Below are 115,004 nucleotides of genomic sequence, written 5' to 3'. Positions count from 1 at the left end.
TGGGCATCGAGCGTTGGCAACAGACACACATGATCCGCTAGAGGGTACTGCGAAAAGTCCTGGACTTCCATTTTGTTACACTGGGGCGTCGGCGAAGACAAACCAGCCGGTAAGTCCAACTCCATCATATTAATTTGCTGCTGCGGGTTGTTGTACCTTGCTAATAATTCTGCAGACGGTTCATACTGACGAGGAAGTACAAACTGGTTCGTACAACCTGCAGCCGGATGAAGACCATGACAGCGGAAACAAATCTCGACTCCGCGATTTGTTCGCCATTTGTCTTTCAGGATATTTCGTTCATCAAAGGGAGGCTGACTACCGGCCTGCTGATTTTGTCGGTAATTCTGGTTATTTTGCTGACGATTATTATTGTTGTTGAAACCCCCGCGTCCGCGATAATTATTATTATTATTATTATTTCGGTAATTTCCACGGTTATTACCGCCATCATAATTGTTGTTATTCGCAGGGCCATTCTGTTGGTACTGCTGATCGAAATTCTGCACCGGTTGTTGGAATTGCGGCTGCATAACCGGCATCATTGGATTCATCATTTGAACTGGGACAGGCATAGGAGCCTGCATAGGAATTGGTTGAGGGAAAGTCTGCGCAAATTGTACCGGGTGTTGTTCAACAAATGGTGGCTGTGAATACACCGGAACTGGAACAAATTGCGGCTGGGGAACATTCAGGACGGGTTGGATTGGAGCCACCGTATTCTGCGGCTGCGGAATCACCGTTTCCGTGTACGAGCGGGAGTATCCACCTCGATTATTGCCGTAATTTCCACGGCCTCCCCGGTTCGAATAATAATTTCCTCTCTGAGACGGACCGGCGCGGCCGCCTCGATTTTCATAATTCGAATTATTATTATTATTATTGCCGGCACTTCTCGGTTCTGAAGGGGCATTTTTCTGTGTCGATTCAGGTGCCTTTTTATCTTTGTTCATTCGTTTCCATAGCTTCTCGCACTCTTGTAGTTTCTTTTCAAATTCCGAGTAGTTTTTAGGCGCTGCATTATAAATTTCTCGGAACCACGCCGGTCGATGCTCCTGCACGCCATCAAGAAGTGCTTCCACTTGCTCTTCATCCGATGTTTTTAGTTCCTCAAACCATGGGAGGAAACTATCCAGGTAAGCGCGAACTGGTTCATAGAACTCCAATTTGCGGTTATTCATTTTTCGGCGAATATCGGCTTTAGAAAGAGAGCCGTTAAAGTGCTCTACAATCGCCGGCTTAAAGAAATCTGACCACGATTTGCCTTTATTGTCCTTCCAGAATTTTTCAAACCATTGAAAGGACGGACCGGTGAATGCACCGATTACTCTGCGACACGTTGTTTCATCATTCCAGTTATTCGTGGCTCTGCATTGTTCAACATTCATGAGCCATCTTTGAATTTTTTCCGGATGAGCATCGTCAAAGGCGAGTAACTTCATGCCTCCTACTGTTTTATCGCTTTCTTTTTCCACAAATTTCGCTAAAAGTTCAACAACGCTTTCTTGTGTAAGTGTCGTTCTATCCGAAATTTGAGTCTGTTTATTCAGCCATTCCTCCAGCTGAGGATTTCTGGACATAGACTCATTGCTGGCCGTGCTACTGGGGCGACGGTGTTCATCCTCCATCAGGGCATCATCCATCAGTTCATTTTCTGTATCGGAACTGTCCCTATTTTCTGTTCCTCGCATCTGGCGACTAGATTCGTCAGCTGTTCTTCTTAGAATCTGCTGGCGTAAATCTGTTGAGCCATTTTTCTTCTGTTTGGCAGGTACCGTTTCCTTGGAATTTGACTCTGACGATGAACGCAGTATGGTCTGAGCTTCCGAGAATTCGACTCGTGATTCCTGTCTAGGCCTGCGCAAGATGCCAGCCGGATTACTGCCAGTAGCTATAGGCTGATCCACATATGACGAGAAATTTTGGGGATTAAATGGTGTAAAAGCGGGAGGACGTAATACGTCTCCTGTTGCTACCGGCGCTTCCCTTTGAAAGTATCCTTCACCGCCGCCAAGAGCAGCATCTGTATTTCGAAGCCGACGAAGTTCGTCATACGCTTGCTTTAGGTCCATTTCCATCTTGGTAAGTTGGTCTTGTTTTTCATGCCATTCCTTTCGGCATTGCGCATTTTCTTCATACAGCCGATTACACCTTTCAGACTTTTCATATGCGTCAGCCTGTGCTGTATTTTTCGCTTGAATCGCGTTCTCACAATTATCACATCTTTTATCCTTTTTCGAATCTTTTAATTCCTTTTGGGCCTTTTAAACATTCTCTCGCTCTGTAGTCAACAGACCCTGCAACCTCTCAATTTCCTTTTGGGACGCATCATCCTTTTCCTTGGGAATATGCATCGGGCCGACCAAAGACTTGTTATTCAGCTGCACTCTCACTTGTGTGAGTTCACGCTGTAGAGAGTCTTCCGCGTCTTTAGCCCGCTTCTTTTCGGCTTCCAAGTCTTTAGTAAGTTTCGTGGACGAATTCTGCTCATCAGTTAGTTTTTTTAGTTGTGACATTGTGCGCATCTTTTCGGCAGACAATTCCCCAGTGCTTTATTCAATTTTGGTCTAAATCAGCAATTTGTTTTGCCGTATCCGGTGTTGGATGAGCACTGAGGCCATCAATCGTAGCTTTCGCGTTTGAAAGATCTCTCTGAGCATCTTCCAACTGTTTTTCAAAATTACGATTCGTGTCTTTTAAAGTATCGCGCTCATCTTGCATTGCATTAAATGCGGCCTCCGCATTTCTGTTGGCTTGTCTTAGACTGTGTAAATTATCATTCGCAATACGTATTTCGTTAGCCAATCTATCATTTTCTATTTGTTCATTTTCGAATTTAACACGCATCTCATTGAAATCGTTTTGGAATTTCAATTTTTCGTTTCGTTCCGCATCTACACGAGCGTCCAAAGACATTGTATTACCCATTTCATCTACCTTTGTTTTTGTAGATGCGATGAGCGTGCGGAGACTTTGGATCAATACAGGCATAGTTTGCCGGACTATCAAGCCCACATCCTGGTCAGTTTCTGCCGCAGCTAACTGCTCATCGACTTCCCTAGCTTGAGTAAGGAAGTCCTCATCTGGTTGCTCAAAATCTTTTTCTGACACAAAACTATGTAATTTTAATTGTGCCGGATGGAATGTCATTGTTCCACCACGAATGCTTTTATTTGCTCTTGTTTCTGAACCCTCGGATATATCCGCTTTATCCGCAGCTGACAACGCTATCAAATTATTGTCCGACTGGGACGACTGGGGTTCTGTGTGACTCTCAGCCACGCTTGGAGTTTCCGATATGGGTTCATCCAATATCGCACCGGATGCCTGGGCTGGAATTTTCTCCTTAGTGCCGCGCGTAACCCGTTCATTTGCGGCTTGCTTCCCTTGGAGTTTTTCCTGTTGCTTTGGCTGCTAGATGGGCTGCTTGCGCTGCTTGCCTGCGCTTCCCTAAATCTTCCATATAGCCCGCCTTCCAATTATACGCGTCATTGACTGCCTTTTCGAACTGTTCATCTGTGATATCCAGGTAAGCTTCTGGAATACACTCTTCATGGTCTACCCACGTCTTATAATATTTGGGTTGCTTGGTTTTTGAATTTAAAAATCGTCTGATTTCCTGATATTCAACCCACTCCTTTCCACAAAATGCTTCTAGAGCTTCTGGTGGTTCAACGTTCAGGGCTAAATACATTAGCCCCAACGGTATTTCTTTAGTTTTGAACCGGAATCTGGTCTCGGCATGTGCTCTTTCGAATGCACCAATTATTACTCTTTCTTCCGGTACTTTACGCGGTGGTGGACGAGTCTTTACGACTGTGTCACCCGACATCTTACCTTTTATTTTGAATTAACCTTTGCGGCTAATTAAAATACCAAAACAGCAGCGATTGTGCTACTGATTTCTGACGAATATCGTTATTGCGATTGTGCAATAATTCTCACAAACTCACAAACAATCCTCCTTTTAGGTTTGAATTGCTTTGTAAGAATCAAACACAGCCGACCTTTGCGGTTTCGACTGTAACAAATTCCTAAAATTACGCTGCTGCACTTTACGCGCTGCCGTAATTTTAAATTCACAGGTCAATCACCGTTTGCCGGTGTTTACCTTTTTCACGGTCAACTCTGTCTAGCTGCTGATTCTGGCTACCGCTTGCGGCTTGCCTTTATCTAGCTGCTGGAGATCGTTATCTCACCTGGCCACTGACAATGGCTCGGTGCTTACTATCTGCTCTATCTGCAGGCCAGGTACACTGACACTGCAGATTACGCTTTATTCGCCGCGGTTACTGCTTTGCGCAGACAACCCGGAAATTACCCACACAGACACCAATTAATTACACAGCCGACCTTTAAGGTTTCGACTGTTTATTCCTACGGTCCAAATTAAATTAGATTAATTTAATTGGCGAGGAAGCTCACCAGTGAGGAAGCTCACAGTTGCGAGGAAGCTCGCTAAAAATAAATTAACTAGGCCAGATCTGGAACGCTGACCTCCTTCGGCGCACCTTTGCGGTTCGACGCCTTTCTGTACGGACCACTTTTACGAATAAATTACCATCAGACTTTCCACCAATAATTTTCTGTTACATCGGGAAAATTAAAAGACACCGGTGGGCGCCATGTCGTGTATAAGCGTTCACGCCGTTTAAGGCTCCATGAACAATCTTTACTCTTCCACGCCTGTAATGCTCAATCGGTAGGCACTCGTACTCTCAAACTGTAACAGAAGAACTATGGTGGAAATAAGACGAACGAATCAGGAACACGAGTCAGGAATCCCTAAATGATAGTCCAACTACAATCTCCGGTCGTAAGTCCTGTGAGGATCGGCAAGAGCTAGGACGATTGTGTCACGAGCAAACCTGTATACTAAGCGATAATCCGGGAACGACTATGCACTTCCGTAGGAACAAGTATTGCTGTCTCTTTATCCAATTCACATCACAGTTCACAACGCTAGGAAATCGTAATTAGAAGCAGTCTCAGAAGTAAATCTCAGACTACTGATACCGATATTAGAAGTAACAAGAACTTATATAGACTTCGCGTTATGACATCATATACATCGCTAGTAAAAGAGAACAGCAAATCACAGCATTGATTGACTAGATTATCCGTTATGTTGCAGGTGGAAGGCGGACAGTCAGCATCCAGTACGTACATCCGGCGTATGATCCTACTCCCATACGTCAGTAGAATGCAAACTTATGTTTTGTCACCAGCTGGTCTATTGTACTGTATGTCACAAACATTTGAAAACCGCAAAAATTAAGAGCTCCTCGACTCACTAATGGAAGTTCCCCAAGTTCAGCGAACCCACCCAAGAACCCCGCTACTCAGGAGACGAGTGGTACCGCATGTACCTCCGTTCCACCACCAACAAGGAAGTCAGCAGCAGATTCTTACGCTGCAGCTGCAAAACGTCAACCCCGTATGATTCGTGGTACGATGACGACCGATACGACGACTGAAAAACCTCGAAGTGAACTGGTCAAAACGCTGCAATGCAATCGCAAGCCCCATGCGGATTTCTGTGTGCGTGGCATCCCACGTCTTGGAAACTCTAAGTTTAAAACCGCGAAAGAATACAACGCATTTCTCGCCGCCCAGCTGAACGAAAATGGAATCCAAACACGATTTGTGAGTGTTTTTGTACCGCCGGATGGAGACAAGCGAACATCCACTTTTGCACGCATTGGGACATTTAAAGACATGTCTGAGAAAATTCTGGACCCTGAAATCTGGCCGTCCAATGTGTTTGTTAGGGAATGGATATACTGAATTTTGTCGCTGATGCGCATTCCTGAATTGTATATTATTTTTTGACAGTATTTGCCCAATGTGTTTTTTTTTCGGTGAGTGAATGCTTGCTGTGCTGTACTTACATTATTGCTGAGGGACTCTTTTCCGCTGAAGTGTTTAATTGACCGTGTCTGCAAATCTCGATAAGGAGTGATTCCTTGTATTTGCAGACGTTAAGCATTAAAAACCTAAACCTAAACCTATAACAAGAAGCAAATTGTTATTACATTGGCGAACAGCTACTTAATCACAGCGACCAGCGGTGAATTGCAAAAAGCGAGGAGCCGTGACCGTCAAAGGAATAGTTACGAACACTAAAAACATTACAAACGGCGCACAAGGTGCAAACAGCAGAGAGCGGTACTAAACAGGAGGGAACGCTGACAAACAACAGATGAGCCCATACGACAAGTTATTAGGAGAAACAGAGTGGATAATGACAAGCAGGACAGCCTGTACAAAACGCTGAGACGCTAACGGCGGCTAAGGTGTAGAACCACAGTATTCCACATCCAGTTCATGCCATGCCGTGGTTGCAGACCGTCGTGGACGATGGACGCAACGGCGTTGCGCGGCTGCATGGACGTTAGTCAGGGGGTTGTGGGTCTCTTTAACTACGGCGGGGACCAGACCAATATAAATAAAAGTTAACTAGAAGTATTCTAAAATTCAGAATAAAAGCAAAGCGTAAAGCGCAGCTCGCAGAAATTTTTCATAATTTGTTAACCATCGAAAAAGATACGCATTTAAAACAACTAACGATTGAGAGGGAGTTCTTTAAGGCTCTTTGATTGGGAGCCACATTAAGAATGAAACCATAAGTATCATCCAATGAAGACTAGGCAGTTAAATTCCAAACCGGCTGACCTTTCACTGCAATTATTCTTTAAAAGTCGTTATTAGTGTGTACGAGTATAGGACGCACTGTCGCAATTCTTACTACGTAAAATTCTTCTTACAATTCTTATTACGTAAAATTAACAAACCAAAACCGTTCATAAGTCATCAAAACTGCTGCCGAGTGAGAGTGAATTCTTTAAGACTGTTTGTTGAAATCCATAGAAGAATCAATTACAGTAACCGTAAAACTATTTCCGAACCGGCTGACCTTTCGTTACAGTTCTTTGAAAGACAGTGCAAACAGTTTCTACGACTACGAATATTGTGTAAAAACAATTAAACAAAATTAAGTTATCCGATAAATTAATGTTATTACTTACTACATCTCAGATAATTTTGACAAAACTACAAAGATGCGGTGAACGACCGATCATTGTCTGTTGAAATTATTCTCAACGGAAACTATAATCCGATCCATAAAGGCCAGATTTAAAGAGAACTTTTATTCAAGAGCTTTTACCTTGTGCTGCCGAACGCGTAGGGGAAAGAAGGAAAGCCGTTCGAGCCATTAGACTGCAGGAGATTATATAAAGCGTAATGGGCGACGGGAGTATACAAGTACAATGGGAATGGTAGTCGGCGTCCGGCAGCCACAAATAAGCAGCAGTCAGTAAGCGGCGGCCAGGGATACTGGAGAGGGATACTGGAGATGCCCAATGGGATGCACAGAATATCAGTAATATGAACGCAAACCCAGAGAGGAGAGGTTAGGGGCGCCGTGTTGGCCAGAACGGCCGGAGGGGAGGCCAAGAACGGCGTTTCTTAATAAGCACACAACTAACAGCGGTTTATGGCAAGCTCAGCTGTTGATCACAGCAGAGCACAGAAAAATCATTAAAATCCTGATCCTGCAAAAGAAAATTAATTTCATGTTAATCGATCGGAGCGCAGCGAAGGTCCTCTAAATTCACCACCAATGCATATAAATGCACTCGTATTTTTGTCCGTTACGTAGTCATTACGGAAGTAACTGCAATTGCAAATATTACCGCATAATAACACATAACGCATAATAATACCGCATAATAACGCACTTTTCTAGTACTGCAGTGTTATACAGAATTAGGCAGCAGCAGAATATGGAATTGGGCAGCAGCCAGCGAGCATCGTCTTTAATTTTTGAATTTACAATTATCAGCGGATCGGTAGTTCAGTACATTAATTAAACGCGGTATGTACTACGTACACTGCATCTCCCCAACAGTTTTTCAACATCGCTCACTGAATTTTTTGGTTGTGTTTCTGTTAACGAGTACGAGTACCTGTTCCGGCTGAATTCAAGAAATCTCTTGTTAGTCTTGTATCGGTTTATTTACTCTTAACACTTACATTTTAAATTGGCCGGACTTGTGAGCGCCTGCTCAAAGGTTCGTCTACTCCATGAATAATCTGGTCTACTCTAGTTGACATGTGGCACTGCAGTGCCAGCGGAAGATATTAGCACGGCTACTGTAGAACAGTATTAAGTACCGCTATGAATTTTATCAATTTTACTTAATTAATTTCTATATCTCCTGATGTACTGCATGCGCAGCGCCTGCACGCGGATGCCACAATCATTACATGGCGGTAAATAAGGACCCAGTTGCGGCTAAAGGTCAGCTCTACCGTACCTACGGCAGACAACGGACAGCTAATGGGATAGGTCACGGGAAAAGGAAAGGTCATGGGGTAAAATACCAAATATGTCGTGTCTTACATGTGTAGCAGTAACTTAAATTCATTCCAGTATTTTTATTATTAACTCCCACTTTTTATTGAGTCGATAAATACTTTATAGACGTCGATATAAATTTACCTTGTGAAGGGTTTACTCGCATTATTTAAAGCAAAATATTGGAAATAATATGTCTACCCGTACGTAATCAAAGACATCGTGCCAACACCGCTGACCGATTTATGATTTGTCGTATTTAATTTTTTTAATTGTGTACAGAATAACATTTGACAAAACCGTAAGAAAATCCCGCATAACACGCACAGATGTCGAACACAGTGCCACAGTACGAGTATCTTACCTGTAAGGCTTTTTTCAATCGTGCGCCGCGCCAGCATGGCCATTTTGGAGTGGCAGATGTTCTGGCAAGGGGGCTGGATAGCCGGCATAACGCAAAAAACCCCGAAAAAGTTCCCGAAAGGGTCGACTGATTTTGCGGGCACAGACTTGATACAGGTACCAGATACCCACAAAAACGAAAATGATAGCAACAAATATTACCAAGCCAAGAATAACGGCCGCCACCGTTTTCCAAAAGGTCAAACAGGAGCACACATAGTGAACAGTTCCAAATGCCCCCGTCAGCCAGCTGGTGTGATTTAGAAAAACTTCCATGTTACCACGCAGTATGAAAATTTGCAATGAAGTGGTACGAAATTCATGGTGATGACTGATATACGGCCAAAACAGCCTAATACTCTTACCCGCCAGGCCCATCACTGGTAAAAACTTTTTCCGTTTTGAAAACCCGCTTTTTTTACTTAAACGGAGGTCGCTGTCGCTGGAAGGTAGTATTGCTTCGGCTTTCGTCTCGAACAGACAGAAATCATTCCAAGCAGTCCACGATCCAGAATAAACACTCGGCTACGGTTTTGACGCAAGGCTCTTCCACAACTGAGATACCGGACGGTACTTCAAGGTTTCTGATTTAGACTAAATTAGGCAAACGCACCGGGAATTCCTGCCTGGTGAGAAATAATCAGAGTTCCTGCCTGGTGAGAAATGACGCAGTTGAATAACTGAAGGGAAGGCACGGAGTATCGGCTTACTTCGATAATTATTATGACACTAATTCTCTCCAATCAGCAATATTCAGCTATTTCAGAATGTTTGTTGCCTTGTCATCTTTGTATCCGGTGACCTCCAGTTCTCCGTATCCGATTTTGACGCACTAAAGTACAGTAATTACATTTACAAGCCGTTACATTGCCCGTCGGTGGTTGGATCTCGGAAGTCATGTTCTGGTTTGTCAACTGGGCTGATCAGATACTTGGTGATCGTGCTAGTGCATTCCTTTTACTACATTACTTAAGCCAGAAAAATCAGCAAGAAAAAAGGAATTTTGCTTTTTCACAAGGATCCCGCGGAATGAATGCGCCAACGCCAGCGGAGCATAGCCAGCCAGAGCAAAAAACAAATACTAGTCCAATTCTCATCGCGGGGAAAAAGTGGCCAGAAAAGGTACACAGAATATAAGCCGATAAGGAAGACCGGCGGGGGCCAAAATTTGGATTAATTTTATGCTTTTATGGGTTGTATGACCATAAATGCAAATTAATTAAAGTTCAATTATTCAAATAAAATTGTACAGTTCAATTCGTCCGGTTTTCAAGTTATGTTTTAAGCACTGTATCTAGGGAAGATTTTTAAGTATCAAGGTAGTCTACGAGTAAGAGAGGTTCTTATTTCAACGATATGTACGCTTCCAATTTTCAACGGTATGTTTAGAGAAAGATCAAGCGAAAGAAAGATCATAGATGAGGTGGCTGCTATATGCGCCCCAGACTCGCAGTTGTAAGAATCTGCGGACAATGTTTGTCAATAGAAGGCAAGAAACCACAGCTAAACATTATTATTATAGGCATACCGGAAGTACATAGGTCTCCAATGCACTGGTCACCGTGCGAATATCCACATCGGCCTGATCGGTACATCAGCTGAAGCAATAGGCGGGAAACTTTGGAACCGACACCGGCGACACTGTACAATCCTTGCTCGTGTAATCCAACCAATTTTAAAACCATCGTTATCCCATGCAATAAGCGAACTGAGAGTGCAGAGAAGTTGTTTCCGCAACGAACGGCGTGGATCATCTTTTTTTTCTCGATAAAATCACCGCACAATGTGACAAACCGGAAGTCATGCTCACTGAGATCGCGGTGCTATATGCAATACTATTTAATTCTTTCAATAACATCTTTAATAACATTTTAAGGGGGACTAGTTTATGGTTCAACAGCAAACAGACACACGATCAATAGCGCGTTGATAAATCACCAGCTGCGCCACTTACAAGTTATGCCAGCCTTTGCAAAAAAAGCCGTACAAATTGAGCTGCTCATCCGTTTTGCGATATCTAACTTGATTCTAATAGGGGAATGTTTGCTTTATAAGAATACACTAAATTTAGAAAATCATTAATTTCAAAAATCGGGTTCGTGCTATAAATTAGCCCCCTTACTGTATTTCGATTTCAGTTACATCTTCAGTAATATTTAATTATCTCGTATTTCCGTAAAATTCAGGTGTCAACTTCTTTAAAATCCAATTTAGGTTTTCTGTTTAAGTCAAAAAAAGCACGTTTCACAACTCACATTCCGGCTTGTGGAAGTGTTTTCCGGGCTTCTGATAAACCTGCAAATTCCAGAACAAAATCGTTTAAAAGTGTGCAAGTGGCAAAAGCTAGTTTGCAACAGGTCAATTTATTTTATGAAATAAATTTTATTTTCTTTATTATATTATGTGGGCAGAAAATTTTCTCGTTGTTTAATTTTTAAACGATTCGGTTCTTTCCCATCCATTATGTCCTTCCAGCGATCGCGACCGGCTTCGCACGATGCTTGAAAGGTCATGACACCCGGTCTACACAGGCAAACCAGATTTCTAATAATTACGCGTATTTATAATCATAATTTATTTTGCTGATGTCGCAATAATAAAAAGAAAAATGGAATTAAGCTATCCAAAATATTGTGAATTTACGCGAAAAAATCAAAATTCGATTTGTTTAGCAAGCATTTACCGTTCATCAGTGACGAGACCAAAGCAGAAACGTTTCTCAATCGAATCACCGGGACGTCTATAAATAAGTAAAGGAATCTCACTGTCCACACACACAGACAGATTTTCCGCTTCTCCTGGTATTTCGGCATTTTTTACCTTTGGTACGACTTGAGCGTCAAGATTTGTTGTGGACTCTGCAAAGACACATGGTTATGTAACGCAGTGGTTACAGATAACTGTTAATGAGCGCTTGAGTACCACTACCGTCGCTTTGCCATGGGTGTGTGAATGGGAATACGGCACCAACAGCAACTTCCTCGAATCTTTGTCGTACTCGCAATATTGCTTCACCCATGTCGTCCCAAACGCTTCTACATATCAAAGGGTGCATAATAATTGCTAAAAACGCCTGAAATTCCGGATAACTATCCGGAAAATATCCAGATGAACTCTTAATTTTTTACCTGAAACTCCGGACCGAGACAAATCATTTTAATCAGTTGCAGGCGCTATTAATCAGAAACAACAAATACAAACTCGCGAGTCACAAAATGCCAATACTTACAGTTTTTCGTATTGATAAAAAAATGTCAATATCAATATTTCAATCAGTTTTTATAATATTGCATTGATCATTGCATTCGTGCATACACAGGAATGCATGCACAGGAAAAATATAAAAGCACCGGAGTTGTGATAAATGCACAAAATTGCTACCGGAATAATGAGACGGAAACGGTTATATCAGCCATAAAAACTTGTTTAACAAAATGGCAATTATATGGCGTAGTAGAATCGCACTTACGTTTTTCCATAAGACAAACAAATCCTTTCGCTCGGTTAGTCGCTCTTGAAAGATTCCCGGCGTTCTCATTCGGTGCAGCATCATGGTCGGATTATAATGGGGAATGCTGTGCGGGTGCCAAACGGTAATCCGGGCCCAAGGCATGCAGCACCATTTCTCTTAATAGTTTCCGGAAGGAGCAGGTTCCCTTTCAGAAAGCGCTGCTGCAGATAATACACTAACAAGATTATAAGAATAAATAACGTAAAGGAAATAAGAGCTACAAAATTGGATAGCGCCGCTGACCAAAAGGTCAAGCTCCAGTTACACATGCGCAGCAATCTTCAATATTTATCCCAGCCGTATGGGTGTACTGTAGTTAATTTGCTCAGCCATTTTACCGCAAACGATGTGGCAGGAAAATGTAATGGAAACCGGTCGCGCTTGATATGGCTGCCTGGCCATGGGACTCTTTGCTGCCAGGTTCCGAGGTTCGGCACCGGTAGAAACTGGGCCCGTTGATCGCCATTGTCGAGTTAATTTTCCACCAGGGAATCACTATCCTTTTTCCTTCCGCTTCATTAAAGGGAGAAATTTCAGCGTACAATTCTGAACTGTAGGCCTAAATTTCTCCGGTTAATGAAGCGGACTGCAGCCAGTCTCCAATTTCTAAACGCCAGCATCGCGCTTAATATGCACTACCTGTACCTTTAAGCAAGAAATTAATCACCCGGCTTGTACATACGTTACCGCCAAGATATTCCCCCAATCAATAATTCTGTAGTAAATTAATTTACCGCCGCTGATAGTTATCGACTTAATATTGAATGCGTCACGTTCAACTAGGTAAACCGGATGACGCTGAACACATGCCTCAATAAGCGCGGGTCGAATTCTACTAATGCCGCTGGGTGGTACTTTTTCCCAAGCAGAGGTACATAATTTATACGAGTATATCACGCAACATAGGATACAGTATATGCAGGAAAAGTTACGTCGCTTGCAACCTGTATTTACTGAAACTGAATACGTAAAACGAAATAGAAGTCACGCAGATAAAAAAGTGCCGAATGGTTGTGTACGGAATCAAAGGTAGTGCTCAAAAAGATAGTGTACCGAATAAAAGGTAATACAAAAGGTTGTGTAGGAAGAAAAAGGTAGCGAAAGGTTGTGTACGGAGTGGTCACCAAATAAAATTAATGACATTTTAAATTATAAACGACAATCGCTTGTCATAGCTCTTAAATACAGGTTATGGGTGGTGTAAATTTGGACGCACCGTTATCGACGGGAGCGACGAAGAGCACTTTCAGACGTACCGCGGGCCCGGACATTGATAAAATTAGTCTGCTGTACCGTTCTAGATTAACTTATTAGACTACAAAATGGCAATTCATCTTGCGCGGGCTATGTTTTCTCAAGCGGGAGCTTCATTCACGCTTTGGTAAGAATATCGGGATCTCTTCTAGCTCGAATTCGCAATTCGCCCCAGCTGCATTTTTTTCCGCTCACATACACTGGGAGGTTCACGTGTAGATCTCCATGTCACTACTGTTTTACGCAGTTCCGTGAGATTCGTTAGACTGTTAGAGTATGTGAATGGACCGGCGTGACCTTTTGTAAGCCTGACCTTTTCTTCCTTTTTCCGCGCTGTCCATGTGTTTGGCACAAACAAAATGTCAACTGTTGGTAGGGTCGAATCGAAGTACCCCGCCATGCACATGGTATCAGTTCTTATGGATTCACGAAAACTGTCGCTTTCCCGCATTTCCCCAATTACCTAGTTTTTTTTAAATGTGCTTCGTGAATCTCGGTATAACTGAGCGCTGATTTGTGACATTTGTCTTCATTAGTAGGAACTATCCGAATATTTTACAGTATATTTTACATTCAGATATGGTACTGGAACAAGCGGGTAACTATAAAGACAAATCTTGACCAAAACCCGGGCTCACAGGATATTTAACGCAAAATTTCAGGAATGACGAATACTTTTCCTTTGAACTGATCCTCGTTACTGCATTTCTTTAACAGTACCATAATGTATCATATAAAATTCTTGAAACATGCGGAAATATCGGCCGTATGTTCCGTATGTGTGTATGTATGCAAGTACGTACGGTAAATCTTGCATTCTATCATTCTATATTTCTTCCACGCATTATCATCAGGCTGGTATCATTTTTCTAGACAAAACAACCCGAATCAAATTTCTCAATATTTCCTTGTGGTTCTTTTCTGAATATTTAAATTTCAACTGTACAACAGCTTCTACGGGCTGGCAACTGTTATTAAAGTAAACGCTTTGTTGAAGAATTGATTTTGAGCAATCTTTCTTTATTGTATGAGGGTATCTTTTTTGGATTGTATGCGCTCGTCTGCAACACTGCGTATTTTAAGGACCTATATATGTATATCAGTAGCGACCTAGATAATCCCTGTACTTGCTGCCGTCACCCGGGCCGAGTGTGACGTTGCGGCAGTACATAAGGCTAAATCTGGCGCGGTACAAAAGCACCATGTACAGCCACAACGTCATACTCCAGCCGGGTGACGGCAGCAAGTACAGGGATTATCTAGGTGCGCTACTGACATCTCCTCGTACATAGTTCATGTACACACTGGCATGCAAACATCGCTGGTTTGCTCTTTAATCGGCATCTGCCATTACACATAACAATACGCCTGCGCGGGTTTACACTAATAAAAGTTCCGAATTTTAAACATTGAAAAAACATCCAAAATCATTAGCGTCTTTCGTGAATTTAGTACGTGCGTTAAATGTACCCAAAACAGCCGCTGCATTCCCTCTGACTACAGCTAAACTTAAACGTTGTCTCAAAAAGGCTGTAGATCGAGGCTCTCCGGTAATGACACGAATCTTGCGGCCGACGAAACGGATTAGCTCCGAGAAAGCCAATCCAAATGTCCCAAGTGTCTCGACGGCCAGAGCGTAGAAAAGATATCCCAAATCCTCGACGAAGGCGTATTTCCGGCGCTTGTAGTCTTCTGCCATCTGCGCTACACTTCCGGCTTTCAAAGAACTAGCGTGCACGTGAGAGACGGCTACAGTGTCCCAGCACGTTGCATCCCACACAACCGCCTTCCCATCGCGTACAGGAATCAAAGTCATACCATCGGGACGTTTGTTTTCTTTATCTGACAGGCCCGACGGTTCGGACTGATTTTAAATTTAAAAGTTCGCTGGTTTTAAATAGCAAGAACAACCACCGTAAGTACCACTGTGTAACAAAAGCAACACCGCCTCCTGGAGTAGTCGAGACCGAAAGCCGGCAGGTGCATGCTATCGCGCTAAAAAACAATAAAATTTGTCTCCTATTACCTACCGCATTGCCGGCCAATACCGTAGTAAGCTCTGAGCCCGGTACGCTTGCAAGAGCAGCACCTGTCACTGGGTAAGCACAGCGATATCGCACAGCCAGTCATCAGGAGCTTTCTGATTGCCATCATCCAAGACAAATACCCTACGACTATGCATATATGTACGGTACATGAGAATTTTGCCCACTACCTTATGCTCGCGGTCGGTTCTCCCGTTACTTCCGTGAAGCTGACCGCTGACCACGTTCAGTACACCGCACTGATCACACTCCGTCCCGAACAGCAACGATATGAGATCCACATCATCCCTTCCTGTCTCGCTGTTCTAGGACGTGCGCGTCTGTCCTTATAGCGAAAATGCGGTCGCACGATAATTCCACGGGATTCGGTATATCCTCTCCTATATATGCCCTGTACAAGTAGAAGCCGGGTTTCGTGAGAATCCAGTATTTTCTGTTTAGGTTCAGTACAACCGCACGACTGGCTGGTAGCATCTGGCCTCTTGGTCAATATAATCGGCGCTGTACTGCCTCATTTGTGAAATAGAGCGTGGTGCGGCTGTTGTCTCCGTGTGTTGCATCGCCAACGGGAACAGCCGACTCTACAGGAAGATGTCCCTTAAAATACTGCAATGACTGCACTAGGTGGACGGCAGTGTACGTTGCCGCTGTAATTTGCTCCATAATCACATATGCGGACAACAGTCGAACGGACAACGCGATGCTCCGATAATGACCACAAATGGTTCTGATCCACAACGTTATCGTTAGGGCGGTATAATTATGTCCACGACTTGAGGACATGCAGTGCACTGCCGTCTACGGAAATATCCGGCTAAGTTCGTCTACGATTTATAGCATTATGTTATTTCAGTTGTGCCGGCAGACAAGACTGGCAACAGCATCTGCATGCATATGCTTGCCGCAGACACGGTTGCAGGGTAGTAGGTAAGTACAATAACAACAAAAATGAAACCGAGTTAAAGCAGAATGGTAGTTCATAAACAAAGTTAAAAAATCAGCAAGTGGTTTAAAATTGTTTGAAATTAAATTTTAAATTCGAGAAATATGTCATGCAGTCTTCAAGATTGAGCAATTTACAGAATGTGTGACCTACCCGCTAACGGATTTTGCTACATCGTCAGGACGACGACGTCAATAAAATTAATCTGAAGTCAAATAACGGCGTTTTACAATTGAAAATAAAGTTTTTCGTTTAAAATAATTGGCTATCCAGCTGTCTTGCCGAAGAACTGTCTGAATGCGATGTGTCGGTGTTACCGGATGTCTCCCGGTGTTGCCGGATGCATGGTGACTAGCAACGAGTTGTCTAGGAACTAAATATCCGCGCGACCAAATGTGGCCGACCAAGTGTCCCGCAACGAGGTTTTATGCGACGACTTGGTCGGACACGGCGTTTTCCATGCAAAACTTCCGAAATACGGCCCGATAAATGTAATTACAGCATGTATACATATTCATTCAGTAAACTACATATTTTGGCCCTCTCAAACACCACGACATAAAATCGTTTCATGGTGTCTACATTAATTGTTGGAGACCGTTTGTGCGGTGTTTATGGGTTTAACGAATTAAAACTAACAGACAACTTAAACGGAGAAAGAAGCACTGGAACACTTCTGCACTGATACCAAAAGCCATTTTATTATTCAACTACAGTAACTGTACAGTACAAAACATACATCGCATATTATTTGCGAGGATCGACGAAACGCAACCAAAATCAGAGTTAACGTTCTTGAAAGTACATATTACAACTTTCTAAAATGTCCCAAATGGGACCTGGTTTTGCTTGGTATTCTTGGACTGAACGTATTTTATACAGCAGCCAATCATCTTGTGTACAAATCATTTATCTGTAAGTTCGAACACCATAAAACCCTACGCAGATATATTTATTGGTTCCGTTTACATCAGACTGATGACGTAATCATTTAATAATGCGCGGTCATCGCTGCTTAAAACCTCAGTTGCCCATGGGTTCATGGCATCCCTTATTCACCGGCAAAAGTAAGTACTTCCGCGCTAGGCCTTCTCCTTGACCACCAACACGGTGGACTGCACGATCCATTCATGGAGGTGTCTATGCGGCCGGAACCAGCACTCCACCGGACCGGAGGCTATCAGCCGGGCACTCGATGAAATCAACTCAAATTCAAGGCCCTCGTCCTGCAGCGGGATCAGCTCCGAACCGCTGGCCACCGTCCCCACCCACCCCGACGGCAGATGCGACGTGTAGGGTTCCTCGCGGGGCACATTGATAAGATGACCTTTATGTCGCCACATGTGATGATGGCGCACATTCTGCACGTCCGGCGCCAGGGGCAACCGCACCGCGCAGCTGATATTGTAGCTGTCCCCGACAGTCACCCGGTACTGCGGCGCCAAGGGGGCCGCGAAGACCTCGGCAGCCCGGGTGACGAGCGGGATTAAGGTGTAGCGGTGCAGAACGGTTCTCCTCGTCGCCTCCTGCAAGTGGCAGACGACCTCGCCGGTGGATGGCAGGGACACGTTAAGGATGCGCAGCACCACGATACTGTCGTCAAACTGCAGAAAGTCGTAGCGACGATTAGACATCGGTACCGGTTGGCCTTGCTCGAACACAGTGCGGCCTTGGTGGGTCCAGCTGATGGCGACGGAAGGTACGCCTAGAGGCCCTTGACAGCTGAACGACACGTTCTGCCCCAAACGCGGCCGCATCAACCTGCCAGCGGCCGCCGGTGTCGTCGTGGCCCTTGGAACTGGAAACTGCAGTGTCACCTTGTCATCTTCCTTTTTTCTCAGTGCTCGCTCAACTATTTCATCCACTACAAAATACATCATTCGATATAGGATATATAAAAACTATTTTCATTATTAGTCAGATATATGCGTTATATATGCATGACCTTTGCGAAGAACAACGTGGCATGCGATGTCATTGTTGTTGTTTACTGACAGGCTGACAGCTGTCAGTCAGTTGCGCTCGTTTATAAATAAACATCATATTTTACTTAGTCTGTAACATCACTGAAATTTTTTAACTGCATTTTCAGTAGTGAGGCCGCGCAACCATATTTTAAACCCATTCTAGCGTTATTAACGACGGGAATCGTTAGAATACAGCGCTCCAACGCTTTGTTGAGTAAATTAGTTGCAAAAGATGACATACATATTTGATAATTTATTATCAGTTAAAACGAACAATTTCAGTTACTCAGAGAAATTCAAATTTTTGGGTCCATAAAGCGAAGGAAACACGTCAAAATAGAAAGCTACTTTCTAATTGTTCGTACCACCGATAAGAAAATTCAAGCCAATCAAATCACTGATGATCTTTATCAGCCCCATACGAAAGGCGCGAAATTAAGCGCAAGGCTGGCTTAACTCTACTAAAAAAGCCTGAGAAACAGTGGGCACTTTTCCGGTTACTTACGTGATAGGTCAGAGCGGAAATCTCCGTTCATCTGCACGGTACATGCGCTGCATTGAGCGTGCCGCTGCCACTGACACCAGCCGCCGAATGCCAGACTGTAAACAGCCACAAACAACCGCGCAAGTGGCATCGGATTGGGTCGGATTAACCAGGATTAATCGCATTTTGTGGATAATAATATCCTCAACACCGGCGTCAGCCTGCCGGGTTGTTGTCCCGACGCTTCAGACGACCATCCGACTTCACGCCTACTGGCATGCTGCGATAACAAGGATAATTGTGTTGTGGTTTATGCAAATACAGGGTACCCTGTGCAACCAGCACACAATCCTGAGTGTGGTAAAATGAGCAACAGCGATCTTCTACTGCATATTAAAGGTTTCATTAGAAATTCAGAATTAGGTTGCTTATTTAATCATACAGTATTCGCAGGGATCAGCTGCGGAATTCGGGACCTCCCGTCAGTCCCGTTTTACATGAACAGGGACTACAATTACTTATGGAAGGAGCTGCGCGCAAGTCTTAAGCGGTGATCTGCTTTTCGGTTGCTAAGCATCGGTTCCCACATTCCGTTCCGATTGTTTGGCGCCATGACATTTGGGCCACCCGACACTTGGGCCACCTGACATTTGGGCCACCTGCCACTTGGGCCACCAATACTTTCAAAAACATGAAAACGTAATAAAGGATTTCCGATACGAATGATAGCTTCTTTATTCTTACTGCACGTAAAAAATTAAATATTGGCTTATTAATAAAAGTTCTGCAACTTGCAGCATTAACAACGTACGAGTAAGTACACAAGATTCGAAAACGAGCGTGCATTAATATTATGGAGTGTTTGTAGGCATATAAGCGGATACACAGGGGCTGCATGGGTTCGATCATTGCACTATGTACCAGCATAAGTAAATCGAACTCATGCACTGACGATGTGAGCAGTTGCCGGTAAATTTACTCCGCATCCTTCTGCTTATCAAACATCTTCCTGATCAGATTTCTATTTGATTAAAATTTCAATTAATACATGGCGCTAAAAATCTAAGAAACCTAAGAAAACTGAGAAACATAAAAAATACAGGGAAAAAAAGAGTTACAAGAGACCGTAATGTGCGGTGGCCCAAGTGTCAGGTGGCCCAAATGTCAGGTGGCCTAAATGTCAGGTGGCCCAAGTGGCAGGACACCGTTCAAAAAACAGAGAGAACAGATTTATTTACAAAAATTATAAAGTTTTAGTATAATACAGAGAAGCCGGTTTGTTTCATCCTCATGGGACTACACGTTACTACGGTACCTATTTGTACTGGTACAAGATTACTGTGTTGAAGGTTGAAGCGTGTAACCATCACGGGGTGGAGGTTTAGTGTGGAGCGTTGTAGTATACACATGCTTCTATGAGTTGCGGTTCTTGGGCGTGGAGTGCATTCACAGCATATTCCACAATATACAGAACGCTAAGTTAGACTTATCGTAAGCTCGACGTTGTAAATGAGAGCGTGAAATTACTGCCTGATTAACTTAATTACCTTTAATACATCAGTAAAGCTAGCCACCGCCGTCTTGAATGACTATCTAATTAGCTCAAATATTGCCTAATTATTAATTATTGCGGGAAATTACTGCCTAATTAGTAATTAATGCCGTTTCGAAGTCATTAAATTATTAATGGTAGCATACGCGTTACTCTGCGTTCGTAATTATGTTAAATCTAAATTTGTTATTACATAGCGTCGATAGCAATTAGCACGGTATTAACGGGGCAGTGCAGTCCATTGCACTCACCGTCTACAGCGTGTAACACGCGCAATGCATGGATAAGTCAACGATGCCCAACGGAAAATCTAGTCGACACTAGATTTACCGTTGGGCAATGTTGCCTTAAAGTGGGCATGTGTTGACTGTTGCAACAAACCAATGCACAACGCTTGCGTTATCTCGGAATGACACATAGGAGCATGACGCACAGTCCGTTGGGCTGCTTTATCATAAGGTAGTCAGAACTGAAAGTACCTACTAGTAATCGTTATCGATTCCACATGCAAATATTGCGGAACGTACCATGACACAACCCACAGGTGACAAGCGTTTCGGAAGAGTTCAGGATTTGAGTTATTCTTACACTTACATTCTTCCGCAATGTAGAGACACCCCAGAACAGTCATTTCAGTTCGTTTACTTTGCTATTCCGCCACGCTGCGCATTGCTCGCTTCGTTTGTGGAAATCTCATGTGTTAATCGTGTTGTTAATCAACCGGTGCGCTCCTGTCTCGACACTGCGAAACGGCGAAACGTGCCTGTCAAATGCGCTGCTGAACCAGCTGGGGCACACAATATTTGGCGCGGCAGCCTTCTATCATGCAGAATAATTTGGAGTGCAACACTATCTCATCAGTCGGGTTATATGACCGAGGTCGAGTGTAATTATTCAATCCCATGAGACAGAAATGCCTCCATAAATCTGGATGCATCTCTATCTCGTGATCGAATGAGTATCACTGCGTCTCTATATAGTATACTCGTAATGCAATCAGTTTTCCAGCAGTTGTCATCCTGTGGATCCGGAACCACGCGGAGAACTTCGTGACCTCTAGTGTCCGGTAAGCGAATTTACTATCTATAACGTGAGTATGTTCGGGATGCAAAAACAAGCCAAAGTATGTAAACGGACAACAATCGACGGGACAAAACGATGCTCCAATATTGGCGCCCCAAAAACGGTTCTGGTGGAAAATGTTATTGTTAGGGCGGTATATATGTCCAAACCTTGTGGACAAAAAAGTGGGCTGACGTTAACGGTAATATTAATCTATAGAAATATTAATTAATTGGTAGAAGCCCGTTATTACGAGTATGTTACTAGTAACAATTAACAACTGTATGACGCCATTTTCGGCAGCGCTGACCGATTCGGCACACTGCAGGAAATGGTGTCTTGCCGTGGCCCGTGAGGCGCGGAATTCGGGGCCTATGAAGCGCCGGCTGAACAGAACGCCTGATTCAGTAGAAACATCCGTACAGATACTGATAGCTGCCTGCATGCTGTCCTTGTATTCTTTAGGGAATATATTGCGAATTGTTTGGCAATATTAATTTTATCTGCCGCCGTATGAATGTATCCGGTAAATGAATTTTATTGTTCATGCTGGTGAAAATTATTCTCGTTTTGTTCCACACCCAGAAATCTTTGGTATCCTCGTACCAAACGCTTCCTCAATATGGGAAGAATGCTACATTACCAAGGATTCCTGCCCCAGAGGACAGCAAGCAGAAACCTCGGGATGTGTGATATCGCATTACCGCGGCGCCTGCTTACAGGTACACGGATGCTGCACCTGCCAGCACTTTGAGCTCCTAAATTGCGCTCATGGCTTAGGCCAGTGCAAGCTAGGGCAAAGACCTCATACGGTGCATGTACCAGGAAGCTTTCCAGTTCAATATGGTCCAATTCTCTCCTTACTTCCACGAAGTTTAATGCATATTCAATGCACTACACACATCACTGCGCTGCACCCGCGATAACAGCTGTTTTTCATCAAGCATCCCTTAGTTCCCGTGAAGTTACTCCGTGCAACGAAAACACGATACCACGACCACGGGAGCCAGCTTGCATCCTCATATGTTTGTACAACGTTAACTCTACTTCGATGGAATATGATCCGACTTATCTGTCAGATGCAACTGCACTGTCGCTTTCCCATTACTTTCATCCCACAGTCCCACACCGCTCGTCAGTCGATGTTTTATACAAAATCTTACGTAGAAATACTCGTATTTGCGGAATCCATCATGAGACAAACGCAGGTGGAGGTCGTAGTGCATATAAGAAGCGTTTCGGGAATTAACGCTCTCTAGTCTGTACCAGTGCGGGTTTATCGTTGGAACTTTGCATTGTACTTGTAAATCTCGCCCTGAAGACATAACGCCCAACAGTAGCCCCAAAACGCACGGAATGTTAATTGTGATCAGCGGTATAATTCTTAAACGCTGTAAATGCCCTCTCAGTATGCCAACTCAGCCCCACTGCTACCGATGTGGTCCGCACAGATACCGTACATTACCTTGCGAAATGAGGCAGTGCTGCCGCATCTGTTGTGCCTTCAACGCACAATCCGTGGTGACCTTGGGTTATATGTACTGTACATATACCAAAGGTCAGTGCCTCTGATTGTGCATAATGTACATTGCCGCTGCGATATTCATCATTACCAGTACGTAGTAGCAGTATTTTGTCACATACCACAGATCAGCATCATCGACCTATCCAATGCGCTCGATCCAGCAGCCGAGTGTGTTGATGATTTTCATTGATCCGGCAGGAACCGCGCGGACAGAGATATGCGCGGATGTTTTAGCTGCCTCGGTTGGAGATTCGAAATCCCTCTCGTCAGACGCCGAAGCTCGTGCTTACGTGGGAAAAACGCCGATTTACTTAGACCAGCCAATCGTACAATACCAGGAGCTGCGTAATAGTGACCTTTACGGCTTTCTACCTCCAAAATACGAAATAGCCTGGCACATGGTACTGTATCTGAGTGTATCGTTTTCGCACTCGTAATACGAGTACATCCAGTGAAATATATAATTATGTTGACACAGCAGCCGGTTTGACGATTGTTCTGGTGGGTTGGGTAATCCAACCTTACCACGCACGATCGGCAGTGTACAAATAGTAGATCCGTACTGTACGAATAACATAAAACGGTATACACGAATATTCAGGGGCTCCGCTACCACTACACTTTTTTGATTATTTAACAATGCGCTGTAGCTTAAAATCTCAACTTCCCATGGGGTCATGGCATCCCTTATTCACTGGCAAAAGCAATTCCGCGCTAGGCCTTCTCCTCGACACGCAGCACCGTCGATTGCACGACCCATTCGTGGAGCTGTCTATGCGGCCGGAACCAGCACTCCACCGGGCCGGCGGCGTCCAGCCCAGCACTCGATGAAATCAGATTAAACACAAAGCCCTCGTCTGGCGGGATCACCCCAGGGCCACTGGCCACCGTTCCCCCCCACCCCGGCGGCAGATGCGACGTGTAGGGTTCCTCACGGGGCACGTTAGTCAGCTGGCGGTTGTGTCGGAACATGTGATGATGGCGCACATTCTGCACGTCCGGCGCCAGGGGCAACCGCACCGCGCAGCTGATATTGTAGCTGTCCCCGACGGTCACCCGGTACTGCGGCGCCAAGGGGGCCGCGAAGACCTCGGCAGCTCGGGTGACGAGCGGGATCAAGGTGTAGCGGTGCAGAATGGTTCTCCTCGTCGCCTCCTGCAAGTGGCAGACGACCTCGCCGGTGGACTGCAGGGACACGTTGAGGATGCGCAACACTACGATACTGTCGTCCAACTGCAGAAAATCGTAGCGATGATTAGACACCGGGACCGGGTGGCCCTGCTCGAACACGGTGCGGCCTTGGTGGGTCCAGCTGATGCCGGCAGAAGGTACGCCCGGTGGCACTTGACAGCTGAACGACACGTTCTGCCCCAGACGCGGCCGCATGAGTCATCCAGCGACCGCCGGTGTCGTAACGACCCGTGGAAACTGCAGTGTCACCTTGTCATCTTCCTTATTCTCCAACGCCCGCTCGACTATGTCATCAACTACAAATACAGCGTTAAATATAGATATAAGGATACAGAAATCATAGTTTTCAGTACTTCCAGGTTTTTGGATACTTTCACCATATGAATACGCGCACCGGACACCAGAGGCACGGACTCTGCGTTTTCCCCACTAAAAAAACTTGAAAATGTTTTATTAACCTCGTGTAAAAGCTTGTATAACAGCATACGGTATATAAGTTATCACGCAATCAATTTCTGATACGTTTTTGTCACGTGGAGCAACGCAGAGAAGACTGTCGTTTTGGTGTCCGGGTGAAATCATTGTGAAAATGAACGCAGCCAATTATTTGTCAGATATGTCATATATCCAATATAAATGCATGACCTTTGAGCATAACAGTATTGCATACTGTGTGTGTTGTATGTTATTCGATAAGAAAACTTTAAATCAATTAAAGCCGTATTGATCTTTATGAGTTTAGCAAGAAAGCCGCGCGCCGTAACTTCTACGAGTGCGAAAGCCCGCGAATCAGCGGGCAATTTTTCCGGTTACTTACGTGATAGATCAGAGCGAAAATCCCCGCTCAACTGAACAGTGCATGCGTTGCCCTGAGAATCCCGCTGCCATTGGCACAAGTCGCAGAATAGCAGGCTGTAAATGGTCAACAATCGCATAAGTTGCATAGGACTGGGTCGGCCTAACCAGGGTTGATAGCATTTTGCGGGTAATAATTTCCTAAACACCGGCGGTAACCGGTCGAGTATATGTCCGGCGCCTCCGAGTTCAGATGACCCTTCTACTCTGTACTGAAGAATTCCACGACGGCTGCCACGCTCCGAAAATGAAAATAATTTTGCAGTTTTATGGTTTTAGCAGATGCGATGTAGAACCACAGAATTCGTTGGGTGTGGTAAAATGAGCAACGGCGATCCGTTACTGCTTTTTCATGTGCTGCATAAGGAAATCCAGAAATATGATGCGTATGAAGTTTTAGTCATAGGGTATATGACAGCATTCGCCGGACGGCGCTACCAATTTCGGGACTTTCCGTATACTTAACATGTTGTTGTTGTTGTTGTTGTTTGCATAAATACACAGCGTAGTCAGAAGGACCATGGCTCCACGAATCGTCAAGGTAACACAATAAGCATGAGACAGGAACAATTAGTCGATTATCGTTAATAACATCATGGAAATCGCGCTTAGAAACTCCTTGAAGCATTAGAAAGCAGCGGTCAACAGTACTTCCGGTTAAGGATATCCAGGTTCTTCAACCCGGCATGTTCCAGGCATTTTTGTACAGATAAGACAGTAAACGACGGATGCTTAATATGGAACAATGATAGGAAAAAATGGGTAATTACAGTTAGTGAGTCATTTATGGAAGCGGCTGCGCACAGTACTTATAGCGTACGGTTTGTGGTTAATCTTTTTGAAGGCGTCTAATCATTGGGAGAATATAAAACACCCTTAGTCCCTCAGGATTTGTGGGATTTCTTCGCCGCAGATCGTTATCGACACAATTAGCGAAAGTGCCATGTTCCATGGAACGCAGTGACGCTGGACACTTTCTGCGGATCATGCCGCTAATAGTGGTTCGTTCACTTGATGGCGTAGGGTTGTACTGTTTCCCTAACAAACCGATATGCGACAGAAACACCTGCAGCTGCAGAATTTCCTACTGACGTTGACGTAACCTGTAACGAAAACCGTCACTGCGACAACAGCGAGGGCACCTTTTCCATGCTGTTATCAAGGGTCTCACCCACTACTTCGTACCAGTTCCAGTTTCCTTTGCTTCCACTGAAAACGCTTGCTTTTTGCGTATTTCCCTGCAAGACCCTACGTTTTCGAATACTTTTTGTTAATCTGCAGCTAAAATTTAATTCGACTGTAATCCATTAGCCGGCAAACCGTTCGTGCGCGATATTTCCGGTTGGTGAGATTTCGCAATACGAAAACTGACGAAACAAGCTTCGAGCACCAAAGGCAAGTTTATTCAACGCAAATTGTAAAATTGTAAATCAGCATCCTCAATGAATGGTTGCACTATGTAGTTTTGCTTCTTTCCAGCTGCTTTTCTACGTTTATGTCTTTCACATCAGCAATGTACTGCACGAAAACAACTCGGCGGCGTTACTGATTTCTTGGCTATTCTGTTTGTCCAGGACTAATGCAGCAAAAACTTTCCACAATCATATTAATCTGTCCAGGTCCAGCGACTTGTTTACGACATACAGAAGGCAACAATTTTGCACTTCGTCACCTTGCGGAACCGGTGCGATTGTCGTAGTACAGTGCCATCACGTAAAGCCAAGCCCGCTATACAGTGAAACCTCTGAAATACGTACACCTCCGTACGGAAAATTTCGTACGTAATTCAGGGGTGTACGGAATTCAAATTAGCTACCCCCAGCCCCCCTGGGGGGTGACTGTAGACTAGGGGCACTGCCCCACTACGAAATGCTCTGCACATACTGTGCAATGCATAAAATACATGGATTTCATTAGTTAACATACAAAATTGCATCAATCAATGTGTATGTAAACAGAGAAAAACAATTCTCTCGCACACGTTCAGCAGAAAAGATTAATAAAACCTTACTCAGGATATAAAAATCTAGCAATTTCGAGTGTATCTTTCTTTGTTGCTTTAGATTTTCACAACTTTACCATCAAAAGGTTTAAAATCTCCAGTTCCGAAACAACGGTGTACGCATTCACGAGGTGACTGCGTACAGTTAAATGCTTATGCGGTACAGAGATTAAGTGTACGTGTACGCAACGCTGAGGTGTACGTTACGTAGAGGTTCCCCCTGTACTTTAGTCTACGACGTAATTCGGTACAGAAGTTTTCGTACGTAATAGAGGGGTGTACGTTTCTTCGGGGTGTACGTACGATGAGGTTTCACTGTATTCCGCCGAAGGCAATCGTCTGACGGTTGCAGTAACGACCAGGACAACGTAAAAAACAGACGAAAATGCTTTTTATAACAATAACATAATTAGTTGGATTTAAATATCTAGGATATTTTTTTTAATATTTCCCTTGATGTAAATGTCGCATTATGTATTTCCACTGATTCATTTGCCATCGCACTACGATGCTGCCTATGTTCTGTCACTTTGTTTCAGCGTTTTCGTGCAAAGCGGGATAAACACAACATATACACACGTCTGTAACCTCCGCAAAAAGAACGCTTTAAGTGCAACTTTAATTACTTTTAATACATCATAATTATTTTCGGGCAGCAGTGCATCACGGCGGGTTGCGTAGAAACCAACCCGGCCAAAAAATACTGTGCAAATAATAAAACAAAATACAGCAAAATTAAAACCGCCATAGAAATTCCAACACCAGCAGCAAACAGATCCTCTGTAAAAAACAAGCAGAAAACACAGGCGCACAGCCATCCGGCTGTCCAAAAAACGCCCACATTTCCTCCAAAAATCAGAAAAAAATTTTGCGAATTATTCCGCGTCTGACAATCTCTCTCTTCTTTGCAGCAAATCATTCGGTGAGCAATACATACCAAACCAGAAAACCGACGCAAAAAAACTATGTACCATACCCGCGGCAAGAGACCGAGAGTGACAAGAAAACAAACTTAAAAGCTCCAAAAATGTGAAAAATTATTTACTGAAAAAAAGAAGCAGCAAATCTGTCTGTGTTCACCTTTGGCAAAATGGGGGGCAGAATACCGCTTCCTGTGCCGCATCACACTGCAAGAACGGATCGCGCTCTGTAACGGAGACAGCCGAGACATCCGTCCGCATTATCAAATAATTTTGGCATTTTTTAAAACTGCATCGGCACATCTTCCACGTAGTTCTCCGGGATCAGACCCTTCCGACCTGTCAAATGCAATGCTGACAGATATGTGCAATAAATACACTCATTAAAACGTTTTCCTATTAAAATATATGTCCCATTAAAATATTTAAAAAAATGATAGTTATAATATTTATGATTTTTAAGCAGTTTACAGCGATGAAGTGTATGCTAAGCGTCCACATGGGGTGGATGTTTGTAGCCTTTAAACTACACTTGACTCTCTGCTGTCCAACTGTGACAGCAGCTGGCATTTATGGCGCATGTCTTAAAAATCTCAAAAAACACTGAACCGAAAACTAAAACAACGAAAACTAAAACACAGCAGCGCATCTCTGGTTTTCCCATCTCGTTTACACACTTTCCTGACATACTATTTAATTCTGTAATTGATCACATGTTCCATGGCCTCTGTTTTCGCTCGTATTTATACTGTTTTCATACCAACCAAAGCGACCATGAATAGCCGAATCGGCCGGACAATCTGTGCTGCATTTCTAATAACCTGCTTCTTCTGATTTCTTCGTACCTCGTAACTCTCCATACAGCCATCCCGGCTCATCGGACGCATGGACTGCAAACACATCAAAAATACTACTGAAACTTCCGGGTGCCAATAGATACTGGAGAGAACGGTAAACACTGGCTGCGCTTGGGTTTACCTTTGGTAATGATTTCGTTGGGCTCGAAGGACAGCTCCGAGTGGCCATCGGCATGGCACTGGTACAGGGTGCGCACATTCCGCCCCGGTTTGTTGCCGTTCCTCCCGGGGACATTACCGCTACGCAGACCCACCGCGGCCGCGCCTCTGTCAACAAAAAACACATTTTTCACTCAAATTTACGTTGACACGCAGCCCTGCGCTTAACGCTTTTACGAACGAACAAAAAATCTTTCTACAAAATTTTTTACTTAATTCCAGATAATTATTAGCGATTTTTTTATGTTATTCTGATTTCTGTTTTTCAACAGCATCTGTCATCAAATTAGACACAATTTTCGAAAGTAACTGTATTTATTCCGTTGTAGATGTACTCGTAAGATCGGGACTGACCTTTGCGGAGCCTTCTGCGGCGGCGTCTTCTCGATGCGCGGCTTCTCGTCGCCCGGCGGCGGCACCTGGAAGGTGGAGATCCGTTTGGAGACCAGGGGGGCGGGGGTGCGGTCGCGGGGGCCCCGTTCGCGGTGCTCCACCGGCCCGACGGAGGCGGCCGGCCCGCCCCCGTCCACCACGGTCACACCGGCCACCGAGGGACTGCCGCCGTTGAAATTCACCCGGGGGAAGGCCGCCACGGCAGCGGGTGCCGCCGGACGACGGTCGCGGATGACGCCGGAGCCGAAACGGTCGTTCATGCCTGTGTGCAGCAGAAGGCATTCACCTACTTGTCATTTTTACGATTTTAGTACCGGACAGCGTCCGTTTCAGTTGCATTCCGCCCACGAGCAAGAAAAGTTGTTCATGTAAAACGATTGCCCTTTAAATAGTCGCCATCACTGCACAAAAAGGACGGAAACCGAAAAACAATAATCATACCTTCTTTGAAATTGAAAGGAAATATATTTTAACAGATGTATCAAAATAATATGTTTCAATCAGCAAAAATACTGAAATCAAGCGTCTGAACTAAACTACAGCAAAGAAAATTAAACCCGTCGTGCTACATGCCATTACACTACGAAGTATTCCGTAATAGAAACAGTGACAACGTAATAGCAAGCAATGCCATCACCAGAGCACGACGAATCGAACAAATAAAACACAAAGAAAAGTTGAATAATCCACCGCTGTAAGTGAAAACGATCGTCCGCAGTATCAGATGTACATTATAAAATTGTCAATCAGAATAAAAACTTAAACTTGATACAAAAATTTAGCAGCAGCACTAACTATAATTGTCAACAAAACCATGACAGCCGTCTACTGACCCCGATATATGCCACTGCACTATGAAATATGCCAGTACTCCATAATAATCGAGATGCGCGAGTCGCACAACCAAGGACTGAATATCAACAAAGCGAATTAAAAATACGAACAAAAATCAAAACCAAAGGAAATTTACGGTGAATTAAACCTTCAAATTAATTACTTTGGCCATAATTAATGCGTCAATAGTTCTAACATCAGAAAGCACCATTCCAGTAGGGAATCATAATGCAAAAAAAAGATAAAAATCCACGATCAACCGCACAATCTAGGAAGTGATTATTACCGCTTTACTAATTATTTAACGAATTTAATGAATTAATTTACTGAATTCATTTAATTTAATGAATTTATTTAACTAGTAAACTTTTTTATTTTTTTTATTTATTTAATTTATTTAACTAGTTTCTCAGTCTACTAGTCTTTATTTTTATTTATTTATTTAACTAGTCTTCTCTAACTATTTAATGAATGCTATTTTACTAATTATTCAAAAAAATTTAATAAATCAATTTACTGAATTCAGTTAATTTAACGAATTAATGTTATTAACTGCCTCACCTCCGGCGTTGAGATCGCGGGCGCTGGCCACCGGCGTGACGGTGTGACTGCCGGGCGCGGAGCTGTTCAGCGCGCTGAAGCTGACGCTGGTGGAGGCCAGGGGCGAGGCCAGCGGACAGTGGTACAGCGCCGAGGTGCTGGAGGTGCGCAGGCCCGCCCCGGGGTACGGCGGGGCGGTGGTCAGGCGGGCGACGGTCTGCGTGACACGCAGCCCGGGGGAGACCGGTCCGCCGGGTCCCGGGAGGCTCTCCGTCTTCAGATCCATGGGGATGGAGTAGTAGACGCTGTTGCTGTTATTGTTGTTGGACGACGGCGCGCCGTTCAGGCTCTTCTCGGGGCCCTTGAGGCCCGGCTTAAAGGTCACCGGCGGGACGGTGGGCCCGGGGTCGGCGGGGGAGATGCGGCGGTGCAGGGTGACGGTGGGCGGGGGCTGCAGGAAGATCTGTACAAGAAGAGCATGGAGTGTTACACTGGCCGTCAGAATTATAGCAATAAACAGATAACTGGTAAGTATGTATGTTCCGTAAACTAAATAAATACATTTAAATAAAAATGTTTAGGTAACTGAATAAATAAAAAAATTAAACAAGTAGCAATGATTGTGTTAATTTGATAACTTGTGTACTGGTCTTCATATAAGTACGTACGTTTGTTAACGAATTTATGCTAAAAAGCAAATTACCACAACATGCTGCGAACATCAGTAAATCGGTAGTGCGTGAAAACGATGAAACCCAGGCCAAAAATCTACGAGAGGGCGGATACGATAACCATTGATCCGAAAAAATTATCAGCAAAAATTTACTTTAACCATTGAAACATTGCAGAGTTGCGGTATTACAGTTATTACAAATTTACATCCCAAGGAAACCAGCGAAATCAATGCGGCTTTTATCGACAGGCCATTGCACTACAAAATTTCCCCGCAACACAGTACCGCCTATATACGGGGAACTGCTCCGTGAAGAAATTTAAAAACATATAATACTATACAATAATTAGTAATAACAAATAACTAACAAAGTTCGTAAATAAAGCGATAAAAAAAAGGCTCGCCTTACGAAGTGATCAAGTATGCTAGATAATCTCGAGAAGGGAAAGATAGCCGAACGCCCGACCTGTTTCCAGTGCTCCACTAGGACCTCGATGACGATGTTGTAGAACTTGATGTCGACCAGCGCGGCGACACTCTCCTCTTCCGGCCGCAGCAGTGTCGGCCCGAAGCACACGCCCAGATTGGAGATGGTCATCAGGTTGCGGCTGCAGTTGTCCGCCACCCTACAACGAAAACGATCAATACGTATAAGTTACTAACATTTTCCGCAGCCGCGAAGGAAACTGTGAGCGAACTGTTAGCAAACTTAGTTAGCAATTATGTGTGCTTGCTTACTTGGCCAAATGCCGAACGATTAGCTCCAGCATGGTGTAGTTCTTCTCCGGCAGACTGCGGGCCAGTGAATGGATTTCGTTTAGCCGTTCGTTCTTGTTGTCTTTTTCTACAGCAAAGACAATCTACGTGCAATCGTAGTACGGTGGCTTTGGGGTTGTACTTCATTACATTGGCATATTAAAGTCAAATAAATAAAATCCAAAAAATCACTACGTATCCACAATGAAAATGCTTGCGCGTCTTTTTAAACAAAAAAGTTATAAGAAACCTCACGCTGTCCACTACTTAAATTTCAAAGAAAATCAGATAAAACAATTCCCAATAAAGTAACACCCAGTAACGCTTCCGAAACAATAACACATTTCGTAATTCCCGAACAGTATCGTTACAAGGGAGAAAACCAGCAAAATTCATGCTTTAAACAAATAAATTGTGAAAAATTAAGAAACACTTACTGGCAGCGGAGAGGAAGGCCTTATGCATACGAAAGGTCATCAGGGGTTCCGGCAGCGAGCTGCAGGGAAAATAAGTAAAAAAACCGAAAAACTAACAGTTCAACAGCGTTATAAGCATACCGGAAGTAGGTTTTTAACGCACTGGTCACCGTGCGAATATCCACATCGGGCTGGTCGATCAAATTGAAGGTGAAGTTCTGTGCGTGTGACGCTTCGTCTAATCAAGTAAATCATACCACATCCATCTCAAAATTCGACAACTGTCAAACTAATGCAGATTCAACACTGTCTTACCGAAAAACGCATGTAGCAGGCGCGAGACTTTGGAACTGACACCGGCGACACGGTACAATCCTTGCTCGTGTAATCCTACAAATAATAAATCCAAAATTAGCAAATTGAGCGTGCAGAGGAGCTGTTTCGGCAACCAACGGCGTGGATTACCTTTTTTCTCGATGAAATCAATGCACAGTGTAACAAACCGGAAGCCCTGCTCGTTGAGATCAGTGCTATCTGCAATCAAATAATATTCAATTATTCTTGTAAAATTCAAACGCTCGCTTTCTGTTTAAGCCAAAAACCACTCTCAATCACTCACATTCCGGCTTGTGGAAGTGCTTTCCGGGCATCTGATAAACCTGCAATTATCAGAACACAATGAAAAGCGCTCTAACAGCGACGATGCAAAACGCCAGTTCAAGTTGACTTAGGAAATCAATTTTCCTATTTTTACAGTAGCAAACTGCTGTAATTTTTGCTGTTTTCAAACGCACTGGTTCTTTCCCATCCATGATGTCCATCCAGCGACCGCGATCGGCTTCGGATAATGCTTGAAAGGTCATGACACCGGGTCTACAGAAAACAACCCAATTTCTGATTATTATCACCCTGATTTATTTTGCTGACGGGCTTTTAACGGAATTTCGATGCTACTTTAGGCAACTTTTAAATAACTCTGACAAAAAAGTAAAAAAATAACAAACAGACATCCATACTTCGTACCAGAATAATAAGAAAAAGAAAGGAAACCCTGAAATGCATAACAGTCCTGACAAATAAAATAACTCTAAATAACTCAAAATAATCGTTCATTTTTCCCAAAAATTTTAAATTCCGTATGAAGACGAGGGAAAGGGAAGCAATAAAAACTATACAAAAATCGTCATGAATTTTTACGCGATAAAATTGCAAACCGTTTTCAGTGGCAAGAATTTACCGTTCATCAGTGACGAGATCAAAGCAGAAACGTTTCTCAATCGATTCACCGGGACGTCTAAAAATAGTCGAAGCTTAATTATTAGATATACACATCAGCTCCTCTTCAGCACGATTCTCCCAGTATCCCGGTACTTTTTTACCTTTGGCACGACTTGAGCGTCAAGATTTCTTGTGGATTCTGCAAAGATAAATGATTATATAACGCAGTGGTTAAATGTTAATAAGCACTTGAGTACCGTTGCTTTGCCATGGGTGTGCGAATACGGCACCAACAGCAGCTTCCGCGAATCCTTATCGTACTGACAATAGTGCTTCACCCAGGTCGTCCCGAACGCTTCTATAAATCAAGAATCACGTAATAATTAATAACAAAGCGGGAAAATTTTGAATAAAAATCTGGAAAAGTATCCAGATGAAACTCGTAATTTTTTTACATCCAAATCTTCACCAACACAATAATTTTATTAAGTAATACGTGATAACGGTTGATATTATACAGAAACATAAAATACCAAAGCTAGCGCCAAAAATACCAGCACATGCAATATAACAAAATATTATAGACGATGATTATGAAATTTTAAATCGATTTTTATACGATGAGCATCGCATTCTTTGCATATGGTGAAAACTAGAAAAATGAGAGGTACCGGAATTACGCTAAACGAGAAAAATCATTAACTAAACAACGATTAAAAATATTTATATCAGTCATAAAAACCGCTATGACAAATTGCTCGTTATGTGGTTTTCTAAAATCGCTACGCACTTTTTTCCATAAGATAAACAAATCCTTCCGCTCGGTCAGCCGCTCGTGGAAGATTCCCAGCGTTTTCGTTCGTTTTCTAGAGAAAAACAAACACGGAATTGCCGGCCAGTTCATTTGTATTGTTGTCTATAAAATCCACTCACTATTTTGTTCATCAGCGCTTCCGTTTCCGCACAAAATGCATTGAAACTGTCGCGAGCCTAGCCGACAAAAAATATTATTCAGACAACTATTTTATTTGCTGTTTGCTTCAAAATAACCGACCTTCTGGACCCGCTCTTGCAAATCTTTCATGTAAGGATCAAATTCTTTGGTAATATCATAACCTACAAACCACAACAAGCCTCAAATAAGCAGAATAAAAATTCATATAAATTATTTAATTGGCGCGCTGACAATTATTAATGATAAGTAAATCAAAATTTGATTGAATGTGCGGTAGTTTCTACAACAGCGATGTTATACATTATTTTATAAAAGTTCAAATTAATAAAGCAGAAAAATGCCTGAACTGAAAACAATATCACCAAAGCAATATCACCAAAAACAATATCACCAAAGCAGGAAAAATACGAAAAATGAACATCATAATGGAGCAAAAATAAATAATAAATACTTACTTAATCGGAAAAAGCGCATCCAACTGGACAGGAAATTCCATAACTGCAGACACAACGGGACAATAAATTGTACACCAGCAGCAATATACTCCACGCGCATCGGCGTACCACTTCGACAAACTCGAACTTCTTCCGCTCGTGGACCTCTTGAATGGCTTTGACATAGCGCAGCGAGGCCTGAATGAAGTATCCCCGCTGCAGTATCACATCGTTATCCGCCTGCAATTTATTACTGCATTGTGTTAACCGTTCGGAAAAGCCACCGCGGAACGCACACCGCCGCAGCATAATCCATTGTCAGCGCACCGGTCGTGTGCTGTCAAGTGAATATTGCGAAATATTAAATTGTTCAATACGTTTTCGGACAGGGTCAACTCGCGTGCATACTTGCACATTACAGTACGGCTTTAAAGATACCCTGAAAAATTTTGAAAAGAAAATTGAAAACAAAAAACTGCGATGAAAAAATGAATTTAAAAAAAAAAGGTTTTCAATAAAAAAATGAATTTTTATCGTTAAAAAAGCCGTACCAGGTACCATTGCATTAACACGCAACACTGCCGATTGACAGTTTACAATTATTTATCGTTCCAGACCAAAACAATTTGTCAGCTGTATTCTTATCATTCAATCTATCCAGTTACATGCTGCAAATTACAAGCAAACTCGCCGTCAGATTGTGTTGTTGTAGCCATACAGTACAATACAGTTACTACGCAAATATGCTAAAATCGTAGTGTAATGGCAAACTTCCAGGTCACAATAAAGGTGTGATACTGTCATTCTTCATATAAATCAGCATAATAATATTGAATGCAAAATTTTTCTTGCGACTCCACATTTTCAAAACTTGATCCTCGCCGATTAATTTTTGTTAAGTGGTACATACTCTAATGACTAATCAAAATCATTTTGAAGTGCAGGAAGACCAAACCCGGGTCACTTACTTCCTTGAGAAGGCTCTCATCCTTTTTGCTGGACATGCTTAAATGCTTCTCCTGGGCTTGGTAGAATTTCGTCGACTCCTTATCGAATTTTTTCTTCTCAGCCTAAACATTTCATTAATTCAGCAGCGTTAACGACAAGGGGAATTTCGCATTTTTAACCATGCCAAAACAAGCATTCAGAAAAGAAAAACGACAGAAAATTCCTTATCGTAAAATCATACTTTGACATTGCCGATGTGGACTCTTCTGAAATCCTCCAGTGGACTGACAAACTGCTCCATGGCCTTATCCAGCTACAAAATATTCGTAATAAAAAAAACCCGATAATAAAAAACAACCATAAAGAGAATTTTTTTTTTGGAATATGAACCTACAATTTTTGTCCGTTCGTCTTCGATATCGGATAAAATCTTGCCGAACTCCTTGAAAGACTCCGCAATGGCCCTCTCGTCTTCCGTCTGACTTTGGCCGATATTCTCGAACTTGAAACCAGACAGATGGTGTGCCAGCGCTTTCTGGCATCGCGATAGTTCTGCAACGGAAAAAACGTCAATACTCCCGTCGCCACCGTTATCTCCAACAAGGAATTCATTATAACAACCAATAAGTCATCAGTATCAGCAATCTACAGGCATTGCTGGAAAACTCCACACAAAAACGTAGGCGGTGCAGCCTACTTTTTGCGGACCGTGCCAACGATAGAAATTATTTTCGACTATAATTTACATCGTCCTCCCTGACCTCCCAGTATTCGACGGAGAAAGATTACTGTATAGTGTAGACTTCATTCTTGTAACCCTGAGTCCAATAATAATTTCAATAAAAATAATAATAATTTTCTACGTCACGCGCCATTCAGTTGGAAACTTGGAACGCTTCAGCATTTCTGCCGTAATTACAGCAAAGCAAAGTCCAGTATCTAGCTGCACGAATCATAATACAATATTCGTACCATAGTTTACGAGCAATGTAGGAGTTCAATTAATTTTCTATTAATCGTAATCGATTTATAAAAAAAATCTGCTGCTATCATCAGGACTGAAGTAATGCGTTTTTCTATTTGTCAGAAATACCGAAAGAAACAAAACGCTTTCTATCAAAAACTGCCGGTCGTAGCAGACGAGAAACAACCTTCGGAACCTCCGCAATAACACAGTTAAAACTGCAAAGCTATTGCAGATGGCTTTTGCACACCATAAACGCATAAAACGCTTATCGTTAAAGAAATACGGCCGGCCAACAGACTGAATTACCGCACACAGGAAAATATTACGGCGTTAAATTTCAGAATGAAAACGATTAGTTGCCTGCTCAGCTATAAACAAACTCAAACGAACAGAATTTGCAAATACAAAGAAAAAAATTATTTCTGCAACTTTTTTTAAAATTCTACGACTATTTCCGAAATTCTATGAAAATTTAACCGAAAACTTTAGGCTTTAAGTAATACTAAATCTGCAGATTATGCAAACTGCTCTTCAAATAAATTTTCCCCAAATGTTTTTGAGAAAATTACTGAAAAAAAATTGGGATAAATGATAATACAAAATTCAATGTGTTAATTTCAGCTTCATGGTTCCGCAACTCTCAAAACACATCTCAAATCGTTAACAAGTATGCAGTGAAACCAATAAGCATCGGTAAACAAACATGAATAATAATGCAAAAACACTGCTGGGAAAATGTTTCGCCGTCGAGTGGCAAATGTATGAATAAGATGTTGTTACGCCATAAGACGGACCAGTAATGAGTCTATTTTTAAAATGCGTCTGAAAGTCTGAATTGGGCCAACGCGGGAAGCCCATGAGTAGTAAAGCAGAACGCGTCAGCAGAAAAAAAAGCAAAATATTTGCATTAAAAATCCGTCAGACGCATAAACAGCTACTCACGCTGGCTGGCGTTGATCACGTCACTGAACTCCTTGATGAGCTGCTTAATTTCCCGACTGGTCCGCTCCAGCTCCTTTTCATGCTCTTCCAGGTTCTGTTGTAGAAGAAACAAACAAAAATTATTACGCTAATGAATATTCTAATTACGTCTATCAAACCGGAGAAGCGTTCGAGAAGTCTCACATATATTAAAATAAATTACAATTTAAAGTCTTAAAAAATACAGTATGCATTTATATTCATGGGAAAATATATACAGGATAATAGCGTACATCGCATTTTAAAGTTACTTTCGATCTACGGCTTCTACGAGCCTTCCAGGGATGTTATAACGCAACATCCACCGCAAAGTTCGCAACAGAGACAAACTACTAACAACGAAGGGAAGCGTTTGTGATTATAATGCACTTTTAATTTCCGATGATTACTATCAAAACACTGTTTCCGACAAATTTGATTCTTTAACTGCAGGTAAAACAATAAAAAATGACCATGAGAGACAAGACCACAAATAATGTATTCCAAAAGAATCCGAACTGATTTCAGGGAATTAAAGTGATATTATAGGCTGTTCGAAATTATAACCATCAGTGCAGAGAAATAAGTAACGACGAAAAGAAAATTATAACCATCACCAAAATGATTACAATGATTAACCATCAATTACAGAATAACCACCAGCGACAAAATTCCTATTAAAATTTTATCCTGAATAGTCCATAACGGATTTATGAAAGAATCACATATCACACAGCAAAAATGTGTTTATAAGAAAAAAATAATATTACCCGCTTCAGATCATCCACAAACAGACGCTAGAAAATTCCAAATATTCAAAAAAAATCTCAACAAAGCTAAAAATATCCCAAAACCCTCTGCAAAAAATACTCAAAAATTACCAGCTCATGCTCGCCCATATTCAAAAGCTGAAAAACAAATCAAACGATAAAAACTAAAATTATTTTAAAGGCAGAAGAACCAAAAATTCCAGTCACGAGACGAAAAAAACTTGAATTACCACCTCCTGTTCATCCATAATTAAAAGCTCAAAAATCACAGAAAAGCCATCGGAATAAATTCCATAATTTTCGAGAGATATCGCCGGATTTTTATTTTCAAAGTGCTCACTGTTAACTGCATTCTACTGTACACGAGGCGATAATTGAACGTTTAGCACAGCGACGAACCTGACGGAACTCCGGATCGTCCGCCGTGCAGTCTTTAAACTCCAGCGTTCTCAGCACCATTCTACCCATTCAATCCACCAACCAGGGTTTTTACTTCCCCATTCAACGCGGTTTAACGAGCGCACACTGTCAACACTCCCCACGGAATGATGGGTCCGCGAAGTACTGATAAAGACGCAATAAAAAATCATCAGCGATTATCAGCTCGCAAATAAATCCCCATCCACGGAACAACATTAGATCGGCCACAAACGCAATCCAAAGATAGATCCGGGAATAAGAATCACAGAAAAAAAATATGCACAGAATTAGGCGACGAGAAAAAGCGTACAGGAGACGAGAGGAAAAACGCGATCAACACTGATCGTGCATCGTGAACCTGCGGTTAATTATCGCTGAATTATTCATCACGGATACGCGCGACAATCATTCTGGCTTCCGATCGCTGGCGAGTCGCGACTACTGATTTGTCACAAGTTAGCGAAGAGTATTACAATTCTGTTGTCTGCTGAAAATGTAGAGCAATAACTGAACAACCTGTGGCAGGCGAATGTGCGATTATCGGGCAAAATGCAATGGTATGCTAACATTTATTGACATTTCCCTAATTAATTGCTCCGCTACCCTAAAACATGCAAAGTATGTAATTGCTGAATTTGCATGAATGAACGCGTGAAGACGGCCGGATTCCATTGGAATTTCCAGTGCACGGGAGGACTGGCCCAACCACTGCGGCGATGGAGAACACAATAGTGAATCCTTCTCACATTGCCTGTAGCGGGCGGTTGGCCGGCCACCGGAAACACTTGCTAGTTGCTGCAGTTTCTGTCATCCAGCTGCCGAACGCCGCCTGCCAATTTGCCACGAATCAGCCATTTTGAGGAATGCTGAAATGTTTACGGCGAGTACGTAGTACGTACTAAGTACAGAGAAACGCTACATTTTCAAATGATTAATAAATTTATTCGGTCGCTAGAATACAACATGTTCATGTCGGTATTTCGTTATAGAAAAATCGGTTAAAAAGTAAAATTAATACCTCGTAAAATCAAACCACAGCAACAGGGCCCGGCATAAGTGACACCAACGATAAATCATAAATGTAAAATGCGTCCGACAGGTTGGATTACAAAACGTACGACTGCCGTAGAGGAATACTTCCTATTTCCTAATAAAAAAAAGCTTAACAGCTGAAGTTTCAACGATTCCACCGCTACCGCGATGCCTGTTTTCCGAACATTACAAGTGTTTAGCATTTTCTTACAACTTGCATGATGAAAATTATAGTTTTTTGGAATGCGTGTCTGCCGCCCATAGCGGCGGTGGCATAATACGTAAAATTCTAGCGCCACTCTTGACTCTAGCTTGCATATAAATATTGATACATATAAAGGGTGTACCGCCGGTATCCAACCCACCGGAAGTCCTATATTATCCCGTCTTGAACACCCAGTACATGGAGCAAATAAAGTAATTAAATTTTTTTCTGCTCATTAATAATAGTTATGTAAGTAAGCAAGTTGCGAATGCTCTTGCATAGGTTTATATTGCAGCATCCGAAATTAATTTTAACAGTTAAAATACCGAAACAGATATACGCTTGTAAAAACATCCGAATAAAGTCTTGTGCCAAAATCACCATGCGCCACATTCGGAAAAATTCCGTTCCTTTTGCAGGCATTATTTTTTACTTCCTAGTTTCCTCCATGTTTAATGCTGTTGGCAACTTGGCAGTTGGCAAACAGTCGCACCACGGCGTACGTCGCAAACTTCATCTGTACTCGTATGCAAGCAGCCAGCTCAATTAATTACCGCTAAATTAAACCGTCGTATTAGCAGTCTATTCCGGGCCGGCCCGATTTCGCCCAGGCCGCACATCTTCACAAAACGACACCCGTCTCTCGAGGAAGACCGTGTTGGCGTTTGCTCCAGATTCGGTGGCGAACTTGGAGGATGCGCGGAATAAATGGGCCAAAATATAAGCGCGGGGAAACAAGGATTTCTCGCCGGCCCACGCTGATTGGTCGGTGGGGCAGCGTGAACGAGCGTGTCAGCGAGCGGCAAGCCAGCTTGGCCAACGAACAGCCTACAACACACCGAGAGTGAATACTTTGCCATTCTCTCTCTGTCCCTCTGTCTCGCAGTCGCTGCGGCTATAACGTTTGGCACACTCACCCAGTCCCGCCCCGCACCGAACCGCAGCAGTGAGTGGGAACTCAGCCGGAAGAAATGATTGACTGTTTAGCGCGGCCGGTGATACACTGGTACCCAGCTGACTGGTAGTGTAGTGTACGGCAACACAACGGCTTCCTTTGCTCCAGTACTCTACTTTCCACTCATACACACACACGCGCGCTCTCGTCGATTGTGTACGAATTGGTTACGGCATTTTTATCGAATTTCTTTCTCTTTTCGCCAAAATTTATTCGCATCTACCTGGTAGAACAACACACACACTGCGAACCATCGCGCGAGAGACTCTCCGTCTTCTCTGGGATTACGTTAACTGGTTTCTGTAGCGGTTGGCTTCTGTGGGGTGAATCACGCTGGCCGATGCTGTCATAATTTCGTGGAATCGCTCGGTCTGTTTTTGGAATTGCGTCGATCCCTGGGAAAGTGTTTTTGAGGTAATTTGGTTGCGCAATGTTGTGACGGCTGCTGCATGCTCCGACATGCATGCGCGGCGTTGGCCACTGGTCAGACAGACTCACAACCCGGATATGCGGATATAGCGTAGTCCATTGTGCGGTCACCAGCCAATCAGCATTGCGCATGCAATGCACACTGACCAACGGCTATATTCCGCCGTTGCGCCAATTTCTGTCTGCATTCTTTCACTTTTCTGCTGTGGTTTACCTACCTTGCCGCTGTCTGCCAATTCAGCCCGCAGCCAGACTAACCTTCCGTTGTTGTTTTTCTTGCATTGCAGAATTTATCCATCCGGAGCGACATTACGCATTATTGATTGTCCGCCATGCAGCGGATACACTGGACTACATTGCGATTATTAGCCGGGAATGGTGCGGCGGGATAAAAATAATTGTTGTTGATGCCGCGGATAATCTGGATTTGACCTGGTTTGCTTGATTGTGGCATTCTCACACTGCCAGCTAATTATATCGTTGGAATATAGCGGCGTTCAGGGCGGCTGATTGCTCGATACACTGCACGGATTGGCGTTGCTGTGTGCTGTTCTTTGACCTGATCTTGGGGTCTGCTGCACCGTTTGCTCGGCCCCAGCGCACAGGGACGGGATGAGCCAGATTCAGACCAGCGCCGGCGCCGCTGCGTATCCCTTGGTTACTCTCAAATCTCTTCTGGAGAACCCATCCATACCTTCCAGACATTATCGTAAGTCCATCCGGGAAATGTTTTGAAAATATTCCGAAAAGAAACGGAGCGCTGGTAATTAAATACATATTTTTGGGAAATTAATTGGCCATGGTTTTCCCATTTTTCCAAACGCCAATTTTTAGCCGCGAATTTTTGTATTTAATATTTATTTTGCCAATTTTCGTATGCAGATTTTTTTAAAAAGCTGAACACCGCAAACCATTTCTTTTTGGTATTTTTATTTGTTATACATCCGATTGAATTCTGCAAAATTAATTTTTCGAAATTAATTTTTAAAATTAAATGATATATTTCGCGCTGATTTCATTTGCCGATTTTCATACATTGAATTTATTTGTGGTTACGGTTTTTAATCGTTTTTTGGATTGCACGCGCGTGTTTTTTTTTTGCGTTATTTACTGTATTTTTATTGACTTACTTAGTCTTACTACAATTGTTACCTCGAATAGATTAATTTTGGGTAACGTAATTTTTAAGGCTGAACAGCGTTCCGGCTCGTAAAATTTGGTTATGAAATATTTACCGTTTAATGCGTTCGCGGTCGATGTACGTAATCAGCGTTTATCGCCAGGTCTCAGGTAATTATCATGGAAACAAAAAGGGTTCGGCATGCGACATCTGAAATTATGCAAATGTCTGCTTTCGTAACATGCAATAATATTTTGACTGGAGCCGGAATAATTCGCATATTTCACTCTGGGAAAATTAGCATAAGTGCAGCGGAAGTGGCGCCGCGAGGTGTCTGATAAGCGCTGATCGTTTGGCTGGCGAAGGTGTGCTTCCGAGTACTGATTAACGATTGGGCCAATTATCAATTTATCGAGTAAAAATATTGACAATTTGCTACCTGATCAGGCGCAGCTATCAGCATATGCCGGGTAGTGGATAGCAATTAGGTAATCATCCCGAAATCGAGCACTGGGTCAATAGTCAACGACTCGACGCGTCCGTGTGTTTATTCGCAGATAAAAGATGTCGTGCAAGTTATGTAATATTTGCTTGTTTCCAAAATTACTACTTAACAGTTTTCTTATGTTGCTTCCAAGATAAACATCATAATTTATTGCTAAATCTTGTTCTTCTCGCTGGCGACCATTTTTATTTACTTTGCAGAAATGCGATCATTTAAGTCGGTGTTTGTTCTGAAATTTTAAATTAGAATTAAATGCTTAATTCAGTAAAATAAATATTGTTTTCCGTTTATTTTATTGTTGGTATTTTTTTAAAAATTTAGAATTAGTTGCGGTTAATTAAATATGAAGAAAAATGCATAATTCAGTAAAATAAACATTGCTGTCCGTTTATTTGATTGTCAATTTTTTAAAAAAACATTTAAAATTAGTTTCGGTTAATTAAATACGTAGAAAAACGTAGGAAATTCAAAATTCATTGTGAAAGAAGCAATGTCAAAGTGCGTATCGGTGTCGGCGGCCGCGCATCGATTTCGGTGGCTTGACAGAGTGGCTGGCTTGATCGGATCAGCGTTAGCCGAAAGTTTGGAGTTTTTTTGCTGATGCCAGCGCGAGCGCCGTGTGTGGTTAGCGAGTGTGTGTGTGTATCGAGCGAGTGGGATTGCGTAATCCGGCAGCGGGTATGGAAATTGAAATGGGGGTAAACGGACAGGCCGGGCAAACGAACGAACGGACGCGCGTGCACACCGCGACTGCTACTGCTGTGTTGTAGCAGCCACTACAGTCACGTAACACGCCCATTTACGCACCGGATGTAGTGCCGTCGAGAGTGTGTGGTGGGCAGCGTTGCAGGCAAAAGTTTTGTTAATTACTCTTCGAAATCCCAGTTATGGGGAAAAATTCAGGGAGCGCAGTTTACTGCATGCGATATTTAATTTGGCGGGATTTTTTGCGGTATTTGTATTAAAATATAAATGCGGTATTTATAAAAAAGCGGTATTTATTCGTATTTTATTTCGCAGCGGTATTTAAAAAATTTAGAATGAACTGCGCTGCGTTTACAGGCTAATAATTATTATTATTTTCGTAGTATCCAAACGAAAACATTGTACTCATAAATTACCATAATTAAAAAAACGCGGCCTTAATTTGCAAGGCAGATTTGGTTCCATTGCAAAATTGGCGTGTTAACTAAAATTTTTGCGGCCGATAAGCGGCTTTTGTGCGTAACGTTCTACGTTTTAGATGATACGACAGAAAAATTCTTATTTTCTGCCATCTCATTTTTAAATAATTATAAAATATTTGTAACGGTGTAGTGCGTTGTTCAAAATTGAACTTGTTTTGCCGGCAACGAAATTAATAGGTATTTGCTGCCGGCGGTGCGGTTCACGAAACGCGCGTGGGAAAATTTGTCGATATTTTTTCGCTTGTTTTTCAGCAAAAATTTTGTGTTTGACTTCCTCACTTCGATGTGCAGCGTAATTTGAATTTTATTTTTTATGTTTTGGTGTTTGAAAAATAATAACTTCAGCTTGCTATTGCTGCAAAATGTCTTTAGCCCTTGCGTAATTCATATGATTTTTTAACAGTCGAAATTTGAAATTCAAAATTACGATTTGCAAAAGTGTGTCAGTATCTCACACCGCTTTCATAACCACTCCTCAGAATTATTTACGGACCCGAAACAAAAACAGACCCGCACACACAAAAAAAGCTCGACTTGGATAACCGCCGCGATTGCTTGCGCAACATCCGTTTGTTGTGTGTTTTTTCTCCTTCGCACACGCGGTACCATCTTTAGTGAGCGCGCGAATCGCGAGAAAAAAACCCCACCAGCCGTGTAATCGATTATTCAAGTGCAATAGGGGGGAGAAAATAATGCCGCGGTGCATTCTGCGGCCGCGTCCGATCCGCGCGCGCACCATCAAGGCCACGGGTTGAACGGACAACGAAGAAGCCCAAGAAAAATGCCGAATGCGGTAATTGGGCCATCAAAATAAACACCGGCCACATACAGCGGCGTTGGGCAATTGTTGCCGTCCGTTCGTTAACATTGTTCGCGGCTGCTGCACGTGGATGCACACAACGGAAATTATTAACAATCAGCGAAGTGTTTCGTTCGTTATTGTGTCCATTTCGGTTGCGCCGGATTATTATGCTGATTTTTATTTCACAATGAGTTGTAGACGGTAATGGTTTTATTGGCCTTGAATAATTTACTGAAAGTAAAAGCTTAAGGAAATATTTTTCGGTATTTCAAGCTCCTATACGGAGCACAAGAAATTCCTTATGAAAAACATTTTACAGTTTGGTTTCGAAGTAATGGACGTAACAAACACTGTGGTAAATAACGAAAACAAAAAAAAATATTTTTAAAATTATATCGCTGTGTCTGTGAAATATTGCAAGAAGTAGGATGTTTTTAGTGAGCAGTGCGACGTTTGCTATAAACTTTGCCGATAAGTATTGTCAGCCCTTGCACTACGCTATTGTGCTAACCGTACCGGCAGCATCGCGTCTGCTGAGCATTGAGTTATACTGTGCAATGGGCAATATGCAAAGTGTATTAAGTATAATATTGGCGCATTCAGCAATCACTAAACAGTGGATCGTGAGAAATAAGTACTTCCATTTTATTTTGGATAGTCGATCTCGAACCTTCTATACTTCTAGTACTGGAGAAAATTTTCTGCATTGTAGTGATCTAAAAAAACGTCGGATTAATAATTGTTGTGTTTCGGCCGGTTTTATATTTTCCGAATAGTTCTTGTAGCAGCTCAAAGGGAAATTAATGGTAATCAGAGAATGGTATTTCAATTCAGTTAGTGTGCAATTGATATAGGCGTATATTCCTTCAGTTGTAGATTTTCTCCGAAACGCTTTACAATCGGTAGTGCACTCACTATATGATTAAATTTTTCCCTCGTTTGTCGTGCTAGTTAGAGCAGCCGTTTTGCCGGTGAATAGCAGACATCCTTGCAGTAGCCACAACTCTGGCGACCTTGCAACGGCGCGCCATACACACCAAGGTTGCGCTCCTTGTTCTCGTTACCTCGTGTACACACGGCAATCCGCTGGCTACTTTGTTGATTATGATGCGATGGGCTCTGGTCTCTAATCAACAATCCAGCCTTGGCCTTGCCGGTGTCCCTGGCCACTAACTCCACAGATACACACACCACTCGGCGACACTAAACACTATTCAAAAAATGCGAAAAAGTTAAACGGCGCAGCCGGTCAGTTTCCCGTATAACTGCGCCCCACTGACCATGCATATAGTGGCGCCGTGTGTTTGCCGATGAATGGAACAGTCGAGGAATCCGCAGTTGAATGCCGGCAGCGGTTAGATTGTTTCTGTGAATCACCTGGCACCGAATTATTCGGATGCGTTGATTGATAATATACCGTTTCTATGAGGCGCAGTATTCCGGTTTGCCGGTGTGAATTCGGAGTAGGAATTTTTTTCCGCTTTCCTCCGTGGAAGTGCTGCGTTGTTCCGTTTGCACTCGATCATTCGCTGCTGTACATAGCGCTACGCTGCTAATAGTATATTATTTTTAGCGAATTATGCGCGCTTTTAATGGGGAAATATCGTTTTTTTGGCTGTTTAATTGACGTTTATTTTTAAACCGGTAGTGTGATTGCGATTATGGATGTTTGAATATTGATTGTAATATTTACTGCAAATTGCGTACCATGATTTCGCATCGGACGCCCTTGCCGGCGCACTCGCACCATATTGGTCAACATGTCAGTATGTCGATGGAGAACTTTTATTTCGCTCCCAATAATCGAAATTATCAATATGCGCGCCCGTTACCGGCGAAGCGTAAGTTGCGTTTTGCATCGTTTTAGATTTATAGCATTTATTACGATGATTAGAAGGGCACTTTTTAATTAATACTTTGTTATCCTTAGCAGTTACATTTGCTGCAGAAGGATTCTGAGCATTAATTCAATTGAAAAAGGCTGCAAATTTTGTACAATGTAAAGCATGAATTATTATTTTCTAAATATAAGTAAATTTGCTTCGCCGCTAGAATTTACAAAAATTATTACGGCAAGTTTGCGTGCGCTTTTTTTGCATGTATTCCAAGGGTTGAAGCTTAAAATGTTAATTTTAAAGTTGTAGGTAAATATAAAAAATAGAATATAAAAATCTCTATTTTTAGAACTGTGGTTTTGCAGCTGACTCTCTTAGTCGAACAGCAATTAATAACATTCCGCCAGTTCCGTGTTTGGAATGGCATTTGATGTATGACAAATTTCGTAATTATTTGGGTTTGCAACATCGTACTGTATGGTAAAAAAAGCGTTATTTTAAGCGAGGTGCATTGGCACCGTGGTGCATTGTTGAGGGGTGCGATGTTACGCGGGATGCGGTAACGATTGCGTTGGCTGATCTAACGGTAGACGCGCGCGCTGCCGATGCGGTAAGGCCGCTCGCTGTTCAATGACACAGCTAACCACCGTCTGCGCCGGCTCTGTCTCAATGGACAATGCGCGTTCTCTGACCTTGAGCGGCTGACGGACGCTGACGTCAGCCCGGCTATCTGAGGCCGCGTTCAATGACAAAGCACAGGGGGAAGGTTCAGGTTGAGGATAAGCCGGCGCATTTTCCCACAGAACGCACAGCAGGCGGATTAATTAATTATTCAGTAATTACAGTAATCATCCAAAAATGAGCGTAGAAAATCTGTAATCGTCACGTATAAAATACGTTTAAAAACTTAAGTATAGAGTACTGGTGTTCGGCAGTTGGCACTAAAATTACATACTGTAGGACGCTGCAGTAGCGAAAAAGTAATTATTTAAATTTCAGATATTATTTTATTGGTGCAATAACTGAAGTGAAAATTACTATAAATTCTGGCGAGCAGTTTTCTCAATAAATGAGTGTTTAAAGATTGAGCTGCCAAGCGCTACCATAAGCAGCACGGGGAACATCAGAAAATTGCAAATTAAGGATTTTCTGTTTTCATACTTGGTTCTTAGCACATCGAGGTGTTTATTGGACTAAAAAAATTACAGTTAAATTAAACATTAATACAGTGATAATTGCAAATAGATAAAGTATCAGTTTAAAAAAAAAACTGTAACGCGACTGGCCACCGGAAATACCTAAATTAAATGATTTAAAAATTTGCTGGCCTTATTACAGGCAAACTCGCCTCCTCCGGCGGGAACTCCCTGTTCTCCATGAACAGCAAGAAGGCCGACGTGGCCTCCTCCCTGCCGGTGCCGTCGCACTCCGCGGCCTCCCCGTCGGGCCACTCGCCGTCCAGTGTGGCGGCGGCGGCCGTGGCCGGCGCCTGGGGCGGCGTGGCCGGTCTGGAGCAGTTCGAGTCGTCGGCGGCGCAGGCCTTCCTCGGGCCCAGCATCTGGGACAAGCCCAACCCCTACGAATCCATGGCCGCGGTGGGGGGCCCGCACGACTTCAAGCTGGAGTACATGGACCTCGACGAGTTCCTCTCCGAGAACGGACTGGGCGGGCCCGCCCAGGGCACCAGTACCGGCGGTCACCACGGTACAGCAATAAAAGTTTTAATAAAATTTAATTAAAAAATTATAAAAATATAATTTGCAAGTTTTTAATTTTTCCCAGCCAGTTTATTTCTGGTATTTCCAGATTAATAAATTTTTTATAAGTTTTCTTATTTCTTGCATTTTGTTAAAATTAACCAAGTCTATAGATGCATATAGTTTAATTTCTTTTCCTGTGTTTTATAATATTTGACGGATATCTAGGTTGTTTATTAATTTTTACTTGAAAATTTGCAGTTAATTAAATTAAATATCCAATTTCTTATTATTAATAAATATGTTTTTTTAACTTTGCGTTTTTAAAATATTAATCATAATGATTTGCGTTGGTAATCCGAATCATTGTGAATAAGTAGCTGCTGTTATTCTCACTCAAAGCGCCATAGCGCAGTTTCTTCAACAGCCATGCTACAGCGTGCTGTTTGGTTTACGTCGTTTTGGCAGCAATTTGTGTAATTGCAAAGGTCGGCATTAAACTGCTGTTGATATGGTGAGGCGTGTAATTAACGTCAATACGGTCTGCTTAGGTGTGGCCGGCCTGGGCAGTCCGCACGGCGGCTCGGCCTGCTCCAGTCCCAACCAGACGCACATGGGCGGCGGGGCCGGCGAGGACAACAAGGTCAGCAGTTCCACCGGCTCCAAGGAGCGCGAGTCCCCGGGAGGTAAACACAAGTGTGCCCGCTTACCTGTTCAAATACCCTGTCTCAGTGCGCTCTCCTCTCTGGCAGAAGATCTCCCCGGCGTGCCGCACGTCCTCAACAAAGACTCCATGCACATGGGACCCGATATGAATGGCGGTACGTAGCACAATAAATCCCATAGCGCTAGCCTTCGCACATGTTTGATTCATAATCCTATTGACTTTTCTGTATAACTGTATTCAATGATAAATCTCCATTGACGTCGCGGTATCGGTTTTTTTATGGTGTTGTTGATGCCGGTTTGATACGTCTTAATTTTGTTTACACTATGGGTCAATTTAACGGATTACTGTACTGTGCATATACGCATATTTTCACGACGTTCACGGTATCAGTGGGCAATCAAACCAGTCATTCAGCAACCAGACATTACAAAAAATACCGCGATGTGAAAACTCTTTTACTTTGCATACGTATTATGCTCTTTTGTATGCAAATGCCTACCAGAAAAGCAGCCAAGGAAATAGGAAAAAATATTATACAATATATAATGAAATGTATTGAAGTACGAATAGTGAGCAATATAAATTACAAATATTAAAATAATTCGAATGGAAAAAATATCGACTTATTTGGTAATCATGGATCTCAGCTCATGAAACTGATAAAATTAATGATATTTATTGTATGCATTGCTGACTGCTGAGACTACCGAACGTTAATATAAGACGACGATAAGAGAGTACGAAAAATGAAGGAAGAAATCAAAGTAGTAAGGAAATAATGTAAGACATCAAATGAAAATCGAATAATAAAAATATTTGTTAAAATTTCATGAAAAGTGAATGTTGTTTTCATTAGTAACTTAAAGATGCCTTTTTCTTGATTATTATTGTATTGAAAACAATAGTTAATTGTTGCATTTTTGCCCGGCAGATATGGCCATGGCCCCCGTACCCGGCTCCACGGTGAACTTTGACCCGCGGCGCCGCCGGTTCAGTGAGGAGGAGCTGAAGCCGGCGCCGATGGTGAAGAAATCCAAGAAGCAGTTCGTGCCCGACGAGCTGAAGGACGAGAAGTACTGGGCGCGTCGGCGGAAGAACAATCTGGCGGCGAAACGCTCGCGGGATGCCCGGCGCATCAAGGAGAACCAGATCGCCATCCGGGCGGCCTACCTCGAGAAGGAGAACCACAAACTGCGCGAACAGCTCGATAAACTCACCCGCGACAACATGGTCATGCGCGAGAAGCTGGCCGCGTCGGCCAAGATGGATCTGGGGAAGAACAGTGCACACTGAGGTAAATTAGGCAGTTTCTTATGGGCGTCGACAGTTATTTCTCGATCCTGTCAATTTTATTACATTTCTGAATTTGTAACAGAATTTCTGAATCGTATTAACTGGTAATTCACAGCGCGGTTTATTCCTGCGAATATTTTGATTATTGTCGAATTCATCGAACAACAAACATTACAATAAACCTTTATAATATTTCGTTGACGACCATATCGATTGTTGGAAAAATTAAACTTCGAGCCAAATTAAATTAAACAGCTTTGTATTGTAATAAATATTGTATGATTATGCAGTACAATTAAAAGCATTTTTAATCAGTCTTTTTATTCCGAAGTATTTTGTCAAGTTATTCGGGAAGAAAAGATGCGAATATATGAATGTGATTGTTTTATTTTTAATACTATAAATTTTTTTATTTTAGCGTTTATGTTTTATTTTACGCCGTACAATTTTTTGCTTTAATTTTTGCAGGACACATGCCAGCCTCTCCGCGTTTTCATACTGCTGAGGAAATCATTTTACCAAAGTTTTTCTAATGGGCCTTAAATTCGATGGTTATCAGTGTTCTTTGAGCCGCCGCCGCAGTTTGCCGTGTGGTTGTGTTTTTATCCGGAGTGTTGTCGACGTACCACCACACGTACCCACTCTTCCCGTTTTTCCCCCGCGAACGCTAATTGCCGAGACGGACTAATTGTTTTTGTACAAATAATAATTTTCGGGAGAAGCGCGCTCTCCTCTTGTGTTTTTTCCTGCGTGGACGGCGTTGGAGCTGTGTGCGGGAAGTGCATTACTCCGGTGTGAGGCAGGATGGAGTCCATGTTTTTTGTTACATTGGGAAAATCGTTCTGCACCGGTCGGCTGAATACTGGGTGTGTTCGGCCGCCGCTGAAACAAGTATTATCGTGACCTCAGTTGTCGATGGCGTCGTTGCTGCCGCTAAAGCGTGGTTTAATGTGAAACCGGTGTCCGTGTCTTTTTCTGTTTTTTTGGTGTTTGTAATGTTGGCATATAATAATACAGTATAATAATACAGCGCTTTTATTGTCTTTTTTTCTGGCCACTTTTTCGCCGGTGAGGATTTTAATTGTTTTTTGCTCTGGTTGGCTGCGTGCCGCCGGTGTTGGCGCATTTATTCCGCAGGATATTTGGAAAAAATTAAAAATCCTACTATCCTAATGTATCTTGAGGCCAAGTAAAGGAACTTGTGAAAGGAAAACAACTTCAAATGTGAGTTTGTGTATAATTTTCATGAAAAGTATCGTAGCTGGCGGTTGAGCCGGCAAAACGCGATTTCTTCGCATGCTACGGTTAAAATTTTATTGGGAACAGTTTGCTTTCGATCAGTTTCCTCGTTCCACAGCGAGAAACATTCAAAACATTCCGATTGAGCGGCCGCATTGACCCGAATTATTAGTCAACAAGTTACAAGAACCCACTTCGCTTGAAGATCATGATTACGAAAGTAGAAAAAACATATACGAAAATACTGCGCAGTCTTTGGGGGCGTCATCGACAGGCCTTGTCCGGATGGAGCGGTCAGGCAGGGTCTTCCTCGTCGTCCTCCACGGGCCCGGGCGCAGCAGCGGTCGGTTGGGCCGGCGTGGACCCGATCCGAGCCACCAGCATTCCCATCGCGGCCAACGGGTCGGGACCAATACCACTCGGCTGGCCTGACGGCTGTTGCAGTGGGAAGCCACTTCCGGAGACCATGCCGGGCCCACGCTCCTCGGCTTTGCGGCTGCTAGCAGGCGTAGAGCCGGTCGATCGCGGGTCGGCGTCCGGGCAGTGTTCGATCGACTGAATCTTAATTCCCTTTTTCTCTAAGAGTTCGTTGCAAGTCCTGTAAAAAAACGAGGTGCACAATGCGTCTGAGACTCTGAGTCAATGCACAAACTGCAGCGCCTTACGCAACTTTATTTATAAGGATCATCACCAAAAGAGGCACTAAGCACTTACACTACTGAATTTTTTATTTCAAACTTGTACAAGCAATGCCATTTACACTTAAACTAAAAAAGCAATGAATACGGTAGTCTGTTAATCGTAAACTGCATTACTGCATATTACAGTATTACTGAAACCACTGCACTACGATAATATTTCCCATGCGCCACATTAAGTAAGTACTGAAAGCCAGCGTATTTACCGCTTGTGCTTACCAAATCAACGTGTTCATCGCCGATTGATTTCCCCACAAGTTAATGGTCAGGAGGACACTACCCTCCTCTTCGTCCATAAGGCGGTGTTTAGCAGCAGACACCAGTTCACAATTTTCGAACTTAGCACCAATCTAGAAATCACAATTAAAAACTTTCGGGTGGCCGAACTCGGTTTGTTTCTCGCGAACCACTCGTCGTACCGTAAACAAAGACAATTAGACTGACTGGTGAAAACACGAAAATCTGCGGTTGATAAAATTAACACATCCTCGCTGACAACTGTCCCATTTAAAACAGCAGTGTCTTTTGGCTTCGCACCCGAATACGGTCACTAGTGAGTCGCTGTTCTTAGCAGCAAAAAACGAGGAACAATCTCTCTACATGTACCAGAAACTGTACGATAAATTCAGCATATCTACTCAGATAAATAACATGAATTTTTCAATTCAATAGAAGAAAAATTTGAATTTTTGTCTCCGGGACATCCTCTAGCTACAGCCATTTTCTCAAAACATTTTACTAAAACTCAAAATCTTTAATTTTTTTCTAATATTTACTTACACCGAAACTGTTCAACATCTCTTTGGCAACTCCTTTTTCCCAGACGCTTTTGTAGAGGGATGCCGAAACGGGATCTACAAAATTAATACCAAACTGTTCCTTAAACCTTTACACAAAAACTTTTTGTGTCAAAAAGAAACCGAACACGTGCCAGAATGTGCAGGCTTACCAAGTTTAATGATCATCTCATGGTAATCTGAAAAATGCAAACAAACAAAAAATGCAAACAACTGAAACAGTCAATATATACACATGGTTACGCGGTAGTAGATACGGTAGATCAATTAGAATGATTAAACATTAAAATTTACAAGCGTGAACAGCTGATTGCCAACGAGATTTTCCGTAACCCGGTGATAAACAAGTTTTTTTGTTAATAGCTTTAATATTATTTTTAAAAAATGGGACGCTGAAACGGGGATGGAAGAATAGGTCTGATCCAAAAATTATGGAACGGAAATAAGTTGGACAAATTGTAAGAAAAAAATGAGAGCATATATCGGTTTGTATACCACTGGCAACTGCTGATATCTTACCACTGCTAATATTTTCGCTGGTGCGCGCCGTTCCTTGCGGTTTCATGGGATTAGATGGGTTCGTTGTATGCGACATCTGCAATTATTTTTAAAATCGAAAGAAGACAGATGTAGGAAGTTTCATGAATATTCCTAATATTCCAATGTGCGTGTACGTTTTATAGGGCTTAACCGTAGTCAAGCTGAACAGACAGAACTACTTTTATAATAATTTATAACTCTCTCTGTGCTCTATCGCTCTGTCTGTTCAGCTTTGACTACGGCTGAACCGCTGAAGCATCGAACACTCACTTTTTCAGAAAGAAATCCTGGCTTCCAGTTTGCGTTTCTTATTCTGCAGCAGATCGATGGTGCGATCGATTTCCTCAAGTAACGGGGAAGGATTACCGCTGGAATCCACCGGGGAAACTAAGTGCAGATCGGAACTATTGCCACCGTTGCAATCTGATAACTGCTCCGGGTTCCTGGCTGAGTCCGTCGCAAAAACGAGTTCGAAGAAGGACAGCTAGTGGGGTTTTCCAGACTCCAGCCAAACTCAACGCAGTGCAACACAATCGTTGTTTAGCAGCAAAATTAAAAAATGCTAAAATCATCTTGTGTGACGACGCAGTATCGTTTTTGCGACGGACTCAGCCAGGAACCCGGAAAAGTTGGCAGAATGCAACGGTGGCAATAGTCAATGCGATCTCCAGTTCGTTACTACAACCTTAAATTAAGCAGGATAGATTTTGCTTGATAACACCGTAACAATAGAATGGAGCAATCAGGATTCAGGAGACCTGGAACAACCAGAAAAATGTCCAGTGAAAAACTGGGGAATGAAAATCAAAAAACGGGTTTTGCAATGTCACTGAGTCAGTGGCGGGGTGAGTCGAAGCTGATAATTATGCACTAATATGCAGTTCGGCTCTCTACGCTGCTAATACCGGTGATCATGGAGAATTCCCTGTACTCGGATACGGCCGAACGATAATGTAAGTACAGGGAAACGACAAGCGTTAAAGATAATTTTGGTAATGCCATTTGACTCATTTCCGCTTGACTCATTTCCGCTCCCAACTTCGGCGATGAGAAATCGCACTACGAAGTTTACTGACGCGGTGAAAAATCCTGATTCTGCTCCCATTTTCTATCCTGCTGATTAGGAAGATTGGTCGTGATTTCAATTAATTTCGGGCGCAATGATTTGATCCGTTTTTACCATGAAAGTTTTATCCTGTTTTATCTGTTTCACTGTTTCAGAGATCCATATGTTATACTGCCCGCATAATCGGTGATTTTAATCTTTCACAGAGATTATTGCTTGTGAATTTTTTAAATTTTAAATAATTAGCTTTAATTTAGCCAGTGGATGTGGTTGAGTTATACGTACTTGCACCTTTATCGTAAGATCTGATCAATTAATACAAAAACAACCTGCGGGCTGTATAACTCGTTAAATGAGCCGCGTGAAGAAAACAGCCTGAACCACAACAAAGTCACGTGGATGCGTGGAGATCCGACCGCAGAACGCGCGTGTGTTGTGTATGAGCAGAGACTTTAATCGACCATTCCGCGTCACATTCATCAGTCGCACAACACTCGTTGCAGGAAACGATTTCTGGACTACTGTTTCCTTGTTTTTGACCCGCGTATGGCAGTATTGTAGCATGTTGAGAATATTTAATTTGTGTGGATGACAGTCATGACACGAATCTTTATGGAACGCGCGAGCGGAATTTTTCATTTTGTGGAGCAGAGTTTTGGCGTGTCTCGTTGATTTGTATTTGATTCAATCGGTGGAGATTTGAAAAGGTAATTTTTGGTAATTATTGAAATGATTTACAACTATCTTGGCCGAAAAATTGTGCGGTTGCTAGTTGGACTTAACTTTGCTTATTTTGATTTATATCCCATTTTGCCTTTGCAGTGGCGCTTATTAGTCTTATCGTTTCTTTCCCTTCACGACTTCCTTTAAGTTCCCAGTAAAATTTTGAATTTTCACGCGATTTTTCTGGATTTTTTCAGTTTTATTTAATTTTGATGTGGAGCGTCGATCAACGTTTAAAACGAAAACGGCATAAAATCGTGGCTGTCAAAATCTACGGTTCGTTTATTGGTTTTAATTTTTTAGTAATATTTTTCGCGCAGTTTTATAAGTACTTATTGTATATTTTTACTGGAACATTCCTTGCTTATTGGATAATTAAAACTATTTTTTTGGGGAAATTGTGTAATTGGTAGGTGTGTAAGTGAAGAGGAGTGTTGAGGATGGCGGAGAAGGTGCAGAATCTGGCGCAGGCCATCTACGCGGAGTTCGAGAAGCTGATGGGCAAGTACGACGAGAAGGTGGCGGACGGGCTGATGCCGCTGATCGTCAACGCGCTGGAACTGCTGGACGCCAGCTGCGTGGAGAACGAGGAGCGGCGCGCCGAGGTGGAGGTGCTGCGCGAGGACAACGAGCAGCTCATCACGCAGTACGACCGCGAGAAGGCCCAGCGCAAACACTTCCAACAGGTCCGTTGCTCCTTACTTGTCGATCTTTTTAAGGTCGATGCTGCGTGCACGGGAAAACACGGGTGTTGGCTGCGTGCACGGGTGTCTGCACGGGTGTTGGCTGCGTGCACGGAGTTTGGACACTGGTGTTGACTGTGTGCACGGGTGTCTACAGGGATGTTGGCTGCGTGCACGGTTTCTCACATTTTTTTTACGTTTGAGTGTTGGCTGATTTGATATTCGAGTCTTCTTACTGTGACTTTCAAGTTGTTTCAAGTACAGTAATACACAGCACTGTATTAGCAAGCACTAATGGCTGGTAACACAGTAGTTATGATATACGACAAAATTTGCAGTACCCGGTTTTGCGGCAAGCAAGTTTTTGATGCGCTTAGGACATCGTCGGAGTACAGCACGCCGTCGCCTTTAAAACGGCATGTTTCAGTAAACTTATGGAGGCCGTTTTATTGTACGGTCTACGAAACTACTGTGGTTTCGAATGGAACCGGGTACTACTTAGTATTTACCAGTGTTTTTGGTAAAAAGTATGGATTTTGTGACAGATTTCTATAGTAATTATTTAAAAAAATCGAAATAAAAGAATAGAAGCATTCTTTTATTAATAATCATCGCACAGTTATGGTAATAAAGAAAGAAACACGCTATCACAATAGCAAAACTTAATTTGTTGAATAATAGAATACGTTGAAGAATAGAATACGTTGAATTATTAGTAAAAAAATTTTATTTAAACAATTTAAAATTAAATAAATTACCCGTGCATGCAGCCAGCGCTCGTGCAGGAATCCCGTGCTCCCAGCCAACACCCGTTCCCAAACTCCGTGCCCACAGCCAACACCCGTGCGGACCCAAAAAGTTCACCCGTGCAAATAGCTAACACCCGTGTTTACCCGTGCACGCAGCCATAATGTTGTGGTGACCACTCCGTACACACCCTTTTACACCCTTTTACTCCGTACACAACCTTTTGCGCTACCTTTCATTCCGTGCACAACCTTTTTGCGCTACCTTTCATTCCGTGCACAACCTTTTTGAGCACTACCTTTTACTCCGTACACAACCTTTTATTTTTTTTTAATTTTTTCACAGCAAAGTTGTTTCTGGAACCACCGCTTTTGCGTTAGCAGCAGTTATTTGCTGCATATTTCAAAGCATCATCGACAGTTACAAAATCGAATTCCCGTGAGAAAATAATTCTAGGCGCCCTGGTGCCGGTTTTTCTTCGCAGGGTTTGGACAGTCCTTAAAGCTTGACATAGAGGAATTAAGACATAGTGGAATCTTCGCTTTCCGAGCTTGACATAGTGCAAAAGTTTTAGAGAAAAAACTCCAGATTACCATAAGTACATACATACTGTAACAGTTATCAAAAAGCTTAAAAGGACTTATTGCAGTAAACGTTTAATAAGACTCTTACTGATCGTGGATTGGTAGTGTACCGAGTGAATGGTAGTGTCGAAGGTTGTGCACGGAATGGAAGGTAGTGCCCGGAAAGGTTGTGCACGGAATCAAAGGTTGTGCAAAAGGTTGTGTACGGAGTAAAAGGGTGTGAAAGGGTGTGTACGGAGTGGTCACCTAATGTTTTTTTAATGTCTGAGTTGTTGCTATCAAGTGTACTCTGTACCGGCGCTTGCAATCATTGTTACCTTGTAGATTTTGTTCTAAAAATAATTGCTATCACTTGCATGAATGTTCTCCATTTAAAACAGGAAAATCATTTTCCGTATTTTGCCGAATTTTCTGTTGTTTTTTCTTGAAATGATTACTCGGAAAATCTGGGTTGGCTGGTTTCCCGTATTTCGTTTACAATTTTACTGGTTTCTAACATAAGAAAATTGTTTTTATTATTTACGTTCTTGTTTTTAATTCGTTATTTCTCGCAATATGGAGATAATTTTTCAGGTTAGTTTTTATTGTTTCTGGTTTCCCTGTTAATCCGTTTTCTGGTTTCCCTTTTACATATGTGTCTGCTAAATCTCAAAGTTTCCGGTCGGCATTGCGCGGCTATGTATGAATAATTTTGCGCAAATTTCTGTTCTTGGTTTGGCTTTTTTAAACGTGATACCGTTTTTGGACAGTTTAATGTGTTACGGCTACCACATACGGTATTTTTAATACAGTAATACTGATGTTAATGAATCGTATGCAGAAAGTGGTGGAGGTGGAAGACTCGTTGGACGAGGAGAAGCGGCAGCTGCAGGGGAAGAGCGACAGTCTGGAGGCCATTGTCCGCATTATGGAAGTCAAGTCGAAGAGCGCCGCCGATCAGGGTGCATAATTAATTCCGAGTGCGAAGAGCGAACTGGAAGTTGCACAGGGCGGCAACGTGGAGCCCCGCAGTATCCCCTCGCATCTCATCGCCGCGGCAGACGCCCACAACCCCCTCCCCCAGACTGTGAAGGAGGAAAACAGACAGGTCAACGCACGTCCTGATGGCTGCAGCTGCCAGGACAGGCGCAATGCAGTGGACAGCCTGATGGTCTCTAACTTTAACTTAACTTTAATTTTGTTCTAGGCGACAAATTAGTCACACAGATTATTGGTAGTGTTTGCTCACAAGAATAGTAAGGCTGGAGAATAAGAATATATGTTAATAGGTTGGCATAAAAAGAAAAAGAAATCAGAAAATGGTAGAAATTTCGCTGTTCAAAGTTAAGTCATTGGATTATAAAAGTCATTATTAGCATGTTGTGTTAACAGTAAAGAGATGGCTGAAAGAAAGCAAAAGGTTGGATTTACGGGTTATTAGCTTGAAGGTGTTGCTGAATGGCTTCGGCGACGTTGCGTTCCCATTGCAGGGTGTCGGAGCTGACATTGAAATTGACGTTCGGTAGCTGTTCTAGTCGATGGCGCAGATTACGCAAGGACATTTTTGCCTTTTCCCGCCCCGCCGCCATCGTCGATCGTCCCGCCGCCCTACCCCGACTACATCGCCGGCATTCGCCGTAGCCCCGGGGTGGCTGGCAACGAGCAGCGGGACTGTGTGTGGGTCGGCTGCCGGAACAAGATCCATGTCGTCGCCCCTCTCCATGAAGATCCTGGTAGGTACATGTGGATAAGAAAAGTGGCGCGTTGAATGGTCGAAAAAGTGGCAGCCTTTCGTTCGCTATGTACATGGTGTGTGAAGTGGATGTTAGTCGTCGTAGAGTAGTGGCTGTAAGTAACCGATATCCGTGAAAGCGCGCAGTGAAACGTGCATTGCCTTTGAAATGAGTATCTCTCGATGAAGATTTTACGGCGATAAGCTTGAACTTTTTGTAGTAGAAATATTATGCGTATGTGGCCAACTTGATACGTGGGCGCTGCTGCACTTAAATGAAGTTTGTAGTGAACATGAACATTCGATTAAATCACAGTAAAAAATATGTTGGGAATTCACTGGCTTTCATTGTTTGGTTGTGAATTCTGAGTAATACGGCGCGGTGTTGGATCCTTGTAGAGCAGTTTCGAGGCGCATTCGCGGGTGGACAGCGCCATCCGGCAGATGGTGGTGGTGGGGCAGGGCGGTGGAACTCGCTGCGACTGGACAACACTCTGCGTCTCTTCCACGCCCGCACCATGCAGCACCTCCAGGATCTGGCCGTTGAGCCGCTCTGCGCGCTGGTCGCCGGTACGAGCTGATTTTATTTGCCGTTTTCCATGAATTTATTGTAATACATTGCCGTCGTATAGCGTCAGTGCAGTATGATGAAAGTGTGAATTATTCTATGTTAGGTAAGAGTCGCTTGGGCATCTCGCTGGTGCGCATCACGGCCATGTCGGCCTCGTGTCGGCGCCTGTGGATCAGTATACCGGCGTCGTCCTCTCCATTCCCCTCAGCTTTACGCCAGGTAAAACTCCATTATTATTCCATTTTTTTATTCCATTATTATTTTATTTTTTTCCGTTAATGTCTTATTTTTTATAGCTTTTTTACAGATTTCTGTATCACTGTTATTATTAATAATTTAGATGCCAGCAACCCGGACAAGGAGGCGGCGGGCGTGGCGAAATATCTGCCCGGGTGCGATGATACACTGGCGCACGGTGTCCTATCACGGACACCGGGAGGAGGGCAAGTTCTTCATCTCCATACCAGGTGCGTTGTATTGCGCTGATCTCATTGGACAGCAATTCGTAATGCACGCATTAATGATATTGATAAATGATGGCTGAATGCAGGAACGTACACACTACACACCCGGCGGGGCCGCACCGGCCAGCAACGACACCAGGCCCAGCCAGGAGACGCCAGCCTGCTGGTGTCCGGGGGTGAAGGCTACGTGGACTTCTGCTACGGTAAATTTACCCTAGAAATTACAATAATAAATTGATTCAGTGAGAAATAATTGGCAAACATTAGCAGCATCCTGCTATCAGTCAGAACGAACGGTTGTTGTGAACGTAGTGGAGTGGGTTGTATATAAGGGGATGGAACAGGCAGACGTATAGATTGAACAGAATATGGTTGTTAGTAACAACCATATTCTGTTCAATCTATACGTATACGTCGGTAACAACTTGTTACCGACTCGTGATAAAAATTAGTAATGATATTTACTTTATTTTTCCTGATGTGTACAAATACAACGGATCGTATTAAAATGAATTTTTAAAAATTAAAAAAAAAACTGTTACCAATATTATTGCAATTTAATTGATTGTTATTCCCGTCATAATAGTTCAGTTGGTGTATGAATAAGAAAATTTTCGAGAAATGGAGTCAGTTGCTTAAATTTAGGTCAGTGGGCTGGTTTGTATATGTGCCTTTGGGGAAAACTTTAACGACAAAAATTTCCATTGATGCTTTAGCGAATGAAATACTTGGACCCAGGTAAATAGCTTTGCTGATACAGTGTTAAAATGGTGTGCAGATGACAGTGCGGAGAGCGGACTGGAAGATTCTCCCGGCGGCATCGTGGAACCCCGCAGTATCCGCTCGCACCTGATCGTGTAGCAGACGCCGACCCCGCCCACCTCCTCCGCGCCGACCCTGAAGGGGAACGCCGGACATCCCCTTCCCTCACCCCTTAAGGCGGCAGCTAGCAGGACAGGCGCAATGCAACGGACAGCCGTGATGGTCTCTAGTCGGTGACGCAGATTATGCAGAGATGCTTTTGCCAGTTTATCACACTGACCTTTCGTTTCGACGGCTTCCAGTATGGTGTTCGTAGTGTTACCTTGTTCATTGTGCTTTTACTTGTCTTTTAATTGGAGTTTCTATTTGATTTTACTGATTTTATGCGCTTCTAAATGGAATTTTTAATGGTGTTTGGTTTTAATTTTGTGGTGGTAGATTCTTGTGGATTTTGCGAATTTGTGATTGGTATTTTACGTGGGACTCAGGTCAGTCAGTACCTTTTACTGGGGCAGTTCAAACGTTATTACGGGAAATAAAAACAGAATAAACTGAAAGAGGACATTCGGAAATATTTAGGTTATTATAGAAGAACTCATTGTGTGCGAGTTTGCTGCAAACTCTTAAAAACTCTTACTTCCTACATGTTCTCACTTTAACCGACTACTATAATAATAATTATAGTAAGCGAAGCCGAAGTATGTACAAGGCGAGCTTGAGCGAAGCTCGCCTTGTACATATTGAGAAATAAACTACTTGAAGGATTATAGTAATGTTTTCAACTGATTTTTTTAACAAGCTTTCCACTGATTTGAATCCTGTACAAGCATATGTACAGTCATATGTGGACGCGTGGAGGAGGAGTACTGTACACATCGGATCGGTACGTACATCCCGACTTCTGTACGCCTTTACCTGCAAAACACCGGGTGTTATCTAGTCAAGTATACCGTATTTTTCGAATTTAAAGCCTCCTCCAAAATTGAAGCCTCCTCTATCGTATAAGCCTCCCCCCCCACCTTAGTTCGAAAATTTAGTAGCCTCCTCCGTATTGGAAGCCTCTCTCTATATACGATGTATAGCAATTACGCTAGTTTAAAGGCTTTGAAAATTTAAAAGCCTCCTCCACAATATAAGCCTCCTCTGCTGTATAAGCCTCTCCTCAAGCACCTTCGAAAATTTAGAAACCCAGGGCTTCTAATTCGAAAAATACGGTACTTCGATATAATTATGATTCGTTACTACTTGTCAGTACGTGAACATAGCACGGTGTATCCGATTGTGTCATAATTCGAAGTAGAGGTGGCGGACCGTACTGATGGTGGATTTCAATACGGCTACATACGGTTTCAGCCTACGCCTTTACGGCTATAATGTTTTCGTGCACGGTATTATATATACAAAGCTACTTCGCCGTTTTTTTTATCCAACATCTCCTCCTACAGCGTTCGACGGTAATTTTCGCACGATAGCTTAATAAACGTTTAAAATCATGTAGTTTGTCTCAACGCCTTTTGTTTTTCGATCTTTTCTTTGTCCGAATTACGAAAGAGGAACAAAACGAATTTCGCTGATTGGCTGATCATTAGAAATTAACATAGGATTGGCGGAGATGCGGAAGTTATCGAACCAAAACCGCTGACTAATAACACACAAGTAGTACAATACTTTATGTGCCATATGTACCAGTATGCGCATAATACCGCGCGGCTAAATTGTAAAACATTTTGGAAATGTAAAAAATGCGGAAAGGCGTAGTTTAACAGGGAACTTCTGATACAACTGCGAAGCAAAATTTTGTACAATGCTTAAAACAATCATGTAGTTTGTCTCAAAGGGTTCGTTTTTCAGTTTTTTTCTTCTCCGCGTTACGATACGGTTTCGAAACGAATTTCTGATTTCATTGGCGAAAAAAAGAAAAGGATAACTGTACCTTAACGGGCAAGGTACATACAAAAACTAACATAAGTAAGTATTATTAAAAAGAAGGGAATTTGATGAGCACAATAAACGTCCCTGTAATCCGCAAATTCTCGACTGGAATATATGATTTCCGATAGTGTTCTTGCCGGTGAGTCAGAAGGTAAGGGATTTTCGCCGGTCAGATAGAAGTACAGGGATTTTCTCCGGCCAGATAGAAGTACAGGAATTTTCGCCGGTCAGACAGAAGTACAGAAATTTTTTGCTAATATGTTATTTGGCTCAACCTTCTTTGTAGACGACGGTTTTAGCGATAGCACTTCCATAAACAGAAGTATATGTATACACGTTCCGTTATAATTAACGGAACGTGTATAATCCAAAACAAACCGCTTTCCGATCAGTTAAATTTCGTTTCCTAAATCTTATAAAATCTTTTTTTTATCTTTATAAAACTATCACATTTCTTTCATCAGTACTAAAAATTCTCAACCGAGGCCGGAGGCCGAGGTTGAGCTTGTAACAATAACCAAACTGGCCGTATCACCGTGTACCGTATACGGTAGTACCGGGTACGAAGTCTGTAAAAGTTCTATCAAAGTGCAGTTTATTGCCCTTGCAACGGAGCGGTTGCCCCCTCTAGGCTTCAGAGTGTAATAACAATAGAGAAGGAAACAGAGTGTAACAACAATATCGCAAAAAAAAATATCGCCTGTTGGCTTTTTGCGCGAAAACGGAAAGCGTCCGGATGGAGCCACGCGCTGGAAATGGTATCGTGGACAGCCTTTAGTTTGGGACGTTACTTGCAGAGACACGATGGCTGATTCATACATCGACGCGACCTCAAAGTGTGCTGGCGCCGCCGCTGAACTTGCATGCCGGGAGAAGATAAGAAAATACAAGTCACTTACTGATCGCTGTTATTTTGTTCCCTTCGCATGCGAGACTTTTGGCACTTGGTGTGAGACCGGCATTGTTACGTTAAAGGAGATTGGTAAAAAGTTGTTTTTAAGGACGGGGGAGAGTCGCTCTACTTGTTTTTTGTTTCAGCGTTTAAGTTTGGAGATTATGCGTGGTAATGCTATGGGACAAATTCTTCATCTTCTTTGATCTGATTTGTTGAGTGAAGCTCGCTTTGTACATATTGAGAAATAAAGTCCACTCGCAAAATACTGAAAATAGTAACAGGAAAACATGAAGGTCAACTCAAAGCTATACAAAATAGGCAGGAACACAAAGGCAAAACAACAAGCGTTAGCTATATTAACACATGAACAGGTATAGAGAGTTGGCGCTGTGGTTGCGAAAAGTTGGTGTTACCTATGTGGAAAAAGGGAGGGAAACGGTCGCGCTGGAGTCGATGCATAAAACCAAAACCCACACAACTTAGTAGTTATCGGACTTCCAAAACATTTTCAAAAGAAAAAATCCGTGGGGAAAAGGAAAGCACCGACACTTACGCACATAATCGCCTTTTAGTATCGTTGTCAAATGTCAACTATATCGCAACCGTGAAACAGGAGTAGGAAAATACTTAAGTGCCATTAACACTAAAATACACTCTTACATACTTTCAAAAACGTTTTTACGAGGGCATTAATCATGTCATAAGTTTTTTTTAGCTTTAAAATTTTGATTGTTGAAAAAAATTTATTCTGCTGTTCACCGAAACATTTAATGTACCGTTTCGTAATGGTAGGGCAGTGAAGGTCGCAATATTCCGCTAGCATTGCAGGATTTGCAGCCACACACCGTTGCGATCGTACCAAAAGTATCGAGCGAACATACCAAAGTATACCAAACGTATCGAGCGAATATACCGAATCCGGATGTACCGGCAAAATTTAATGTCGACATCACACCAATAAAAATCAATTATTTACGTCCTATGTCGAAATCTGGAGCGTTTGCCTGCTTTAAAAACTACGTAGTAATTAACACAAGATATGCAGACTTATTGCAATGTGAGCGGCGTTCCGTTTCCAGTGCAATTCTTTTGCGGTCACTCAAGTGCTCACAGAAAGCACAATTATTACGAAAAACCAACCTTCAACATTATCCGTAACTTCAAATTAATGGTTGTGTGAGAGCTACGGAATAGTTCAATAGAATAGTTCGCTATGTTCAAAATAGTTCAATAGATAGTTAAGCGAGCGGTATTACACATTTGCCAATGTTTCCCGATGTTGAAAAGCCGGTACTATGGCCATGGTTTTGTTTTGCCATGATAATACTGCCGCATACGACAGTCGTCATTACTCGACGACGACGGCGTCGCCAACAACGGCAACGATCCACCCAAGTGTTTTCCCATCGCAGGGCTTCTAAACCAAACCAAACCGAACGAATCCGGTCAACTCAGCTTTTTATTTATATTTCCATATTGTGCGTCAAGGCATGTTTTGACTACTGGTCAGACATGAATATTTCGTTGATCCCATATAGTGCCATTTTGCTGAGCTGGGTCGTGTCCACTTGTGCCAGATCAACGTTCATCCAGGAGCGGGGTTCGCCCTCTGAGTGAAAACCGCTGAACCTGCAATGCACATACCAATGTTATTTACGTTAGTACGTAATAATTATTATTATGATATAATTTATTACTGACATTTCAAAATAATATTCACATCAAGTACGAATGTAGAAATCTTTGTACAATTTGTTTTGATTAGATACAGCACAAGGAAGTACAGTACATTTATCGTCTACTTCGCCGCAACAATATGATAGACAGTTGCCACAGTTCTTCGCGGCACCTGTACCGTCAGGTTTCTGGCTGAGGCGACTTACAGTGAAAGGTAGCTGCGAATGGTGTCCCATTCATTTGGCTCCAACAGGTCGCGCAGCCAACGCGCATAAATGGCGTTGACCTTTGCCTGCATTTCGTCCGTAACCGGCGGAAAACGCGCATTGACGGCCCACATGATGCGGCTGACCATGTAACCTTTGCCTTCGTGGCAGCCAAGAACCAGCCGTGGCACGGTAATTTCCAGCTTATCAATGGTCAGCGTGTCGTCCCTTCCGAGAGGCAGCATTAAATTCTTTTCCCGAGGTGGCAGAGGAAGCAAATCCATAAATCCTTTTTTAGCAAAGATTTCATACATTGGGGGGCCAAAAAGATTACTGACTTTCCAGTTATGCCATACGATGCGATCACAGCAGTAATCAAACAGGACTGTAGCTTTTGTGACATGATGTGTCAAGTCAAATTTTTCGTTAGTGATGCTGATGCACGTTCCACGGCTGTCCATGATAAAGTCCTTCAATACGACCAAGGGCAAGCGAACCTTCACGGCTTTCATGGCCTCCAGTAAGAAAACCAGGAACAGCGCCCGATCGCCGAGAGATCTTGTTATTATCGTCAAGCTTTTGGTCGCTGGGTTGATGGTGCGAGTCAGCAGCGCTGCCACTGCGAAGCAGTTGTAGTTGTCGGACGTAGTTTCTTTAGTCATGCTGTCCAAACATAGGCGGATGTGCTCCGTTGTGCCAGGACTGCTCAACAGCAGCTGCCATAATGCGCATACTCTGTTCAAACCATCAAAGGTCACACTCTGTTCAAAACCATATCGGAATGCAAACATACTGTCGCCGCCAGAAAAATTTGCACCACTGTCAGATCCGGCCACTGTCTTTCCCTGTCGGGCATCGCACACGTAAATAGAACGGTGAGCACCTTGTAACACTTTCACGGTGACACCGTACACAAACTCGTGGTGCAAGTCCATGTGGCGGTTAGAGACTACAGTAATACTATTTCGTCATAAATCATAATATCGATTGAAAGCGTAACTGAAAATGTGGAGGAAAGTTAAAATAGGACTTCATACATACATTCATTAACTACTTCATACATACATACATTCATTCATTACTTCATACATACATTCATTAAAATATGACTTCATACATATAATGATTATCAAGAGAAAAACGGGACTTGTCAAAATTTTCTACGACAAAGTTACGCGAGCTGGATTGGTTGATCTAATTCATGCGCACACAGAAAGGTTACAAGTCACGATTCTCGTTAATTCCCATGCCTGTTAGTTTTCTGAAAGGAAGCGTAGCCATCCTGTCCGTTTGCCATTCTGCCACTACACTTGGTGGCACTTATAAATCTTCCAAGCCGATTTTATATAAATCAAAATCGAGCAAATCTGGTATCTGTGTGATGTGGTGTCGATATGTGTGTTCCGAGTAGCTCCCCAAGTAAATTTAGAAAAAACGATCGGTCGAGTCTGATTCGGTTTACTAACAGACCAGAGCGTGGCCCCTGCCGTTTTGGCGTTTTCTTTAGCCCACCAGCGCGGAATGCGATTTCGACATATAAAACGGTATTTCGGTATACAAGCATTTCGGCATAAGGGTATTTCGGCACATATATTGTCATTCAAAAATCATATGTCAGTCAGTGCAGATACCGGCAGGAAAGCGCTACTATAGTCTGTACGTACTATCGTAGTATGTTCAAAAAATATTTTCATCTGCTCTGACCAAATGGGGCGAGGCCAAACAAAATTTAAAGTTTACATGTTATCACATACCAGCACCTACATGGAACTAGTTGTAGACACGGGGTACAGGTTTTATCGGTATTTTTATTTTGTTTTTGCAGCAATGATTTTGTTAATAACGAAATTTTGTCATGCTGAGCCTGGCTGTGCATGGTCAGCTCTAAGTGACCCAAGATTCCAAGAAGCGATGTTGGGCATTGCAGCTTAAAGCGTGGACGGTAGTCACGGTACGTCACTGAAGCAGCTGTTGAGCATCGGCATAACCGACGCCAGCGTGCGGTGGGCTGCCAGAGCGCACATTTTCGAAAATTTCTTGTGAATTACTACAGTCTGTATATACGTAGGTTAAAGTTGTTCAATACGTAGGTTAAAGGTTAAAGTTACATAGTGCAAAGTTGTAAAAACAGACAATTTTATACGGTTGTGTTTTCAAACAAGTCGATAACGAATTTTTGAAAATGTGTCACTTCGGAAGCAGAGGCACGGCATGCGGGCGTGGGTAACGTCGATACTCGACAGCTGCAGGAAGCCAGAAATCAACAGTTACTGCAAATAATGCAATGCCCGTAAAATTAGAAGAAAATTACCGACAGAACTGGCACTCCACTGCACTCGTATGTGAAAACATGTTAACTTTAAATTTTTATTTGGCCACGCCCTACTGAATACAGCAGACGAAAATATTTTTCTGAACATACTACGATAGTACAGACTATAGTAACTTTGTACAAAAAATGAGAATTTTTTGAATATGGAGCATACGTACAGAAGTAAAACAAAGACAGTTGACGAAAGTTTAATTAACTTCTGAACACTTTTTCTAGAGACTGTTTTAACTTGGATTTGGTCAAAACTGCAAATATTGAGAGTGTTATCAAATTTCCTAAACTGAGAACGTACCACTTGAACCTCATTTGGGAATGCAGATCCAGGTAAGAACAGATTTCACTGACGATCCAGTGAGGTAGATAAGAAAACAAAACTTCTGACGTTAAAGACGATGGCTCGATTCGGATCGCTAAAATTTATTACGAACATTGTTAGGTCGAACAAGTGGAAAACTGGAAATGTTTACAATTTACACCGATACTGTATTTACACGATATTAAGGGACAGAGAAATCCCCTGGACCGCCCGCACTAGGTGTCGGCTCCATTGATGTCAAAGGAACCGACATGGTGCGGGCGATCCAGTTCTGATCCTATCGTGTAAATACAGTACTTATAATATAAGCATGGGCCTACAGTACAGTGTAAATACAGTACTTATAATATAAATATAAGCCTACTTGGCATCGGCTTCCTCTGTGCGCCCGCTTATCTCCAAATTATGCCCTTTTCTACCACCGACCGACACAACTTCCGCAACTTTGGCTTGGAAGTTGCTTACCGGCTTGAATGATGTGCCAGCTGAACCCCTCCACGGCATCCAAAAAGCCTGGGACACTCCTGCGTCCTTGCGTGCACTTTCTGACCTTTCAGCACTCCGTGTCTCTGCCAGAAGTCGCACACTTGACGGTGTCAACACCAGAATCGGGTTATTGGATTCACGCATTGCCGGCTGCTTGCCTAGGTAATCTGCTGGAAAATATCGATTTTCAGACCAGCGTCGCTCTACGTTTAGGTGCTCTATTGTAACTCCCCATGAATGTAAATGCGGCGAATGGGTAGACGAGTTCGGGAGACATGGACTGCGGTGCAAACGATCAGCCGGACGACTACCCAGACATGATGGCATCAGCAAGGAGTTCGCTCGCGCGTTAACGACGGGTGGTTTCCCTGCCAGAGTGGAGCCGAAAGGATTGGCCTTAGTAGGTAACAAAAGACCGGATGTAGTTACGCTTGTCCCCTGGGAACGTGGTAAACCACTCGCAATAGACGTAACCTGTGTGGACACTCTGGCAACTTCATATCTCGACCGTACAGCCGTCAATGTCGGTGCCGCAGCGGAACTAGCCGAAGCAAAAAAGCTCGCAAAACATGCGTGGCTTCAGCCAAGGTACAATTTTGTTGCCGCTGCCTTTGAAACATACGGACCTTTGGGCGACGGAGCTAAGATGCTGGTCGATAAAACCGGACAGCTCATCGCGACCACTACCGGGCAACCACGCGCGAAAGAATTTTTCCGGCAGCGGATCTCCATACAGATTCAAAGAGGAAACGCTATGTGCGTTATGGGCACAATACCGGATCAGGAGAAGTTAGAGGAAATTTTCTTGTTATAGCATGTGAAAACTGCATTTCTTTTTTTGTCTGTGTTTGTATTATTTGATTTTTGCTTGAACGATGTTAATACACTTGTTACTATCTACGTATATCTGTACTGTGTAAGCATGGGCCCTATAAAACAGGGCGGTAAAATAGGCACGCGAAACGGGGTGTCTGTAGTAAGCGGAGATGGACTAGTGGGTAGCCTACAGTGATTTCTTTAAAAGGAATAACACACTACATCGCTCACTAAGATCGGGATAACTAACTTGTAAGATTTTTATGATAAATCATAGCGAGTATCGACCATAAAAGGAACAAATACTGGGCCGAATTCGGCCTATTATTTGTTCATTTTATGGTGGTTACAAAGTAGCTGTCTCGGTGTCACCTCGCGCAGTTTCCGCCTACCTGACGTGTTGATATCCGTTTCGCTGGTGGAGTCATTATCAAAACAAATCGGGAGTAAGTCGGCTCGGGTCGCTAGGTGCCTCTCCACTACCGTACACAGCTTTGACATTGTCCTCTGCTGCACATCCGCGCTCGTTCCGACGCCGATGACCACAAACATGCAGCCGCCCGCTTCGATGCGCAGGTGAAACCGACAGCAATCTGTGAGGTCTGAAAGCGCCGGATCGCCCTCAAAAGCTTCGCGAAAATGCTTAATCACGCGCGATTTGTCGGCCGGTTGGTCAAGCACTTTTGATTGGCTGTACCAATGGAAATGCAATATTTCGCATAACCCAGTCCGCTGTTGCGGTACCACAACGCCGGCTCAGTGAACCATTCCAAGCCGAGAATCTGGCGGCGATCGATCAGTTCGATTCGAGCGCTGGTTGAACCACCGCTGTGGACAGTTGTCTCGACGTAATACATACAGCACTGGTTACATGCCGCAACAGCAAATATTATAAAAACCGACTTGAACCGGAATGGACCGTCGTCTTCGTCGCGGAGTGCCGCGTAAACAGATTTGTCGCGCTGGTGATTGTCGACGTGATTGTACCATGGCATCGGGTAAACCAGCGCTGCATCAACCCACCCGGGTTTGACCTTGTTCGAGTCGAAATCAACGAACACTTGGTCGCCGTTGATGTCTTGAATAAATCCCAGCAAAACATCACTTTTGTCACAAACTGCAACTGTGTTTTGGTAGCTCATCTGATTGGCGCCAGATAGCAGCCGGCGGAATGGCCGGAAAGGAGGCATCGGTGCGGCCTCGGCGTCCATTGCCTGCTCAAACCTACAGAAAGCCCGCCAAGCAACATGATGACTACCAAATTACCAATCATATTTAAATTTCACGCACACTGCACTTGTTGGTAGTTAATAAGTCGAGATAACAATGGCTATTGTTAAAGTGGCTGAGGTACCGGTTGCGGACGACGGCCTGTTTGTTTTAAACTGTTCCTTACTAATCAACGCCGCTTCCGTACTCGGAAAAACAGATGGAACGGCACTGGCAGCGTACATGAGATTTTGTTGTTGTGATTAACTATTTTTTATCTGTCCTGTACGCTGTAAATGAAGTTCGAGTTTTTGAAATAAAATAAAATAAAGTTTGACCCAACATAAGTACAGAATACTGTACTTGAAGTTTCTACCTATACGTACGTTCAGTCCCTTATGGGAAAATCGTACGTTATCGTCAGATTAGCGCGCATAACTTGTTTGTTATGATAAATCGGAGATCTGGGGGTATTAGCGGTATTTGCAAACAAACGATAATTGAAAGACAAGTAAAACTTGATGTTCACACAGAACAAAAAAAAGACTTTTTTATATTTATTTGTGTTAACATTGTATTATTTAAGTTTTTAAGTATTATCTGTGCCAGTGCTAGTAGATTAGGCTACATCGTCATTCCCGCTTTCTTTTAAAGTTTTAATTAAGACCTATCTGCCATCGATCTAGTCCGCGCGATTTAAAAGCACTGGCAAGAAAAGGAAAATACAGATAGTTACACTGGTAATTCAAAGCTTGCAATTCAAATTTACCATTTAACAATCTAGTAGATAGGCTCAGGGGATAATTATTACACATGCCCTGCGCAATAAAGTTTTAAGCCACTCATTGTTCATAAAAATTTTTCGTTTGTGTTTTCACCGCTGGAACTTGGCACTGGCAGCCTCATAAATGATAAACTTTTGAAAACTGCGACTTCCATATTATAACTTCAGAATGGCACGTTGCTCACACCAGTTCACAATAGTCAGCTCTTAATTCTCTAAGAAATCGATTACTTACAGAGCTACAGTTACTGTAATAATATCGACACCTGAGAATCTCTTAATTTAATTTCTAAGACTAAGTAACGCTATTATAGTAGCGCGATAAATAATATTACTATGTACGCTGTACTGCGTGCAATAATTATTATTTGTTACAATCTCACGTACCTCAGTATCTGTACTTGGCCTCACAGGAAAATCAATGATTTTCTTATAATATTATGCACGTGAGAAGGCTGAGATTGCCGAAATGACTAATTATTTTTAGATCGGGAAACAGCTGTCCCGTTTGGACTTCCTAAAAACATTGGGGGCTGTGATTTTCTAGCTAGCTAACGTAATCAATTCTGGAGCGGCTGACAGGAAAATTAAAATAATACGCTCCGCACTATAAACAAGTGGTACGCAAATGGTACGCAGCATATGTATATGCTACAGGAAAGCGAACAGCCTTTTTGACCCTTGCGTTCGGTTGATCAGTGCAGCGCTTTGATACCGACTACAAATAGACTGATGACATCCAACTTCAGTGCAGACAGGAAGCGCATGGCGACTGTATAATATTACAAGTCAGCACATGCGCAGGAGTACGCGAGTACAGTATGTATAAAGTGTATCTATATGTGTGAGACCGAGCGCTGAATGCTCTGCAGGGAAAATTAAGTATGTTTTTAACCTCGGGGACTGGACGATTGTGTGTAAACTATTTGCCGAAGTATTTGTCCGAAGGCTGTGAAACAAAAGCCAATGTACTGAAAAGCAAAATAACAACATAAGCCAACGTACTGTATAAACGTAACTGTTCAAAAAAATCCGATTTTCTAAGCCTTCAAACGTCCAGTACTGCAAACGTGCCGACCGCCGAAGGCGGGAGGCTACTTTGTAATAATAAGCTTTAATAATTACTCGTATATTATTTTTTATACGTGTTCAAGCACACATACGGTGGTCATGTTTCGTTCAGACATTGCTCTAGGAGAACGAGAGGAATGAATGAACATTTTACATTCCTCTCATACTCCTAGAATGTTCATTTATTCCTCTCGTAGTAGAATTCTCCTAGAATTCTCTTAAAATTAAAACTAATTCGCAAAATAAACTAAACTTGAATTCTCCTAATTTGTTTGAAACGGCTTTCGCTTTCCTGCTCTTATTTCACGGTTGCGATATACGTAGTTAGCAGTTACCAACGATATCAATAGCCAATAGGCCATACGTGCGTAAAAGTCGGTGCTTTCCTTTCCCCACGGTTTATTTTTCGAAAATTTTCAGTAATTTGATAACTACTTTACATAGTAAGTGTTTTTTGGTTATACAGTACGCATCGACACCAGCGCGATCGTCTCCCTCCCTTTTTTACATAGGTAAACCGTAAAATCAACTTTTCGCAACCGTAATAAAAAAATACTGACTTCCTTTCTACCTGTTCATGTGATAATGACTAACGCTTATTACTACAGGTACAAGTATTGTGTTTCCTTGTATTACATAGCGCGAAAGATGACCTTCATGTTTTTATTTTTTTTCTCGATGTCGAAAGCATACTGTAGGCATTATCGAACAGTCGATGGACACCCGTGAAGATGATAGAACCACACTGATCGATCATGAAATTTTTCCTAAAAAAGATCAGAGCAAAAATTCTTCACCGGAAGAGCAGGATTATGGTGAGCACTGTTTTTTTGGTGCTTTCTTTGAATCTTAATGGCAACTGCATTATATTACGGAAGCTCCTGCAACCGTCCAATAACGCTGCTCTAGCTGATGTTGCTACACCCACCGTGTTACACTTTAAGGCCATGGCTAGTTTGGCTTTATTCAGATGAAGAAGGTCGGTTTTTTAAGTTTCTTGAAATCGTATTTTCTTTTTTTTGATACTTTGTTATATCCAGTTTAAATTGAGAAAAATTCACAACTTAAAACCGGAAAGATTGGCTTTAAACACACAGTTTAAAATGTGAACTGAATAAATCACGCTAAAAAATTAACTAGTCTTCAGGCAACCACACAGAATTTTAGATAGACCACCCAGAAAATCGTAAACGTAGTCCTCCTGCACCTTGTTAGAGCTTTTTTGAAAAAATTTTGTAAACTTCACAAACTTAAAAAACACATTTAGGGTTTCGATTTTCGTAAATAACTTGAGTTATAACATTTTTTTCAAAATCGCTCTAATTATACTTCTAAGGCATTTCCACACCCAATGCATCAAGTTTAAAAATTATGTTAGATCGCCTGAATTAGGAGTTAGTTTTCAAACTTTATCTGGTGCAATTTGAACGGTAGCCTTCGAAAGTTCATGCAAGTTTATATCACTCATGGGCATGTTGACTGTTTCAGCCCACCACACATATCAAACCATAGTGACTATCCAGACAGCCATTGCCCGCTTCTTACCACACTTGAGTGTGATCAAAATCTATTGTCTTTCGGTGTTTGCTTTGATTCCGCTGACCAGTGCTGTGTTATGGCTGGCAGTAGAACAAAAGATGCGTAGCCCGATTCTGTGCTCTCCATTGATTTCATCGCAGGTGCGCTAACTTGCATATGCGTTCGTAATGGTGAGCCGGGCCAGTCACTGCTAGCATCGTTACTCAGTTAAGGCAGCTAACTTAAAAAATTTATATTTCATAACCCTGGATTTTTATCACTTCAATGTTTTTACCATCGGATAGAGCAGTCTTCAATCTGTAAAGCGCCTTACTTCTGCAAAATGGCCTGTTATGAATAAAGCCGAACTAGCCATGGCCTTAATGGATTTGGGCGAACCGTACGAGATGGACAGTTAACACTTTCTGCACTGACGAATTTTGTCGTACTGCATTGTAAAGCTTTTTATAAGTAAGCAGCCCTTCTCTTGTGAACCACTACACTCCACCAGAACTGCGCTAATAGATCCAGGATATATACGTGCCAGTTTTTGTTTGCTAGATAACGAGTGCAGTACGTACAGTATACTTTAAGGCATCGAGATCGCTGTTCAGTGTGGTCGTCCGGCAGAATCCATATGTGATAGAAAATCCGTACGTTGCCAGCGACGTCTAAAGTCTAAACGTCACGATGACGACATTAGAGATTTTTTACAAATCTGCAAGCAGGAGGGTTTTCTTTTCATGATGTGTACGCTATGGCTAGCTTATGTTAATTGTTTAGAGAAAGATCGATTTGTGCTTATTAAACATTTTTGTAACAAATTTATACAATTTCCATATTTCCATATATGGAGCATCGGAATGGTATATATAACAAGCACTGTTGAATAAAAATAAGAAAGTTTCAACGAAACTCTAACAAAATTACCGGTGATATGGACATTCAGTTATACGTCTTCGTGTGGTTCTTCAATTAAATTTGCCGATTACTTTACAGATACAGATAATATCTGTACAGTAAAGAGAACGGTAGAGAAAATGATATATCATTTTCTGAGCACGTATTTGACCGTAGAATTCGGACAGTCGCAAGCCCCTGTGCAAACAACATTGCTCACCTTTTTTTAGAGAAGTCAGATCAATTCAATGATGGATTTATTCTAAGTAATTGCATGTACCGTATATAAGGGGCAAAACTAAGCGTGTTCCACGGTTTCCCTGTATTGCTGCCGTCACCCGCCTGGAGTGTGACGTTACGGCAATACATATGGTTAAATCTGGCGCGGTACATAAGCGCCATGTTCAGCCACAACGTAAAACTCCAGCCGGGTGACGGCAGCAGTAGCCGGAAACCGTGGAACACGTTTAGTTTGGCCCCCTATATGTGTACCTACTGCTACAATTTGGCCCGGTACATAGCACCAAATTTTGTGTACATCCACGGGAACGTTCGCTACATTCATGTAACTTGCAACATAACCGATACATTCGTGAAACATAACGATAGTCCAAAAGAGAGATGCAGTTAAGCACATATTGAAAGACCTCATTCACATGAAAGAGCAAGCACATCCCGGTGAATCCCGGTTAATCAAGATGCCCCGCGGTGAATCCAGCATCACAGCGTTTGTATCCAAGTGAATCCTGGTTGCAGAATAATCGTTAGCTTTTACCATATGTTTTGCTAGTGAATCCCAGTGAATTCCGGTGAATCTACAGAGTCTGTAGGTGCACACCACGGTGAATCCAGCATCACAGCGTGTGTATCCAAGTGAATCAGCGAAAGTCGCCCTGAGCAACACTAAGCACTGGTATTAATAGTGGTACGGGAGTTATGATTATAAGCAAAAATCTGAAGATCGGTAGGAGCGAACTTGCGAAGTATGATTATGACATTCATTATGAGTGTGATTTACGATCATCATCATTTACCGATCATGAGATATGGGTAGGATTATGAGTATGAGGACCGTTATGAGTATTAGGTAACTCCTAGCCCACTACTGCCATGTACTCTGTAAAAGCGCGCTTTTTCTGCGACAACAGCAGCAACAGTATGTACAATACAGATACTTACAACAATATGTACAATACAACGATATCAAGGAAATATCAAGGAAGCGAACCTCGAATTGCAGCAGCAGCCGGAGCCGTTTAGTTGGTCAGCGCTTTTATGCGGTATATTGTGTCGTTTCTGCTTATACTGTACAGACTACTCGTAAGGCGGGAGGTTTTGACACGGCGTGAGAACTAGTTTGTACTCCTAGAATTACGTATCTGTATTCGGAGCTGCCAAATAATGATCGCGCATCTGACATTTACAAAAATACTCCGAAGAAAAACAATAACTTTATCACGCCAACTTGAGGAGATCTCCACTTTAATCGTAGTTCTGTGCACGTAGTTCTGTGTATCGTAGTTCTGTGTACGACAGTAGACAGTACTCAGTAGGTACTACAAGCCCGTCCGGAAACAAGAGAGAAAGTGTGTACAGGAACAGACGCAGGCACACATGCGCGTCTCAGCCACATTTGCCATGTGCGTAGTGCGAACAGGCGCACATGTTCGCACTACGTAGTTGTACCGGCTGGTACAACTTTCCCCGTTTACACTTTAGTTCTTGTTTCCGGGCGAGCTTGTGCTAGGTACAAATGAAAATTAATGACCTACAGATAAAAGTATACAACTGTGAGTTGGCCATTACAAAGAATTTTGGTATTACCGGTAATGTGTTTTATTTTTCAAAAATGGGTACTAAGAATTCACCGTCCAACGATGGCAACACAGATTTTTATAAAGTGGGTCTTTTGAATTTTGCAAGCCATACAAGTGAATTTATTGCATCAAACTGTGGTAGATGTTTCATGAATCACTCTTGCGGTGTTTCCTGAGTCTACGCCATGTATCATCAATACGGTGCACCATGAATTAATTAAAACAGATAAGAAAAGACACACAGAACGGACATTCATTTTTATCACTTATCAGCGCACACTAAAGTCACTACTAATACCCATGTTTCGATTAAGAACAGTCTTGTGCAGAGGAAATAACTGACATCTTCGCAGTGCGACAAAAAGTGCAAACTTAGCCCTTTGCACATGCAGCCCTTACAAAGAACATAGATCTCTTCATGTTACCGCTTCCGGAATCCACTGGGGGAACTGGATCCCCGGCTGCTGAGAAGATGGCACTCTCGGCGATCTGATGTGCGCGGTGAGCATGAGGAAGCAGGAAGCGGGCTGAACAGGGGTCGGCGAATCGCGGAATCGTGCAGACAGATTCCCCTTATAAATCATAAATTCCATTTCTACATTATAAAGGGAATCTGTCTGCAGATTCTGCCGGCTGGATGTATTACTGCGGCTTTAAAGATGTCTGGCGCACCAAGGGCGCTGGCATGCCAGCACTGATTGGGGTGATCGACTACCACCTTCCTATGCATATGCACTGATATCATACGACGAAGGCAGCCGATCACCCAAATCAGATAACAGCCAGAGCTGTGTTGAGTCAACACTGTTGACGCGGTTATGGTGTATCAACTTGGCTTGATCGGGGCGAGAAACGTGGTTTGGCCATCTCTTATGTAGCTAGTACACCGTGTACTTCGTGCGAATGATCAAACCAAGTTCCTCTCGACCACGGCGGACCGTCATCAATGGGGGCCGAACAATGTACGACGATCAAACACAAAATGCCGGGTGCAATACCGGGTGTCGGAAAATGCCGGCTCAGGTGTGTTTGAAAATGAAGGTGGCAGTCCTGGTCCACCGAGCTGAAGACATGAAGTACTTATAATGGCTTAAAAACTTACTTTTTAAATATGCGCTCCGACGATCATAATATTGAAATTTTATATAGTGCAGGGCCGCTGGATGTTCCAGTAAAAACGTTTAGAGTGGCGTCCCGAAGCGTCTACTAAGTACTGACTCAGTACAGTCGTCGCTCCGACATCCACTTCACTCAAAAGTAATGAGAAAGCTGACACCAGCTTCTGCAACTATATCATATGATGTGAAACAGTACAACACCTTATTACTGACTCTTACAGGATGACTTACCACGAAGTACTTATATTTGTATACTGTAGGCGTAGCACTGTATAATACTCGGCTGTTACACATTTGTATTTTGCAATTAAGCATTTTTAGGTAACGAGCACCATTAAATCCACATTAACATTTTCATCCGTCAATCTTTACCCGAGTAATCTCGGTCTTCACAGAGCGTTAGTGAAAGAGGAAGTCAGCACGTTTGTACAATTTTTCGCTGGACAGTGGTCACGGCCAAAATAGTTTTGTTACTCTCAGTTTCTGAACGGCCCTGCGTACTCTCCCACTCGACAGTCGTTAAGAGAAGTGGCCCGAATACATGGTGCCAATTAATTCGTGTACACGTACATTAAGTACAAGAACTTTCGCTTGTTTCATAACATTCTTTCGGAAAGCGTTCTCATACATTTGTACAACCACTTTATCTCGACCAACCACGGCCGCCTCCTCCTCGGTCCCTGGTAGCCGCCGTACAGGTCCTTTGTGCCCGACCCGCTCACTTTTTTATGGGTCTTTAAGTGTGTGACTGTGTTGTCATTCCGTGAATCATGTGCAGCACAAACCGTTGACACTACATTTTTATTCCACGGCCGGCACGATGAAGCGGTACGAATGAGTGTTATCTTGTAAATGTACGCACAAAATACAAAATACATACCTTTGATTACAGTTGTACAACTCATGCCGTGTCGAAAATGAAAAGCTCCCACTCTATTCGAGTCTGTATAAGCCTAAGCAGCAGCGAAAGAATAGTTACAAAAAAGCGATAATTGACCAAAACGGCGTTACATAGTTACGATCGTTACTATATATACAAGATGAGCAGTGAGCACGGATGAAATATTGGCTTACAACTACTAAAAGTAAACGCTGGGAATTTGCATACTGTACTCGTACGGACTGCAGTTTTGTCAGAACGAAAACGAATACGCTTTGTCGAAATTCTTACAGTCAATCAGTAATAATGCAGCGTAAAATATGTTTTTTTGTTTTCAGGAGGGTTTACATTAAATCATATTGATGTGCTTTTGATCACCGGCGCCTGGATGCTGTCGTCCCAAAGCGTGTTACTGCAAAACAAGCACCAAGCCCGTGGTAATCAGCCAACCAGTGTTAATCCTATATCATCCAAGATAACAAGCTTTTGAGTGACCATTGGGGGAGCCTAATTCCGATAGTAAAAGGTCAAAATTCTATAGGTACGCACGTACTGTTGTACGGATGTATGTGGGTAATCTGCCGACACGACAAACGACACAAAGGACATCGTAAAGTACAGAGCACGTGCTGACAGCCTATAGCAGACGGGAAGTGGTTCGTAATTATTATGGTCAGCATGTTTGACGGCATGAGTGTTTTTCTAAATATTCTTTCAAGTGTCCGTCTTCGCATTTGCAGTGCTTAGTAGTTTGGACCACTTGACAACTGAAAATTTTACTTTTCTTTTTGAAAATTTGGAAAGTTAGGGTTCACTATATGAAGTCGTTACCAGTAGAGAATCGTTGCTTAGACGAATTGGATTTTAGTCTTCAAGAAAATCTCCACTTGCGTGGTCAATGCGACGTCGAACAGAGCTGATCATGGAATGATTATTACTTCCTTCAAACCAGCACTGTATACTTTACATTTGTCGTTTTTAAAGCGATACTTCCATACGCGTACAGGATTCGTTGCTGTGTTTTCCTTTATCGCCATCTAAACGAGACATGGCTATCATGACCAGAACCAGAAGAGACCGGATTTTGCGGCAAAGCTGCGGCACAGCTTTCACAAACTCTTGGGTTTTGTGATTCCTGCCTTCATGATTCCTTGTCGGGTTGCGTAGATCCTCGACTTAGCTTCGGCTGCATACGCGTTCTGCTTATAGCGGCACTGATCAGTACAGTCCAGCTAGTCTGGTTTAAGTAATTGATGGTGTACCGTACGAAGTACGATCAATTTTTACTCAATAATTAGACTTATCCAGCGGAATGAAGCGCTTCATCACACTGGCTAAGTCTAATTATTGTGTACTATCCAATTATTGTGGTCGGCATACTATCCTTGACTGCCCGTGAACCGCGCCGCCTTGGAATCGCTCAGAATTGCTCCGATACTGCGTGGTTTACGGGCAGTAAGGGAATATCTGTCTGCACGATTCCGTCGGCTGGATGTATATTGCGGCTTCTCTCTGGCACACTTAGGACGCTGGCACATTAAGCCGATTAACCAAAGCGGTGTTAAGCAGATAGCACAGCAAGAGCTTTGTTGACGCGGTCAAGTTGTACTACGTGAGAGATTTGATGGTACTACTGCTTTCTGGTTTGGTCTCCTCTCACGGGCTTAGTGGCACCAAACCCAGAAGAGATAACGCACCATAAAACATCGTAGTACTGGTAAATCATTTTATGCTATGATTTATGCTGCGTTACCCCTTCTGGGTTTGGCTTGGTGGCACCAACAAAGAAGAGAAAACGCAAGGTAGAACATGGTATAAATCAGTTTTTGAAGTCTCCAATGGTCTGTGATCCAGGACTAGGAGGTAAACTATGCCAACGGGCAGAGTTTCTGACGGAAAATTATTACGGTTTACTGCGCGGCCGAGATCACGGTTCGCAGCACGAGAGGGTAAGGGTCGAGTTCGACCACGGCGGACCGTCATACTGTACATCGGACCCCGGCCGATCATCCAGGGCCGAATCATGTACGGCAATCAGACAGAAAATGCCGGATACAATGAGGACTGGCACTTTGATTTTCGAAACACGTTGGAGCGAAGTATATGTACAGTTTCTGTTTGGAGAAGATCACTGACCTGAAGACTGAAGCAGCTTAAAAAAGCTATCAGCTTAAAAATTTCTTAGAATTGACTTCTTATATATGCGTCGCGCACCTGCGATGTCTGTTAATACAGTGCAGGATCGCCGAATCGAATTACTCCAGGTAATCCAACAGTCCTGGACGGTTGAAACACGTTAGATTACACTTGCTGGCAGTCACACTGGCCGATGAGGGTTATGTGCGGTGCTTGTTCCGACCCCACCAGGACATACATAACTGGATAGGCTAGAGGACGGCACTGGTAGTTTTTCCCAAGAATCGCATAGTAGCGGCACTGTGCAATGTATGTACGTAATTACCGGATGGCCGTTCTGTTCATCGGCCTTTGGGCTAGCTTGCCAGATGTAAAAAGTCGCGAGAAAGACGAATCTGCAGTTTGTTTTGATAAAGAAAGTTGTTTAGAGTCCGAAAAGTGCGGTGCCAGCTGCGTACATGTGCGTGTGGGTCGGTGTGGCCAAGCGCAGCAGGGAATGCACGAAAACGGCCGGGTATGTATGCTGTTTGGATATGTTCAAATGTGCCCGTATGGTGTGCGAATGGACTTCCTGTTGACAGCTGGAATGGATCTGACCGTCCAGTTGTCGCCTGCCGCTCTGTACAGTACAGCATGTCCACCGCCGGGCATCGGGTTCCAACGGGGCGGTGCGTTCAGAGGCCTTGCTCCGATCAGCTGCTATCGCCACAACTTTACGTTGACCAATTATCCAGACTGCTCACATTTTTATGGGTCTTTGAGGGTGTATTATGTTGTCATACCGTGAATTATGTACACCACACGACAGTTTCATCTCAGGTGCGGCAATACATAGTCAGTACGAACGAGTGTGTTGTTTTTGTAAATGTAACACATTCATTTCGTCAGTTGTATCAAAGTTCTGAAAAAGATTCGTATTGGATCAAGGGCATATAAAAAATGCAGTATTTGCAATGCAGCGGAATATCACAGTGTAATAACCAGAAAAAAATCTCGGCCAATTAATTTCAATTCCGTTTAATTTCCGCATGTGCATGCTTGCCTTTCGTCGCCATTATGTAAGGTTTTTAGTTTTTGCAGTACACTATTGATTAGCCGGCAATACTGTACTATGGAGCACATACAAAACTAATATAATTATAGCACTACTAGCAAATACATGTACATATCTGTATGCTTAGCAGTATTAAAGAGCAACGCTAGTAAAAAAAGCCGCTAGGCGACCGAAAAAAAATCCAAGGGTCGAATAAAACGATGCGAGACGCCTGATTAGCGGATCACAGTGAAACCGCTACAAATGCGATTTGATGTTTTCTCCGGAGCATGAATGTATACGGAGCCACCGTCAGCATGATACTTCCGGCCATGTCGGATACTTGTCGTACGTTGGCTGGCTCTATAGGAAGAAAACATTGTCGGCGCGGAAAAGGTACGCTTTGTTCCATCATATGTACGTACAGGAGCATGCTGCAGTAAAGAATATTTAAGACCCGAATAGTGACACAGACGGGTATATCTATATACTAAAAATTATTATGGGAAATCGTAACTGGATAAGCAATAGATATCTCGTAACGACCTTCAAACAATTTCCGACATCTTCCGCTTTCTGAGGCATCCACAAATATGGATCCGAAAGGTACTACATGTACTGTATAACAGCGAATTATACCGCACATTTGCAACGTTTGTCGTGACTGTTTCGTTAATAATAAGCACTTGCACTATTGCTCTTGTTGTTCTTCCATTCCGATAATCCATAAACTTTTTCCAACAAAACATACCACAAAGACATTGATCCGTCGCTAGACACATCGTTGACAGAAAAATCTCTCCTACTCGTAGACGTCTAAAAAATCTTGAATATGGCACAGCGGAAGGATTGATCCGCTACATTGATCCAGGGCTAAGATCGACGGAACGGCTACCGGCTTAGATTCTACAGAGTACCTGTCTCGAATTTATCGTCAATATAGTGCATTATTGAATTATGTGTACAGACTCTGTACATGTGTCGTGACCGCTGATATGGTTCTTTTATTAGCTGAATTGTTGCTCGTATTTCCATAGTATTTCACGTGAGATATAAAGCAACTGCATTGCAAGCCAAAGTGGTGGCTGTTTCTGGTGGTACTTGTACAATGCCATAGTCAACCATGTTTCTAATTACAGCTGACACCGCTGGCCGTCTTAAGCTCCCGGTCGCTTATTGCCACTAGTGTTCACTGAAACTGCCCCTGTACTGCATGGTCCCAGCCTAATTAATCAGGCTGGGAATAGTGCAACACTAGGGATGTTTCACCCTGAATGCCCACCTCATTCGTCTTTCGCCAGTCAGCAAAGAATCTCCGAATCATGTGAATTTTTATTCATTCTCGAACCCTGGATACGTAACAGTTTGGCTAACAAACAATATTGCCAGTAAAGGCATATTATGTACTTGCCATTATCTTCCTGCACTCTTTAATGTGGCTAAACCTGCCCGGTCAGTTGTTATGTTTCGCAGGTTTAGCTCTAAGACTCCGGAATATTCCGTAGGGTCGCGAAATCTGTGTTGTCAGTGATGGCGGCCAAAGTGGTTTTCGCTGGAAAGCGATAAGAAATTCCAAAGGGCAATGGATTTTATTTTCGGATACGTGGCAGTGCGTCGCCTGGCTGGGCTCCTGTCGGCTATGGTCACAAAGGCTAGATATGGACGATTTATGGTATGGTATGGTATGGTATGTTTATGGTATGGTCAACAATGTACACGTACGTAGTTAAATCAGAAATAATTAAACCAACAGCTGGTTTTGCTTTTGATACGAAAACATTTGTTGACCATCGGCACACTTGGCATGATACAATCTACACCATCGCGGGTGACAGAAGAAAACTTCCTTATATTGGTTTTTCGCTTAGCATGGCTTTATAGGCTGCAATTTAAAACAGCCTACAAAACCATGGTAAGAGTAAAGAGTTCTTTGACGGCCGGAGAAGGACATCGGAAATTGTTGGACGCGACAAAGGGGGCATAATATCAAAGCGCGACTACAAAGTGTATGCACCTGGTTGAAGAGTTTTCCGATGATCTGCGGTGCATAAATGAAGGCGCAATTTGTGGTACCGGTTTTTGGAATCCGTTCCTTGAGTGGTACACTGTGGTAGTAAGAAAGTCTATAAGAAAGTCTAGTTGTGTATTTTATGGAATAATGGCTATGATAATGTTACTATGCAATACCGAATTTACGTCCGTGAAATGCTCCTGTAAACGCCAACCAGGACGGATATCTGGCCAAGCCGGTCCCTGATTACTTCATCACCCCCCGCTGTATACTACTACTGTAGCTGTCCTTTTCAGTAATGATTTATCAATGCAGTTGTTTTGATAATTGTTTCCAGTCTAATCGCTCTTTATTATAACACTAGCTTTAAAAATAAGGAACAGCTTGTACTCGAGCTGCCTCCAATAATTCAAATTATCGATCGGTTTTGCATATCAACGATCGTTTAATTATAACCCATACGCTACGGACCTAAACGGTGTTATCTGTATGTATAAACTGGAAGGTCGCCTCCTACAAAACCGAAAGCTCCTATTAAACGATCCTAGTTTCGAAAAATTATGGAGAATTAACTCAAATGCGTACGCCGAGTACCAGCTGCAGGCCAGAAAACGAGGGAACTGGTTGCCTCCCGGCGCAGCGCGATAAAATTGTGCAGCCACACGAAACTTGCGGTGGCTAGCATTACGGACCACTTGCCAGCGAACACCATGAAAACTGTCTGTATGTACTGTATGTACGGCCATTCCCCCGTAAATGCGATCATTTGTAGATTTCAGCCAAGAGTGTTTAACAGTTTTCTGTGTTTCCCAAAAGTGGCAACTTTGTGTTTTCACTCAGACGGCACACCGCGATCATGGTTGGGTGACGCTGATCTAAAACAAGTGGACACCGCCCAAATCAGCAAATTGGCACTATATACGGGATCAACGAAATATTCATGTCCGGCCAGTAGACACAAAACTGCGAGGTGACCGAATCGTACGCCGTAAGGCAGCTTCTGGTAGCTGCAGCCTGCGACACGGTTGCGCGCTGTTGATTGTCTGCAATCATTCTCAAGGAAGTATCTGCACTTTATCATAACTACGAACCCCAAACTCGGAAACAGAAAACACAATAAAAATGGTAAACGACTATGATGTTTTCGCGCAACCGTCCTTTTCCTTTGTAGTCCGATAATTGTATCTGGAGACACTATTCTCAATTCGCAGCGCACTTACAAGAACAAGCAGAATGCGATCGCATTGTCAGCTTCCCGCACTTCGAACGGGTTTGATTATGTACTCATACTTTTAAATGCTCGTGCCTCGAGATTGTGGATTAAGCTATCCGATCGAATTGTCAAAAAGCTGCAGAAAAATCTGCATGATTTTCGATATCAAAAACAACTGAAAATTTCGGTCGACCGAAGTATAAGTTGTTATCCGCTACGTATTTCTGCTTTCTGTGACATGATGAGACTGCAAATTACCGCCAGTCATGTACCATGACGGCTCCGTAGGGATGATAGCCGGCGGCAGGGATTCGATGATGTCCACGGGACGGTGGCAACGCAGGTGATGCGTGTGGCGTTCCTTAGTCGTAGCCGATTTGTTGCTACGCTGCCTAAATGTCAGTTACACAACTTATACTGGCTAAATAAACGTAAGTACTTACAGTACGTTTACTTTCTGTCGGCAGGCTAGTGTGCGCACACCCAGGAGGCTCTGAAATTATGATTACCTAATTCGTAATTGCTTAAAAGTTTACATTACATTACAAAGTAAATGTAATTAAAATTAAATAAGTACAGTACATGTGCCTTAATTACAAGCGATTGCACAAATGGTGCTATTGCAGTAAATATTATTACCTCAGAGATAGCAAAGGTTAACAAAACCATGCATTCGACTTCTGAATCCCCTAACGGGGCTAAACGGCTGATTCATGCAGTCTTTCGATGTTGGCCCTTTTCTCGGATAATAATTGCAGCAGAAATGCGCGGAACAATTCTTTTTTCTCGTTGTGCTGTTGCTGTATATTATTTTCCTGTGTGTGGGCAGCAAGACACCGGAGCGAGGCATGCAGTTTAATGCGCAAAATTACGACTGTCGCTGCAGTCACATCTCCAACCACAACCTTCAGCGATGCAGATCTTAACCGTAAGGCGTAGCTAAAAAAATTAAATTACCCTTGCACATTAGTCTTATTTTAAACGCTTATCGTTAATACAGCAGTGTGTACAGTAGTGTTGTTGACCTATCGTGAATGTATGAAGCTTCAAATGTATTAAAAATTAACTTATCGTTAATAATTTTATTTTTTAAAACTAAAATATAGTTATCAATCCGGACATTTATTTAAATAAGAAAACTGCATATACGTAATAATAAATTCAGCTACAATAAATGTGTTCGACCTTATAAAAAGGTCTGTTCGTGTTCGGGACTAAAAGTTTTGCAGATTGTGCTTCTACAAACCACAGAATTTCAAAGTGAATTACGCAAATACAAAATGAAATATTTTTTAGTGGACGACATCATCCAGCGGTCGGGGGATACCCGGGAAGATGATAGAATCAGTCTGAAATTCCCTGAACATGATAAGAGAGCTACCAGCAAAAGTTCTGCAACGGAAGAGCACATTTATCGACCAAGAACTGGCGCAAATCTAATTTTAACTTGCGAAGCGTCCATAGGCGGTGCAAAGGACATCTCCTGGACCCATCAGGGTATACCCATATTCCATAAAGGCCAACGTCTCGTCGATGACGGAACCAATAATCAGTTTTATAACGCCACCCACTGGGGCCGAGTGGCGATCTTAGGTATTTATCTGTACAAAATCTTTATTACGCAAAATTTACAAAGTGAGCTTCGCTCTGCAAACACAATCAAATGAAGGATTTGTCCCAATTAGCATGAGGCAGGTCAGTACACAATACACTTGTAGTATTGCCTCGAAAACTTTCCAAATTTTAACGTTGAAACAAAAAAAAAACAGGAGGAACGGCTTTCGCCTGTTCTAAAAAATACGAGTAGTTTCTTACCGATCTCGTTCGACAAAACAACTGCGGCATCACATCAAGTACCATGTCTCGCATTGGTACTCAGTGTGATACAGGTATTTACTACAATATATTTTATTATGGATATCTGTAAGTACGAGTCTCGTATACCATAAATAATTCAATAAATTATGGACATCATTGTAAAGATTTTTTATTTTGTGCAGGTATTCTAAATGTATCGTTGCAATCAGGCGGCGAAGTCGTCTGCGTAGAAGAATCGGCGGATTTGGGCTTTAAGAGGGTTGTTCCGCTCAAACGGTTTACTGTTCATGTAAAGGTCACTCGCGCTAACGAAATCTTTTCGCGGAACATGAAGGAGGTATCCGTGAACGAAGGCGAATTTTTCAACGTCACGTGTCATGTTCGGCTTCCTCTGCCGCAGAGTACGGTGAAGAATATCCGCAATTCAGTAATGTGGCGTCTGAATGGCGAAACCCGATGGGCTCCCTCCGAAGAACCCTACGGGACATATTATGCACGCAAGAGGCCGTATATTGCGCCTTTAACGGAACAGCTTTACCGCAGCAATAGCACTGATGTCCAAACGGAGTTTGTTGCCGTCATGCTCTTCAACTTTTTGACGGCGACCGAGAGTGGAACTATCGAATGTTGGTTCCGGCCGGATGGCGTCAGTCACGAATGGATAATGCAGTCCATTCGGTTGATTGTAAAAGCTGGGAGAAGCCAGAATCTTTAAATGCATCCATCTTTTGTGCTACACGTACCCGTATTCCATTTTTCTGTGGATATGGCAGTACAACTACGACAGTGTCGAGCTTTTGATATTCAATATTTTTTCCTACTGGTGAGAACTGAGAAGCTCTGCTTTTTTGCGGTAAACTCGTGTAGTATAGCTCTGGTCAACTGCGCAATACCTTCATCGCCTTTTTTCTCCTGATAAGTTCTTTTTCGGTAGGTTAGCGATTTGCTCTGATAATGAGCTATACGTGTTAATTATACGAATAGGATATGGTATGTTTTGTTTTTCAAACTTTTTGTGAGTAGTTTTGCGATAACTTTTAGAGCACTAACAATTTATAATGATCATATAAAGCCGGTTTGGGAAAACTTGTGGTGGAGTTCCACGCGCTCATTAATATAATTTTTTCGAATCACGTAAAACAGGCGATAGCAGTGCCACATAAACAGTGACCGGTTCACACCTGACCTTTTCTTTGTAATAATTATCCCAGTACAGGTCGCATGACAAGACTTCCGTGTAAAGCTGCAAACTGTATATAACGTAATTTTGACCGCATCGAGCTTGGTAAATTTTTTTACCATAAAGCAACCACATTAGACGGAAGAAAACAATATGATTAAAACTAAAAGGAACAGTTCGTTAATTTGAAGACAACTATATGATGAGTTCATCTATTTTGTGATGACGTGTGGACAACTGGTGGTCAGTGGAGAAAGGTGCAGGAATTAGTAAGTTTAGCACATTATCAATAGATTCATATATCCCTACGTCCTTATTTTTTGGGAAATATCTCTTGATTCGAGATTTGGTTCTTCAGTACTCTGTATGTGGATGCCCAGACCGATCTCATGTGTTTCTGACTGGCTTTCCATTCTTCTGACATGTGAGTTCCCTTCCACGCCTTACTCCTTTTCTTTAAAAATGCGTTTCCGTACTGTTGTCTCGGAATACATCGGTGACCCGAGTTGGTCTGGTAGCCCGAATGATTTCCGGAGAAACTACTCGGTGCATAATGCGCCTCTTCGATTAGTAACAGTCAATTTTTATTATTATACGTACATTGGACACATTTTTTTAAGGGATTTGGCCCGGTACATAGCACTAAATTCATGTACATTGACGGGAACTTTTGCTGTCGCGCACTCCCAAGCACTTTTTTGCACTGCTTTATGGTATTTTGTAGCCAAAAGAATTGTATACATATTTGTGAAATCCAATTGCGCGCGCAACATCCGGTTGCGGAGTTATGAGGGTAACAAAATTCCAAAAACTTTAAATGCATTCAGGTGTACCAAAAGTCTCATTATGGACCGATCCCTTTCAAAGTTTGCACGTAAATGCACATAACCATGAAGATTGTTTTGGTACGGATCCAGACTTCTAGAATGTTTTTCGCATTTTAAAATGAATTTTAAAAAATTTTAAAATGTCAAGCCATCATGAGATGCCCGGCGGCAGTGCCTGTCTTGCAGCCTCCCGTCTCGTATAGCTGTCCGATCGGATGCGATCGATGACGCGGCGATGCTCAAGTGTGCCCGTGTTGTCTGCAAAAACAAAAGCTCAGGCTAATATAATTGTACTGACAAATAATAATCATGCAGGATAAAGCGGCAGAAACGACAAAACATTCAGCCAGTCGACCAGCACCACCTTGCAGTAAGTAATACTCTACCGTACATGTATAATACCACACAAAATACTACTCGTAGTGCAATCTTTACAATACTGTACTACTTTTCCTCATACGATACATTGCACGATATAATTATTGTGCATTATTTACTGTACCGACGGTCACAACTCACAAGTTACACTGGGTTCACGCTTTTCTGCTATTCTCTTTACAGAAAACATTTTGTTTTCGAAACAGAACAGATTAAAAGCATGTTTTTTATGTTTCTCTTATGCACACCTTTGTCAGTTTCCAAAATGTGAACTGGATGCTGGTTCCGTCTTTACTCGTACTTCATGAAACTGTTTTGATCAAATGCTCCGCCTAGCTATCGCTCACAAAATTTCGAGCACAATTTAACTTATTTAATAAGGTACAAATTTACAATATATCCTGTTTGTCGGTTGTAATACATACTATACAATAGACCACAAACATATATAATGGGAGCTACGATAAAATATTTTCTTTATCAGAAGCGAAGTTATACAAGTTAATAGAACTAGAACCGAGTCATCACGCTGTTGACAATGGACAAGTCCGCGCTTCAGTTAGCGTACGTTTTCGCTCTTGCGTTCAGTTTATGGTATATTTCTTTCTGGAGACGGGAAGGTCAACGTCCACTGGTCAACGGTACAACATTTTCTGTTTTGTAAATCTGTAAATCACTTTTGATTTCCAAAACATTCGCCCAAAACCGCCCAAATATTTGCAAAACAGTGATAGCAGTAAAAGACGATAGCTGATAAACATAACCGATCGATAATTAATCGAATCACGTCGGATAGGGTGCGATATAATTATGTCTTATTTTTCCAAAATATTTCAATTACAGTTTTGTAATTAAAATAAAGCGCAGGCGGATTGGAAACAATTATCGAACAATTACATGGATAAATCACTGAAAAAGGGGGGTGCCTGCAGTATGTACATGTATGTAAACCGGGCGCTTAAGAGTAAGTACGTACCTGCACGGATTTTACAGAAACATCAAACAAGTGATTTTGGTATAAGACGAAACGTACAGTACAGACTGGTAATCAGAAGAACCTATCTACATCTGATCGCACACAAATTGTTTTAGATTGTGCGTAAAGGTAACCCAAAGGTATAAAGGTAAAGGTATGCCCAATTGTTATAAGAATTATTTTCTATTTTTCTCTTGTTTTCTATTACACCGTTAAACATACGAAAAACTGCACAAACGTTCATAAAAGTAAAAGTACAGAGGTAGGAATTATTAATCGGTATCATGTTGATCAACGTATTAACAAAACTAAATTTGGCTTACCAAGCCGAACGAATCTTGCAAACCGGAAAAATGCGTATGCTCCTTCAAGCATTTGTTGTAGTCCATCGGATTTTTCAGCAGCCAGGCGTATATCCTTTAGCTCCCTCTTCGTTACTTCATGCCTTTGATGGCCTTTAGCCACATCTCGACGTCCATTCTCCGCCAAAACCGATATTTTGGCGCTCAGCATGCCTTTGTATGTGGAAATCAGCTCGTCGTCTACAAAATTAAAAAGTTATTTTCCCTTGTCGAAATAATTTTCCGCGATGATAAACAAGGTGGATTTCGCAACTTTATTAGCCTATGGCCGCTCAGAAATGTACGTTTTCCAATATTATCAATTCTTGACCACTGGTCATCTCGATGACCATCACAATATCTGACAAATGTGAGTCATGTCAAACCATTTCTTCCAAGTGGTCGTGGTCCTCAGTGCTAACTGCCCATCATTTTCTACAAATTCCGCCGTATTACCTGCCAAATGGCAGGATGCCCATCTCTATCAATTTTCGCCCTGCTTGACCTATGGTCACGAAAATTTCCGAAAAATTATTCTTTTTTGATTGAATTATTGATTAAGAATCAGCAGTTGCAGCCGGAGATTCACGCTCCTTCTGGTAGCTGACTTTAGTAAGTTAAATACGCATACATTAATATTTTTTGTATAAAAACAGCTATCCGGTGTCCGGTAAAAATAGCCGAAACCTGTCCGGTGTTAGTTTGCCAAAGCACACAATGTCTCGAAATTTTGATTTTTTTAATGATACCGGTATTTTACTTTTATTATAGATATTATTTTTGTTTCCACTTGCACTCACCATTGGGCATGCCTGCTTCGTTGGTGTGTTCATTCTCGTACAGCTGGAACGTCATGTACAGCATATAGGCCAGATTTTGGCACAATGCTGCGTATTCAAAAATAATATCCATTGTAGTTTCAGCCTCCTCATCCGTCCCACGCAAACCCATATATGCCCCGCATCGACGCCATAAAGATAACAGTCTCCGACGTAAGCCTAATTGGCCGGTCAATTCAGCCACCAAGAGCATGGCTAATATTGGCATTCCAAAGTCGCGTATCCATGGCTCTGTTAACAGGAATCGGAAATTATCCCAGAAGCTTTTGGCAGCAGAATCGATCGGCGATCCATTGTTAATTGGCGGAAGTTGAGGTGGGCCTATCGCGGGGGTGAAGTTTCCCAATAAATGACGCTCTATTCCCTGTTCAACTCCAGTGGCTATTAATTCCTGGAGTTTTCGCTGACCCTCGGTCTCAGATGTAGCAAGAGGTGATGTCATTTTAGCGAACAGAAACAGAGGACACTGACACTGGAATTCACTGCAGCGGCATTATATCTGGTGTAAAATATTCGTATTGTAAATTTGTGATCATCCAGCTAACAAAAATTATGTAGTCTGTGTAATCCGCCGTCACGCCACCACTTTTGGAAACAAATCCCAGGCAGGAAGAATTTAATCGATTGAGCTTGGGATCAATGCGAATTAATTCTTCCGCTGTGCCATAAGATTTTTTAGGCGTCTACGAGTAGGAGAGGTTTTTTTTTCTTTCGACGATGAGCACGCCATGCTAATTGCTTACCATGGTTAGAGAAAGATCGATGTAGGTATGCTTATTAAATTTGTTTGGAAAAACTATGAACCACCAGATTGGAATATGACAAACGTAGTCAAATAAAAATGTTCGAGTGCCGGCAAAACTCTAATAAAGTCACCGGTGATATCGACCCTAGTTTTCGTCATCGTGAGGTTCTCCTTTTTCCACATATATTCTTTCCTGTGCACGGACTTCTAATTAAAAAAAAAACATCACAAACTTACACTGTAAATAAAAATGTTCGTATTTTTAGAAAGAGATCTAGATGAGTTCATATTTCTTTAAATGAGTTCATCAATGGATTGATTACATGACAGTAATTATTATACTATTTCTTGAGTGCAAAAGCGTGCAAAATATATGTATGTATTAATGCTAGATTATACTTTAAAATAATTTCTTGTAACGCACTCTATAAATGCGCGCTCTTTCTGCAGCAATACGAGTGTTTATTAAAGGAGACGTCACGCAAGCGACATAATTGGACCGCAACAGAGGCGGATGAAGTTATGGGTAAATCCACAAAAAGTTTACCGCCATATCTCATCATGCCGCTTTATTGGTCCAGCCCCGCGGATATGTTTTCCTGATGATCAGATTAACAGTGGCATTCACGGTCAGTTAATAATAGTGTTATGCTGTTCCGGCCGGGGCTATACAAATGTGTTGATATTTGGCAGTGACGTATTGTACATGACAAAACTGCAGTACAAGGCAGAAATATTGAAATTGTTATCTGCTGCAAGAGATTTAATTAACAGGGGGAATAAGGGATGTGGACTACAGTATTTTACTGCCTACGAGTTCGTTTTCTCGATTTCAACTATTTATGACAGTATACCATCGGACAGTGGTCAGTTTCTGGCTAAACATCTGTACGACTGGTGCTGGCGCATTTATTCCTCGGGATAACTAGAAATAGCAATTAAAGAAAATAAAAATCCTATTTTAGCATCCCTTGTGAAATATCATGAATGCATTTGCGCTACAATCAGCAACAGAAAAATACGTCATAACTATAAATACCAACCCTGCACATTGCAGAGAAATAACAAGTAGTAGCAATTTTCCCGAAGAAAAAATGGTACTTTGCGGAACAGTCAAATATACTCGTAAATGCGCAGATTACTGCCGACAGCGAATGCAGCAAGCACATCACTTTCTTTAATTAGTTACGAGGCTCATAAAACAAATACACTACGAGGTCTACATGTACACAAATACGATATCGGTAAAGTTATTTACGCGGGCAAAAACAGATAGTGCGATTTTTTGTTAATATGTCTTGCATTTCACTTTGTACCGTATGGTATTCAATATACCATATAGCAATTATATTGCATAATTATAATTATATCCTTGTTTGTACAACCACAATAAGCCGGTTAGTATAATACGAGAATTTGTAGGTACATAAACAGGCAGATATTTCGTTGATATCATCGCTACAAGCCCTCGACGGCATCCTCTTCTTTCTGAAACATCCAGATATTTGGATCGGAATCGTCCTGTAGCAACAAATACCGCATAACATTATGTTTAGATGCTTTAATATGGTAGTTTTAATGTAGTTTTAATGAATATTGCGTCACAAAATTTTTCATCTTTTCGACAGTCCCACGCTTCTGAACTTTGTTCATTACTGTTTATACGAATACATATATAGATATGTGCAGTTACGACACCACCAGCCATTCCCGCCGAACCCACTTCTCTTCGAATTTATACCTCTCCTCGAAAATGGTATTTCTGAATATTTACACAAGGGAAATTTATAAGTTAATTTTCAAGCTATATCTGATTTTCGCACAAAAATGCACCTTTCCAACTATAGAAACTTAACGCATGACCGGACCGCAAGCTAACCTCAGTCGTGTACCATGCCGATGCCGTGGTGGGGGTCACCGGCCGTAGGGTGGTGGTGGTGGTAGTGGTGACCCTGACGGTGGAGGCGCTGGTAACGAGTGTGACGTCGATAGGCAGGCGTGGCAGGTAGCGCAGATCGGCGACGCCGTTGGGTGAACTGCACGTTGCTCCGCGGCAGATACAGAACCATGAACCGTGCCCTTCGACCCACGGGCTAATATACACCTATTTGCACACCCAGGGAGTGGACGGCTTCTCCCGCAGTGCCCACATGGCGTCACGCTGCGCCTCCGTCATGATGTTGTAGCTCGGGTTCTTGACCGGGCAGTAGCGATTTGTGGTGAAATCTATTGAACACAACGTTGCACACCAACTAGTACGTACACGTTCCTGAATCACAGAGTCACCGCGGTCCTTATGGTGTGAGAATTGAAAAAATGCTACATAACGCTATAATAATATTTTGTGCATAATATTTTGTGCTTATATATCGTGTAACCACCTAAAAGGTCACCGATGCCATATTGCTCCCAGTACAACAAAAGGTCATCGGGGCATTATTGTCGACCGAAAGGTCATCGGGCCTTGTCATAAGCACCTCCACACTCTGATGATGGCCCGTCCAACCGGGAGATGGAAACCATCGGTGACCTTTAAGTGGTCACACTATAAGCATCAATAAAGCCCGATAATCTTTCATTATATCGTGATCTTTAACTGGTCACAATATAACAGTTAGGGCCTAGTTGACCTTTTATAGGCCATGACCTTCCTGGCAGCACTACAGTACAAAGAAGAATGGAGGGTGCGTTGACCGTTACTTGCGGCAATCTAGCTCGTCACTCACAGGTGCGCTTGTAGTCGGGATTGGGGTAGTTGTCTGTCCACCGCTGAAATTGTCCCATGCTGACCTCGCAGTATTTGCTGGCACAGGCAACCGGTATACTGCTGCCAAGGGTTTTGTTCGGCATCTGGCTGTACATGCAGTCGTAGTTCAGGCCGATGACGTTCCGGTCTTCATCGTGCTCGTACCAACAAGTCGGGCACATGGACCACGTGGACGCGTTGTTGACGTCGAAGGGATCCGGTACCGTTTCCGGAAGGGCTACAATGTATTACGTGAGTAACTGCATAACCCTGGTTAAATGGTTTCCTAATAACGCGCTAATGCGTTTCATTGTCCCAGAACACATGAAGTTGTAGCGTTTAAGCAGGACAAAATTAATTTTATGGATTTACCTCCATGGCTGCAATACTCAAAATTTACTGTTACTCGCACCCAGACTCACGATGTCCGAGTTAAATAAAATAAATAAAATGCAAAAATGTGGTTAAAATCGAAATCGGAATTTAAAAACACTGAGAAAATTAAAATTGAATCTTATGCAGTTTAGTGATTAGTATGAACCGCAGCTTCTCCATCGCTTGGATGGCGTGAGTGTTTTTTCCAGCGCTACATGCATGTCTGCCAATTAGCAAACGCGGACGCCGGTAAAGGCGGCGGTACTTACGAGTTACGGATAAACGGCCGTCTGTTTGTGGTGATCAACTGAACACTCGTTTTTATCCGTGGCAGTATGACCAGATCGCGCACCTTGCTGCCCCACCAGTTGCAGTGCTGTCCCTTGCAGATGCAGAAAAAATCGGCGTACTCATTGGGATTAGGTTCACCCCAGTCCTGGTCGTTCCGGCACACCCACGGGGCTACACCCGTTCGGCGGTCCCACAAGGCGTCACGCTCCTCCTCGGTTAGGCCATACATCGTGGAACGGTTCTGTGGGCAGGAGCGGATCGTGCGAAACGCTGTACAATTGTGGTGTATATGATTGACCTTTCCCAGATAAACTATGCAGTATACAAAATTATTCTACATTAAAATTAATGTATACAAATAAGCCTACAGCTGCATTATAATTTTGATGCTAAAGAAATTAGCAATTTTAAGAATTAACTGCAGAGTAACTACTGAACTGTTGGTATAATTTTATGAATTATTTTTATGTTACCCATACTGGGTATATACAGAGTACATGCCCTTAGTCCGATGATAAATTTCTTGAGCAAATTTACAGCTTAGCAGTAGATAGCAGTCACTGCACTATGTACAATTACTACAAAGATACATTTAATTTTACCACGAATTATCATGATAAATAAATTTGATTCATAAATTCTTCGGTTTTATTATGTTTCTATGAAGTTTGTCAATATTTGACGTGCATCAGCCATGCGTAAAGCTCGTAACGCACAGGGAGTATGGCGTGGCGGGCTGTGGTATGGATCCTTGCGTAACCCATAGATCTGTACTTCTCGCTGTACGTATACGTTTGCGCAAGAAAGCACTCACCAGGCTTGTAGTAGAAGTATAGTAAATTGCTTATATACTTATAGTAAATATATGGCTGTCGGGTATATTATCTTGTACGGTATACGTCATAAAAATTCGATGCTTTAGCTGACGCGCTCGTATTACACTGATCATCGCAACTAGTAGAACGATGACCTTTGTACGAGGAATATACGTACCCCTATGGTTGATGACGGTGGGATAGTCGCTGACTCGTTTGGAGAAACGCCGCATACTGACTTGGCAGTACTTGCTGGGGCACTGTTTCATGGCCGTATCGAAATCCCACTCGTTCTCTGTACAGAAGGGTTTGGTTTGGGCACCGGTTACTTCATCCAGTTCGTCGGCACAATGGTGACACCACATCCATGTTGACGCGTTCTTCAGGTCGAACTCACCCGTACCGACCGTCACCTGTACAGGTTGTGCGTACCCTGTAACAAATTACATCATACGCTTCCGCGCCATCAACGCCATCAAGAAAATTAAACCGACTTATTTAACAAAGAAAACTATGTATTGTTGACTGGATCTACATAACGTGAATGATATGCTTGACCTTTCCAGATAAATATCAGTATACAATAATTATTCTACATTAATTTAATTATTCCGCAAATAAGCCTACAGCTGCATTATAATTTTGATGCTAAAGAAATTAGCAATTTTAAGAATTAACTGCAGAGTAACTACTGAACTGTTGGTATAATTTTATGAATTATTTTTATGTTACCCATACTGGGTATATACAGAGTACATGCCCTTAGTCCGATGATAAATTTCTTGAGCAAATTTACAGCTTAGCAGTAGATAGCAGTCACTGCACTATGTACAATTACTACAAAGATACATTTAATTTTACCACGAATTATCATGATAAATAAATTTGATTCATAAATTCTTCGGTTTTATTATGTTTCTATGAAGTTTGTCAATATTTGACGTGCATCAGCCATGCGTAAAGCTCGTAACGCACAGGGAGTATGGCGTGGCGGGCTGTGGTATGGATCCTTGCGTAACCCATAGATCTGTACTTCTCGCTGTACGTATACGTTTGCGCAAGAAAGCACTCACCAGGCTTGTAGTAGAAGTATAGTAAATTGCTTATATACTTATAGTAAATATATGGCTGTCGGGTATATTATCTTGTACGGTATACGTCATAAAAATTCGATGCTTTAGCTGACGCGCTCGTATTACACTGATCATCGCAACTAGTAGAACGATGACCTTTGTACGAGGAATATACGTACCCCTATGGTTGATGACGGTGGGATAGTCGCTGACTCGTTTGGAGAAACGCCGCATACTGACTTGGCAGTACTTGCTGGGGCACTGTTTCATGGCCGTATCGAAATCCCACTCGTTCTCTGTACAGAAGGGTTTGGTTTGGGCACCGGTTACTTCATCCAGTTCGTCGGCACAATGGTGACACCACATCCATGTTGACGCGTTCTTCAGGTCGAACTCACCCGTACCGACCGTCACCTGTACAGGTTGTGCGTACCCTGTAACAAATTACATCATACGCTTCCGCGCCATCAACGCCATCAAGAAAATTAAACCGACTTATTTAACAAAGAAAACTATGTATTGTTGACTGGATCTACATAACGTGAATCGAGAGCTCGGATAGTGCAAGCGTGCAGCCATTTGTTGTTAAATAAATTATCGACTAATGTCAATTTATTCCGCAAATAATTTTACGGATCTTTAACCGGATGTTAGGGTACGTCCATGTAAAGGTCACTTGGAGGTTTTACTTACAGGCTGCTTGGGCTGCACTGTATGGAAGTAGCGGCAAAAGTGGCAGGATGAAAAGTAGGACAGTGGCCGGCATCCTCCCGATTACAGGGACTTGCAAGCCGATGGACACCGATCGAGATCCAATGTGCGAACAATGAGTAATACCGTTAGAACTTGTGAAGCGTGAACAACTGCAGCCGGCATGTGTAGTAGTTTATTAATGTTATTACACTGTAATGCTACTCGCATTAGTTTATTGTACCGAAACTGATGACAAAGTGACCATTAGTAAGTATTTTGCTGTTGGCATGGATTTCAGACCGTAATTTCTGTAAGGTGACCTTTAAAACACGGGTACTATACAGAAGTACAAACGATCTACAAAGACACTGGCTTAAATCATGAATGCCATCAGAGTCCAAATACAAATGAATAATATACAATAGTAATATACAAGACAGAATTTATGCGTGTACTTACCATACTCGTATTGATGTGACATGTCATTCCGAGAAAGCCTACGCAGGATTAAGAAAAAGATGTATGAGTTAATGGGTTGGTATCTAAACTGCGTAATCAAGATAACGCAGAGCACAACAACAAAAATTTATTTTTTGCATAATAAATAGCTACGCACGCCGGCGATAAAGAGCTTAATATTTTTATCAGCAAGCGCCAATACGCATTTATATTGTACAGTAACTACTGTACAATAATTATTGTACGGTGTTTTTTATGGTACATATATGCAGTTTTAATAATAATACAGTTAAGTTGGCACACGATTAAATGACGAACTAACCTCCGTGGTGTACCATGCCGGCGCCCCCGTGGCGTGGGTCAGCGGCGTTGGGATCGTAGTGGTGGCGCGGGTGAAACGTGTGCCGTATGGTAGCCGCCGCAGCGTCAGTACCGTAGTTCCCCTTGTGTCATGCCGGCATTGCACGTCCTGCCGCCCCGGCAGATGCACTGGACACTGAAGTCGGCTCCCGGGAGATAATATAGTACTCGTTGACATTGGGCGCCGCATAGTCCTGGACCTCCGCACAGACCCAGGACGCGGTGGGCGTGGCCCGCAGTGCCAACAGTCCATCCAGTTCCTCTTCGGTGAAGGCGTTTCTGTCGCCACAACCTCGGCTTATCCAGTCAACTGTCGATCAGCGAAAAGCAGTTTATTTTCATTTGGTCAGTGATCGAGTTGTAGAAAAAAATAGCTTTTGTAAAAATTGATGGAGAAATAATACCGAATCATGTAACTTAATTACTCGGCTTTTCTTTTATTATAAACATACTTTTAATATAGACATACTTTATTAATAATTTCTTCATTGGGTGATAAATATTGTCAAAAATAGCTTTTGCAAAAATTCAGTAAATTTATTATTAGTTACAGAAAATTTAATTAGTGCAAACTGCGCTGATAGAATAATTTAACTTAACTATTACTGCTTTGTGAAGTTAATTGCTTTTTTCTAAATGTATTATGTACATTAAAAAAGTAAAAGAGGATATGTGCAATTTAAATCGGCAAGAATTTTTCTGGTATGTTCGTATCCAAAAAAGGGACCTTTTTGTAGTGCACAATGCACACTTTACACGGAACTGCGTGTACTCAACCGGTGCGATGGACGGCAACGGGGTAACCGCGAGGCCTCTGCCATCTTCGGAGATGGACTTGACAGTATTTACTGCGGCACAGCCCAATAACACTCGAATAAATACAGTTTTCATCGACAATGGTGGCGAAGTCGGTATCGTTATCGCGGTGGCAGTATGCGCAAACGGACCATGTCGTTGCGTTCTTGGGATCAAATACGGCCCCGGGATCCGGAAATATTACCTGGTATTTTCCCGCCGCTGAAATTTATTTAGACTTTCATATTCTAAAATGTATTTAAGACTTTTATTAATTTAGACTGTAACGTTAATCCCTTTTGATTCCCGTAAGTAATGATAACAATGATAATAACCACGATAATGATAGCAATCGACGATGTTTGTTTGTTTGTTTGTTTAATGAGCTTAATGTCTACAACAATCAGGGATGTCCTGCACGAGGTCATAGACTAACATGGGAGAAAAGGCTAGCGCATTAGCGAAAGCCTTACATATAAAACATCACAAATCTAGACAACATGCAGTTTCACAGTAAACAGTAATGATCAACATGAAGTTGAAGGAAACGCTTAGTCCATTTTAAATCCGCCAACTTAACCGCATCCAGGCAAGAATCAAAACTGTTGATGCGGTTGTGTGATTCCTGGGGCAGTCTGATCTCATTCCACAAGTGCGCCATTAGAAAGGCAAAGCTCCGCTCGCTGATGAACTTCCGTCCGTCCGAGGCGCAGGTGTCCACGGGTTCCACTGCGTAGGGATGTTCATCAAGGGACGGTATCTGACGTGTTCTGCCTGCAATACAAACGGCGGCAGTACCAGGTTTTTCCCGAAGTTTGAAAAATTTCTCTCCATAAGGTAAAAGACGGAAAACCATCTTGTACGTCAGGAGCAGAGATTTTCGGATACGACAAAATAACAGGGACTTGTAACCCGCTTTTTTTAACGTTTCGGCATACTCAAACTTGCAAGGTCCGAATCTGATACTTTTTAAGAATCGGTACTGGCAGTCTTCTAACTGATCAATCACTAGCTTATGTTGACAGAAAGCTACGGAACTGCCATAATCGGCTATCGGTTTGACAAGGGAATCGTACAACTTCGTTCGAGCCGCACTGTTTTGATATGGAAACAGTGCGTTTAGGTAACGGATACGTTTTTTCATGCGGGTAGCTAGATTTTCGCTGTTACGTTTCCAGTTTAGATGTCGGTCCAGGTAGATACCTAGATACTTCGCACTGTCGGATACGGGGATGTGTTCACTGTTTAACGTGTATAGACTATCTGGCACTTTTATACGCTTTCTGGTGAATCGTACATGAGCGCTTTTCTTTGCATTGAAGTTTAGCTGGTGTTCAGCCGCATATCTAGATACAATATCTAGAAACTCGTAAACTCGTAAAATAAAATTGTTATTTATATATGAATTTTAAAAAAATAGTAAGATGAGCGCAACTCACCATCCAGTATGCTCTGCTTAGATGTGATTAGTGAATTAAGCATTTCAATTTCTAATAATTATTTTCTATTCCAGTTATGTATATTTCTAATATCTCGTATTTAATCGCTTTGATCGATCCTTTCAAGTCATAGTAACATTTAATTTTATATTGTAGTCACCGTTTGCAATGTAATTACAATATCTTTATAAAGGTCACTTGCAAGGTTACCGGTTTTTTTCAGTTACCGGTTTTGGCTGCGTTGAATGCGAGTAGCGTCAACAGTGGAAGAATCAAAATTACGACAGGGAAGCAAAGGCCGACGGATCAACAGGACACTGAACTGCATCGTACACCAGTGATTCCTAGTTCCTACGTTATAATTATACGCAGTTAAACGTTATATACATTAGCAGCCGGCATTTGTTGGCATTATATTAATTATTTTATTTTAATCTACTGTATTGGTATTATACCAAAAATGCGGCACATGATAACAAAGGGGATGTTAGTTTGGGTTTCTGCTGTTGGCATGGATTTTTAGGCAGATGTCGGAATGGTAATTTAGTTGCCCTGAATTTGACTTTAGCAATACATACTAGTAACATCAATGTGATGGACCCACTCTACAAAAGCAAGTCTTTCGTAAAGCTGGAGGTGCTTCCGAGGGCATTATATATTAATGACCAAACTGTTAATTATCCGTATGGGTGGCAGTCAGCAAACGTTTCACTTGACTTTGTATTTCGATGAATTCTTCGTGATAAAAAGTCATATTATCATACGTAATTTATAATTATACCTAATCACGCACGAGACGGTTGATTTAATTTACTAAAAAATTAAGCGATGTATGCAGCAACTCCGCATAATTATGCAAAATACACATAATGCAGACAGATCGTGTTAACATCGCTTCGACAGCTCGTCGACATCCTCCTTCTAAAACATCCAAACATTCGGATCGGAATCGTCCTGCAGCAACAAACACCGCAATTTTTCAATATGACCGATTGCCGTAGTTATTATGAGTACTGGGAATAATTTCTCGCGTAATTAAGGTACTCGTATAGGTGACGTAGCAGGTAGCTTATAAAAAGCGCGATGAATTGGCGCTTAGAAAATCACCCCTACACTACAATTCTCACAACGATCAATCTAATTCTGCAATAGACTGCTATTACAGAAAAATTCGATCGATAGATTTTTCGATTATACAATAATTATGTTTGTGATTATTAATAATATTTATTCAACGTAGCACCAGGCTTGCCAAATGTATGTAACGCTTAATTAAACAGTGAGGGGGTTTGCGGGTCGTGGTATCGAGACTATCTTATTAAATTTCGTTGTACCTCTACGCAAATATTACTATTCACCGGGTTCGTATACACTCTGTACATAACTAAAGACTGCACGTCTCTTTAATTAGTTGCAAACCAAAAAATGCCCCCTGGTAAGGTGGCCGAACTGACCTCGGTGGTGTACCAGGGCGACCTCGTGGAGGTGGTCACCGGCCGACGGGTCGTGGTGGTAGCGACGGTAGTGGTGGTGGTGGTGGTGGCGCGGGCTAAGGTTTCGCGCGATACTCGTGGCAGCGCCAGCAGTTGCCACTGCGTCATCTCGGCGTTGCACATCTTGCCCCGGCAGACGCACTGGACGTTGTAGTAATTGTTGACGTTGGGCGCCGCATGGTCCTGCATCTGCACACAGACCCACGACGAGGAGGGCGTAGGCCGCAGCGTCCACAGCAAGTCCAGCTGTTCTTCGTTAAAGGCCGTTTTATCGGCACATCCTCGGTTTATCGCGTTGACTGTCGAACAACATCAACGAAGTAGAATTATTTAACTTCGTTCAATCATGGAGCAATAGAAGATGCAAAGGTGTGTAGTGATTCAATAATTTTTATTACATACTATTAGAGAAGAAAGAACTATAACCATAAGGTGTTCACAACTTTTGACCAAAGCTATATTTAATTTTATTGTAGAAAAATAAATTATAACTACATCTTTTCTCGACTTTTATTGAATAATTATGTAATAAAAAATAAAATATAAATATAAAAAAAAATAATTGACTGACCTTTATTACTCGTATAACTTTACTAATTACAACCTAACTAATTTAGCTGACTTGTATATAATCAAGTAACAGCTGCAAAACATAATAATAACTGAACTTTTATTCAATAACGTTAATTAATAATTAAGAACTTGCAGTTTAACATATGTAATATACGCGCGCCGCGTTATATATCATCTTATTCCGCATGAAATGCCATTAATATGCACTGATAAACAACCCAAAAAAGGTGGCCCTTTGTAAAGGTACTGCCCACTCCACACTATACTAGTTCGGCAAGTACAGTTATACTCAACCGAGGTGATTGACGACAACCGGGACATCTCGCCAGCGCTTTGCCCAACGCCGGAGATTGGCTTCACAGTATTTGCTGCGACACTTCCCAACCGTCGATCCATCCAGCGTCACGTACAGGCAGTTCTCGTTGGTATGGGACGCGAAGTCGGTATCGTGCTCGTTGTAGCAGGATGCGCAGAAGGGCCATGTTGTTTCGTTCTTGGGGTCGAAGGCCCCGGCATTTACAGGGTTGCCCGCGTCTGCAATTTATTTACTTTCATAACAGCTGCAACGACGTTAAGCTCTAAAATAACATATAGGTCACACCGCAATATGTTATAACAGTTATTATGATCATCGCGCGACTAGGCGGTTGATTTAATTTCCAAAAATTTGAATGACATGCAGCAACTCCCCGCAGTTATCCAAAAACAATTGTGTCGCTCTGTTGATAAATATAAGTTAGACATTTTTTTATTCGTGTTTTAAAAAAAATTGTACGCTGGCTGCTAATTAAGCATGTACTATATGCTTATACTAATTAAGCATGTACTACTGTATATGCTTATCGTTAATTATGTTGCATGTAGTATATGCTTAATTACCGAATTGTTTTTAATTTCAAAATTAACATTTCTAATATTCGATTAGTTTTCTAGTAAGTACTACCTCACGTGCAGATACACACTACTCCCATACGTGCGGACACACTACTCCCAGGTTAAAATTTAAGCATCAAAAACATCCAACCGGCCTGCGTTAAAATATAACGCACATTATCGCCGTTGGATTACCCTTAATTACAGCCAAACTAAAATCATTAAATTAACACTTAATTAGTTAAAAACCCGCGCCGCGATGTTGAAATGTGTACTGGCTGATACCGATTAAAAGCGAGAAGCATTTAAATACATTAAATTATGGTACAGTGACTATACAGTCCGAAGATATCTACCGTTGTGGGCGCTATTGCAGAGGTCATGTGCAGGTCCTACTTACTGGACTGGGCTGTGTTGAATGGGAGTACCGCCAAAGGTAGCAGGATGAAAGATATGACAGTGGCCGGCATCCTCCCGACAGGAATAGGAAGACCGAGGGATTGGTGGGACACCAAACTAAACAGTGCGCGCAGTGATTATTACCACAAGTATACACACAAATGCAATTACAGCCGGCATTAAATATTTTGTGTAGCGTACGTATACTGTTCGGGGATTATAAGGATTTTCTTGTTGGCATGGAATTTATATGTTTATAACGAAAATGAGAAATGTTCTGTTGTGGTCATAATTAAGTTTGACCTTTGGCTTTAGTTTTACATAAATGTCTTGCTTTATAGAAGCATCGGGTGCGTATTTAATTCTGGATTATACTCAACAACGGGGTTGCATACTTTTATAACTGCAATACTCGTACTTCTACGTACTAATTTATAATAAACTTTTAATTTTTGAGTAGGGTGTCCGCGTTTGCCTTTTTATTCCTTATTATTGGGGTAGTTGTTGCTAATCGAAGTACGACGGAATCGATTAATTAATCGTGAAAGCTTATAAGGGTGAGTCTATATTTCGGGAATTTCTGGAATCTAAGGGTGTATTTCTGGAATTTAGTGTGATAATACGAGGCATTATATATTTTTTTGTTGAATATATTGCACCGGAAAGTCGCTCAGGCTCTGTTCAAAGATTTTATGAGATTGTGTTCTCATTGCTGCAGAGTTTTGTTTGGTACATGGTGCCGTCACTGCTTAACCAAGGAATTTCGGCCTGATAATAGCGTAACCGCCCACCATTATTGCACTGGCACCGACAAAAGCCACGCAACATTGTACTGTAAATTCTGTAATGCTGGCAGCTTATAGCAGTGACATTCATTGAGATAATCACTGGATCACAGTTTTTTCCGTTTCTTTTCGACCCTTTACGACAGTGTGAACTGTGTGATGCTCTTCGCCATAGTACTATTTCTTACCAAACTGCCCTTCACTTACCACTCCTCTAGGCGGTAGCGCTGATCGTACCAGTTGTTACTGCGAATATAAATTGTCTTTTGTCCGTCTGCAGGATCGCGACGGGGACTTCCAACATCGGTCAGATTCCTTGCTACTAAAAGATTAATTTTCCGCAAACAAGGCAGCGCTGGAGCCGAACATGTCATCCCCGATGAAAGAAGAAGCCCCCAGAGGCACCCCGATTCCGGGAGCGGCGGAGGTGCCGTCCGGCAATGCTGACCAATGGAACAGGGCGCAGGACGCCTGTATCAAGAGGATGGAGCAGCTGGACTTGCAGGATGCCGGAGAGGGTGGCCATGCTGGTCCGCATCCGACCAGCCTGGGGCACGGCGGCCAGGTCCCGGGCGGCGCCAGCAGTGCGCAGCAGAATGTCCAAGGGCAAGGCTACGGGCCGGTTCAGCCGCAAGCGCCCGGACAGGCGCTGGCAGATTTCGAAGCGATGCTCCGGAGGCCTGCTCTGCCGTCGACGAAGCTGGTGCCGTACCAGCAGCTGGTGGAGGCGCTGCAGAGCCCGCCCAGTCCGGACCAGCAGCAGCGGGTGCGCAGTCTCATGCAGAGCAATCCCGAGCTCATCACCGGCTTCCTCAAGATGGCCCGGACGGAGGACCGCGCCCGGAGGGGAGGGCCGGCACCATTGTAGCCCATGTATACTGCCCATGTGCCAATAATACTATCTAACACACATTTGTATCATGTTCTACATTGGCTGCATATTGTATACGTTGTACACGCCGGCGTTGCATATTGTATCCGTAATGCTAATATAGATATCTATAGACTAATACTGTAGTTGCGCTATCAGCAGGCTACAGTATATTCTTATGATATTTTCACGAGCTAATTTGTATCGAACTGCTGCAAACGAGCGATCGTATATGGGTGGCATGTTGATATCATTGGTATTAAAAAATAGTAGGCTGCAGGTTTACGTGAAGTATATGTTTCTGTAAAATTTATGTAATCGCAAAACTTATTATTTATAACCTCATTATGCATTGATAATGTTAATTAATACAGTTGCGATGCCGAGTGCCGACACATGTAACTGTCACGAATTTTTTATAACCGGCATATATACATATACCGGCATAAAAATTTTATCGATAGTGCAATGTACTTACTTACATTTTTTACATGTACACTAGAAATTAGGATGACCTTTGGTACAAACACTTTGCATTGCACTGCATTAAACTACTAGTATTTGTTGCGAATGACGAGAGGATCATCGTCAAGGCGTTTTGAGTCCCTTCAACCCTTGACCATCGCATCGCTGAACTCGAACGCGTAATGGAGCTGCAGTGTTTGTTGCGACACGGCCCAACATCATAGTATGTAAAATAACATTGACAGTAGATTCCATGCCAGAAAGCAGAAATACGTAGCGACTAGCGGGTAACAACTTAATCTACCGAAGCGAAGGTCCTCTATGTTAAAGAAAACAGGAATTTTGTCGGTCACGTCGGTCATGTCGGTCACGCATTAACAATTTTAAATAAAATATGGAAGAACACACCAAAAAACATTTTTTAAATATAAAAATGTGTTTGTAAAACAGTTTATTAAATTTGGTTTCCAGCTTCGGTCTTTTATGCAAGCCATCAGCGGTGCACTTTCCTAGTTATACTTCGGTCGACCGACATTTTTAATTGTTGTTATCGAAAATCATGCAGATTTTTCTGCAGCTTTTTGGCAATTCGATCGGATGGCTTAATCCACAATCCCGAGGCACGAGCATTTAAAAGTACGAGTACTTACATAATCAACCCGTTCGAAGTGCGGGAAGCTGGCGAATGCGATCGCATTCTACATGTTTTTGTAGTTCTTTGATCTTTAGAGTTGTTAACCACATCAACATTATTGCACGAGCGCGAGCTCCATTGCCATTGGAAAAATGAAACTGAATTGGTGGAACTGGAAAAAATTTCATGACGCCCTCCTTCGTTACGTCATGCAAATTACGGCTGCTCTGCCAGCCCCCTAGGGTGGCACACGCTGTCGCAATTGGTTACATGATACTTACATCATCGAAGGGCGTCAAGTTTTTCCCAGTTCCACCTATGAAACATGATGCAACCTGTTCATCTCGCTACGTACGATTTCCATTACCTACAGTACTGCATTCTTTAATTTCCTATGCTTCGAATTTCGATTTTCGAACACCACTCGTATCGGGCTTACGCCAGGGTCCATGATTAAACTGGTAAACTGCGAAAGCCCAGTCAGATTAGTACCCAACATCGGATAGTTTTTATTTTTGGGATCTTGCCTCACTGGTGAGTATTCCATTGTCCATCCGGAAAAGCCTGCTATCAAGCTGGGGAAATTATTTACGTGGATTTTGCCGTGACCAAGAAAGGCGCCTACTTATCGCAATATCTGTATTGACGGGCACTGGCTACAGCCTACAGGTATTCCGTAAATCGTTTTTGAGCGTCGCTTGTTTCACCAGGCAATGAACTGTTTCAGATTCATTTATCCGCGTACAGGTTACTAGTTAATTGTTAATTATCCATACAGCTCACCGTTAGTTAACGTTAGGGCGCTTTTCGGATTTTCACTGCTTTTCTTTTCGAATATCTGAGGTATTGTTAACGGTGACTGTGACTGTGAGGCTGTGAGTGTAGGCAGGTGCCTGCTTTAGCTGCCTGTGTGCCTTTGCGTTTTATTAGATCTTGCTGAATGTTGTGAGCATACCGAGCATTCATTCACCTATTTAGCGTTTTTTTCCAAGATGATAAGATATGCTCCTGGCTCTTCAGTCGTGACTCGCATCGCTAAGAAAATGGAAAATCTTGACTTTTCCTACAAATCTTACCGAAGCAGTAAATCTCCTCTACGTTCGCCACCCCATAGGCGGTAGCGCTAATTGTACCAAATACTACCAATAATAATGACGCTTGCGACAGGAGAACACTGGTGATTTACCTTCAAAATTAATTATAATTATTGCTTCTACTTGCATGCAGGATCCCAGTTGGAGAGTCCAACGATAAACTGATTTCTCTACTCCCGGAAAATGAATTCCCTCTACTCCCATCCACACGCTGTATCCCAGACTTCCGGGACTGCTCCCGACACGCAGACGCTGGATGGGAATCCTCTGCTGGCCGTCGACCGCTTCCCGGGCGGTGTGGGCAACGCTCAACCGCCCGAGCGTGACACTTCCATGAACGGCCATCCGAATCCATCGCATCCGGTCGAAAAGGATGACGGGATGCTGGGCGGTGTGGTGGGCCTGCCGTCTGGCAGTGGTGACCTGTGGAACAGCGAACTGGACGCGTTCATCAAGGGAATGGAGCAGCTGGACTTGCAGGATACCGAGAATACCGAGAACTCCGAGTCGGGGAAGGGGAAAAAGCGCCCGGATATGAGCCCGGAGCCGCCGCGTGCTAAGCCGCCGGTGTCGCAGGAAGACCGTCTGGCCTCCATCCAGCGCTGTATCCAGTCTCTCGTGCACGGCAGCCAATGCCGTGACCTTACCTGCCAGCTGCCCAGCTGTCAGAAGATGAAGCGCGTCCTCTCGCATACCAAGAACTGCAAACGCAAATCCAGCGGCCAGTGCCCCATCTGCAAGCAGCTGATCCAGTTGTGCTGCTACCATGCCAAGTCGTGCAACGACAGCAGATGTCTGGTGCCCTTCTGCCCGCAGATCCGCGCCAAATGGAAACTGCAGCGCAAACAGCAGGAGATCCAGCGCCAGCAGCAGGCGCGATATGCCCAATTGTACCCGCCGCCCGCAGGGATGCCGGCGCCCGCGGGACCGGGGTTGGGCGGCGACCCGCCGAGGAATTCTCCGCCGGAATTGCGGCTGCGCATCCGCAATATGATGATGGGGAACCAGGAGCTGACGTCTGACCTCGTGAAGAAGGCAAGGATGGAGGATGGCGAAGGGAGTGGAGGCGGCGCATAAAACCGTGTTTCACGATAAGGCAATAACCACGGCCCAGGTACATCCGTAGTGCCGTTCTAAATGCTGTTTATAATTTAGATTTTCATATGCCCTGCATTTGTAGCCCCGTATTACGCCTCGTCCAGACAGATTATCCAGGAATGGGAAATAAAGTTCCGGGAGTTGATGGCCGGTATTCGTAGTGGTATAAGTTACTATAGCTAACTATCCATATCAAGCATACCTCCGTGTTTCCCATCGACGGCATGCTCTTTCACCTTGATCTGTTCAATAAGGGTTTAGTACCTTTTTGATCATTATCCATGGTCTCATTTTCACCCATTTATGTATTTAATAATGTAGATAATTTGTAAGGATCTATATGTGAATAAGTAACGCAGGCTGTACATTAGATGCACTGTAATTCCATTTCCGGCCTTTTCTATGGAAATTTTCTGGAGATAGCGCACCTTTAATCTACAGTTGCTTACGGACTTAAGTATACTTAAGTTCCAATATTAAGCGTGGAAATAATGGAATGGCGCTTTAGTTTGTATTTGATCGAATTGTTGTTTTCAAGAACGATTAAAATAAGTATTTGCGTTGTACAAGAATTAAGGGAAGTGGCCCGGTACATGGTACTATATCTATATTCGTGTACATCAATAGTTCAATACATGCAGGAAACTTTCACTTTCCCGCACTCCTAAACATTTTTTTCTGTTTTATGACATTCTATAGCCAGATGATTTGTATACACAACAATACTCTTGTGCACTTTTGCATTAAGCCCTTTATTCAAGTTTACTTGTGAAACTTATGCACAGTACACAGCAGTATTTACTGATGAGCGAATACAAAGATAATCTCACAGCCACAAAAGAAACATCACATTACAAATCTAACAAACAGCGGAAACAGGCGGCCGAATTACAGAGAACATTTGATTAGCCGGCTGGTGCCGTTCCCAGGATGAATGCCGCGTTTCCCCGTTGGACTTCGATGCTGAACCTCTAGCTGGCGCAGGTATTCCGTTGCACGTACCTCGCCTGTTTCCTGACGAATCATCTTGCCCACTTCAGTATAAGATATCAGTTCTAGCTGTAGCAGTATAGATATAAGAATCATATCTGTACTTAAACTGTACTTTGCGTTGCGCATGCGTTCGCACAACTGATGGGATTGACAACAAAATAATCGTCGAAGCCATCGACCATCGCCGAAGTTTGTCTAGATTTTGTCGCTCGACACAGTCCAACAGGAAATTATTTATAATAAAGTATTGTACATAAACATTGACCGCGGATTCTACGCTAACGAGTAGATAACAGAAACAGCTGCATAGTACATACTGTACGTAGCTGCAGCTCAGTAGTTAGTAGTTAGTGGTTCACTCACTTCACTGCAATTCTTATTTGTTTTGTAGCGCAAATATTTTGATTTTTCTGCATCTTTTGAGGTTAATTTGGCTAAGTTTTAAAGTGCACGAGACACGAAGCGCTTGGAAGTTGGAACTATGGAGCGCTTGAACTATGGAACTATCCAAGCGCCGCTTGGATCCGATGGAGAGAATCTGATGAAGATCAGGTAGTGGTACTGCCCATTTTTAACGTTATGCGGGCTACTCTAGTAACTCTTCCATCCGCCCAGGATGGTAATGGGTTACACGGTTGAGGACTGTGACTGGCTAGTTGTCATATAAAACGGTGATTGATGGATGGGCTTCCACCAGCGCCGTACGTACGAAAGCACATGTGTGTACGTTCAGGTGTGTATGAGTATGTACGCATGTGCGCTGTGCACTATAGATACCGGTACACTATGCAGATTGCAGCGTGCCTGTCCTGTCCGATTCGACGATTCCCATCTCTATCATCGTCGTTCTGCATGCATGTGTTCGAATTTTGAAAAATCGAACTCAACGCCAGGATCCAAGATATTAATGATAAACGGATAAACAACAAGAGTTGTGCTTAGTCGAGGGTAATAAATTTTTATTTTTAGAATCTCGCATCCCTATTGATTTGTACGCCACTGTTAATCCGGAAAAGCTGGGGAAACGATCAACGTTGACGGTGAAAAAGCTGAAGATACAGACTAATCCAGCAATATTGCAGTACATTACGGTAAGTCCCAGGTAGAGTAGTCCAACGGCCCAACGGCTGCAACCGTTCTTGCAATGTGTGCCTGTGCATCTGAACATATTTCTTCCTCACTTTTTATTAAACTGTTTTAATTATTGATACATTTAATGCACACTTGGTGTTACTATGACCGTAAAAGAGTGAGTTATTAAAAAGATGTTAATGTTCTTGGATTTTCGCTGTTTTTGTTAGTTTCGCATTTCCATATTTCTTTAAGGGTTAGTTTAGAACTGAAGAAGGCGGAGGGGTGCATGTCGGAGCACACATATTTACCTGATCAGCGTTTTTTCCCAAGATCTGTGTTGCATGCTTCTCACAATCAGTTGCGTCGCTCAAGCAGCCAAAAAAATTCGTTTTTCTTGCTAAGCTCCTCTTCGGACGTTGCACCCCAGAGGCGGTAGCGCTGATCGTACTGTACCACTATACACTGAGCCACTAAAGGCACTTGTAACGGTGTTCAGTTAATGTCACTATTATTTGTCACTATTATGTCACTATTTTTTATTTATTATTTATCTTATATTACCTACTATTTCTTATTCAAGCACTATTACAATATTTATTCTTATGTTGTGTTATTTTGTATGGAGTTATAACTTAAATCAGTATGTTTTACAAAATGCGTTCAAACGATCTTGATGTGTTGATAGCTAGTTAATGTTAATTGTACTGGGTAGGATCCGCTTCCATCTCAGCCCGAATCCAACGAAGTACCAGTTCCTCTGCCCCCAGGAAATGAATTCTTCTGTTCCCCATTCGCCTTCCACTTGCCCGACTGGTGCTGCGGACGACGCTTCACCGACCGCGGGTGATATTGCCAGGGACGGCCCTCTGCCCGTGCCGAATGCGTCGATTCCGGTCGAACAGGACACCCGGATGCAGGGAGTTGCGACGGCGCCGGCAGCCCACTGGCCCGCCGCTGAACGCAGCCTCCCGCCACTGCTGCACGTCGGGTACTGCCGTGAGGCCGTCTGCAGTGAGCCCCGTTGTGGCAAGATGAAGCGCCTCGTCTCCCACATCAAGACCTGCACACATAAGCCCAGAACGCAGTGTCCGCTCTGCCGGCCGCTGGTCACGCTGTGCTGCTACCACGCCAAGCAGTGCAATGACGGTCAATGTCTTGTGCCTTTCTGCCAAGTGATCCGCGCCGGATGGGAAAAGCCGCGCACGCGCCAGCAAGAGGTCGTGAAACTTCACGGCCAGGTTCTTCCGCCGTCGGCGGAAGGTGTGCCGGCGCGCTCGGCACCGCGGGCGACCAGCTCTCCGCTGGACAATCATCCGCAGTTCGTGCCCCATCAGGTGGCCGTCAAGAAGTGGCATCAGGTGGTGGTAGACCGCGACGAACAGGCCAGTACGGATTCTTTACGCAAGCATCTCATCGAAAAACTGTACGTTTTAATTGCGACGTTCTTGTTCAAAATGGTGAACGAAAATCTTGTCGTCAGTGTCAGCTTAATTTGAAATCAAGAAAGCTGTAGCATAAGTGTGTATCTTTTGTAGATACGTATATGTAACAATACATGATATCAGTTTATATGCGTTTATCGTTAAAATTGATATGTAAGTACGCCGCATCTGCAGAACGGAAAAGTACCGACGTTTTCGGCCCTTAGATTTTTTCGCATACAAAAATTTATTTAAAGAACCCATTTCAAATTTTTTTCTTGGTGATTGTCAGTGTGGAGGCCATATTCCCGTACAAGGACCGGTGGGCGGCGCTTGAGAAACGCATGACGAACATCGTCTCCTACGCCCACAAAGTGGAGGCGAACATGTACGAACAGGCCAACTCCCGCGAAGAATACTACGAGCATCTGGCCGAGAAGATCTACAAAATCAAGACGGTTATGGAGGATCAACGCCGGCAGCGCCGGGAGCAGCTGCGCGTCCACTCCGGCCAGGTTGGTCTCCAGGCCGGCGTGCCTTTTCCCGGGAACGCCGGGCAGATGCGGATGGGTCGCTCGGGGGCGGACGGGATGGCCCCGCCCGGTACGCAGCTGCAGCTGTACATTGCTCTGCATAGCTGTGCAGCTGTGCATTTGATGCAGGAGCATTCCGAACTCATTTTGCTAGCAGAAATTTTTTTGTGGGCGGCGGAATTATTTCAATGGCTGTTTCCTTACGGTTAATAATTACCGCTGTACAATTGTCATAAATTAAACTGTTTTGGCATATGGATAATGGCATTAGTCACTAGAACGTATATCTAATGTTACTTACATAATTTCAGCCGAATGAACGCAATGATGTAGTGCACTGAATACGAGAACAATGTGAATAATATCAATGGTTTCAGTTCCCACATTAAACCGGCAATAATGTACTTGTACAGTATCATAATATTACTAAACCTTAGTTTAGTAATATTATGACAGTATATATCATGGGCGCACGGATTGCGGCAATTGTCCGGCAAAATATATGTGT

At 42.7% G+C, this 115,004-nt stretch overlaps 14 protein-coding genes and 3 long non-coding RNA genes across 41 annotated transcripts; 7 read left to right on the top strand and 10 right to left on the bottom strand.

Moving 5' to 3' along the window:
* Positions 1-6,275: 6,275 nt before the first annotated feature.
* LOC129600502 (uncharacterized) lies at positions 6,276-10,579 on the bottom strand. 4 transcript variants are annotated; one of them, XR_008692066.1, is made up of 4 exons: positions 10,293-10,579; positions 8,727-9,596; positions 7,169-7,556; positions 6,276-6,422 (listed from the first exon to the last, which is right to left on the bottom strand). It is a non-coding gene; the product is annotated as an uncharacterized LOC129600502 (long non-coding RNA). The 4 variants fall into 4 exon arrangements; XR_008692068.1 differs by lacking the exon at positions 10,293-10,579 and having other exon boundaries at positions 8,727-9,014; positions 9,130-10,005; XR_008692067.1 differs by lacking the exon at positions 10,293-10,579 and having other exon boundaries at positions 8,727-9,417; positions 9,475-10,005.
* A 371-nt stretch (positions 10,580-10,950) lies between these two features.
* Positions 10,951-12,373, bottom strand: LOC129600511 (uncharacterized). The gene is made up of 6 exons (XR_008692072.1): positions 12,234-12,373; positions 11,893-11,937; positions 11,693-11,799; positions 11,585-11,622; positions 11,448-11,504; positions 10,951-11,059 (listed from the first exon to the last, which is right to left on the bottom strand). It is a non-coding gene; the product is annotated as an uncharacterized LOC129600511 (long non-coding RNA).
* A 4,834-nt stretch (positions 12,374-17,207) lies between these two features.
* On the bottom strand, positions 17,208-25,622 carry LOC129600494 (uncharacterized). 2 transcript variants are annotated; one of them, XM_055499041.1, is made up of 4 exons: positions 25,116-25,622; positions 23,227-24,594; positions 18,990-19,248; positions 17,208-18,381 (listed from the first exon to the last, which is right to left on the bottom strand). In XM_055499041.1, exons 3-4 carry the CDS (start codon positions 19,117-19,119, stop codon positions 17,600-17,602), a joined length of 912 nt encoding a protein of 303 aa, XP_055355016.1. In that variant the 5' UTR covers positions 19,120-19,248; positions 23,227-24,594; positions 25,116-25,622; the 3' UTR covers positions 17,208-17,599. The 2 variants fall into 2 exon arrangements, with proteins under 2 accessions (XP_055355016.1, XP_055355014.1); XM_055499039.1 differs by lacking the exons at positions 23,227-24,594; positions 25,116-25,622 and having other exon boundaries at positions 18,990-19,487.
* Positions 25,623-27,768: 2,146 nt separating this feature from the next.
* Positions 27,769-39,983, bottom strand: LOC129600488 (rho GTPase-activating protein 26-like). The gene is made up of 26 exons (XM_055499025.1): positions 39,355-39,983; positions 38,168-38,261; positions 36,653-36,810; positions 36,500-36,571; positions 36,279-36,380; positions 35,440-35,550; positions 35,332-35,374; positions 34,976-35,037; positions 34,855-34,911; positions 34,712-34,787; positions 34,179-34,279; positions 34,083-34,120; positions 33,941-33,997; positions 33,498-33,576; positions 33,323-33,362; positions 33,169-33,237; positions 33,019-33,093; positions 32,845-32,941; positions 32,725-32,783; positions 32,270-32,375; positions 31,998-32,157; positions 30,880-31,321; positions 29,446-29,746; positions 29,054-29,199; positions 28,921-28,965; positions 27,769-28,414 (listed from the first exon to the last, which is right to left on the bottom strand). Exons 1-26 carry the CDS (start codon positions 39,421-39,423, stop codon positions 28,359-28,361), a joined length of 2,715 nt encoding a protein of 904 aa, XP_055355000.1. The 5' UTR covers positions 39,424-39,983; the 3' UTR covers positions 27,769-28,358.
* Positions 39,984-41,534: 1,551 nt separating this feature from the next.
* On the top strand, positions 41,535-52,274 carry LOC129600490 (thyrotroph embryonic factor-like). 3 transcript variants are annotated; one of them, XM_055499030.1, is made up of 7 exons: positions 41,535-41,981; positions 42,284-42,705; positions 48,784-49,149; positions 49,694-49,828; positions 49,895-49,963; positions 50,744-51,106; positions 51,574-52,274. In XM_055499030.1, exons 2-6 carry the CDS (start codon positions 42,609-42,611, stop codon positions 51,103-51,105), a joined length of 1,029 nt encoding a protein of 342 aa, XP_055355005.1. In that variant the 5' UTR covers positions 41,535-41,981; positions 42,284-42,608; the 3' UTR covers position 51,106; positions 51,574-52,274. The 3 variants fall into 3 exon arrangements, with proteins under 3 accessions (XP_055355005.1, XP_055355004.1, XP_055355003.1); XM_055499029.1 differs by lacking the exons at positions 41,535-41,981; positions 42,284-42,705 and adding an exon at positions 47,039-47,451 and having other exon boundaries at positions 49,898-49,963; XM_055499028.1 differs by lacking the exons at positions 41,535-41,981; positions 42,284-42,705 and adding an exon at positions 47,043-47,451.
* Positions 52,275-52,405: 131 nt separating this feature from the next.
* On the bottom strand, positions 52,406-55,207 carry LOC129600491 (uncharacterized). Of its 4 annotated transcripts, none has more exons than XM_055499032.1 (7): positions 55,065-55,207; positions 54,650-54,766; positions 54,359-54,434; positions 53,992-54,018; positions 53,823-53,896; positions 53,262-53,392; positions 52,406-52,942 (listed from the first exon to the last, which is right to left on the bottom strand). In XM_055499032.1, the coding sequence occupies exons 3-7, from the start codon at positions 54,432-54,434 to the stop codon at positions 52,639-52,641; spliced, it is 612 nt and encodes a 203-aa protein (XP_055355007.1). In that variant the 5' UTR covers positions 54,650-54,766; positions 55,065-55,207; the 3' UTR covers positions 52,406-52,638. The 4 variants fall into 4 exon arrangements, with proteins under 4 accessions (XP_055355007.1, XP_055355010.1, XP_055355009.1 ...); XM_055499035.1 differs by having other exon boundaries at positions 54,650-54,783; positions 55,065-55,201; XM_055499034.1 differs by having other exon boundaries at positions 54,650-54,809; positions 54,988-55,114.
* Positions 55,208-55,433: 226 nt separating this feature from the next.
* LOC129600493 (C-Jun-amino-terminal kinase-interacting protein 4-like) lies at positions 55,434-59,140 on the top strand. 2 transcript variants are annotated; one of them, XM_055499038.1, is made up of 4 exons: positions 55,434-56,152; positions 56,366-56,444; positions 56,582-56,854; positions 59,003-59,140. In XM_055499038.1, exons 3-4 carry the CDS (start codon positions 56,609-56,611, stop codon positions 59,129-59,131), a joined length of 375 nt encoding a protein of 124 aa, XP_055355013.1. In that variant the 5' UTR covers positions 55,434-56,152; positions 56,366-56,444; positions 56,582-56,608; the 3' UTR covers positions 59,132-59,140. The 2 variants fall into 2 exon arrangements, with proteins under 2 accessions (XP_055355013.1, XP_055355012.1); XM_055499037.1 differs by lacking the exon at positions 56,366-56,444 and having other exon boundaries at positions 55,435-56,152.
* A 619-nt stretch (positions 59,141-59,759) lies between these two features.
* Positions 59,760-62,246, top strand: LOC129600492 (C-Jun-amino-terminal kinase-interacting protein 4-like). The gene is made up of 6 exons (XM_055499036.1): positions 59,760-59,894; positions 60,293-60,463; positions 60,568-60,683; positions 60,805-60,931; positions 61,015-61,131; positions 61,707-62,246. The coding sequence occupies exons 2-6, from the start codon at positions 60,412-60,414 to the stop codon at positions 61,787-61,789; spliced, it is 495 nt and encodes a 164-aa protein (XP_055355011.1). The 5' UTR covers positions 59,760-59,894; positions 60,293-60,411; the 3' UTR covers positions 61,790-62,246.
* A 233-nt stretch (positions 62,247-62,479) lies between these two features.
* On the bottom strand, positions 62,480-73,136 carry LOC129600500 (uncharacterized). Of its 13 annotated transcripts, XR_008692062.1 has the most exons (7): positions 72,731-73,110; positions 70,743-71,574; positions 69,514-69,701; positions 69,025-69,142; positions 67,194-67,245; positions 66,401-67,135; positions 64,744-66,146 (listed from the first exon to the last, which is right to left on the bottom strand). XR_008692062.1 is itself a non-coding variant. In XM_055499050.1 (6 exons), exons 5-6 carry the CDS (start codon positions 67,189-67,191, stop codon positions 66,017-66,019), a joined length of 921 nt encoding a protein of 306 aa, XP_055355025.1. In that variant the 5' UTR covers positions 67,192-67,245; positions 69,025-69,142; positions 69,514-69,704; positions 70,743-71,574; positions 72,731-73,103; the 3' UTR covers positions 64,744-66,016. The 13 variants fall into 13 exon arrangements, 8 of the variants coding, with proteins under 8 accessions (XP_055355025.1, XP_055355026.1, XP_055355024.1 ...); XR_008692061.1 differs by lacking the exon at positions 67,194-67,245 and having other exon boundaries at positions 69,413-69,701; XM_055499050.1 differs by having other exon boundaries at positions 66,401-67,245; positions 69,514-69,704; positions 72,731-73,103.
* A 13,373-nt stretch (positions 73,137-86,509) lies between these two features.
* LOC129600501 (uncharacterized) lies at positions 86,510-88,938 on the top strand. Its single transcript, XM_055499057.1, has 3 exons — positions 86,510-86,968; positions 87,337-87,633; positions 88,041-88,938. The coding sequence occupies exons 1-3, from the start codon at positions 86,767-86,769 to the stop codon at positions 88,571-88,573; spliced, it is 1,032 nt and encodes a 343-aa protein (XP_055355032.1). The 5' UTR covers positions 86,510-86,766; the 3' UTR covers positions 88,574-88,938.
* Positions 88,939-90,016: 1,078 nt separating this feature from the next.
* Positions 90,017-92,613, bottom strand: LOC129600509 (uncharacterized). The gene is made up of 3 exons (XM_055499063.1): positions 92,361-92,613; positions 91,543-91,761; positions 90,017-90,123 (listed from the first exon to the last, which is right to left on the bottom strand). Exons 1-3 carry the CDS (start codon positions 92,605-92,607, stop codon positions 90,017-90,019), a joined length of 573 nt encoding a protein of 190 aa, XP_055355038.1. The 5' UTR covers positions 92,608-92,613.
* A 1,726-nt stretch (positions 92,614-94,339) lies between these two features.
* Positions 94,340-97,798, bottom strand: LOC129600504 (uncharacterized). Its single transcript, XR_008692069.1, has 5 exons — positions 97,550-97,798; positions 96,535-96,826; positions 95,871-96,128; positions 95,024-95,370; positions 94,340-94,665 (listed from the first exon to the last, which is right to left on the bottom strand). It is a non-coding gene; the product is annotated as an uncharacterized LOC129600504 (long non-coding RNA).
* Positions 97,799-98,005: 207 nt separating this feature from the next.
* LOC129600497 (uncharacterized) lies at positions 98,006-99,360 on the bottom strand. The gene is made up of 3 exons (XM_055499044.1): positions 99,138-99,360; positions 98,624-98,878; positions 98,006-98,019 (listed from the first exon to the last, which is right to left on the bottom strand). Exons 1-3 carry the CDS (start codon positions 99,208-99,210, stop codon positions 98,006-98,008), a joined length of 342 nt encoding a protein of 113 aa, XP_055355019.1. The 5' UTR covers positions 99,211-99,360.
* Positions 99,361-102,894: 3,534 nt separating this feature from the next.
* LOC129600506 (uncharacterized) lies at positions 102,895-105,730 on the bottom strand. The gene is made up of 4 exons (XM_055499060.1): positions 105,530-105,730; positions 104,551-104,790; positions 103,645-103,982; positions 102,895-103,144 (listed from the first exon to the last, which is right to left on the bottom strand). Exons 1-4 carry the CDS (start codon positions 105,597-105,599, stop codon positions 103,112-103,114), a joined length of 681 nt encoding a protein of 226 aa, XP_055355035.1. The 5' UTR covers positions 105,600-105,730; the 3' UTR covers positions 102,895-103,111.
* A 198-nt stretch (positions 105,731-105,928) lies between these two features.
* Positions 105,929-107,451, top strand: LOC129600508 (histone acetyltransferase p300-like). Of its 2 annotated transcripts, XM_055499062.1 has the most exons (3): positions 105,929-106,085; positions 106,247-106,357; positions 106,594-107,451. In XM_055499062.1, exon 3 carries the CDS (start codon positions 106,681-106,683, stop codon positions 107,179-107,181), a length of 501 nt encoding a protein of 166 aa, XP_055355037.1. In that variant the 5' UTR covers positions 105,929-106,085; positions 106,247-106,357; positions 106,594-106,680; the 3' UTR covers positions 107,182-107,451. The 2 variants fall into 2 exon arrangements, with proteins under 2 accessions (XP_055355037.1, XP_055355036.1); XM_055499061.1 differs by lacking the exon at positions 106,247-106,357.
* A 1,171-nt stretch (positions 107,452-108,622) lies between these two features.
* LOC129600499 (uncharacterized) lies at positions 108,623-111,038 on the top strand. The gene is made up of 3 exons (XM_055499046.1): positions 108,623-108,952; positions 109,511-110,491; positions 110,558-111,038. The coding sequence occupies exon 2, from the start codon at positions 109,561-109,563 to the stop codon at positions 110,452-110,454; it is 894 nt and encodes a 297-aa protein (XP_055355021.1). The 5' UTR covers positions 108,623-108,952; positions 109,511-109,560; the 3' UTR covers positions 110,455-110,491; positions 110,558-111,038.
* Positions 111,039-111,742: 704 nt separating this feature from the next.
* LOC129600503 (histone lysine acetyltransferase CREBBP-like) lies at positions 111,743-114,839 on the top strand. 2 transcript variants are annotated; one of them, XM_055499058.1, is made up of 5 exons: positions 111,743-111,786; positions 111,893-112,020; positions 112,438-112,559; positions 113,255-113,965; positions 114,256-114,839. In XM_055499058.1, the coding sequence occupies exons 4-5, from the start codon at positions 113,313-113,315 to the stop codon at positions 114,704-114,706; spliced, it is 1,104 nt and encodes a 367-aa protein (XP_055355033.1). In that variant the 5' UTR covers positions 111,743-111,786; positions 111,893-112,020; positions 112,438-112,559; positions 113,255-113,312; the 3' UTR covers positions 114,707-114,839. The 2 variants fall into 2 exon arrangements, with proteins under 2 accessions (XP_055355033.1, XP_055355034.1); XM_055499059.1 differs by lacking the exons at positions 111,743-111,786; positions 111,893-112,020 and adding an exon at positions 112,111-112,201.
* Positions 114,840-115,004: the final 165 nt, after the last annotated feature.

This window comes from Paramacrobiotus metropolitanus, unplaced genomic scaffold (genome assembly GCF_019649055.1).
Source record: "Paramacrobiotus metropolitanus isolate TYO unplaced genomic scaffold, Prichtersi_v1.0 Parri_scaffold0000180, whole genome shotgun sequence".
Taxonomy (NCBI): Eukaryota; Metazoa; Tardigrada; class Eutardigrada; order Parachela; family Macrobiotidae; genus Paramacrobiotus; species Paramacrobiotus metropolitanus.
This window is presented reverse-complemented; position numbering and strand designations above follow the sequence as displayed.

Bases quoted from the DNA above. Each gene is read 5' to 3' on its own strand.
- LOC129600492 (XM_055499036.1), top strand. From the start codon at position 60,412: ATGCAGCACCTCCAGGATCTGGCCGTTGAGCCGCTCTGCGCGCTGGTC. The intron at 60,464-60,567 runs GTACGAGCTGAT...ATTCTATGTTAG, and splicing joins GCTCTGCGCGCTGGTCGCCG to GTAAGAGTCGCTTGGGCATC. The intron at 60,684-60,804 runs GTAAAACTCCAT...TTAATAATTTAG, and splicing joins TCCCCTCAGCTTTACGCCAG to ATGCCAGCAACCCGGACAAG.
- LOC129600499 (XM_055499046.1), top strand. From the start codon at position 109,561: ATGAATTCCCTCTACTCCCATCCACACGCTGTATCCCAGACTTCCGGG.
- LOC129600490 (XM_055499028.1), top strand. From the start codon at position 47,319: ATGATTTCGCATCGGACGCCCTTGCCGGCGCACTCGCACCATATTGGT. The intron at 49,829-49,894 runs GTAAACACAAGT...CCTCTCTGGCAG, and splicing joins GGAGCGCGAGTCCCCGGGAG to AAGATCTCCCCGGCGTGCCG. The intron at 49,964-50,743 runs GTACGTAGCACA...TTTGCCCGGCAG, and splicing joins GGGACCCGATATGAATGGCG to ATATGGCCATGGCCCCCGTA.
- LOC129600491 (XM_055499032.1), bottom strand. From the start codon at position 54,434: ATGTCGCATACAACGAACCCATCTAATCCCATGAAACCGCAAGGAACG. The intron at 53,393-53,822 runs GTAAGTAAATAT...TGTGATTTCTAG, and splicing joins AGATGTTGAACAGTTTCGGT to ATTGGTGCTAAGTTCGAAAA. The intron at 52,943-53,261 runs GTAAGCACAAGC...GTTTTTTTACAG, and splicing joins GCGATGAACACGTTGATTTG to GACTTGCAACGAACTCTTAG.
- LOC129600501 (XM_055499057.1), top strand. From the start codon at position 86,767: ATGTTGGCCCTTTTCTCGGATAATAATTGCAGCAGAAATGCGCGGAAC. The intron at 86,969-87,336 runs GTAAGGCGTAGC...AATATTTTTTAG, and splicing joins CAGCGATGCAGATCTTAACC to TGGACGACATCATCCAGCGG. The intron at 87,634-88,040 runs GTATTTATCTGT...TATTTTGTGCAG, and splicing joins GGGCCGAGTGGCGATCTTAG to GTATTCTAAATGTATCGTTG.
- LOC129600494 (XM_055499041.1), bottom strand. From the start codon at position 19,119: ATGCCACTTGCGCGGTTGTTTGTGGCTGTTTACAGTCTGGCATTCGGC. The intron at 18,382-18,989 runs GTAAGTAACCGG...TGTATTTTGTAG, and splicing joins TTTCCGCTCTGACCTATCAC to TGGATGAAATAGTTGAGCGA.
- LOC129600497 (XM_055499044.1), bottom strand. From the start codon at position 99,210: ATGCCGGCCACTGTCCTACTTTTCATCCTGCCACTTTTGCCGCTACTT. The intron at 98,879-99,137 runs GTAAGTAAAACC...AATTTGTTACAG, and splicing joins CAGTGCAGCCCAAGCAGCCT to GGTACGCACAACCTGTACAG.
- LOC129600506 (XM_055499060.1), bottom strand. From the start codon at position 105,599: ATGCCGGCCACTGTCATATCTTTCATCCTGCTACCTTTGGCGGTACTC. The intron at 103,983-104,550 runs GTTGAGTATAAC...GTTGTTCGACAG, and splicing joins GGTTGTCGTCAATCACCTCG to TCAACGCGATAAACCGAGGA. The intron at 103,145-103,644 runs GTCAGTTCGGCC...TTGTTGCTGCAG, and splicing joins CGCCCTGGTACACCACCGAG to GACGATTCCGATCCGAATGT.
- LOC129600488 (XM_055499025.1), bottom strand. From the start codon at position 39,423: ATGGGTAGAATGGTGCTGAGAACGCTGGAGTTTAAAGACTGCACGGCG. The intron at 36,811-38,167 runs GTGAGTAGCTGT...TTTCCGTTGCAG, and splicing joins CGTGATCAACGCCAGCCAGC to AACTATCGCGATGCCAGAAA. The intron at 36,572-36,652 runs GTAGGTTCATAT...AATATTTTGTAG, and splicing joins AAGACGAACGGACAAAAATT to CTGGATAAGGCCATGGAGCA.
- LOC129600509 (XM_055499063.1), bottom strand. From the start codon at position 92,607: ATGCCAATATTAGCCATGCTCTTGGTGGCTGAATTGACCGGCCAATTA. The intron at 91,762-92,360 runs GTGAGTGCAAGT...TTAATTTTGTAG, and splicing joins CGAAGCAGGCATGCCCAATG to ACGACGAGCTGATTTCCACA. The intron at 90,124-91,542 runs GTAAGCCAAATT...TTGTTTTTGCAG, and splicing joins TGCAAGATTCGTTCGGCTTG to ACAACACGGGCACACTTGAG.
- LOC129600493 (XM_055499038.1), top strand. From the start codon at position 56,609: ATGGCGGAGAAGGTGCAGAATCTGGCGCAGGCCATCTACGCGGAGTTC. The intron at 56,855-59,002 runs GTCCGTTGCTCC...AATCGTATGCAG, and splicing joins AGCGCAAACACTTCCAACAG to AAAGTGGTGGAGGTGGAAGA.
- LOC129600508 (XM_055499061.1), top strand. From the start codon at position 106,681: ATGTCATCCCCGATGAAAGAAGAAGCCCCCAGAGGCACCCCGATTCCG.
- LOC129600500 (XM_055499047.1), bottom strand. From the start codon at position 67,335: ATGGACTTGCACCACGAGTTTGTGTACGGTGTCACCGTGAAAGTGTTA. The intron at 66,147-66,400 runs GTAAGTCGCCTC...TGTGCATTGCAG, and splicing joins ATTCGCAGCTACCTTTCACT to GTTCAGCGGTTTTCACTCAG.
- LOC129600503 (XM_055499058.1), top strand. From the start codon at position 113,313: ATGAATTCTTCTGTTCCCCATTCGCCTTCCACTTGCCCGACTGGTGCT. The intron at 113,966-114,255 runs GTACGTTTTAAT...GGTGATTGTCAG, and splicing joins AAGCATCTCATCGAAAAACT to TGTGGAGGCCATATTCCCGT.